Raw genomic sequence first — 115,496 nt, forward strand, 5'->3', positions numbered from 1 at the left:
CCACCTTGTGGGAAAACATTAGGCCTTGCACCAGTTAGCATCGACATGCTACAGGCTGCTAAGAGCTGATTTCTCACGTTAACATTCCAGCCGTGGTTACATGTAGGATCTCCAGACAAACACGGGAGAAAAAGTAGTAAAAATATCACTGAAACAAAACCAGTTTGGTGTCCTTGACCAACAAATGAGCCAAAAATAAATAATAATCCACTCCAAATACAAAGATGAAAAAAAAAATAGATGAAAAAGTTAAAAGAAATGGACTAGGAAGAAAGAGCTGCAGCAACAGGCAGCCACAGCCAACAGGTAGCCACAACCAACAGGCAGCCACAGCCAACAGGTAGCCACAGCCAACAGGGCGGGGCCCAGATGACAGCAGAGCCACTATTAAATTCATGAAAGGGGTTTCATGTTTATATTGATGACTTTTTAGATTGTATGCACCACTATATTACCACCAGGGGTACCTGTTAATTCTCCTGTAGTTGGTCAGGAATAGATGTCTGACTGTTTCCTCTGAAACAGCTTTGGATTTTTGTGTCCGTGATTATGATTATAAAATTGTCCAAGTGCTTCATCCAGCTGGTCCCTTGTTTAGTACTGCAGTAGCATAACATCCACAACGACATCCAGACCCTAAAGGCCAAAATACACCAGCTGTGTCCCTGCTCCAGATCATATACACAAGCCTTCTAAGAATTGATTTACATTTGATGAACAGTTTCCAAAACTTCAGGTTTTTACACCTCACAGCTGCTGTGTCACATCCAACATTCCTCCCCATGACAGTGAAGCTACCAGCAGCAGCAGCAGCCTACAGCATTACTCTTTAATATTGGGATCCAACACGTCGACTCTTTGGGGCGAATGGAAAGCAGATAAGAACCCAAAGCACCTTCCTCACAGGGATGAGCAAAGATTCACCGAACAAATGCAGGATAACATCACACGGAGACAGCTGAGTGCCAGAAACATCAAATCTGTGTTATGTAAGGATCACATGTACAGATTCAGCCGGCTGAAGATTCAGAAACAAAGCCGATTGTGTTTGCCTCTGAGCGGGAAGTTTCTATCTTTGTGTCTCTGCAGGGGGCCTCAGCTGTCCGATGAAGCATCACAGACTCCAGAGTGAAGACTGATCGATCACCAAGTCCTCAAACATCTCTTTTTTGACTCAGCTCTTTATATATTTTAGAACAGTTTGATGAGATTGCTCTGAGCCTGCACAACACACAAACATCGACTTGTTGTGTGTGGTGCATGGCCTGCTGCTCATCTGTGATGTTTGGTTTTTTCTTGACTAGCTTTAAAATAATTCAATTTTTACACATTTTTCTGCCTTCCCGCTGCCACCAGGCTTTTTACTAATACATGAAAATAATATCAGTGTTTGCAGTAATGAGAAAGCAAGAACACAGTGTGTTTCTGTAACTTCTGCTGTGAGGCCTCTGAGTTTGCTTTTTGGAGATGTTAGAAACGGGACTATGGGATGTGATTCAATAGTTTCATGCATGTATTGTCCTGCTTTTCCTGCAGGTATACTTTTCCACAATGTGAGCTGCAGAAGTGTTTGTGTATTTTGTGGAAGATAGAGGTGACAGCTGTCCTCTGCTGGATATTTGTTTTTGAGACCAAGAGGCGAGAGGCTCTTCTTCTGGAAGTCTGTGGGGGAGGAGACAGCATACGTCTTCTCACAGAACTGAAAAAAATCTTTTTACCTCAGTAGGGGCAAATTATGAACACGTTTTTAGACAGGTTGCGTGTGTGTTGATGTCACAGGTTCATGGTCTCCTGCAAGGCCTGGGGGGTATTCCAGAAAGCAGGTTCAGTGAAAACTCTGAGAATGTTTAGCCTGAAATCAGGGAATCTCCGGGTTTCCAGTTCCAAGAAGAGAGTAAATAAAACCTGAGTGACTCACTGTGGCAACTGACTCTGTGAAGCTAACCTGCCCCCTACCAGGTTTTGTATAAGAAACCCTGAGTTAAGCCTTCCTCTTCCCTTCTGCCCTGTGCAAGTTATGGCTTACCCATTTGAAAGGAATCAAATCGACATCGAGGCACACTTAATTTGCGCTGCCTTGCGTGGAGAGAGGCTCCTCAGACCCCGTTTGGATGTGCTTTCATTCCGAGGGGAGTTTTTCTTGGAGCAGTATTGTTTCACACGCCAATCAATCATATATATCAACAACATTCTCCGACCACACGTATCAAATATTACACACCGCGGTCGTTCCCTGTCATTAGTGCAAGTTTTGTGCACTGCGCTACGTTTTTTTGCGAGTGGTCGATTTTTATGTGACATATTAATAATATATCTAATAGTATAATAATTCATTTTATTTATACACCCATTTTAAAAACACTCAGACACTTTACATATAGAGCATAGATTATCTTTAAACTCCTATTGATGTAAGATATGAGTACTGAGTATTTACAAATGCAGGCGCAGGTTGACTGGAGGTGGCAGGAGGCTCAGACAGAGTCAGAACGCCATCTACAACTGTACGGGGTGGGGGGTAGCGAGTAGTAGGTCACATCCTATCCTTAGGTAATTTTGAATCTAATCATCTAATCACTTACTCCACCATGGGTATGGTTTAATATATAAATGTAGATAGTGAGAGGGTGAGAGAAATCAAATGCAATGAAAACTTACATTTAACATAGAGACATTCATTTCCCTGTGAGGAAGTGTTTGATAAACTTGTCCCCCCAGGGATGCCATCAGCAATGGGCCGCCCAAACGTCTGGCTCAGGGCCAGCTCCTCTGCCTCAGTCAGAGGTTCGGGAGGTGGCCCTCCTTCCGTTTTACGGGCCTCTGCCCTCTTTCTATTGGCTGGGCACAACTCAGATGTTACCGAAAATCAAATATGAATAAAACTTGGGAAGTGCACAATTATTGCCAAGTAAAACGTGCCCAACCTGTCTGGATTAAATTCTTATATTTCATTTTTAGTTGCTGCCATGTTCTTCTCACACCTGTCGTATTGCACCTATATGAAATGAAGTATAATTCACAACCACTTTCCAGCAAGTGTGCTACAATTTGCATTTCAATCTTAAAAAAATGGATGACTGCATTCTGCCTTACGCGTTCACTCTGTCAGCAATTTTCCCCCATGCAGCTTCTCTTTCCTTTGCTACCACTGCAGTGTTACTTTTTTTTTCATGAAAACAGATTTGTAATCATCATATGAAGTCATTAAAACCTCTAATTCAATAAGCGTGAAGTACGCAGCGCAAGTTTTCTTCTCCATGCTTACGGTGGATCAATGTATCAGTGCTCCATTGATGATGGCTTTTTGTACTGGTTGTGCACGCGCTAAACTCAAGGTGAACCCACTCAGAGTTGATTGCCCTAATTCATATCAGCTGTTCTGGAACCAGAGACTCAGAATTTCCCATCTCAGTGTAAATCAACCTCAAGCTCACGATTAGACTCAGGGTTTGCTAAACCGTCTACCTGGAATAACCCCCTGAAATCCAGTGATGTCAACAAAGAAAAAAAAAAATAACCGCACTACACTGCCAGACCATTAGAGGGCAGTAAGAAAGAAACAAAGGCTTCAGCTTGACCTCTGCACTCAGATGATAATGCTCTGAAACTTCACACCAACAGAGTTAAATGATTAAAAAACAAAAACAAAGAGAAGCAAGCAGTTACTGTGGATTGTCCTTAAACATTTTATAAAACTGGTTTAAAAAATGTGTTTAATGTAAGTTTGAAACAGAAAATACTGAACACAACCATTATGCAAACAACTTAAACAGTAAAAAAAAAAGAGGAAAGTCCATGTCCAAGTTATTTCTGTCATTCATTTTACTGTTGTTTTTTCCTTTTTCGTGAAGATAATGTCAGACTGAAAGAAATTTAGCACTTGTTTTATTTCCCCATTGCTTTCACCTTTTGTAAGTATGGAGTTTGTGAAGAACAAAATTCACAAATTCATGATCAGCTATGCACTTGATAAAGACTAAATATTCAATCTTATAAACACACATTTTACCAGAAAAGTGGTCAGGAGTGGAGTTAAGGTTTTTTTTTTTCTTTTAAGTGTTTTTGAAACAGGTTAGAAAATTATACAATTTTCTTTCAGTATAATTCAATCCTGATGGGTTTTTTTGGGGGGAGGGGTCTGTGGAGGTTACTGTCTGCATGGTCATTTGTTTACATCTGGTGAGGGGCGGGCCATTTCCTCTACGTCACTGGGTTCGCAATGATCTCCGGGTAAGCCGAACTGTCTGCAGGCAGCATGCGCAAAAAACGGAGGTAAACACAAGTCTGCTCCCTAGACCTCAGAGAAGTGATGACTTACCTCCTGCTGTTGCTGTGTCAGACTCAGAGCTCCTAACAGCTGAGGATCGGCTCGAATTCACCGGAAACACTCCTCTGAGTCTGTAAGTCTACTGTGTCTGGCTAAAAATCTATTTCATGCAGGGGAAGTTCCCTTAAGTCTCTTTCATAAAAAAATTGGCTAAACGTTTGGTTACAGACTGTTTATTGAGTGAGTACGTAGCCAAAAGTGTGCTATACATGATGCATGTCAGCAAAGACGTCGTTTTCAGTCTATTTATTATTCGTGGTGTTGCAGTGAAAAGTGTTACCTTGCTGACTGAGGCAGAGGTGCTTTGAGGATCAGCACAAATAAGATTGTGAGTCAGAAAGTTTGATCCAAGTGTTGTTACCCCTAATTAAACTACTCCTTTACTGAATAGCTACCTTTATTTATTGTAGGAACAACCACCGTTGAAAACATCATGTTTTTTAATTGAAAGATGGCCGAGGATTAAATTTTGGGATAAAGATGAAAACCAACTTCTTAAAATCTGAATGATGCTGATGTACAGGTGCTTAAGAACTGAAGTTCCTCAAGTGTCCTCTTGAGGCTGACTGTTAAAACTCCACTACTCGGTGAAGGTTGAATTAATTAAGAAAAAAAAAAAAATTCCGATACGAAAAACTCAAGATTTTCCTTTAGATAGGGAAATCTAGCCCGCTAAGGGTCTGAAATTGACCTCAAACCCACGTAACACCTCCTGAATGACTCTTTCTAGGCCCTCTTTATTTCTTCTTCTACTGGCTTCAATGTACTTGTTTCTGCAGACCACAAATCAACTAATAAGGCAGAGAACTGTACTTGCACACTTGTTACAACTAGGAAAGTCTACTCACTTTGTGAAATTTTCTGGGTTTCACTAATACCCAACACTATTCACGGTATGCCAGTGTTCTGGTTTTAACTGCGATCCTGTTAAGTGGTGACTCTCAGGGGAGTGCATCTCTCTAAAGTGTCATTAGTTTGTCTCTAAAACATCAAACAGCTTTATTTCTACATTTTACTTAAAGATAAACTAGGTTGTGTTCATGAGGACTCTTTTCATGTATCAACAGCTGTTGTAACCTCACTAATCCCTGTCATGCTCATCTGAAGGCCGCCAGTCAGCACAGTCACTCTTAACACCAAAACATCAGTTGCTCTGACACATTTTTATTCTGTCGATGGATTTAATTTAGATTTTAGACACAACATTCACTTTTCCAAAATAAGCACGTCATTTTGGTGACAGGTTTTGAAGGGATCTGTTTGTCTGAAAGTCTACAGATTACGTGGTCACACCTGCACACAAGACTGTCACCGAGATTGTCGTCACAAGATTATTACTGAGATTATCCTCACAAGATTATGGATTGAAATCTCAGAGTCATTCAAGAAATTAATCATTTAAACAGACAATCTGAAATATCGACATCCATAAGATCCGTGTCCATGTCTCTTATTTTATATTAAAAAACATTTAAGGACACCAGCTCCTTGAGCTTTAAGTTGTTCTGCAACTGATTTCAAGCTGAGGGTACTGATACCTAAAGGCCTTTTTGTAATCGTTAAAGAAACACCAGTATTCTTAAACATCACCTTTTCTTGCATTATACAGAACACACTATTTCGAACAAACAGTTTTAAAGTTGTACGCCACCAAAAAAGGCCCAAGAAACATAACAGAACATAGGAACATTAACAAACAGTTACTGTATTTCCTTCTTGTTTTTTTTTTTAATAATACTTGCTTTTTACTAAAATGACTTCAGCCAAAGGTATCTGTGACTGTTGTAGTTATGGGAAGGGGTTCAGCAGTTATCCACATTTTGTGTCCCACTTTCGGGCTGTAGTTTATCACAGTACTCAAACACCAAAGCTTCTTTTTTTTCTATATTTCCTCACTTTTTTTTTTCTTTGCTCTTCTTAAGATTATTTAGTGTTTGCTTTAGGATATTTTTTAGTTCTGTTAAGTAAATATATATTTGTTTTATTTTCTAAATTTGATCTCCTCTGTCTGGTCCTCAGAGAGTAAACAGTCACGATGACGAAGAAAACCAGAGAAGACGCCCTCTCCTTCCTCACCCATGCTGTTTATGAACTCCAGGCCAGATTGGATCATTCCTTCTCCTGTGTCCACACCCGTCTCCAGTCCAGTCATGTATGTAAAATAGCTTAAAATATTCTGCTTTAACTGAAAGACAGTAAATTAAAATCTTAATTAGAGAATATGAAGTAAAAGGTATGATGTCTGAGGTGTGAATACACAAAACTTTGGCTTGATTTTGGTCTTGAATTTGTCTCTTTTGAGAGTTTATGAGACTTAAACAAACCATCGAAAGCGAGGCCTAAAGGTCTGCTCAGATTTTTTTTTCTATTATTTTACGTTTTATATAAATTTCATTTAAATACTTATTATTTTGAAATATAAGAGAAAAGGAAAAAGAAGACACAAGGATCTGAAGTGAAACCCCTTTGTTATGCACTAAATGGGGCAGATTTCTCATGTGGAAAATACATTTCTGGGACTGTTTTCCTGAATTTTTGGTGAAGCTGCAGTGTCTCTCACCAGTTTCTGCTCTGTGAGGTCAGGCTGTGCAAAAAGCTTGATTACGCTTCATTAAGTTTAGTTTCCTATGGCCCAAAAGAGGTTTGATGCATATTTTTATGAGCAAGGTACAAGGCACAGAGGGTCTGACTTGCAAAAGGATAGAGCAGCATTTGCATCTGCAAAATGCATGGGTGTAAAAAGCAACTGTGGTAAAAATCTTGTATTTATTCATTCAAAGTCAATATGACGGAAAGAAATACTGTAAAGCTTTCCTTGGCTTTGGTTTCTTCTCTTTGGTCTGTCTTTGGTCTGTCTTTGGTCTGCGACCTCTGAAGCGTTGGCGAGAAGAACAACTTGTGGTATGCACATTGAGTGAGGAGGAGGATGTAGAAGAAAAGTGGCATACCAAGGAGGAGAAGGACAAACTACCTGACCAGATACAGTTTGAGCCTTCCAGGGAGCCTGGCCCCACATTCAACTCCTCCACATCTTGGTCTCCTCTTGCGCTTTTCCAGATTTTCTTCAGCTCCTCTGTTGTGGAAACCATTGTTGCAAACACAAATGCTAACATTGCACGAAGACAGCAGGCAGGTTTCAAGTTTGTTTGGAAGGATCTCACAGTGAAAAACTTTTACACTTTCCTGGCTGTGATTATTCTCTCCAGACTTGTGAAAGTGCATGATCGATGTGATTACTGGAGGAAAGAATGGCCATAAGACTTTAAATTTCCCATGTCATGGGGTCACTTTGAAGCATTCTTATTGATGCTGCACCTGAGTTACCCTGCAGGGGACAAGAAGAACGACGGCAAGAAGAAGACTCGCTTTTCCAAATGAAACCTCTGTACATGGATATCATGGTCGCTTGCAGAGAAAACTTTCAGCCACATCAGAACTTAGCAATAGACGCCAGAACTGTTGCATTTAAAGCACACACAAACATGGACACCAGGCCCGCAAGAGTGGGCTACAGACTCTCCGTCTTACACCTGGAACTTTTTTGTCTACGAGAAGAAGAGCGCAGACGTTTCAGGTAAAGGTTTGAGTCTGAGCACGGTCACAGACCTCCTGTTGTTCCCTCTTCTCGACCAGGGCTACACGCTTTTTGTGAACAGCTTTTGCTCTTGTGCAGTGCTTTTTGAGGAGCTTTTGAAGCATGATACAGGTGCATGTGGGATGATGACAAAAAGCTGTGATGGCTTTCCTAAAACAAGAACAAACAACCTGCCTGAGAACGCTGTCAGGGGAGATATACATATACAGGAGCGATCTTCTGTTTGTAAAATGGATGGACGTGCAGGAAGTGGTGATGTGCTCCACCGTGCACGAGGTGTTCAGCGGGCAGACTGAAGAGAACGTTGATGGAGGACGGGGCTCTGCAGGTAAAGAACTTGGCTGTTCCAGACTCGGTTTTGGATTACAGGAAGAATACAAGCAGCGTGGATCACTCAGATCCTCTCGCGGCGTACAAAGTGGTACAAAATGTTTTTCTTTCACTTCCTGGACATCGTTGTCGCCAACAGCTACATCCTTCACACAGAACTCTATGAACAACAACACGAGCCCTCAAAGAAAGATCCTCTCACACAGAAGCATTTCAGAGAAGTCCTCGTCTCTGAGATGTTAAAGTTTGCCAAAGCCGACGCTCAGAGTAAAGCTACATCTAACGTGTGCATGCCTGACTTCTATGTGGAGAGTGACGCTTGGAGCAGGAGGTACTGTGTGAGGTGTGCAAGGGAAGGCTTGAAGAGGGTGATATCTTCTGTGCACTGTGTGAAGTGTAATGTGTGTCTGTGCCGCACACCAGAAAGAAACTGCTTCAAAGAATGGCACAGCAAGTGACCCTCAGCTGCAGCAGGTCTCCTGCAGAGACTTTCCAAGATCCACTGACTTCTTGGGTCTTTTCTGCACATTTTGTAGCCTACTGCGTTTGTTGATGTTTATACTTTTATATTAGATTTTTTAAAATCATGGTTGTTGTTGCTTTACTGTAAAATGTTCCTTTATCCTCTTCTAGTGTTTGCCACACTTTGCAGACAGGGTGGGGCCTGAATGCCAACTGTCTCTGATTGGTGGAGCAGCCACGGGGTTGTTATTTCACCTTCCCACCGTCCACAATAAGATGACCCCCAGCTGTGATTGACTTTGTTTAAGGTTTAGTTTACTTAGTTTGAGCGTGATAGTGTGAATGTGTCTCTATCAGCTCCTGGTGTTCCAGTTTAAAGAGTGACCCTGTAAACTGGAGACCTTAAGCTGAATGTGTCTGAATATCCAGTTTACAAAACCTGTTCAAACACAGAAGAATTTTTCGAGAATGCATCCTAGTTTAGTTTTACACACAAATATTTACGTGTCGTAATGTACTCATCATGTAAGAATTAAATAATGATCTAAAGCTGTTTGAGAATAATACATCCTGCTCAGAGTCCTCGATCAATGCTGTGGATGAAGGTGACAAGAAGTTGAAATATCCTCGCTGGATCTTTGAAATAAGACTTCACCTAAAAGCTGCCTTAGAACAAGGCATCATGAAATCAAACTGTAACTGACGTCATAGCAGCGAGTTGTTTCAGTAAATTGTGTATGTTAATCCTTCACAGGCAAATTTAAAGATGGTGAAACTCTGCTGAAACAAATGCACATCTGTTAGTGACACCTTTGAAAACTTCCTGTGAAGAGATCAACAAGAGGAACCTGAAAGTCAGCAGAACTTTCAGAAAGTCTAATGATGAAAGTTTGAATAATGCAGATGCGGACTCTATGTTTGACATTTGGCCTCTGGTTATCAGAGAGCATTAAATCAGTCGGGGGCTGCTCTTCAGGCGCTGTGGTTCAGGCTCTCTCTTTAATAATAGATGACAGAGACACTCTGCTGGACAGGTGTCTGAGCAGGAACAGGATCAATAGGTGACGTTGGGTTTGTCAGATCCTGTGAAGAGGACATGCTGTGAATCAGGACGTATCCTCACACCTCCACAGGGATCTCTGACACACACTACTTTCCAGAGAAAGTAAGAAGAAGTGTTAGTTTCCTGGAAGTTTAAACAGCAGGTTTTCATTGTCAGAGCACAGAAAGGTTGTTTGTCTCCCAAAGCTTTACATCGAGCTGCGTGTCGGCTTCAGTTCCATTTGAATCCTTCAGTCAGTCTTTTCTTTGTCACCAGAGGTTTTCTTCCTCCTCATTTAGCTGAAACAAAAGGAGAGAGGAGTGTCGCTCTGACATCTTTATTTCCATCCACATATTGACAGAAGTGACATGGCTAACAGCTTCAAATATAAGTCATGCATGCAGCGACAAACCATTGGCTTTTATGGATTTCCCCTCCCCCGCTCATTAGGGTCTGAGATTTTGGCCAGGCAGTTTTAAAGGGATCGAATTGTTGGACTGTGAAGTGCCAAACAGACTTTTTGAGAAGATGTTCTGACTTTTCTTACTGCACTACCACTAAGCATTGTAGTTACTCAGCGTTTTATCATATTCTGTTGATGCCCTAACATTAAAGAGGAGGTACTCTGCTTTTTTTAAAGTCTTTATTCTGTCCTTGTGGTGTTCCCGTAGTATCTTTGCATGATTTACAGCTCATAAAGATCTCTATTTTTCTCCCCCCAGTGCTTTAGAAAACACTTATTTCAGCCTCTGTCTAAAACGCTTCATTTAGCTGCTGTCTCTTTAAGAACCCCTCTTCCCTCTGATTGGCCAGTCCTGTTAGAGGCTTGTAGGGGGTCCCTAAAAAGACTTTGAAGCAGTTAGGAGACCCTTATGCAATGACTTCATCATTCTGGTGAAGACCTGGTGCTATTTTTAGAACACAGTTTTGACTGGTTTATAGACAGACTCTGGGATTTCTACAACACATGAGTATGTCAAGGTTGGAAAATCTGCAGACGTTAATTCTGAACATCCATAATTATTTTACGAGCTCTTTAAAGATCTGTACAAGACTTGCTGAAACGATGTGATCATTACACACTGGTGGTTCCTGACACACTGGAGGGGCTGGCCTCAAACACCAAGGTCTAGCAGGCCTCCAGAGGGTTAGCCAATCAGAGTGATAGGGTTTGTGGAGCAGGAAGTCTTAAAGAGACAGCAGATAAAACAAAATTTGAAACAAGCATTTTTCCACAACACCAGTGAAAATTAGAGATTTTTTTTTAGCTATAAATCATGTGAAGCTACTCTGAGGGCACCAGAGGGACAGAATAAAGACTTAAAGAAAAGGCCGATCCGTCACTTTAAGATCCATGTGTTTACAAATAATGGTAACATAAGTTTCAGCATATAAATTTGCTTGAAGCTCAGAAGTGACCTCTGAAAGATACACTCTGCTACTCCTACTTCCTTTAAACATTGCAGAAGTGTTGGCTCTAATCGTCAAATTCTGCTGGACTTAATGTCCACCACAGCCTGAGTCATTTCTTGTTTTTAGAGAGCTTTTTCTTCTCAGACATGATCCAGCTTTAACTCCTACATGAAAATGTGACAGCTCACATGGGCCTGGGAATATATTTAATCCCAGTTTATACCCAGAGTGTCTCCTTGGTGGCCAGACGTTAAAAGAAGATATTGGTAATTAAGCCGATGCCAGTGAAGAGGAATAAATAGACATGCGTTTGTCCAAGTAACTGACTGTCCAGCTTTTGTTTCTGTTATAAGTCAGGGTTTATGTGTTTGTTTGGGTCAATAAATGAAGCAGACCGCATCCTGGCTCCTCGTCTCAGCAGATTCTGGTTATATTCTGACGTTTGGTACAGTTTCCATTAAACTGTTTGATGGAGAGCATCTGTCGAGCCATTCCCAATCTCCTCTCCAAGCAGCTGAAGCCAAACAACCATCAACCGTTTAAAACCCTCAAACTATAGCCAAATAAAGCCCTCGCCTTCCCACCGGCTTTAGTGCTGCAGAGTGAAAGTTAATGAGCGGAAAGTCATCTGAAACTCAGTGATATGTTTATGGTGATAAGGAGCCGGTCCGAGAGGCCGAACGGGGTGATGGAGGGTAAGCTGCTTTGTGTCTGAGGAGGGCTGAGTCAATGAGGTGATGGTGAGGAAACTTCAGTAATATCTAAGATAGTGAGAAAGGACAGTAAATCTGTAATTGGTGCCCCAAGATGTGATAACCCATTACCCGCATAAAGATAACATCTGGTCCCCACACTCCTCCAGATAACACACCATTTTACATCTCACTCTTTTATGATTCTCTAATCCCTCGGCGCTGGCACTGAGCGCTGTCTTCGCTCGCACAGCCACGTATAAACAAACTCTTAATCTTGTGGAACCCCTAATTTCAGATTCATTCTGTGTCAGCGTGCACAGCTGCTTCCAGCACCGGCTGGCTGGCGATGCCCAAAGTTTAATGGTGAGCCAGGACGGCATGCCAATTTAGCTTCATGCATTCACCTTTGTTTTCTGCACAAAATGCACCCCATTAGCTTTAACAACCAATGTCACATGCTATTACTGCCACCATCTGCAGATAATCATTACTGTGAAATTTACTCTGTGACTAAAGGTAACTTAAAGGGGCTGTGAGGAGTTTGTAAGTGATGTTAAAAAAAATATCTCTTCCACATACATGCCTGATTGTAATCCTCACTTTAAAGCGACATTATCAGTGCCAACATAGTTTATTTTGAAAATACTACTTTGTATCTTCCTGATCGGGTCAGGCAGGAGTGGATTAATTTATGGCAAGTCTAAGTCTCTATGACAACACCACGCTGGCTGACGAAGTTGAGTTGTGAGAAGAGAGATCTGTGTTTTCTCTGCTGAAAACGATTTCTGTGATTAGTTTTGTAGTGATGGCGGACACTGGAGCCTAACTTTCAAACAGAAAAAGGACAGAAGAGCAGAAGAAAGATAAACTAGAGAATGATACACCCGGAGCTAAAGGCTAAAACGAAGGCTGTTTGTGATAATTTTCATTCTTACCAAGAGGTTTTCAAAGTTGGGGCCACCAGGGGCCTCAGAAAATTGGAGGGAAAGGAAAAATAGGATCTAACTATTATTTCATTTCATTTGTTTTATTTTTATACCCAGAAAATGTAACATGTAAAGTGCTGTAAACATCGGATTCTCAAGTTTCCAATTATACCAAACCGTGCTTTGTGTGACAGCTGCAACTTCAGCATGACAATGTCATGATCTGTGTCGACCTGGCAGTTTGCGCATGTTATTAAGCTATCTAAAAAAAACTAAACTGGACTTTGGGGCTCTCCCCTGTCTAACTACTGACTACATGTGAAAGAGGAGTGTTCCACCTTGGCTGACAGAGCCCTGAAATGTTGTCTCCCTTTTGCAAAGACCTACTTGTGTGAGTCTTAATAATTTTCCTGCTCTAAACGAATGTAAAAGTGATTCAAAAGTGAATAAAAGTTAGAAAGTACATTCTTAAATTTGATAGTTTTTTTTTTTTTTTCTACATATTTTTTGAACATTGTCTGTTGGTTTCCAATGGGGGTCCCCGGCCAGAAGCAAATGCTGTTTGGGGGCTCTTGGTATAGTAATGTTTGGGAACTCCTGTTTTAACCCAAATGCAGCCGTTATTCTGCAGTGGTCTGTTCAAACTTTACAGTCTATCAATTAAATGAAGAGTGAGGTGAGGTGACATTAGCTCTGCTTGGGAGATGACTGGAAGGACATTACCAGATTTAACATTACACTTTACTGACACGTCTCACAGCACTTAATAAAGGCTACTAAACTACTGTATGAACCAACAGTTTGCTTGTTTTAATGTTAGCCTATGGATACGTCATAGCCCTGGGCTACTAGTAGCACAACATATAGCTGGCTACTGACGTAGCCAGACATGGACGTAGTCTCTCCGTCTGTTTCTGAAACGGTAAATGAAGCACATCGGCTATAGCGGCCATATTGGTAGTGGCAAGAGCTTCACCTACAGCCATAGGGCGCCTGTTGGTCACGTGACCCTCAGCTGTGCCTCTTATTGGGGGAGCTCGCAATCTTAATATCCCCTGAACGGCCGAGTTAGAAAAAAATTCACCCCCTGTTTAGTGGGTGCTGGTAGTGAAATGAGCAACTCAGACAGGAGACGTTTTTTTAACCAGGCTGTAAATAGGTGAATTTCTTCTTTGAAAATGGCTTTTTTTTGGCTTGGTGTGTATGTGACTTCCGGTACTTCCGGAGCCAGCCTCAAGTGAACACTGAGACACAGCAGATTTGAACACTTCTGCATTGTCTCATAGTCTTAGACCAGAGGTTGCCGCTTGATAAAAACTTACAATGTTTGCTTGTTGCCATGTTTCAAACAACAGCATTACTGTACTGTGAAAAACCTTAACCCCTCCTGTTGTATCCGGTAAAAAGTTGTCGTCAGCATAGAAAATTTGTTCCAAAACAAACGTGTTTTAATAAGTGACATTATCATAACAGTGTGTGTGCCAGAAGGTGGTGAGGCAGTCCACTTAAAACAGATCTTCCTCACAGCATCTTTAAAATAGTCGTGCAAGGAGAGACTACATTCGGACTACCGCCCGATTTCTCTGTTTTCAAACAGCATTAATTGCAAATACTGAAATCCAATCAAGTGTTTGTCTTATTTTATTAAAAATTGCTGTATTAGATTTAATATGAGCCACATTTACTAATAAGTCCAGATGAAATGTCTTATTTCAATTTATTAAAGAGGAAAATGATGCCAATAACAAGAAACTTGACAAGTACATTTTTCTTACCCTGTTACCTAATTCTTGAGTAGCAGAGTTAATATTTACAGCACATTGTCAGATCTCACATGACTGAAGTAATTTAATGCCTGGATTTAAATCTATGAAATCGTCAGGGTTGAAAAGTGCACATGTATTTGTTTTTAAAATCATTCCTGACGTGCTTTAATCCCTATTGAAGCCGTCCTGGCACATCGTTTTAAAGCTCTGTGAAACACCAGCCGTGCTCTGCTCAGGTTGTCAGTTTTACTGTATCGACTGTGACAGCTCCAATAAATAGTTTCACTTTTTTGAAGTTTTATTTTTCACAGGCGCCTCAGTGAGCTGCTTTTATTGTGGAGGGTGTCCTGCACTGGTCACACACCACAGCACAGCTTTATTTTGACAGAGTTTAGTCCTGACAGAGGTCAGGACAAACCCCTGACATTTAGAGCTCACCAATGAGATAAAGTCGCTGCTGTTTTTCTCTTCTAGCCCCTCGGGGCAGTGTTTGCAAAGCGATCCTTTCCTGTTCCTGTTCTGGTACAATCTGATCCAGGCTGAAGGGTCCATGGGCAAAGCAGGGGAGAGAGACTTCTGTGACAACTTTCGGACAAAGGAGAGGTCAGAGCGTGGCCTGTTGACATTCAGAAAGTGCTGCACGCTTCCTGTCACAGCTCAGTGCCTGGTGAAGGGCAACTTAAGGCAAGGACGAGCAATAAATAACTGCTTTAGCCGACAATCAGAGTCCAGAGCACAAAAACTTTCAGGTCAGTGTGGGTGGCATGAGAAAATCAGCAACAAACTCCATCACTGCTTCTTCTTGAAGAGGCTGTCCAGCCTCTGAGCACAGATCGATGCGTATTGATGGCTGAAAAAGAAGGCCGAAAGGAAGAGCAGCCATTCAGCTGAATGTGGTGAAAACTTTCAGAGCAGTCGAGCAGAATTTTGGTTTTCTCTCTGAATTAAAAAAATATGTCCAAGATGGGTGACGGATTGTGAAGCGCCCTCCCCCTGGGCTCCTGTTGACCTGTGGGGGTATATTCCATGAAAACGTGATTTGGAAGAACATGCACAATTAAAAGAGCCATAATAATCGCATGTAATAACAAATAATGGCCGATAGGATGTTTAGAGGAGAATATAGTCTATCAATAAATGTTTTAGTCTCTCTGCTCTACACCTTAGAGCAGTGGAAAAATAAAAACAGAACCCGGAAATGATGGTTGATACCTCTGATGGTCTGTTTTGTTACTGAACTGAGACGTCAGCGCACAGACTGTTTGACATTAGGTAAAATAAATCTCCTCCCAGAGAAAACGTTTAGATATTCACAGCTGAAAGCAATCTCTTGTAAACCTGTCAAACCTTTTCCTCCAAACAAAAGAAGAACTGAAGGGGTGAAAAGGCTAAAAACACTCCATCAGCTCATTCAAAGACGACGTATTAAGATGTTCCAGCTAACCCTGTGAAGAGGATCACTTTGAGAGCAGCAACACAACTTGACATTTCCATCCGGCCTGAAATCATGTGACATTTTCTGAAAGTGGAAGAATCTAAAATTAGATCTGAGATTTTCATTTTTGATGTTTGGATTAAGGTGTTTGGACAGATGATACTCCAGGAAGGACTCACAGACGGAGCCAAATTCTGCTCCATTGCTGCAGAGACGCTCGCCCATCTGCCTTTTATTCTGAGTCAGAGTGAGGATGGAGGGGGAGCCGCTGAGGAATCATACTCATGTCACTTCAGGACAAAAGGATGGGAATGCAGCAAAACTACATCTCTACTACTGGTTCAATAACAGCCAAAACTAATGGTTACAGAAGTTCAAATTATTTACAAAGGAGGATTATGAGATGATGGAAGTAGACTGAAATTTTAACCGAATGGTAAGATACGTCGACAAGAAGCCCTATCCCCTACATTTGCATATTAGGAAAGAAGCATGTACTTCCCATCAAATGTCAACAATAGGAGGCATGTAAAGGACAACAAGATGCATGACGTCCCTTTTATGATTTTTATAGCTATCCTTTATTCCTGACAGTAGAAATTTAAATGTAATTCTTCATTTAAATGAAGAACTTGATAACCATGACATAACTGTCTTTCTTTGGAAATTACATGCCTACGTTTCAATTGCGCTGACTCTCCAAATGCGCCGACTCTCCATATGCGCTGTTGCCTTAAACGCGCTGCACCAAACACGTCCAACGCACTGTCTTTGGCGTCAAAATGTGTCTTTGCACGTCCAACTTTTTATGTAATCTCAATGCAAATTCGCGTCCAGTGTTGTCGTATTAACAGTATTCCTGGCCCACCAGGGATTCCTGCAATCACTTTGGGAACCACTGATCTAGAAGATGCGTGCTGGTGAAAGTGTGCTCTTTGTCTTTATTTTGGAAGATAGTTCTTGGCCATCTTTCTGTATTTTACAGAGGTGTGAAGCTTTTAGGGTAAAGTTTCTGTTTATTGAAATTTACACTTTATTTACACAGTATTTGTTCATTGAGAAACAAGTTTTGAGGGCCAAAACAGCAGCTTAAAAACAGACAAAGTTTGTACTGATAGAAAACCAGGTACCATTACTATCTCCATTCTTTGTCATGAAAATAACCTGTGTGCCTTCATTTGGTATGAAAATGAACTCACAAACACCATTAGCCAACAGATGAATGAGGAGAGTCAACTGTAAGAGGGCGGAGCAGAGACACACAGCAGGTGTCACCATGTTGATGGGTTTTTGTTTCAAATGCTATTTATTTTTTCATTCAATTGCAACAGCTCTGGATTGAAAAAATGACTTCAAATTGGTTTGTTTTGTCATGCAGATTTGGTGTTTCATGAAACAATTACACTCAAAAATATCAGAGACTACCGTGAAAAAACCTGGGGTTGCCTGTACTTTGAACACTTTCCGTTTGATTTGCTGCATCATTATTTTTGCGTTTCTGACTCTGATTCAGACTCTGCAGGCGGTTAAAGTTCACAGACAGCATTTCAGAATGGAAGTTTCTCTTCAGGACATTCTGTCAAAGACAGATACCTTTTCAATTTCACAGAGAAAGCGCCAAAGTTTGGCTCCTCTGATTGTCGAGGAGTTCAAAGGATTGGTGAAGAGCTATCAAACGTACCCCGCGGTGGCCATTTTGGATATCTGGGTTAACACAGAAGACAACATGCAGGGGTACAGCTCCTGAGCTGCAGTAAAAGAAGTAGCTCAGCTTAAAGCAGTCATTAAAGAGAGCTCTGAGAGGGAGAGAGTCGCCATGAGGAGCTCTTCTGTGTCTCTTTTACTCTGGGAAATCTAAATGTAAAGTGATTCCTCTCCACAAAGCTTCCTGTCCCGATGCATTAAGGATGATAATGCATTAAGGAGAGGGAGGACTGGCTGGTGCATTTCCTACCCTGTCTGAAACAGTGGTTAGAAAGACAGGAGAGCATCACTGTGCGTTGGCTGCAGTTCAGAGCTAAACCTGTGTGTGCACCAAAGAGACGCTGTCACTCTTTACGCCTCCTTGATGCTCGTCTGTCTCTGACATTCATGCTAATGGGTTTCATCGCTGCGTCTCACGTTTTTACAGGCCACATCATCCGTGGTTCAAACATGAGAGCGGTGGGACTCCACTCTGTTCCTCAGAGTTCAGAGGAGCTACAGGATGTGAAAATGCTGGGTGCAGAGTTCATGTTCGGTGCGATCACGATGAGATCTCTCTGCTGATCTGCATGCTGTATGAACTAACACGATTTCATCGACTCATTCCATCACTGCTCCCCTGGCTGTCTCTGCGTTATCCTCTCACACCATCCTCCTCCAACGCCTTGTACGCTCACTGTTAGGAGGAAACAGACGGCGTGAGGAGAGTTTCAATAAACAAGCAGAAAAAAGAAAACAGGTCGTTCTTGATTGAAAAGAATTGTCTGTGTCATTCATGTGCAAATACACATTAAATATACTCGCTTCTTAGAAACCTCTTTTCACGGATTCTCCTCGCCGTGCGGTCTTTGTGCCAGGATAAAGAGCTTGAAGGATTTTCACATCATTGCTGAGCGCTCTGCGGAAATAAAATCAAGTTTGGAAAGGATCCTGTTTCTTTGGGTCTGACTCTGAAATGAAGATGCATATTATCTTTTTATGACATCTTAAAGATCAGCTCTGTAAATTATGTATAATGTCGTCTTCAGGGAGGAGATAATTCACACACAAACAAAGAGTTTTAGTCTTTGTCACATGAAGACTCCCACACAATGTGAGTAACAGTTACAGCAGCTGGGTTTACCCAACTGCTAAGATAACAAGCGCATTTCAACAAGTCCAGGAACCCAATTTGAGACTGTTTTACATCTGAAAAATAAACATTGTTTAGAAACCAGAGGATGACCTAATAGTGGAAATCAAGAGAGGGGCTCCAGACTGTGGTTCAACAGACCAGATTTCTGTTCAGCATTTAGTATAGCCTTTAAATACCCAGTCTTATTAGTGCAGAACAGGGATAGCTGTGATTTCATGTCTTTTGATCCAGCCAACTGTTGGTATGAAATAAATTTGTGCCTGGTCCAAGTTCAGTTTGAAACACTGAATTTTTATTGTAATGTATTTATCTGACTAATAATATAAGGGAAAGTGACTTTTGGACATATTAAAAAATCAGCTGAATAACATAATTTTTTATCTGATTTTTTAAAAATTGTCTCTGCAGAGGAATTTTTTCTCTGCTAGAATTGCATTGACTGCAACGTATTGAGTAACTAAAGAAGCTGTCACCTTGGTGATAGCTCTGTCTGACAGAGGAATTATTTTAGGATTATTTTTTTTACTTAAAGTCAGTTATTCTGTGATTCTTATAAATCAATCTGTCACTTCTCCTGTCCATCACTATCCATACCATGATCTTTCAGGGCTTATATCTTTTTTCATAATAACAAAAAAACACAACATATTTATGTCTACCTGTGAACCTCCTCTCCTTTTGTCAGTCTGTCACTCTGCAGAGGAAGGGGCTGTGTCTCACTCACACAAGGAATAAAAGTCTGATAGATTTGAACCCTATAGTTGTGTTATTTTTATCTCTTTCTGAGTGACAGTCAGCTGTTAGCTGTGCAGCAAAGAAAGCGGAATAAATAGGGAACTGACAGGTTCACATCAGTGCAGGAACAAAAGTGATTTTAATAAAGTGCTGGTGTTTGAATTTAGATTTATTGCTGTTACTTACAGAAACTACAGGCGCAGTTCACGTCACCTAGATTGTGGTGAACTGTGACTCACTGCTCTGCTGTGAGGATCAGCACATGGTCACAATGCTGACACACGTAGGGAGGCATACCAAGCGGGAACCTCTGGTCTAATGCCTGAAATACATTGGATATGTCTGCAGTGCAACTTCATTGTGCTGCATCTTGACTGCGTTTGTCAATTTACACTGTCTGGGTGTTCAGTCCGACAAGCTGCATGACTGACAGACAGCAGAGTCACGAGACTGAGGAGTTTCCACGCTTCCAACTCCATTAATAAGTCTCTTTTTATTCATGTTGGGCTGTAGGACCTCAAACCCGTTGACTCCTGGTCTGGCTCCACTCATTATGTCCGTCTATCACCGAAGTCAAGCTAAATATGAACTGACTTTGACACAGTTTGTTTTATTTTGAAAGTCACTTGGTGATTTAAGGTAGTTTCTGATCACAACTTCCTGCCCCTTTCAAATCTTTCTTAGGCTGAAATCACATACACACCAAGCCAAAAAAAGGCGTTTTTACTGCAGAAATTATCATATTTGCAGCCTGGTTCAAAAAACATCTCCTGTCTGAATTGCTAATTTCATTATCCGCACACACTGTAAGGGGGGTGATTTTTTTTCCAACTCTGCAGTTCAGAAGATATTAAGTTGGATATAAGATTGCGAGCTTGCCCAATCAAAGGTACAGCTCAGGTCATGTGACTGATGGGCGCCCTATAGCTGTACTCGAAGCCCTTGCCACTTCCAATATGGCTGCGAAAGCTAATATGCTTCAAAAATCTGTTTCAGAAACAGTTGGGGAAACTACGTCCATTAATTGTACAGTCTATGGTCAAAACCCAGCAGCGATCAAAAAAAAGCAAGATCAAAAGAGAACAGAAAGCTTCTGTAAGATCACAGCAACATTAGAAATGTGATTAATTCAGAGATACTCACGGCGGGTATTTTAAGGCTGGACAGATGACTGAACCTTTACCTCCCTCTGCTTCAGTACAGACAGTGTACTCATGCCGTCTCTTCGCCATGATGAACAAAGGGTTAACTCTCTGCTTCTTCACAGCCAACTCATTTAACAGGAGTCCAAAGGCCCCTCATTCATCATGAAAACCGAGCACAGCGTTACTGTTATGTTTCTCATTTCACACACATATTACAGCCGGCTGCCGTCAGCGCTCGGAGTGATTGGTCTCCGGTGAGCACTCAGACACAATTTAAGGCTCCTGTCTATTTGTAATCTGCTAGAAAGAGTGCCACATGCTCTGATACAGTACGCCAGAGGTACACCTCTGCATGCGTATCACTCTTCAAAACACTGAGATAAGCCCCTCATCTCATCACGGCCCTGCAAATTAAAGATACTAAAATGTCTCATGGATTATATCTTTAGTTAGAGCTCGATCGATGGACAATTTCCTGCTTTTGATTCATTTCAGGTATTATCATCACTTCTGCCTGGTTTAGAATATGATATTGATTCAATAATGAAATACAGGCACTAACATGCCTGTGATCACAAGACCAAATGCCTGAATGAGGAGCTAAAAGAAAAGAATAACAGCAGGATTTACTCCAACCAAGGTTTTACAGCACATTTAACATCACTAGACTATAAAATCTCTGTGCAATAAACTGCTCCTGTTTCCTTTAGCAAGAAGAAGAAATAAAACATCAACTTAAGGATAAATGCTTCACACTTCTGCTTCTAAATGACCAATCCAAGCCTCTGATTCAGGACAACTGAGCGTCAGCCTGGTGGGTTTGTGCTGTGAAACACTTTCATCAGAGCAGGGCTCTTACTGTACCACTTAAATGATAATCACAGACGAGTGGAGCTAGATGCAAATTGTTGTGTTTACAGGCGTAAAGTAGGAGATCCCACAGGGCTGTTATTAAGGGTTCACACGCTGCAAGAGACTGAATAATCCCCCTGAACATGTAGGATAACAATACAGAACAACAAGCTACAGCTAAACACACACTGCAGTGTTAATCGCACAGTCCAGTAAAAACCAAAACATAGAAACCACCTGAGGTAATCGTTTAGGGCCTCTCCTGATTGTAGATACTGAATGGTTCAGTCCCACTTGTGAACTCTTTATCACCTGCAAAGGTAGACCAGACTATCATACAGAACAGAAATGATCCCTGTATGTGGATACTTTACAAAAACCATACCTACAGCACTTTCAAGAAGCTGAAAAAACTGCTTCAAGAGTCTAAATGTTCAATGTCCACAGAAGTGAGTCAGTCCCATAGAGCGCCATGTTAAAAACTTTACAGGAGAAATAAACATGTTTACTGCCTGGTAAAGAAAACAATTTTTTCGCTCCATGGCTCATTCCTACAGAAGTCATTTAAGGTCTTTTATAGGAGTGATGCCAGATAAAAGCCTTACAATTTCAAGACAAAATAAAGAAACTAGAAAAAAAATGTTTCTTCACTACTTTAACTTCAATTTACATATCTGAGAAGAAGTAGGAAGAAGCCAGAAGAAAGATGTTTTTAGAATTCCAACTAATTTTCCTCAGAATTTGAATGAAGTCAGAAGTTGTTCTTAAATCCAAAATTATGACATATAAGTCAAGTTTCAGATTTTTTTTTTCATGCACTGTTTAAAACGTAAATAAAGAAATGAAATTGCCCATATTCTCTTCCATATATATTTATCTTCTTGACAACTGTATGGCAGAATTTTTAGTAAAAGGTAGGCTTTTTACAGAAAAGAGCTGCAGTTCCATGTGTGTCCACTAGGGTCTGTCTCCAGCAGTGAGTCAGCCCCCAAAGAGCTCCATGTTAAAAACTGTAAAGCAGAAATAAACATCCTGAATTTATTTACAGCAGGACATTTCTAAATGGTTGGTGTTAGTTTATAATACTATCATAAAGGCCTTCACAAATCAGTGATGTCACAGATTGAGTCATTCTGGTGTTCTTTTGGAAAAGTGTCTCATCCTGGGATTACTCAGACACACAGTTACCCCACAGTTTGAAACTTTACCCACGTTTCGGATTAACATTCAACATTTGAATTTCCTGTTTGTCTGTGAAATAGAAAACAGACATCTTTAAGTTGGCGTTTAGAAGCAGGCTGCTATGTTTGTGCCCTCCTTACCTTGCTTGTTACCTCGCTCATTAGACTTATGTTGATTTATTTTTGGAGTCCAAGTTGTTGTTGGTCTTTCCTTCAGAGATGCCTTCAGGCCATACTGATGAGGAGACTGATTTGTGGATTTTAGAGTCTTTTTACCACCAAGCATCATTATTCAAAGTGAAGAAAAACACTAACTCTTCTGAAAAAGCCTGAGTGATTTTGTAAGGACGGTTTGAATCCAATCATAAAGTCCGACAGCGCTCTCCCAGTAGAAGCCTTATAATGAAACAAATGAAACATCACTCTCCCTCTGACTGTCTCCAGTTATTGTCTGCTTGTTTCAGGAAAAGAACCTTCTGTCCCGAGTGATTCTGAGACAATGAGAGTGAGCTGTCATTTGTAATCAGAGCAGGCTACAGCAGCATCCAGCGCTAATGCAAAAAATGTTTTTGTTAACTCGTTTCCCTGAGCCAACGGTCGACAATCCCACACTTCAAAAGAACTGTTTTCACGCCCACATCGACTGTAAATGAATCAGAAATAGAATATAATTGCAAAGGATGAATAATTCAGTTGTGGGATTCATGATAAGACTGAATTCTTATAGGGGCTTCCCTCCAGGTCTTGCAGACAGATTTTTCCTCTGAGTGCTTCTGGCTAATGCTGACATACCGAGGTCTCTGCTGTCTCACTCTCCTGCAGAATTCACTCTGACTGGCACCATGATGCTGCAGACATACAGGCTGTGCGCTCCGCAAAAAAGTGGATCAAGACTTGTCTGTTCACACGTGAGAAACAGGAGAGTGTTGCTGCAGACCCTAAGCTTATCAGTGCACCAGATCCTGCCTCTTTTTCTGAGGTAAAATACAACTGACGGTCACCTGGCACTTACGCAAAGTGCACCAAACCTGTCTCGGATCGGTTGTAGCTGAGTAGTTTAGTAGTTTAATTTTTTTTAGATGAAAATAACATTCTCCAGTGACCCATCTTTCCAGGACAAAATGAGCTAAAAGAATAAACTGATGATAAAAACTCTGACAAATATTAGGGGGGTATTAAGGTGATATTAAAGAGGGTTTTTTCTGCTGGGTGTTTAAACTAAATGTGATTTTCAAACCTCTACATTTTCATATTTTGTAGACATCGCTGAATCTGTCTGTAAATTGACCAAAACATCCTTCTGAAATTAGCACCAAATCTTGACGGGATCTTCTCAAAAACTGTGTGATTCTTGCCGACCCAATGGGGTCATAGTTTAAGGATCTGCTAACATGACAAGTTTGAGGGGTGGGCCTCAAACACCAAGGTCTGTCCATATCTCTGCTCCCTAAAGACCTCAAGCCAATCAGAGTGAAAGGGGTTTGTGGAGCTGGGAATCTTAAAGAGACAGCAGCTAAATTTACAAACAGAGGCTGAAATGAGGGGTTTCTTTAGCACCAGGGAGTGAAAATTAAGGATTATTTTGAGCTGTAAATCATGTAAGTATAGTACGTGGGCACTAGAGGGGCAGAATAAAGACTTAAAAAAAGCACAGTATCCCCCCTAAGGAGATTAACCAACTAGTGATGTCACAGATTGTGTTAATCTCATGTTGAGCAAGCTGTTCAGAAAAGGGTTGATGTTGTCTTTTTTTTTTTTTTTTAGCTGTGAATCGAATAATGTAAAGCTTCTACGGGGGCAACAGAGGCATAGAATTAAGAATAAAATGGTACAACACCCCCCTTTAAAGAAAGGAAGATAACAAATAAATTCCATCCTTTATATTGAAACAAGTCTTTGTCTCAGGAGTGAAGTGAACCTGAGTGACCCCGATACTTAAGTTTCATAAAAACCCCAGGGGTAAAACTCACCTGGGTGTCCTCGTCCAATCCTGCACCCACAGCAGAGTTTACCGGACAGCTGATGCCTCTTTAAATAATTCTTATAAGTGCACTGTAAGTATGAGCAGCCTGGATCATTTCTGCTGCAGAGTTTCTTTTTTATTTTTGAACACATAGGTCCAGAAACTTTAAAGCACAGCACGAGTTCCCCCCTGTGGTTCCCTTTCAGTAAGTGTTGGACCGGTAAAGTGTTTTTTTTTCTCCTCTTCTCTAAATCTCTTGTTGTGATCCTATACTTCAGGGTTTAACAATGACCTCAACAGACTCCTCTCTTTTTGTGGCTCAGTGTGGCTGCATGCGAAAGTTAGCGCTCTCTCCAGCTAACTTCACTTCAGAGCTGTCTATCCTGGGTTTTATCAAAGGGATCGAGTTTCTTCGCTGCCCAAATTTCAAAAAGCCTCCCACTACTGTTCTCTGCAGCAGAAAGTCACCTCCAGATACTGTATCTGTCTTACACATCAGAAAGTGTGGGTGTGCTTCACAGCAGTGATATCGTTACAGCCCATATGCCTTTCTTACTGTGATAGATGGACAGGCCTTCAGATTTAACATTTAGTACTTTCCCCTTTAGATCAAATCCATCCCTTTCTGATGAAAGTTTGCGTTCCCACTGCGATGATGGCCTCAGGATCCGAAGTGCTCAGGCGAAGCAAATGCCGGGTCTCGCAGTTCATTTTATTTTTGGCAGCTGGAGTCAGACGTCTTTGTTCTTATGAAGGTGTGACCTCGGCAGTTAAAGTGCCTGGACTGAGAGTGGGTGTCAGCGCTTTTACTAGTCTTCTTCACAAGAAAGACAGAACGCCGAGGACATCTGTTTTATGTTTAAGGTTGTTCTTCTTTTGGCCGCTGCCCCACATACACAGCTGCACACGTTGGCCCCCGAGGAGGCTGAGCTGATGCTTACAGGCACCTTAACTTCATCTCTAGTGAAAGTTTGTGATGCAGCCAGGTAGAGATGTAAAATATATGGAGAACATAAATGCACAGACCCCGATAGTAGAGCCCAGCAACCTCTCTGCTCACACAATTAAAGACAGAGGTATTTGAGAGTGAGTGCCAATTTTAGAGTCTGTAGCAGCCATAACTTCCTTATTATTTACTGTCCAGATAGCAGCAACAAAACTGACAGTTTTTGGTTCATTCCAACCTTTAGAGGAATGTCTGTTAACCTGTTTGTTGTGAGTCTCAGTTTCACAGTAAACAGTAAGTCAAACAGGGGCTGATGTAGGTTAGTCACAAGTAAAAAGTCTTTGCCAAGTATGTCCTTAAGAGTTGTTGTGGCAGACTCTAATTTCAGAACCCATTAAATATAAATAAAATTTTGTGTAGAAAGGGGGTATTACTGTGTTGACCTAAAAAGGTGAGGTCTTTTTAGTTGAAAATAATGTGAAAAGTTGGGGGGGGTCATCTTAAAATCAGGGCCTGAGCATTGGCACATGCTTATCGTTGCCCAGGGTTGCCACATGACAGCAACAGCAGAGAGCGCCAGCTTTTTATAAAGCCATTGACGTCACTATGGCAGTGGTGATCTGTCAATCACAGCAGAGACACAGTGACAGGAGCTAAGGACAGGAGATGACAAATGGAGAGGTGCGGTGATTATCCAGAGCAAAGTGGACCTAAAGTTGGGCTTTTGGTTCGCTTTGACAACTGGGGCAGAGTTATGATGCTTATGTAAAGATAATGATGGTCAATGCAGCAGAGACCTCAAACAACTGTCAGGCAGCCAAAAAATATGGAGTTCCGGAGCATATTATCCGAAGTCTACGTGTCCATTAAGACCATCTGAAAAATACAAACTGAAAAAGAAAAGTTTATCATGGTCCTCAAAGATGGCATTACCAAGAGATTGACAGGGGTGTTTTTGGGTTTGTTATTGAGAAACAAAACAAAGACATGCCCATTACCAGAGCTGTCATCTGAATTACATTCCAAACACAGATCTTAGTGATTAGATTTAGAGCCAAAAAGTAAAGCAGTCTTCTTTATTTCAATGATTGTCTCAGAATTTCAATAAAAAACAGTCACAAACTAAACCTTGGGTATCAGTCTTTTTCTGAAAATCTGTCCTGAAAAGAGAGGGGGTTGTCTTATAATCAATCAAGGTCAATCTTGTGATATTTTGAAAACAAACAACAAGAATTTGTCTCTTTGAGGCTTGCCCTTCCCTCTGATTAGCCAGCCCTCTGGCAGTCTGGGGGGAGGGGGGCCGCGCTACGGGCAGACCTTAATGTTTGAAACCCTGTCCCCTCAATGTGTCACAAACCAGTTAGGGGATCCTTATGCATTGACCGAATCATTTCAGTATATCTTCTGAAAATCAAGTGCTATTTTGATCAAAATCTGCACACACTCAGTACGAACAGTGATGGAGGGTTCTGAAATGCTGAGTTCCACATTGTGTGAAGTTTCTTAAAGAGACAGTAGCTTAAATGAGGGTTTCAAAGACATCAGCCTGAGATCAGTAAAGGCATTTGAAACTCTGAATCATCATCATAACAGAAGAAGTTTGAAGTTTAGCTGATAATCCGCTCTAAGATGACTCAACTTTATCCTAGCTTCTCAGGATACCTCTTAAACCATGGGATGACAGCAGATGGGTTCTGGGGTCTAGAGTCTTACAGCAGCTTATCAAAGAATCCCGTCTTGTATCACTTTCTGTCTGAACACAAACTTCAGATCTTGCCCCAGAGTAATATCTGTCTGTGTGTCCTGAAAGCATAAAGGTCAGCCCCCTCACACACTCCACAATGGGCAGTTCAGAAAGCTTTTCACACCTCACCCTGGGCATCAATATTGCAGTTGCGGCAGCAACATGTCAAAGTCTTCTTTTTAGCCCCAGGTGGGCTCCTGTGCTCCACAGGATGTCCCGAACCAGCAGACAGTTTGAGGCTGCCGTCAGACTCTATATGTCACCCTCTGCTGCCTGAAACAAATGCTGGAGATCACTTTTAGCACTTCAAGGTCCTCCTAAAAGTGAGGGGGCCTGGAACTCAGATTGCTGCCCCATACTGGTCCCTGGGTATGCATCTGAAAGCAGCTCCTGCCTACGCTGTGTAACTCTGTGACAGGACCACAGGCCTGCACAGGACACGTCTCAGCTGTAGCTTCCAATCCAGGCTCAGGTACTGTCCTCTTCGTCTGACTTCTTTACACAGAACTCTGTAACCCTAACTTTTCTGTCCCCAACTTTACCAAAACACAAGAAACATGCATCCTCTGACCTTTATGCCTTAACACCACAACATTAGGACTGGGAGATAACCACAAGACACTCAGAAAGAAGAATACCAACGATTTTTCTGTCTGAGATGAGGAAAAAATAATGACAAGAAAGGAGGATTTGAAGCTGACATTTCTTCAGAGTGCAAAAATACACTCAATTTAAAGACTCAAAAGATACTGTTGGCTTTGCATTATTAAATGTCAACATAAGCTCAACACCAACACTTGCTCAAAAGCAACTCCAGCGTAAAAATGTCAAACTGATAACCTTGACATTCACTGAGCTTTGTGAAACTACCAGGCCTTTCTTCATCATTCCCTATATGAATTCTTATAATGAACTTCTCTCATGCGTAGTTAATAGCCTCATACATCTTCAATCAGATCAGCTTCTCTCCTTTAAATGACATTGAGCCCACTCTCTCCAAAGACTACCTGTTGATAGTCAGATCCGAGCTGCGTTTTCTTCCATCCTGTCACAAGAAAGGCAATTTCACACATATTATGATACCTTTCAAACAGGCAGAGGTGACAGCGCCAGTTTTTCCAAAGCGACTCTCTGTGGGTTCAAAGATTGAGAGTGAAAGATGACAGCAGCAGGATGAAGGGGAGAAATCAAGACAGAGGCAGTTCCTTTTTTCGTTTTTTTTAAAGAACAGTACACTTAACTGCTCAGCTCAGACAGGTGCATGGAGAAGAAAGAGGAGAGTGGTGACCAACAAGGGGGAAGGATTCAGAGTGTAAGGCTGCAACTAGAGGAAAGATGTTTGCTCAGAAATCCTTGTAAACTTATAAAATAGTAGTAACAAAAAATAATAATCGAAACAAAGGCATCAAGTTGCAACAAAGTGCAGCAAATGATGCAAAGTTAGAGGACAAAACTGTTGCAAATAGACATTTTGTAATTATTCATTTCCATTCATTCAGGCGAGTTATTGTTCTCTAAACTCTGAATTCAAATTGGAAACAGAATAAAAATGTCTGGTTGTTTTGTGGTTGGCTTTCAGAAATGATCTGACAGCTAACTGAATTCTAACAGGATCATGAGCGTTACAGAGCAACCAGTGTTTCGAATAAAGAGGTCTCCAGTTAACAAAGTCACACTTTTCACTGAAACACCAGAGCTGTCTGTAGTTGAGTTATTAAATGTGTTTCTGTATCAACCTCAGTTATCCAGGTGTCACTGTAAATAAGTCATATTAACTGATAAAACCTGAATCCAGTTTACCAGTTTGCTTTGTGTAATTTATGAAAACATTGGTTTGGAGCCAAGGTTATGACTAAATACAACACTTACGAAGTTTAAAGAAACAGATTTCATGTCCACAGTAAACACAATGGTTTGTTATCAAACTGTTATCGATCATAAGATACCATATCATTATTATTCTGAAAGATTCGGTGCAGTTCTCTGCCCTGATGTAGTTTTCTGGCTCATTTATTACCCAGGTCTCAGACTTGGGGATCTGTCTCCTGGTCTTTGGTTTGGGAGGATTTTTGGTTTATCGTCACCAGTTATGTCCTCATATTTCACCATCTGAACATAACCACAGATAAAGTTGTTATTAACGTCAAATGACTTGTGGGAGTAAACCCCTCTCTGCTGGATTTCTTCCTCTGAATATCTTTCCCCTTACTGATTTCTTTCAAAGCTATCATTGCCTATCCATCAAAGTTATGTTCTTCAGCTATAAATTGTGTTTTTTGTTGGTTGATCTCTTTGCCAAAATGCGCGTGCAGCCGTGACTGCCTACAAACAGTACAGGGGGTCTATTTATCCTCACAGTAAAAGAGCTCCTGGCCTGTAGGGGGCAGTACATGCTCATTCATGCTTGTTTCACTTATTAAAAAAAAATACACTCCCAGTATGGTGTTTATCAGCAGTCTCAGTGACATCACATGTCTGTTTATAATACAGAGCTTTGATGTGTAATGTCATATGAAAGTGCTATCTGTACCTATCTCTCATGGCCCACCTTATTGTCAAAGGGCCTTTTAGTCAGAAAACTAGAACTTAAGACTTAAGACTATCAACTAAATCCAAACTAATTTTTCTGACCAACAAGCCTGCTGATATTTTGACTTGGGGGATCCACTTGGGATCCCACTTCCAAGAAAGGTGGTTTAAGGTTAAGAGGCAAGCTTTAAGCCCGCTATCATAAGCGTAATATCTATGAAATTGACATTTATGACTTTTTAAAAATTCCCCAAGTGGACACTTGAGGAACTGCAGTCTATAGTATTCCTGCATTGGCCTTAGGTTGTACATTTTAAAAGGTATGAGTCTAACTACTTACGTGCTCAGACTTCTTTTCTGTATAGATGTATGTTCCCATCCGATCCCCATCCAAATGTTTCTTGTAGCTATTGATCCCTCAGCCCAGTTAGAGTTTCCAACCGTTGCGTACGGTCTTCTGCAACAAGATGTTGGTCAAGCTGCTTGACACTGCCCCCTTTGGTTTCTAGTGGTACTGCACGAGTATGAGCACAAACATGCCAAATGTCCACCGGATCTCTTTTTGTGCCATTTGGCTCTGTCCTCCTTCATCCTTAAACACCAACAGCTGAAATCACGTGACCGAGGATCTTCTGCGGTAATTACTGAATCAACGACTCAGAGCCTTTCTCACTCTTTTACCAACAAGAAGGAAGACTCCTAAGAGAAAAGCAGAAGAATTAAAATGTTGTGATATTCAAATCCAGACAAGTCTCAAAACAAAGAAGCACAAATTTGGCATCGACTTCAGATTTCTGAATCCTCTTCAAACATTTCTTTCGTCTCTGACATCAAACAGTCTCCTCTTCTCTTTGCATTCATATCCTTAAGTGCACTTTGTCTTTTTTATGTCACATGGATGAGTCTCTTTAAAGACAGAAATGAGGATAAATAAAGTCGGCCCAAAACTCAGGAAATTCCCTGTTCCAGTAATGTCTCTGTGTAATAATGTTAGATTTTTTTTCCTGCTAACCCAACAGTGATCAGGCTTAATTAGGTCACACAGCTCTCTTTAAATAATTCAAATGGTAAATTGGAACAATGGATCCAAGTCGATAAGGATGAATATTTTAGACTCTCAGAGACAAAAACAATCTCTCTTTGATTGAACTTTAAACACTGATGAGCCGTTTTACTTCACCGCAGTGTCTTAACATGAAGCTGTTTAATGAAGAAGTATAATAAAAATATTAAAACCCTAATGGCTTCAGATGGCGCAATAAGAGACCAGAATCGATAAAGGGACACTTCTTGGATGGGGGCCAGCTTTCAGACACGCTGCTTGGCTGGAGTCACTCTGTCACAAAACATTATGAGACAGCAGAGGAAGAGAAAGCTGAGGTCACGTCCTGTAAACCCTGCTTTAAACCAGAGCTTTAAACCTGCAGACCTGAAGACCTGAAGACCTGAAAAGCATCAGGCCTGCTCTGATAACCTCTTAGAATGTGTGCAGAATTAAAGGACTGAGCCTTCGTGTGACAAAAGAGTAAGTGATGATTAGACCTTAGACTGTGGTCTGGGTGAATACCCCAATCTAATTAGCTGAAGACCAGTGCTGGGTGATCAGACTCCTGTAAATAAACCACAGGGGCACCACAAGGACAGGATAAAAACCAAAACAAATGCACAATACCCCCTCTTTAAAGTGATTCATCAAATAGTGATGTCACAAGTTGAGTAAATCTTGCATTGATCTTGTTGAACTCTCAGCTTTTTGAGGCCAGGTTTAACTTTCTGCACCAATTGGATGCTGATACGTAGCCCATTTACAATCCAGAAGCAGGATGCATGAGGATCTTGAAAAGTTTCAGTGAAGATCCTGTGCTAATTTTAGAACAGAGTGCTTTAATCAGCTTACTGACAGATTCAGGGATTTCTACAACATATGAATATGTAGAGGTTTGAAAACCTACACTGAAAATGTTACGCTTGAACAAATCCAGAATTTACCTATGGCTAAGTAACAAAGGATCACATATCACCTAGAAGTCACCAAAAGGGTCTAAATTACACACTGGAGGAATATATTTATCCTTTTATTGTTGAGCTCAGTAAAAAGCTTCACTTACAAGACCAAATTTATAGGTTCCAATGCAAATGTGATACGCAGCATCTTGTTGCCATCACCATCTCAGACAATAAGATAGAGGATCAGCATTGGTCAGGACAAAAATATAACATCCTTTTTACAGCTTGATCAAGAGTGTCTCTCAGTTAGTTTGGTGCTACAGTATTTACATTGAATCATTTAGTGTGACATTTGCATACCTTTGTTATCTCGGCTATTACAGATAAGCTAATGAAGCTAAGTTTCAGAAGCTAACGTTAATTTAACTAGACCCCTTTGGACAACAGCTAACAATGTTATACGATCACCAAAAAACAAAGCTTGAACAAACTAGGCCAGTGAACTCCCACCAAACAAAGTGACATGATAAACAACGAAGCGAGGCTAACATTAGGCTAACTTTAGCAAATGTAAGAAAAAAATCCCAAACTGTCTGTCAGACTGCCACACAGGCTCTAGATCTAAAGGTAACTTCATATTTCTTTCCAGCAAAGTGACAATATGTTGCCTCAAATATGATGTCATCTTATCTTACATTTAGTTAGCGTTGTGGTCTTTTACACAACTTTATCCAAAGAAGACACTGTTCATGATTGAGATGGGGCTTAGGAAAGCATAAAAAATGCACCTCATTACCCAGCCTCTCATGATACCTTGTGTCAGAGTTCCATGTACCCCATGAACACCGTTTGACCATTTTCAAACTTGAGATATTAAAAACAACTTCATAAAACTCAACAAAAACTGACTTTCTGCAATGTATCTCAATGGACGTACAGGTAAAGAATGTCTGAGTGTATGGGAATGGCTATACACACTGTGATTGGCTCATGGTAATTAAGGGTGGGAATTTGCTATAGGCCATTTGTAACGTTATGTAAGTGTTTAAAGTACCAGCCTTGAACTCCCAGCATTTCCTCCTCCTGCATTGTGTTTGGTTGCTCTGATTGATTGTGACAGACTGAAGGTTTCCTCCAATCACCCTTTTAAGTTTTTGGAAAAGTTTTGTCCTTCTCTTGTGAAATGAATCTGTAACAGTGCATCTGCAGAATAACACATGCAGAGCAGTAATAACTGTACTGTGTCCTATTGAGATGAGTCCAGCTTTAAAATAAGACACTCGTTCTTCCTTCTCAAAAATTTATAATTATGATATGGCTTCTTTAAAATAAGCTCTTTACAGCCTCTTTTTTTCCACCCAGAGCTCAACTTTCTGGCACGTTTTCCGATCTCTGAGGACCCTCTCCCCCCCAGGCCCTGCTCTTGGTCCCCCGCTAATTTCCTGAAGTGTTAATCAAGGTTAGAGACCGGGATGAAAAAGCAAGCAGCCAGCAGGCAGAGCAATCGCAGCCAAACAGCTCTGAGTCATGGCTCTGTTTCCTCCCCTTCACACTCCCTCTTCCTCCCCGGTGTGAGACTCTTTCCTCTGATCTGGTGCCTGCCATGAGGGGCCCTGGGCACACTTGGATATACCCAGTCCCATGGGGCCCCCTGTACCATCAAACTCTCGCGGGGCCGTCCTGCTTCTTATCCTCCCTCATCCCTTCCCAGCTCAACAATACTCATCTGAAGGAAGTTCATCCATTATGTAATCCTGTCTTTAATTATTTATCCTGCGCTGCGCTCCTGTTAACATGCAGGCAGCTCATCCCTTCCACAGTAGTGATCCCAGTGTTTGCCACCTTTAATGATAATAGTTGTCATACTGCATGTTATACAGCTCCCCACAGACTTGCTCTACACCACCTACCATTCATGTCAAGAATTAAACCTTCTTTAGCTTTTTTTCCCTTGTTTGTGTGTGTGTGTGTGTGTGTGTGTGTGTGTGTGTGTGTGTGTGTGTGTGTGTGTGTGTGTGTGTGTGTGTGTGTGTGTGTGTGGGTGTGTGTGTGTGTGTGTGTTTTAAGTGTAGGGATTTCAGCATTAACTATAAGTCTTAGCAAAAGTTAGGGATAATACCTGACAAGGTGTGCGGTATGACAAATTTAGACCTGATTAAAGAGGAGGTATTCCTCTACACGGATATGAACTTCCAAAGCTGGATGTTCAGACAAAATATGTACAGATTTTCAAACCTCTACATATTCATATGTTCTAGAAATCCCTAAATCTGTCTGTGAACTGATCAAAGACTCTTTTCTAGAAATAGCTCAGGATCTTCACAGAAGCAGTGGGCCTCAAACACCAAGGTCTGCCTCCAGAGAGCTTGCTCATCAAAGTGAAGAGGTTTTGTGGAGCAGGGAGTCTTAAAGAGACAGCAGCTACAATTAAGTATTTCAGGCAGAGGCTGGAAAAGAGTTTACAGAAACACCAGAGAGTAAGATAAGTTTTTTTTTTTATTTTAGCTGTAAATCATGTGAAGCCTCTATGGGGGCACCAGAGGGACAGCATAAAGACTAAGAAAAGCACAAAACACTCTCACTGCTTATTTGATTTCAGCAGACAGCTGTTTTTGCATCAATAAATGCTTCTTTTTCTTGTTTTTCCATAAAGAAATGTTGTCAACTTGTTATAAATCTGCAGTGCCTTTTAGTTCCTTTAGGCTTACAGACCCATGGCTGCTGCGTCTTCTTCCTGATGCTGATTGGTCGGGTTATTTTTCCAACCATGAATAGATTGTCTGACACTTTGATGGACTAGACATGAAATCTGGCTGATCCATCTGCTTTACAAGCTTAAGAGTAATTTACAACAATGCAACACTTCCACGGCCTGAACAGTTAGCGATAAATATCAAGTATAAAACTCTAACATCCAACCTTGATGCACCTGGAGTCGGAATGGGAGATGCTTTAGTTAGCCAGCTACTAGCAACAAAGCTATGGTTGTATATGTGAGCATTTGTGAGCTCAGGAGACCAGTATCTGGAGTTTGAAAAGTAAATACTGTTGAAAAGTCGAGACAGCAGGCCTGTTTAGCCATGTACTCTTCTACTCCAGAGCTTTGCTGTGGTCGTTCTTCTCTTCAGAGAAGTCTTTGGTGTTTCTGGATCAGGTTTCCTTTTATGCATGGGTCAGTTTGAACCTAATTTTGTGGATGCAGTGACTTCCACTGCAGAGTCATGTCTGTTTTCGGAGCAGCTTTAAGCCTTAATGGGCCATTTCACCAGATCGGTGATGTTTGCTTGTTATAACTCTCTGAATATAAAAACCTATCGAACTGCTCAAAATGTATAGTGGCTCATCTCAGGGAACAGTTTGCATTTTTTAAGTTCCTAAGCTAAAGAGGGTTTCATTTTTCTCAGTCCTGTTAACTTAACTCATGTGACCTCTAAAAGGCATGTTTAAAAGTTTGTCATTTAATTTCCAGCTTCTTCTCTGCAGCAGTTTGTGTTAGCTTGGTTCACTGTTGATATTATACTGCCTGGCCCAAAAGAGAAAGGTCACACACTCTAATATTTCATTGGACCGCTTTTAGCTTTAATTACGGTATGCACTCGCTGTGGTATTGTTTCGATTAGCTTCTGCCATGTCACCAGATTTATTTCCATCCAGTGTTGCATTAATTTTTCACCAAGATCTTGCATTGATGATGGTAGGGTCTGACCGCTGTCAGTCAGCAATCAGTGAGGCTAACGGGAAAAAGTGGCTTCAATTTGGTAGGGAGCATAAAGATTGGACTCTGGAGCAATGGAAGAAGCACTTGTGGTCTGATGAGTCCAAATCTTTAACACCAGACCATGTGAAAAAGTTAAATGATGATGATAATGTCTACAGACTATATCAGGAGCCACATTCTCCCATAAAATGCACATCACATGAGTCAGAGAGAAACATTTCACCCTCTGCTGGAAAAAAGTGGCAACTTTTTTCAATCCAGTTCATAACCAAAGACTGAAATGAAGAACTTGAATTTGAATTAAAATTAATTTTTTGACAAAGAATCCCAATTTTGATATTGCCAAACGAAAAATACCATTATATCCTCTCACGATTTCCTTCTTCCCACCCCTACTAAAGAGTGAATTTTAACTTTTTATTTTATATATTTCAGTAAAATAGTTGGGACAAAGAGTAACACAAATATGTGTTTAAAAAATTAAGTTTCCAAGGGATTTTAATTATTATATTTGATGGTGAAGTCAATTTCAGGAAGCAGAGACAGGCAACAAATGCTATATTTCCAGTGTTCAAGGCAGTTAAAATTTTTCTTTTTTTTCTTTTTGCTAAATATGCTGTCAAATCAATGTGCAGAACATTTGTCTTGACATAAAAATGTATTTTAGTTTTACTTTAATTGTATATTTATATATTTTATTACCTGGAGACACAAGTGGCACCAATTCAGTGGAATGGCCTAAATATTTCTCTTTGATGGCGTCATCTTGGAAGACAAGTATCTGCAGGTTTTCTGAGTAATTCAGCTCCTGAGAGGACGAGGTGTGGGTGTTATAAATTTTTGTCACGTGTCTAAATAACGTCTCAGAAATCACTCTGGGAGATGGGATATGTAAAGCTGCTTCTATAGGATCCTGATCATTATTCTCTTGTTGTATATCCTGTAGGAAATTCCTGTGAATGCTGAATCCTCTGCAGAAATACGGCGCCTTAAGGAGGGATGATTTCCGCCTCTGACTGTGTTTAAGAGAAGTGCTGATGGTGACAGGTTGGTAGAACAGGTCGGAGCCCTCTGTGTCTCTGATAAACACGTGGGCTGAATATGAAGCACCGAACACAACCCGTGAGAGTGTGTGCTCTGGGAGCAACGTTAACAACACAACAGCAGAATGAAGCAAAAAGCAGGTCGTGATAATTGTCAGAGGAGCTTGTAGGAAAGCTTGACGCCTGTTTGTTGGTTTCTTTCATCATGTTTTTAATGTTTGATATTTTAAAAACAACCTCTCCCCATAGAGTCTGCTCCGTTTGATTTCTCATTTTCAGACCCTGCATCAATTTAATATTTTTCCCCTCCACCAGGCTGCTGCTGCTGGTTGACTTAATGGACTCAGATTTGTTTTATGTCCCTTTTTTAGTGTTTGGTTTCTTGCTGAGGCTGCAGCTTCCAAGAAAGGCTTTCCAAAGAGGAGAAATAAAGACCAGTTTATGCTTCCAGTGCTGTCCAAGAATCCCCCTTATGCTCAGTTTTACATTTGAATATGTCTCTTTTTTCTCCTGCAGCATCCTACAAAAATCTCCTCTCTGTGCTCCACAGCCTTCAGTTTCTTTTCTGTGTGTTTAGCTGAGAAAAATGAGGCACTTTCACAGCCTGAGAACACTTTTCCTTTTTATAATTAGCAGGTTTTTTTTTTATTTTTTTATTTTTTTATTTTTATTTTTTTTTATTTTATTTTTTTTATTTATTTATTTATCTCAAACTTTAAAAAACGGAAAACAAAAGGAAATAAAGAAATAAACATATGAGTGCAAACACATGCACAGCAACCAGTTTGAGAAGGAGCAGAATGAAGCAAAAAAGCTTATCTAGTTCTGCCCCTTTCAATACAAAACAGATACAATATCAAATTATAACTCAGAACCCGCTGACAACAGTGTTCATAAACATCCAACTCATAATACTTTCAAATTCACCATTGTATATCTGTTCAAAGCAACATTTTAAATTACTTACTGTGATTATTTACATATGTTAATAGTTATCAATGTTCTAATCCAAGGCCATGTTATTTTAAATTACCTGTATGAGTTTAGTAGTACTTTTTTATAGTGTAGTTTGAATATTTGCGTGGTAGTGCACATTTTTAAAGTGACATCCAGTCTGTTCCAGAGTTTGACTCCACAAACAGAAATGCACAAACTTTTAAGAGTTGAGTGAATGATTGGTAAAATGAAATTATGTTCACCCCTTAGATTATAGCCCCCCTCTCTGGTTTTGAATTTTTTTTGTAAATTACCGGGTAAATTATTGTGCAATGCCTTATATAGCACCTGAGCAGTCATCAGATTAACTATGTCACAGAATTTTAGCAATTTTAATTGTAGAAATAGAGGGTTAGTGTGATCTCTGTACCCAGCATGACTTATTAACCGTATAACTCTTTTTTGTAATGTGCAGATCTTTTGTAGATTGGTCTTATATGTGTTACCCCAGACTTCAGCACAGTAGGAGAGGTATGGCAAGATCATGGAGCAGTAGAGGGTGCGCAGAGATTTTTGTGGCAGTAAATATTTTGTTTTGCTGATTATTCCAATACTTCTTGATATTTTTGAGCACAGATATTTTATGTATGGTTTCCAGGACAGCTTATGGTCAACCAGAATGCCCAAGAACTTACTTTCATAGACTCTTTCAATAAGTATGTCATCAATTGTCAGCTCAATTACACCATCTGTCTTTCTTTTCCCAAATACCATAAATTTTGTTTTAGTAACATTTAGTGATAATTTGTTTCTGTCAAACCAGCATTTCAGTTTACACAATTCATTCTTGACCATATCTAGCAGCTGCTCGAGGTTATCTCCAGTACATAAAATATTGGTGTCATCAGCAAACACAATACATTTTAATAAGTCAGACACTTTGTATATATCATTGATATATAGAATAAACAACTTAGGGCCCAGTACTGACCCTTGTGGGACACCACAGGTAATGTCTAAATAACTTGACCTGTGATGACCCACCTGAACAAACTGAACTCTGTTGCTGATGTAGCTCTTCAGCCAGTCTAGAGCCACCCCCCTTAAACCATACTTCTCCATCTTTCTCAATAAAATATCGTGGTCAATGGTGTCAAACGCCTTCTTTAAATCAACAAATATTCCAAGAGTGAATTTCTTTGAATCAAGACTGGAAGATATATCCTCGATTAAATCCATCAAGGCCAGGGAGGTGGATCTGCCTGATCTGAACCCATACTGACTTTCCATTAAAATGTTGTTTTTTTCTATAAATTTGTCCAGTTTATTGTTGTAAAGTTTTTCCAGAACTTTTGAGAACTGTGACAACAGAGAGACAGGTCTATAGTTGGTGAATGAGTCTTTATCGCCAGATTTGAAAAGTGGAATGACCTTTGCAACTTTCATCTTTTCTGGAAAAGCTCCTGTTCGGAAAGACAAATTAAATATATAAGTAAGTGGATTTATGATGCAATTTATTGTATCTTTAACTAAAAACATGTCAATCCCATCTTCGTCTGTAGAGAATTTGTTTTTACATAACTTAACAGTGTCAATGATCTCTTTTTGCGTCACTGCTCCCAGAAATACTGAATCCCTCACACTGTCAATACAGATATCTGCATCAGCAACAGACTGCCCAGCACTGTTAATTTCTCTTGCCAATTTTGGCCCCACTTCAACAAAAAATTCATTAAATCCCTCCACTATTTTAGATTTATCATAGACCTTTTTGCCATTTACAATAAAGTGGTCTGGGTGACCCACTTTATTTTCAGACTTAGTTAATCCATTCAATATACTCCATATTCCTTTAATATTATTTGTGTTTTCTTCAATTAATTTGCCATAGTAAGTCTTTCTACTTGTCCTAATAATATTAATAAGTTTATTTTTATACCTCTTATATTTTTGCTCAGATTCTTTTGTTCTTTGTATAATAAATTGCTTATATAACATATTCTTCTTTTTGCATGCATTCTGAATCCCCCTTGTCATCCATGGTTTATCCAAATATTTGTTACTGTATTTATATTTCATTATCGGGCAACTTTCATTATATAGTTTCTTGTAGATGTCTAAAAATGTGTTATAGGCAATATTTACATCATTTTCATTGTATATGCTACTCCAGTTTGTATTTATTAACTCATTTTTAAATGATTCAAGATCCTCCTCACGTCTTTTCCTTTTAAAAATAATCTGCGTAGTCTTTCTCTCCTTCTTAAAGCCACATTTATGAATAGCAAACACTGGTAAGTGGTCTGAAATGTCAGCTATTAACAATCCATTATCAATATTGCTATCCATATTATCTGTAAAAATGTTATCAATAAGAGATGCACAATCTACCGTTATCCTACTAGGTTTGGTGATTAGTGGATGCATACCTTTGCTGTACAACAACTCAATAAATTCATCTGTTTTCTTATGCTTATTGATATTAAGTAAATCTATATTGAAATCTCCACATAAATAACTTATCTTATTTCTTATAGTGCTTAATATTTTATCCATTGTGGCAATAAATATATCAATATTACTGCCTGGTTTCCTGTACAAACAGTTCACCATTATATTTTTTTCCCTTTGTATATTCACTTCTATGGTGATGCATTCCATTACCTCATCAATGACTATACACAGATTTTCATGGACCTTATATTCCAGACACTCGTCAATAAACAAAGCCACTCCCCCACCCTTCCCATCCTTCCGATTAACACAATGAAAATTATATCCTAACAAGCTGAAGTCATCACCCCGCTCTAAATTAATCCAAGTTTCAGAGATGGCTATGATGTTAAATGGATTTTTAAATTTCCCTAAATATTCTTTAATATTCTGGAAATTTGCATATAAACTTCTACTGTTGAAATGAATAATAGATATACCTTGATTATGCGTAATTTCTGAATTAAACTGTTGATCTGTAAAGTAGCTACTTTGTGACTTAATACTGTTAAGAAAGTTCTGTTCAGGGTCAATGTCCTTTTCAAACTCTAACATAATTGACTATACTATTTATGTAAATATATGCTTATCCACATACACATATACAGTATATGCATACATACATATACACACATACATACACATGTATATATATGCATATATACGCACATACACAACACATACATACACATACACACATACATACCCAAAAATTATATGTTTTGTTTGCTTTTGTTTTTTTTTGTATTTTCTTTTCCCCAACTTCATGTAAATAACTATAAATGTAATTCTATTTACTTTAGTATAGATATCTTTAAATAATCTATTAAAGTAGCAAGTCTAAAGTATATTGTTATTATTGATATTATCATTATAGAAAATTCCATGAATTGAGGTAGCTGTTTCATCAAATAAGGTATTTCTTAGTTACAGGTCTTTGTCCAAACTCTCCAGTTGATCAATGTTCCTGATCCATTGCCCCCTGGCATTTTCTGGAGCACCCTTTGGTTTGATAAAAACCCTACAATTAACTGTCCATGTGGAATGGATCTTTCCCTGTTTCTTCATCTGTCTTGCTTTTTTTGCAATGTCTGCATTTTTCTTAGTAAGATGTTCATTCAGAAATACATTGGTTCCCCTCAGCTTTCTTCCTTGCTTAAGCAGATCAACTTTGTTTTTTCTGTTGTTAAATCTTATTATTATGGAAGGTATGATTGACTTGTCCTGATTTCCCCTGTTTGACAACAAATGACAAGCTTCAATATTTTCCTTACAAACCGCAATATCCTTACTCTGTAGAAAAGCAGTAACCTGCTCCTCTGCAGTACCATCATGCACAGTCTCACTCTCTGCCCCCAAACCCCTGACCGCTTGAGTATAGCTTCTGGGTTTGATTTTGAGACCGGTGATGATTATGTCATTCATTCGTGAATATTGCTCCAAATCCTCCACTCGATTCTCCAACCAGTTTATTTTCTTGTCCTGTTCCAAGTTTTTTTTCTTAAGTTCCCTGATTTCGGCAAGAAGATCAGTAATAATGGACTGTTGTTTAGTCAGCGCTGACATTTCTCCTGACATCATGTTAATCGACTCCTTTATTTCCTCCATGTCCTTTTGCAGTGACTTGAGCGACATTGTTCTGAAGCTTATTGCTGGCAACGATGTTTATAAGTAAACAAAAAAATACACCAAAACTTAGCTGTAAGCGCTACTGTTGCTGAGTCCAGAAGGCTCCTGCTGCTCTGCTAGGCCTGGGCCTGGTGGAAGCTGGATGGCTCTGCTGGACCTGGGCCGGGTCCTGGTGGAAGCTGGCTGGCTCTGCTGGACCTGGGCCGGGTCCTGGTGGAAGCTGGCTAACTGGCTCTGCTAGGCCTGGTCCTGGTGGAAGCTGGATGGCTCTGCTGGACCTGGGCCGGGTCCTGGTGGAAGCTGGCTAGCTCTACTGGACCTGGGCCGGGTCCTGGTGGAAGCTGGATGGCTGGCTCTGCTGGACCTGGGCCTGATGGAAGCTGGATGGCCCTGCTTGGCCTGGTGGAAGCTGGATGGCCCTGCTTGGCCTGGTGGAAGCTGGATGGCCCTGCTTGGCCTGGTGGAAGCTGGATGGCTCTGTTAGGCCTGGTGGAAGCTGGATGGCCCTGCTTGGCCTGGTGGAAGCTGGATGGCTCTGTTAGGCCTGGTGGAAGCTGGATTGCCCTGCTTGGCCTGGTGGAAGCTGGATGGCTCTGTTAGGCCTGGTGGAAGCTGGATTGCCCTGCTTGGCCTGGTGGAAGCTGGATGGCTCTGTTAGGCCTGGTGGAAGCTGGATGGCTCCACTGGACCTGTGCCTGGCGAAAGCTGGTAGGCTTCTAATGTGCTTGTGCCTGGTGGTAGGCAAATAGCCCCTGTTGGAGCACAGTTCTATGGTGGCTGGATTTTACCTGCTGGGTAAAGCCTTTGTTTGGTGCAATCTAGCAGCTACTGGAGCAATGCTCAGTTTACTGCATCCACCACTTTTGTCCCTAAAAATCAGTGTTTTTCCTGAGTTTAGCTACATTTATCCACACATCACGTAGATTAGATGACAAAAATAGTTGGGATTGAGAAGATATCCAGTAGATTCCGCTGCTCAGTGCTGCTGCTCAGTGCTGCTGCTCAGTGCTGCTGCTCAGTGCTGCTGCTCAGTGCTGCTGCTCAGTGCTGCTGCTCAGTGCTGCTGCTCAGTGCTGCTGCTCAGTGCTGCTGCTCAGTGCTGCTGCTCAGTGCTAATTAAATAAAATGGATAAATGCATCCTCGACAGACATTAGGAGAGTGGCTGTAGTACCTGAGCAGCATCATTGGTTAAATACAGCCAGGATGGGGTATTTAAAGTGTTAGACTGTAATTAAGAGGTCTAAAGATATAACTTAATTGACGGTTTTTGCAGAAAGAGCCGGATAAGTGGTCTTTACGTTATTGCGGTGATGCTTTAAGAGCGCGGGTTCCTTAATGAGGAGCAAACTTTAAAAAGTGGAGCAGTAATCTGGGAGATTTAAGAGACTTATGAAGGACTCACACCAGCAGGAACTGGAGCTGGTCCTCCTGAAAAAGCTGAACATCATAAGCCGTTTAAAGCCTGGGTCGAGCTGATCCACTGGAATCTAATTTCCTCTAAAGGCGGTGTCAGAGTTCTGCTCCTGAAGCACTTTTTCTAATCAAGCATAATAACCTCTCATCCACTTTCAGCCCCTCCATTCAGGTGTGTCTTACACTTTCTTTCATTAAAAGCTCACACCTCAATTCAGAGCAGTTCGTCTGACCTCTGCTCTGAGCAATAACCTTCAGTTTCCTGATTTCCTGCTGTGAAAACTGAATGAAGCGCTGGTGAAATTAATATTCTACACGATTAGAGTCGATGGATGTTATATCTCTGTGTTTTTACAGGACTCTCTTTGTGCAGTCTAATTTTCTTTTTATATGCAGCTGTATCTGGAGCCTTCTGTTAACATTTCAATCTGATTTCTTGCAGCAGCTGTGACCTTTACTTTCTCCATTTTGGGCATTACCTTTGGGCAGAGCTGGCTTTTATTTCAGCAGAGTTTGATATGTTTCATAATGCTTCTTATCAAAATAGTCATCCTGCAATAACTGTGATTTGATTCAGAGCAGCTGCAGGCCATGTTGTCTCAGTAAAAAGGTGTCCTGATGGCATTAAATTAACTCAAAGACAGAGATGTAAATTATATCCTGTCGTCTGCAAATAATTAGTAAATTAAATCATTTTTTCTCAGAAAAGAGAATGTGATGCAAACTCTTTGCAGCTTTGCAGAGGAGAAAAAAGCTAGCAACTGCAAACATTTCAGACATGCAAAACAAAGTTTCTGAGTGCTTTTAAGACTCTTAAAGAGACAGTAGCAGCCATAAGCCCCATTTCCATCAAGTGGTTCAGTTCGGTTTGTCTCGGCACGGCATGCATTTTACAGCATTTCCAATGACTGATCCTGGGACAGATCCCCAAATAACAGAGCCGTCCCACTTATTTCCACTTTCGTAAGGGTGCCAGACTAAACCAATCCAATCCCGGAAGGTGAAGCTACAACTCTGCAGAACGTTGATTGGTCGAAAGAATCGTAACATTAAGTTTAATAGTGACTCACCTTGGGGCCAGCCTTGTGGAAATTAAAGGAATTGTAGCTGTTAGTTTGTGTTTCACGTTGCGGCTTGAATAATCAAGAATAAGGATTCAAGGGACAGGAAAGATAATGATGCACCCCGTTATTCTGCAGCACATCAAAAGCTTTTGTATCATTTTTTAGTGTATTTGCCTCTTTGTTATTGTCACCTCAGCAGGTAAAAAAAAAATCAGAAAATCACTGTCTCACTTTTTCAGACCCAACCTTCTTGATTTCTTTTCTTGTGTGCAGAGCTTGCCCTGTGGTTTGTGCTCTACCGGGGCAACCACTTTGAACAAGGCGTTTGTTGCTGTTTTGATTCGGTTTTTTGTAAATTTTGCTCCATGTTTCCTGCTCACTGTACACTTCACTTCTTGCCAATAAATCCTGATCTAGTTCTGCACAAAAAGGAAATTTTTCCCAACAATCTAAGCCTTCTTTTTAAGTGTGTGCCAGCCTGTTTGTCTGGAGAGTTTCAACTCTTACTCCAAACTTTCAAAGTTATAAAATGGCGTAAAAACAGCTCCACACTGAGCTGCTGGTTGGAGGAGCCCTGGAGAGCTGATCCTCAGAGACTGTGGAGAATCAGGCTGGCACGGCTGCGAGTAGCTCTGTGGGGAAATCTAATGATATTGTTCTGCACATCTCCAGAAGATTGTCTGCGTTTCTTTAGCAGAGCCCTCCACATGCTGCGACACATTATCTGTTTCCTGCGATGATTGTCACAATAACAAGGGGAGTGATTGGCAATCTGAATCGCAGCCTGTGTGATTAGGAGTATGCAGCCGCAATCTGTGTAAATATGTAAAGCCTCACAAAGTGAGAATCAATAGAACAAACGTGAAACTATTCTTCTGTCTAAATGTTTGCAGCACATCGACTCTCAAACATCAGCTAAAGGCAGGATGTTATTTGATTCCTACTGATTCTTTGATAAGATTTCAACCCCCAAACACTCTCCCTGCAGCTTGACGAGCACTCCCGCACCGCTGATGCAAGCGAGTTATTGACTTAAATATTATTCAGAGGCAGAGGATGATTTACCATCATTATGTGGAATGATGCACAACGTTAAATCTCTCTGGCACAAGGTTGTGAACGCGAGGAAACAGTTTCTTTTGATGAATTATTGATCAGAGGGAAAGGAGAAAGAGAGATTTTTGGCTCCTCATCTTTCATAAGCAGAATCTCTGTGAGCAGGGCAGAATTCCTGAGAGCGATTACGTAGGTTAACGTGATTTCTCAAAGATAAACATGAGGCCATCAGACCGGTAATCCCTCATATGCAAATTACAAAACACCAAAAGCAGCAGCTCTTAGAGAAATGAATGCAGCCGACATCTGAGAAAGTGACTTAGGTTGAAATACGGCTGCAGTCATGACGGCAATCTGAGAAATCCAAACAGATTAGACCTGAGCCGGAAACGCACCGTCCTCAGACTATGACTCAGAGGTGAGATCATCCAGCAGCACAAAAAAAACGGGACAAAAAACGCAATACACGTTTGTTTTTCTCTCTCAAACTCCACAGAACATGAAGTCTTCACGGACAAAGTGCAGCGCAAAATGCAACTTTTAACGCACCCTTTGAGAACAAATATTTTTAACTTTAAATGCACTGTTTGTCATTTAATTGGAATTGGAGGTAAAACATTTAGATCAAATTTTGCACTCACATAAGTGCAAGGTGTACCTTTTTGAGACAAATTTTAGTGCATGATATATTTTACTGCACTGTACACAAATACAAGTGCAATATGTAACTTTTCAAATGTGCCCTTTGCAAACAAACTCAAACATTAGATGCAACTTCTATGCACTCTCTCTAAAAAATAGATGGGGGCAATCACAAGACACAACTTTTAATTTCACCTGACAAAAAGTGTGCAATACCAGTTAAAGATGCGGAGAGGAGGATCTCTTTTAATTGGATTCCAATGACACCTTTTGGCCCGTAGTCTCATGCACACTGTCGTGAAGATATGACTCTTAACTAGGCGTGTGTTGGGGAAATAAATGGAGATCAGATCTTCTTTTGACTAGTCTTTGCTCAAGACAACTTTTACTGGATACAACATAACGAAGTAAGGTATTTATCAATGTATGCACTGTTACTTGAAACTTAACAACAAGCAAACTTGGTACCTTAGCTTAGTAGCCGGCTATATCTAGTGCTCCTGACAGCCTGGTGCTCTTATGTGTAGCATGTAGGTTGGAATGAACTTTATCCCAAACAGTTCAGCCCATGTTTTTACCAGGATTTAACCAGTATTTACTAACATTACATCGGGCTGCCAGCTGAGCTAAATATGGACAGACAATAAACTACAAACAAACTGTCGGTGTTTGCTTGTTGTCATGTTAGCCTACAGATACATCGACCCACCGGGCTGCAGATAGCCTTACATATAGCTGGCAACTACAACATTTGCTTGATGTCACGTTTTAAACCGTAGTGCTACATAACTGTACTGATAAATACCTTGGTACGGCATGTTGCATCCAGCGAAAAGTTTCCTTAAACTAAGAAAATGTGTTCTGATTCGATCTCCATTTAATCCCAAAACAAACACACACCTGGCTAAAAGTCACTACGGCAGTGTTCGTGAGACTCCTAGCAAGGCAGTCCAATTAAAACAGATCCTCCTAATAGCATCTTTAAAGTGCAAGATACAACTTTATGTGCACCCTTTGCAAATATATTATGGACAAAACAAAAACAGGTAGAGAAAGAAACTTTTCATACACCCTTTTGACACAAATGTCAGTGTGGAAACAACATTTCATGCACCCTTTGCAGACATAGGTGCAAGATGCAAGTTTTAATGTGTCCTTTGGAGATATATTCAAGATATCACCCGATGCAAAAACATTAACATGTTAGATGCAACTTCAAACGAGGGATGTCCCGATCAGGTATTTTTGCCCCAAGTCTGAGTCATTTGATTTTGAATATCTGCCGATACCAAGTCCAAATCTGATACTTCTATTCTGATACATCACCCCCCCCAGCTTAAAGCTCCTGCCATGTTCTGCTCTACTTTATGGCATTCAACCAATAGTGTCACCGTTGTGATGTTATGCCCTGTGCTGTTTCTATGAGGGGTTGAGACAGTCTGACTCTGTACCACCACACAACGATAGGAAATACTAAGATGTTATTTTTCCGCTTTGAGGATTGAGAGGCAGACAAAGGTGGAGGCCTTGGCCGCTTGATCCCCTGTCAAGGAAACTGGCTTTTTGAGAGATTTACAGACGGATCTGGGCAGTGTCAGCAGTGATTCAGACGCTGTACTGGTCAGTCGTGGTGAAGAGAGAGTTGAGCCAGGAGGCAAGGCTCTCAATTTACTGGTCAATCTACGTTACAACCTTCACCTATGGTCACGAGCTTTGGGTAGTGACAGAAAGAACAGATCACAGATACATTGAGCTGTCTCTGTAGGGTGTCTGGGCTCAGCCTTAGAGATGGGGTTTGGAGCTTGGACATCTGGGAGAGGCTCGGAGAAGAGCCGCTGTTCCTCCACATCAAGAGGAGTCAGATAAGGTGGTTCAGGCATTTGGTGAAACTGCCTCCCAGATGCCAGATGGCTGCCCGGGGAGGCGTTTCGGGCATGTCCAGCTGGGAGGAGACCCCAGGGTAGACCCAGGACACAAGATGGAGAGATTATATCTCTAAAACTGGCCTGGGAACACCTTGGTATCCCCCCCCCCCCCCCCCCCCCCCCCCCCCCCCCAGAGGAGCTGTTTATATATATATATATATATATATATATATATATATATATATATATATATATAACCAATCCTAATCAGGATGTAATGTTGCTTGTTACACACCCTTAGCAGACAAATCTAAGTGTAAGACGCATCTTTGAACTGCACTTTCGGTGCACATTTGTAACTATGTATTCAGAAGCATAAGTTTAAAAATTTTTGCTGTTTAGGGAAACATTTTGACATTTTGGTGCTTTGGAAATCCGAGTGAGGTGCCGCCTGAATGTTAGAGATTCTGCAGATAATGAGCGTTCACTGACGGAGCCTGTGGTGAAATCATTGATGGCACTTACATCAGCCTCAGGCGAGAAGCTTTCGCCGGAGACTGCTTGTCAGGAAGAATGACGAGTGTTAAGACGAGATGTCGTCCTACCTAGAGAAAGGGAAGATGCTGTTTCATAACCTTAAAACTGGCATCAGAATCTCTGAGTAGAGGTTTGGTGGTGACTCACACACATTTCATTTGCCTCAAATGTCAGATTGTAAATTACATCAGCTATTTGTTTGTCAACCTTCTCTCTGAGCTGGGGCTTGGCTGTCTGGATGCCTACTTCTTGGTTTTCTGGAGCCAAAGGGGACAGTATCTGGACAAAAGGGTGGAGCTGGAGTGAAGCCTGTGGCTAATTCATCTGCTGGCTAGTAGAGCATCTTGTTCCTCACAGATTCAGATTCTGTTTGCGGTGGTGGCTGACCACAGCTTTTATTTATCACAGAGTAGACGCCATGAGAGTTTGAGGTGTGAAGGAAAGAAAACTACAATCACAAGTTAAGATGCCACCCCGAACAAATCAATTGTTAATGGAGATATTTTTTATTGATGCTGTTTAAAATATTTTTTAAAGCTTTTCAGATAATAAAATAATTTATCTATTTTGGGATCTAGCCTCTAGTGGACACTTGAGGAACTGTAGATTGTGGCTTTAAGGGATCAACTTCTTTCAAGCCTTAGAGAATTTTTTTTTCTTGTTTGTTTTTTTGTTTTATCCTTTAAAAGTTTGCCAAAATATGGAACCTTCCTGGTGATTTATCAAGTGTCCTTTACTTCTAGTGGACCCATAAAGAACTGCAGCTTCCCCTTTATGTTTTTTAAGAAATCAGAAACTGTTCTCTTAAGTTGCAACAACACTTCCAAAAAGTCAGTATTTTTTTTTTCTAACTCTGGACATTTAAACTTGTGGCTCAATAAGAATTTAGTCACCTTAAGCAGCTTCTTGTGGACACTTGGGAAATTGCAGGTTAATTTCTTTTTTTTTCATTTTTTATTGTTTTGTTTTGTTTATGGCCCCAGTGCATGAAGTGCATGAGAGGGTTTGAAACTCAGTCTCAGAATCTCATGGTTGATATCACAGAAACAAAGTCAAAATATTATACGGTTCATGGGAATTGACTCCCTTTTGGTGTCAGCCTCTAGAGGCCACTTGTGGATCACTGTTGTATCTCAGCCTGTGACAAGGCAAGGTTAATGTGCAAAAATGTTTGCATTTCTTCTCAATTTCTCCAAATGTCCTTGGAGACAAAGTGTATCAGTATCCAATAATGCCCTCATTAGAGCCATGTTTTGGCATCCTTGGTCCAGGCAGCTGTGCAGGGGGACCTCAGCTGAGACAGCCTCTAAAGGAGCCACCGCCTCTCTTTATCAAGGATGAGCTCACAGCGATGTGAGGTGGCTGAAAATCCCATTAAGTCCTGAAGAAATGGCATTTATTGGAGGGACCAGCAGAGAGAGAACAAATAAGCTACGAGTGGAGCCAGGGGCCTCGCTGCCCGTCCTCTTTATGTGCAAGTTAATGAGCACGCAGCTTCGAGTGGTCAAAGGGGGACCAAGGTGTGAGCCGACGCTCACCGTGATTTCATGCAGATGCCTGGCCAGTGACAGCTGGCGAGGCAAACGGTCCAGGGTGCAAACATTCAAAGTAATTACAGAGTAATTATCCAGCATTGCTGCCATATGGAAACCAAGAGAGAGCCATACATCTTATTTTCACCCTGAGACGGATCAGGTCTTCATATTTCATGGGGCAGCTTCCTCACAGACAGTTAAAAACGTCTCCGTGTGGAGCAGAGTCCCTTAGAAAACTTCAGCCAGAAATTTGATTTGTGGAAATCTTGAGCCATTGCTGTGATTTAACGCTCAGATAGATGAGTCAGTTATGCTAAACAGACTGCTCCCAGATGGACAAATTATTCATGTGAGTCTGAAGTTTTGTCGCAGTGGGAGGATGCAGGATGTTCGGTCACGTCGACAGCACGTCAAGCTTCATCAACAAGACACTGAAAGGTGCTTCAGTAAGAAAATAAGAGAAGGAACAGCATGTGTCTTATGTTGGATGATGCTACGATGAGACTTCAGAAAGAAACCAGACCATCTCTGAGGAGATACACTTTGATTTCAAGGCATAATGATAACCATGATGAACAAGAAGACAAGTGGAAAACATTTCTCGGAAGTTTTCATCACAAGTTCATGTGTGAATTTGTGTTTTCTGTTCTTGAAATAAAAAAAATGTCAACAAATATAACAAATTAGGTTTACAAGCTCACTAAATTAAATTAAAATGCAAGAGAAAATATTTTCAGTTTTCATCTTTTTAGGTCTTTCTCATACATAAGCTTACCTCTTTTCTTGTTTTATGAGGATGGTTTTTTATCCATCCCCAGTGAATGTATTTTTTTTAAATGGTATAATGTTGTAGAAGCTTCAGATGGGAAAAAAAAAACCTCCTGCAATTTTTTTTTAAAATAAGCTTAAGAACTACTAATACTCTGACGTAAAAATAATGGAGATTTAAGCTCTTTAAGCATGTGGTTTTTAAAAGTTTTAGTATGGAGGTTGTGAGGATTTTGCAGACCCTGGCTCTGTTTTTCTGTTTTTTGTTTTAATGAGGTACCGGCTGCTCCAAAATCCCAACAGAAGCTCTCATTCAGGCCACTTAAGGAAGCAAACATGCCCAGACTGTTTACTTTAATCCTTTTTAGTTCACATTTAGTCTTAATTTCTGCAGAAAGGACCCACTGAGGCCGAGGGGTAACCCTCCACTCAGAAGGATAACTAAGCATCAATGTTAAACATATTTGTTATTTACATTTTTATATCTTTGGGGCTTTTCTCTTCTTCTGAGCAGAAATATCTCTTAACTTACCTTACGTCACTGGAAAATCTCAAAAGATCATCTTTAAGACCATAGTAAAATCTGAACTTTTGTATGAGGGAGGGAAAACAGCCCAGAGGAAGAAACAGTTGTGTTTTTTTTTTTAAGTGGGTGGAGCTCAAAATCCTTAAAATAGATTTTATTTCCTTACATGCAATTGCATTGGGAAAGCTGTACCTTCTGTCCCAATTAAAAAAGGAAAAGAAATATTTGTCAAATTTGTTAATACTTAACAGAAAGTGAAGAAAATGGGCCATTAGGCTGATCAAAAAAATAGCATTTCGGCAGGTTTCTATAGTAAGTCAAACATTTGCTGTATGAACTCAAAAATGCTTTAAGATTGGGCCTAACAGTGCATAACCAAACTAATATTTACTTGTATAACCTCTGTTTCTGAAAAGTGTCGATCAACTTCTGGCAAGCTTTCTACTGGATTAAGGCCTGGAGATTGGGCTGGCCACTCCAAAAGAGACTGGGACTGGTGAAAAGATTTAATAAGACACAACAGACTTCAAATAGATTGAATTAAAAAAAAAAGAAGAAAAAAAACGGGGGGAAAGAAAAAATTAAATCAATCAATGTCTTGATATCGATTTAGAACCATATTTTTCATATAAAAGAAATATTTGTTAATTCTATCATTAATCTTCAACTGTGATTGTTTACATATTTCAAAATATACAACATTAAAAAAATAATTGTTCTTTGACCAGGAGAGTAATTGTCCATGATAACCCAGTTAGTAAAGAATTGTTGTTTTTTTTATCTGTACAGATCCAAGAAGTCTTTACTCCAACATGCCTCCAGCTTTAGCTCGCCATCTCCTTGTCATTTACATCCAAAGAGAATCTCCAAAAAACCCTGTTAAACTTCATCTCACTTAAAAACATGTTGACTTTTCTCATTTGCTCATTACTTTGGTTTCAGCAACTTCATGTCAGCTGTGGTCAAACCTCAAGTGTTGTGAAAGATATGATGCTATAGAAATAACTTCTGGAGTAAGACTCTAAACCCAGCTCCCGATTGGAGCATTAGGAAGCCTTGACTTGATTTGGCACACAGTTATCTCTACATAACCTCTCCAGCACGTTGTTTTTGTAACAGTAGAACTTTATGGGAGCGTCTCACTAATATCTTGGTTCACATGGGGGTCTTCTAACTGTTATGGTACGGCCACACCGGATGCAAATTTGGGTCGAGATTACAAACAAAGTCAATGCAGACGCGTTTGGACACTGATTCAACCCGGGCGGCACGTTGGACGCGATTGGTGCGGCACGTTTGGAGCGTAGAGGCGTTTGGGACGTCAGACACCTCTACGCTCGAGTTAAAAATATTGAACTTTTGATGCATATTTGCGGGAGGCTGTGTCGCGGCAGCCAATCAGCAATGACATTCCCCCCGACATCATTGATTTGGTGATGTGTGACGCTCCCGCCACCTGCTCCGGCTCCAACCCCACCGAAAGATGGAGGAGAAGTTGATTTGTGCGGTGTGTCATCATCCAGTGTTACATGAACAGGGCTTGAAGACCTCCGGCATAGTGCCGGAAATCCGGCGTAGACAAACCTGCCAGACTGTGAAATCCTGCAGGTCGGTCTGGCTGCCCTCCGTTGATTTCACTCGATCGAGTTCCGACTGAACCAGTCAGGAAAGAGAGGCGGGAGCTGCTCTCTGCAGCTCCCGCCTCTCTTTCACAAACAAGCAGCAGCGGCCCAAATCCGCTACGTCATACCGTGGCTTGATGCGTATTGGTCTATGATGAGTGTGACTGGCAGAACGATCGTCCAATATGGCACTGTCCGTCTGATTTGTCAGATTAATGTGCTTCGTGAAGAGAGTAATTAATGACGTAGGCGGAGAGCAGAAGCAGCGTAGCAACCCCTTATAATGAAGCAGTGATATTGAGAGATGTTTTTGGACAACAAAGAAGCTTGGCTTCAGAGAGCAAGTTTACCACGTAATCGGGATACCCGCTCGAAAACTGCGCCGCCAGCGAGTCTGTAATCACGCAATCGGGCGCGCATGGATGTATTTTTCATCCATGCGAATTTCAGTAAAACCGTCACTCCTACTAGCGACTTCGGCGGGTTGAATTATTTAATTGTAGTTTTCTGAAACGGCATCCGAAATACTAAACCCATTGCAGTATGAGACTACGACACCACAACTCCCACGAGCACTGCCTGCACACAGTGTTTGCTCATTGGTCCCTTCGCAAAGTCTTCTACTGACAGGCGCCCCAGACGCGCTGGTCTTCAGCCTTCGTCTCGGACATTGTGACAGCTCCCGGTGTTTAGCGCCTGATAACGTGTTTTAAAACTTCACTCGCGTCTTGTTTGCTCTCTATGGTAAACGGATTCCGGGATGTAAGTCACAATCTAGCGCCAAATATTCCGTAACTTGTTAAAAGTGAGGACATTTATCAGATGGAGCTCATTTAAGCTCACAGTGCACCGTTCTCACCAGTAACACTCACCTAGAGCAGGGGAGGAGGAGAAGACAGGAGGACACGTAGAGAAGTGAACTGATCATAGATATGCATAGATATGAGAAGCTGTAGGAACAGTATTTAAACCTCCTAATAAACAAACATTTTAAAAGTTTTATGTAAAAAGTTCACTCTGGAAATACTGTAAACAAACCAAATCATTCTAAATAAATGAAACTTATGGTCCAGTGTGACTTATGTAGGCCTACGTTATTTTCATCTTCATGACGCATTTTTTTGACTGATACGACCTCAAAAAATGTATGATAGTACTACAAAGTGACTTGTACTACAGAAAGTATGGTACTAGTTTATTAGTGAAAAATTACTGTTGTAAATAAATATTAAAGTAGACAGTGTTTCTAGAAAGCTTTTTCAGTTTAGTTTTTATTTTTTCAATTAATCTTCAACCTTCACAACTTTCATTGAATGCAATATGCTCCTCCTTTAATTACTTTGTTTCAATAGTCTGCATATTTTCATATTTAAGGAGCACAACCATTTCAGAGCTGAATACCTGATTTAGGTAGTCTTTATTTGAGTGTGCACAGGGGTCATTTATATTTAAAAAGGTTTTAAATCTATTTCAGGTAAACTTTAGCATTTCATCATCCGTCTTGATCATATCAAACATAATTATCCAACAACAAAATTGTGGACCCTACCAGAAGCGATGGCCACAGGTACTTATGCTGTATCGCTGACTGACCGTTTGTGTGAACAAAAAATTAGTGTTACTGTGTTTAATGTTGTTTTTATTATTATTATTATTATTATTATTATTATTATTATTATTATTATTATTAATAATAATAATAATAAAAACAATATTAAACGCAGTAAACCCCCCCCCCCCCCCCCCCCCCCCCCCCCCCCCCCGCTTTCAGGCACAGGATTTTTTCCTGCTTCAAGCCCTGCATGAAACGATGTGTGTACTGTACAGAGTCCGACTGTGTTTTCCTCAGTGGAGTTTAGTCGTAAAAGATGGAAGAGCCTCAGGGACATCTACATGAAAGGAAAAAAAGGAGCAGGGCAGTGGCAGCCAGGGTAAAGATGGAAGTTCTCTGCGGTCCTCTCTTTCCTCGACCCTTTCATTATCCCCAGGGAGACCTCTGGTAACATGGGTCGGGGGTCAAGGATGAGGTTGCAGGGAACAGCCAGACAGCAGATGTTTTGGAGGTGGATTTCCAGGGAGAAGCTGCAGGCCCCTCAGGGATTGAGTGTAGAGGTTTGTTGAGAGGTGAATATGCACACACATAAAGCGTCAGCACGTCGCCCCTCAGCTTGTCAAAATAGTCCAGCGTCCAGCCTCATGCGTTAACGTTATTCGCCAATTTGTGTCCAGTGTGGCTGTACCATCTGTGCGGCCACACACTGAATCTGTGCAGTTTTGGTCAGACTTTGATCCATTTGAATGGTAGTTTTCTCACAAGTTGAACCCCAGAGCCCCATAGTGCTTTTTTCTGTTTGTTTGTTTTTTTTAACACGCCTCTTGAAATGAATGATGCAATGCAGCGTGTATGTCATGACAGATTGTCTGTTGGTTTTCTATTACTCTGCTGCACATACTTGTATATTATATGCTGTGTAAGGAGATTATTTCTACCAAAACAGAGATTGAACACAAAGCTTTGAACACGGACAGGGTTAGCTAAGAGATGAAACATTTTTTTTTTAAATAGGCTGCAGAAATCTACACAAAGGATTCAGAATGCGTTCATGAACTCTTCATAATGATCTCTTTATTTGCCATTTTTTGTTTACCTGCCTCCTCAGCAACCCCTGACATCCTCCAGGCTGTCGTCACGTGTTTACCTCTTCAGATCAGAAGTGGACGTAATGAACAAACTGCATCAGAGCTCTGATTCATTTTTTACCCTCAGAGCTGCAAAGCCTCCTGTGAGAACAGCTGTAGATCTCACCCCTATCATTGATCTTGTAAGGCACTGAGTTTTTGATGTTTGTGCCGCCTCTCCTCACTCACCCTCACCGACTCCCTGCCTCCCTCCCTCACCCCCTGCCTGCAGGCAGAGGAATCACCTGCTCCACTGAAACCAACACATAATCGCTTATCTGCACCTGTCACGGCGGAGACGCTACCTGAGCAGCTATTTGTTTTAAGATCTTCTTGGATAGCAGCTTTTTGAAGGCACTTGTTCACGCTCGCTCAAACACACGCGGTGAGAAAACATTACCACATGCGCAGACACACACCCACTCTTTGTGCAATATTCCTTCAGGCGTTACTTCATGTATTCAGATGCATGTCCTTCATTAGGTGAAGAGGAAGATAAAGTTGTTTACGGAGCAGATAGAAGTTTCTGGATCAACCTTTAGATGAAAACTGCAGTCAGCTCCTGCAAAATTGAATGTTTAAAGAGCTGAAGTCTCTGCATGAACTTTTGCTGTGTTTGTAAGTCTGTTTGCACATTATCATAAGTGTTTAAAATGCAGGCATTTTTCAGGAGCGTGGCCGCCAACTCTTTACATAAACAACTCTGCTTTTTCTCCTCACACTGTATTTATTTTCACTTGATTCTGAACAGCTTATTCACACAGAGCTGACAGTTTTTCAGAGGACAGAAGGTGAAACTCTCTCCAAGAATAGGTCTTTATTCATTATTCAGCAGAGTAAGACAGACATGCACCGATCAACAAGAAAAACTCTGAAAACGTCTTTTAGCGACCAGGCAACAGTTGGAAATGTGCCCCTCTGGCAGATATGAATAATAGAAGATGTTTTATTTAGTGTTCATGAAAGCAGAATGTGCACTTTCTAACAGGGAGAGGTGTCACTGACACCGAACACCTGTGCAAAAGATGCTTATTTGTCAGCAAATAAATGGATTTATTTGTCGGAATCACAAATAACTCCTAAAATCATTCATGACTTCCTTCCTTCTGCGCAGCTCAGATATTTTGCATCAGTATCAGACACAGATCTGTCTCCTCGCAGCTCCTTGTACAAGCATTCTGCAAAAAAACGTCGGCCTGGATTGATAACTGTTCATAAAGGCTGAAGCCAAAGGCAGGCACAGGAGGAGGGAGCCCTGGGAGGCCGCTATCTGATGAGAGGAAGAAAGGGGACAAGCAGAGCAACAGCATGGAGCAGATAGGGAGTAAATGCAGGGTTATTTACGAGCTGCAATAAAGCAGGAAGATGTCTGTAAGAGCAAGTTTAAGACTGTGTGTCTGTCTCTTTAAGACAATTAATCATGACCTCGTTTAGAGACAATTATCACACGCTTAGAGCTGATTTCTGTGTGTGGACTCAATGTAGACCCCCAGTCAGGTATCAACAGGAAAAACAGTCTGTAAGTAGAGCAGAAGCAGGAGGAACACAATCCAGGGTAAAGACATCGAAAGAGAGTTTATTTCTTTCCATTAAGATAGCTGCATGAAGAGCTGCTCACAATCTGTTCTAGATGACAAAAAGTCACAGACTTGTGAGCAAAAATGAGTCAGTTTTGACTAAGGAACCTTTACATACTTAAAGATTTACTTTTACAGAAAAATAAAAGTATTTATTTTGGTAAACAGAAATAAGTGTTCATTTAGGGCAGCAGTGGAAAACACTGCATGGTGGTCTGATATTTTTTTTCAACACTGTATATAGTTTAAAGCCATGAGGTTTGCAGATAGTTTTTTTTTTTTTTTTACAGATGAAGCATATAAATGTAGAAACTGCAATGTAAGAAATATTCTGGTTTCTGTTTGTGGTCTGAGTGTTATCAAGCAATCAGGCCCACACATTCAGAACAGTCTGTTTGGGGAGTAACAGCAGGAGTCCCAGAATCTTGAGATCAGGTACAGGATCTTAGAAAATAAAGGGATATTTAGAACATTACAATAAAGGTGCAGTGTGTAGAAATTAGAATTTTAGTGACATGGAGCATTTAGATTTTAGAATAAGCCCATCTGTCACTGAAACATCACATCACTAAGTGACAGAAGCCTTAACAGATCAAATGCAATTCTGAAGGTGGCATCTTTATTTCTATCACCTTGTTGATGGCTGTTGATGCTGCAGGACATTTCTCATAGCAAGGGAAACAACAGCCAGAAAGCTACATGAAAGACACATCTGAGAGCTCATGTTTCTGTTTTACCATTCTAGCCTTCAACAATGAACAATAAATACATCTCTGACTGTCACATAGAAAAGAAAACTCTCAAACGTAGAAACACTTATGTTGGTTAGACTGTACCTTAAACAATGCAGTTTAGAATAAATAAACATTGCGACACAAACATTGTACAACTCTTACCTGTCAAACAGGAAAAAGCCAACTTCAGCGTCGTTATTGTTGACTACCAGCTCGGAAACTTTACACCTTTGTTTCCTCTTCTCTTAGCCATTGTCTGTCCTGGTCTCATTTAACTTCGTCGTGATCTTTTTTGACAAAAAATATGATGATTTGCACTCGTGATGCATGTTTTTAATTCTTCATCATGAAGTACTTTCAACACAAATTCTTTCATGAAAAACAACAAACAACAACAACAACAACAACAACCCCTGTATTAGTTTCTACTGTAAAAAAACAATAGCCACTCCCACTCTTCTTCCCTGCCAGACTTCCAGATAGATTTCAGGATCTGCAACCAGGCTTTTTTTGAGAACCACATTTTGCTATTTCTGACCCCTAAAGTCTTCCGTAGACAAACATTGCGATTGTTATGTCTGCCTCAGTGAATGGGACCCGCAATCATGCAAAGTCCTTTTCTAACTCAATAAAAAGAAAATGAAAGTTTTATGGGGAATATTTTACACTTATTTTATGGTACTACCAACAAAAATATCTTATTTCCACCATTTTCCCTTGAAATTCTGCAAACTTCTACACACTGCACCTCTAATTTAGAAACAATTCAAAATGCAAAAGAAAAACAGCCAGACATATTCCACTTCTTTCTTTTTTTTTTTTTTTTTTTTTTTTTTTTTACCTCAGTTCAACAAACAACTTAAAAGTAGTTTTCTTCACCACTTGAGGACAGACCTGACAAAGCTTGACTTTTGACTTTTGGTTAATCTACATCATGATGTTGTTCCAGCTGTCAGTTTTTGTTTCAGTTTCGCACCACCAAAGGACGACAGAGAGAGGTCTCTGTGTGAATTACTGTTTACACTCAGACTCACACCCACCACTAATGTTTTTTTCTGCTTCTCTGGGGGAGGGACTGAACCAAGAAAAAGCAGTGCTTTTCAGCCAGACTTTACCCCGTCACGATCTGATTAGTTTCTATTTAGGTCAATGTTTCAACTTGCACCAGCTCCATTCCACGCATTCTGGCTTCTCGAAGCCTTCCGGACCAGATATGTAAGCTTCCCATCTTGACTTGATGGTGAAGCAGTGTCATATCACGGCAGATTGAGCAGAACAGGAAGTCTTGCATCCAAACCACCTAAAAACACCCAGTAACTTAGAAAAAAAAACAAAATGTGTTCTAACCAGGGCCCTGTTCTACGAAGCAAGTTCAGCCTATTGAGATAGCCTTGGAGATACCTCGCTGAACTGAGCGCAGTAGCCTGCGGTCTCGCTACACGGTTTTACGACGCTGGTTATCAACCTGATAAGTGGAGTGCGTGCACGCATATAAGGTGGAACCCGCTGCATCTGACCAATCGCAAAAATTGCTGACAGTCTAAATGCGTAAGTGTAGTGCAAAAAAATCTTTTGTGCCATTATCATCCTGAAATAGCACTGTTCAACATGCACTTTTACTGTAACATGCAACATACCTAATTTATTTCTTAGATGACTTTATTCATTTGTTCATTCCTATCGTGTTTACATTTTTTTGTGATATGTAGCCCACATGAGCCCTACATGAATCCCTGTCACAATTTTAATACGAGCAATAAAATATTGTCATGGAACAGAAGTGTTGGCATTGAAGATCTTATTACGGCAATGAGAGTTCTTCATTCCCTTTAACTACCTGTAGAAAGTGTCATGTATTACCAACCCCTCCCTGGAAAACCGGTAACTTTCATAAAGGTGGTCATCCGAAAAAGAGAGTGGGTCGGTGCGGTCCCTGAAAACTCTCACACGCCGGAGTGCTCCTCGGACAATGCAGGCTCCGATGACCACGGGATCCTCTAAGAACAGACAAGCCATTTTTTCATGAGGGCTCATTGGTCAGTGGGCGGAGTTTTTATGGTCCGCAAATTCAGTCTGGAACCTAACCTGCCCCGGAGCAGGTTAACCGTTCAGCGTATGTTGCCATGGAGACTCGCCTCGCTGAGGAGTGATCCCGTGTCGTAGAACAGGGAATCCGGAACCTATCCTCAAAGCTACCTCGCTAGGCCGTAATCCTGCTTCGTAGAACAGGGCCCAGATGGTATTTATCCTGACTACAACGACATGCCAATAAAATGAGTGGAACCAGACCAGGAGTCAACAGGTTTGAGGTTTTACAGCCCAATGCGAACCAGTAGAAGATCATTTTTGGGGTGGGAATCCAGGAAACTCCTCGGTCCGTGACTGGACTGAACATGCAGCTGGTGTAAGTTGACGGATGAGAGAGCACGCAGTCAACACCCAATAGAGTGAAGACAGACCAGAGACAAATCTGTGTTTATTTTGTTATTTGCGAATGTTTTTGGAGCAGATGGAGTTAAGCTTCACTTCTGATCTGACACAGTTTGTCTCTTTTCAGATAGCTTGACTGCTGTCAACACAGCTATGTTTCCTGGAAGTGAATTTGGCCAAACAATATCTGATCAGCTCTAAAAGTGTGTCCTGTGGGAGTGATGCACCATTACTTCTATGCATTGTGTAATTTTAGGATAAGAGACATCTGGTGTTGTAGGTGCATTGATTTCAAGCCATCAGTAGAGGTATTTTATATATGTGAACTCTGCTCTGATTTTTGTCTCTCTTAAGGCTCGGCATCTCCTCTTTCTGCTCCTTGTTGGCAGCTCAGCTGAAAAGTGTGATTAGGCTCCAAAAGGAGCATAACATTTGGAAAGTGAGGAATGTCAGCTCTGGAGAAGTGATCCTTGAGTCAGTGATATAGATCAACAACACTGTCAGGTGTGCAGCTGATGGATGGCAGTCATTTAGGGCCCCAGGGCCAGTAAAAATTGTAGTTATTGCTTTTTAAAATGTGGTGATCTACTCCCAGGATCAGGAGAAAACAGATCAAATGTGACCGTGAGAGGTGACAGATGGAGAGAGGAGTGGGTGTAATGTTTGTTTGAGTCAAAGAAGATGGATTCATAGACAGACAGCACAAGACAGCTAAAGGAATCACAAGGTTGCAGCTTCAAGAGGTTGAAGGCTGATTTTCTAATCAAGTAAACTTTCAGAGACCCAAGGCCCTTCGAAATACTCCACATAGAGAGGGTTCTCGAGAAAGAAAGATACAGCTTCAACAAGAAATCAATGAACAACAAAAACAAGCGCTCAAAAACATGGCCAAGTAACACTGGCATCAGCATGCACAGGTACTTCACACTCTTTAAACCTCCACTCCCTGCCTTCACCCTTTGGTTTAGCAGATCCACAGCAGACTTTAGGCAGTCTGAGTCTGCAGGGGTTTAACTTAGACCTGATCCAAAAGCCTGGATAACCACCCTATTCTTATAAATCTGTTAGTCAGAAGATCAGAAGGTCTGTTAGTCAGAAAAGCTCTAGGCCTGTCACTCAGAAGGCTCATTAGCCAGAAAATCTGAACACCCATTCGTGAAAATCAGAAGGCACATAAGTCAGAAGGCCAATTAGTCACAAAATTGGAAAGTCCTGTAGTCAAAATTCGGAAAGCCTGTTAGCCAGAAAATCAGAAGCTCAGTTTGTCAAAAAAAAAATCAGAAGGCCTGTAAGTCAGAAATTGGTTAAGATTTAGTTAATTTACTTCCTTTTCATCATTTTTTTTATTTATGATTCAAGTTGAAGCTATCACTTTTTTTGCTATTATTCAGAGTTTTTTCTGAGTCGACGGTATTCTTTGATCATTCATGTTATATGTACCAGAACTGTCTTTGCAACATCATGGGCCCCTGGGCAGATCAGTACATCAGGGCCTTTTTCCTGTAGACATCTGTCAACAACTTAAAAAAAAAAAACAAATAAAAATAAATTTCCTTTTTCATTTATCTGTGGGGCACCCCAAACTTATGGGGGTGGGCAGGCCCCAGGGTACTGCCCACTGTTCCCATGCATTATGATGGCTATAATTGCTATATACAAGTTTTATAGGTTGCAAATTCTCTAAGATACTGGTTAAAATGAGAAACTTCATCCAAAGTAATTTTCTGACTAACAGGCCCCCTGAATTTCTGACAAAAGAGCCTTCTGACAATAAGGTGGGCTATTTAAGCCCGAGCAAAGGAATAAAGACAGGCACATAAATTGCAGTATTGTGAGATTACTTCAAAATCAGCCGCAGCAACTTGTGGGTAAATCACAGTGTCACCTCATATGTATTGACATGAAGTTTCTGACCAGATTTTAACATCCTCAGGAATGGTGGTAGACTCTTTTTTAAACAACTTTGAATTCACCCCCAGTGCTGTGTAGAAATCAGAGTCTGGACTTTAAATTCACTGAAACACAGTCTCCAGTACCTTTTGCTTTCACTTAAGTAAAGATTGGGCGTTCTTTCACCACCTCTGCCAGTTAAACGCAACAATCCCTCTTTCTACTTGAGAGCCTGATGAGGTTTACTCTCCAGATCTTCACTCAGAAGTGGCGATTTAGGAAAGTAGGCTCTGAGTGTCTGCTGGGATCACTTTAAAGTCTCACTTGCTTATTTGATGACTGAGAGGGTGAGGGAATGACCGTTATTTTCCCACTCGTTTTCTCCACCTTTGTTAAAGCACTGCGTGGATTCAGCTCTTGTTCTCAGAGTCATACATCCACCTTTTTATGACTTCATCCATACCTGCCATTTTGTACCCCGGCTCATTACTATGTGATGTTTGCCTACCTGCCGTTTACCGTGATTGTAGCCTTCAGGAGAAGGAGACGTGTTTGTGTTTGAGATTGAGAGAGACTCACACCACATCCCCTTGCTTTGACAGAGCTGCAGCTGGTAATTTATTCTGATGGCTCCCCCTCCCTGCACACAGCTCTGAAGGTCATCCCCCACACTGATAAGAAAGCTGAAAGAAAAGCATTTCACCAGTGATAATCAACTGCTTATTCCCTCAAAATGCCACGTCCAAGCAGTGGCTGCCACAATTTTGCCGTAACACAAGCTGTCAGGTGGTTTCATGATTGTGGCCGGAGGGGGATTTGCTGCTGTAAGCTTTCATTCGCTCGGTATCAAGCTGACAAACTGAATTGATTGAGGTTGTTTGGGCTTAAGAGAAGCCAAGAGAGCACCAAAAATGAGTCGTAAAACTTGATAAACAACAGCAGAAGAAAGGAGATGGCGTTCCGCGATGGAGACAAACACGCTGTGGCGATTTATGCTGAAGTCTTTGTGTTTAAGGTCGCAGTCTGATGGTTGGTTTTATAGCTGATGTCACATTTATCTCCATCCTCACTCTGTGCTTTTCAACAAGTGAGTTTCAGTCAGACGTTACGCTTCCCTTCCTAAATGTTTATTTATACGGCGCTGGCTGGAGGGATGGCGCTGAAGTCTATCAGAGCTGGACTGAGAGAGGAGGGCTTGCTGCAAATACTCCTTAAATTTAGTATCCAGAGCATGAAAACCAGAGAAAAGTAGGAGACTTCAAAGTGGAGAGAAATTAGATACGTCAGGAGAATTACAAACATCCAGTACTCTCTCCATCTTGTGAAACATTTTTGAACATCTCTTCATCCACACATGATCAGCCCTGGAATCTTCACCCTCCTCTAGACGTTGTTTTAAATGTTAACATCTCTCCAGCGTCTCACAGCCATCAGCACACTTGTGTCTTAGAATAGATGTGTTTATGTAGCTGCCCTTTCAACAGGCTCAGCTTCTGGGAACTTTTCAAGGTTTCTCTGAGATGAAAGGTCACATGGAGACAGAGCTCAGTGAAGGTTGCTATGGGTACGGCCTTACATGTAAAAGAGGAAGGAGGTCCAGTGACAGCATGGTCCAAAATGAGCCTGTAGAGACACATGAGGATCCATGAGGATGGTCCAAAGTGGGGGATACTAGAAGTCTACAAGTTTAAGATGCTTATTTTGAATTAACTAGTGAAAGCTTCAGTGGATCATAGATGAACAGTTCAGTATAAGTTTTATCTGTGGTTTAAAGGAAAAATAAGACATTATTGTGGATATTACATGTAAGCTAAGGCTTCCAACATTCCTTATTGAAAGTCTTCACATTTTTTCTAACAGTTTAACATAAAGTGAAATGTTGTCTTTGATTGCTTCTCCTCCCAGAAATTAATCTGTTATTTGGTGCTCAGTCTGCAGCCTGATGCAACATTTCATCTCTAATTCACCATGTTCAATAAAACTGTTCAATATTTATAAGATGAGAGTTTTTACAAACAAGAATATGACATATGTAAACCATCCCTATGTCACTTCTCATCATTATCACAGATCCAACCCTCTCCTCTGAATTAGGCTCAAACATTTCTGATACTACTTTTTCGTGATGATTAAACAATGAGCCATGGAGTAAAAACAAGACTAAACACATGATGCAGACAGCAAGTCAAACAAATGATGGAATATAGAAACTTCTTTGATATTCATATGAAAAGTCGTCTGGTCACCCAGAAACAAAACGTTAGGTTTACTGACTGATGCAGAGACAGAGAGAACAGAATGACCTGAAGGCTCAATTAAACAGCAAGAAATCGCTTCTTCACTGGTTTTAAAATCAAAGCCAAAACAAACGTGAGCTTCACCTTCATGTGGACATTGATGTCACATACAAAAGCTTCATAGGACTATGAGGTACTGACATTTGATGGATGTTCTATTTTGCCAAAAGTCTGAAATTTAATCTAAAGCCTGGAGGGACAATGGGATTCCTCAATAATACTGAGATCCTGATTTATCTCTAGAATGTGTGAATGTAATCAGAATTTAAGTGTAAAGTTTGCTTTCTGGAATGTCATCAGAATTATTTAGAGACCATCGAATTCCGGAATGATGCTGGAACTCTGGTTACCAGAGTTCTAGAGTGAAGTTGGAATTTTGGAATGTGACAAAAAAAAATCTGAATAAGGAAGGAATTCTAGAATGATGCAGGAGTTTTGGAATGTCATCAGATTTATGAAATAATGCTGGAATCTTAGTATGTCATTGGAATTATGGAATGTCAAAATTCTGGAGAGACAGTGGAATTTAAAATAATGCTGCTATTTTTCAATGTCACCAGAAATCATGGTTGACAATAGAATCTGGAATGTCATCTGAACTTGGAAATGGAATAATACTACAATTCGGAAATTATGCTAGAAAGCTTTAAACGCTTTACTGGTCCCAAAGATGTCCTCAAACAGACAGAGGCATTAAAACCTTAGGGAATTTGCTCTGGAAACATATTAATACATATCAGATAACCCATAAGGCTTGGGAAAAAGACACAATTTTCACACTGAAGCACTGAGTCTGCAGAGGCCAGACTTCCACCAGAGCCATGTCTGGTCCATCTCTTTAGGCTGACTCACTCCATATGCTCTGTGCTGATTGAAGCTTTGTGCTCCTGCATGAAAATAAGTCTTCCATATCTGCTTTGAAGACTTCTTTACTCCAAACTTTAACGTTAAGCAGCTCTATTGGACCAGATCAACTCTGTGAGCTGAAGTTAGGACTTTCTTCTTCTCAGACCAATGCCACACTCACCAAATCAAATCAAGACTGTCAAATTGAAGCTGCTGGATTCTCTGTTAGTCCTAATCTCAGTGTCTCAGCCTCTCTTCCTTCCTTCTCCTCAGCACAGCTGGCCTCTCATCTGCTCCAAGTGCTCTTATTATGACACAGTCAGAACACCAAAATCCTTAAAGTCCTCCCTGTGGAGCAACCTGCTGCATACCGATGGGTGAAAAATGTTCATAACTCCATCGTGTTGGGAGGTTTTGCTGTTTTCGTGAAAAAAACAGGGAAGATGACCTCTCAAGGGGGTTTATTTCTTCAGATATCCTCACAGCCTGTCAGAAACACCACAGACAGCAGCAATGTGAAACTGTAATTATCTGTCAAACTTTTCTCAGGGTCACATGGCGGCAGACTGTAGTTAACAAGTCCCCAGAATCAGCCTGTCTGGAGGAGGAGAAGCAACACTGAAATGATTGATTGAAGACAGATAAAAGCAGAACAAATAAGTGAAATCAAAGAGAGACAGTCTTTGTGATGTCCAATCTGTTCAAAGACTCAAACAAGAGGAAAACAACAAAACCTTCAGTGACAAACAATGTGTCCGACTTCAACAGATTAAAGCTCGGCCTCAGCTTCAAAACAATCTGTGGACGGGTTCTTTTGTTCTAGATGCTCTAATCTTTTTAGTCTGGTTGCTCTTTTTTACAACGAAGTCCTAATTAATCTGGAAACCCATCAGTTGAAATAATTTCTAATGATGCAATATGCCAATGGGAATCAGTAAAAACTTTTATGGAAACTTCTGGAATTCTTGTCTTCATGGTTTAGAATTTTAGAACTCCTGCTGTTGCTCTCCATACTGAGAGCAGTTGTTCCTGCTGACACCTGATTGGTCAACACTACTCCGATCACTTATGGAATCCATGCTACTCTTACAGTGTTTTATGCATAGACTGTATAAAATATAGATGCAGTCTCTACTACATCACCTGGATTCAGAGTAATTAGGTCAATCATTGGCAGGGGCCATATTGGATATGGCACAGGCATTTTTTTTTTTTTTTTGGCTTGGTGTGTACGTGGTTTACAGTCTTTTTGCAGTAGGCCACAAGCAGATTCTCGATTAACAGCAATTTTTAGCACTGCTGAATAGGCTTTATTTTTCTAAACAGGACGTTGCCGCATGGTTTTATGTTGTGTCTCAATATTTTTAATGGATCTTGTAAGAGGAAGACAAGTGCCTGCTTCCTGAAGTGTTGTGGTTTCCATTTGTAGTCCAAATTGTAAAAGCAGGCCCTAATTTCTTAAATTTAAATAAGGAGGATAATGTTATTTTTCATTTTCAAACAAATATGAAGCTAAAATGTTGGACGTCAATACTCAAGGTGAGATTAACATGTTTTGGAGTAACACAAAAATTAAACAAGATCATTAAGAGATTTAGTCAACTTCTTATATCACTGGATGGTGAATTGCCTTAATGAGGAAGTGTTGTCCTTTTTTCTGTCTTTATTTTGTCTCTCGGTGCTCCTATAGCAGCTTTACATGACTTACAGCTCAAAAACTTATTTCACCCTCATTTAGCTGCTGTCCCTTTAAGGCTCCTCTCCACAAACCACCTCACTCTGATTGGCCAGCCCTCAGGAGGCCTGTCAAAGGTGGAGGTATGGGCAGACCTTGGTGTTTAAGGCCCTGCCCGATCAACATGTGATGAACCAGATAATAGATCCTTATGTGATGATGTCACCATTTCAGCAAGTCTTGAAAAGATTTTGTAAAGATCTCATGAAGTCCTGCCCATTTTAGAAGACTAGATAACTACTTCAGTGGGATTAATTATATCTGACACATTCCAGGAAGTTAACCTAAATACTAGTTGTCTTTTCTTAACTTGGAAACTCATTTATCTTATTTGTCAAATAGTTTTTGAACACAGCCCAAACTCCTTTTAAACATAAATCAAAAATTAAATGAAGTTGTTTTTAGTCTTAGATTAAAGAAATTGTGAAGATGACAACACAATGATCATTAAAAGTAAAACAAGGACATTTTATGTAATCTAATTTCTTACAGAGAAACTTCTTTGACATTTTTTTTGAATAATTTGTTTCATTGCAGACATATTTCTCAGTCTTCACTTAACAAATGAATATTAAACTTCACTCCATCACTGCTCATGGTATCTATCTCCTCAGTGTTTTATTGAGTTGAAGGTTCATGTAAATGATGCTCCATAGATCATAGCGGGAGCAATATCCAGTCCTCACTGAAGGATGCTTCCTTCATTTAGATGGAAATCATGTCTCCTGTGTGATAATGAAGTTATTGACCGACTGCTAATGAAGCAGATAACCGACACATCTGCGGATAAAGCTGGAGAGCTTTACATTAACATACTAATTTATGCGTTTGTATACAAGAAAGAGCATATGTTGCTGAAAGCCTCAAGTGCTAAATATTCATCCTGCATCTTTTCCTTTTCTTGAATCCAAAAACAAACAAAAACAAAGTATTTCGAGGTCAGCAGTCCGCCATGAGTGAAGCTGGAGTGTTTTTTATCATAAACAATCAAAGAGCAGAAGAGTAGGAGCTGCACAGAGGGAGGAGCAGACAGTCAGGGGGAAACAGGGGATCATCTTTCATTCAGACCTATTTTCAAAGTTCTTCTTCTTTTTGGATCCCTGTCAGCTCTGCTCCACTTTCTCTGAGTAAAAAAGTAACCGATATCCATCATTACTAGGGTTTGGATATATCAGATGTGTTTAATTTATGCATCGATTTAGGCCAAAGTTGATGGAGAAGTTACCAAACAACATCTCTTCACAGATACCTCTGGGAATAAATAAATCTGTAATCTGAAGGTAAGGAGAAGATTTCATGGTGTTAGAAGAAAGGAAAGTGACATTTGGATATCTCTTCTTTAAAGAGATAGAGAAACATGGGAGATTAAGCTGATGATGCCGTGTGGAGAGAGTGAAGGGAAGCCAAGGACAGCAGGGTTTTGAATATATGTTCATACAACAAAAATATTTATAGTTGTATTAATACAACAAAAATACCAAAACTGAAAAATATGTTTAGTATATCAGACACCCCCTGCTTGTAAAAATGTATAAGTCACCCATTTAACTGCTTCAAATATATGTTGTATTGAAACAGGATTAGTTATGCTTAGGTATTCCTGATTTGTGATTTCTGCATTTTTTAATGCAACATGTCCGTAATTTCTTAATGAGCAGCTAAAAATAGCACGCAATCTTCACGAAAGAAGTCATGACATAAGGATCTTCTAACTGGTTTATGACAAGATGAAGGGGCAGGCCTAAAATCACAAGGGTTTTCCCATAGCTCCACCTCAAACAGGCCTCCAGAGAGCTGGCTAATCTGAAGAAAGGGAGTTTGTAAAGAGGGAAGCTTTAAAGAGACAGCAGCTAACACAACATGTTAAAGACAGAGGCTGAAATAAGAGTTTTCTAAAACACCAGGGAGAGATAAATAAGATTATTTTGAGCTGTAAAATATGTAAAGAAAAAAAAGACTTAAAAAAATCAATAAATCCTCTTTAAACAAAATCAACAATTTGTGATGTCACAGATTGAACGAATCCTGCAATGAACTTATTGAAATCTTAAATGAATTTTTGAAGGAACTGTTCAGAAACGTAGTTGTTTTTGTTTTTTTAAATCATGTAAAAGTACAACAATAATAATATCTAATAAACTCTACACACATTGCTGTGTCCAAACCATCATGCTCAGACACATTAATTCAAATGATGTCAAAGTGACATGCAAAAATATCAAAATAAAAAACATATTGAGTGTTTTAGAGACCTCCTGCTTGTATGCATCATGTTTGATGATGGTGCAAAAAACAAGCTTTCTGTTTAAAAAAAAAGAGCTGAAAAATGACAAAACAGAGCACAAGCATCAGTGTACAGTGCAGAGGTTTATGGTGAAGCTTTTGTTCACCACATTTTAAAAATAGACAAACTATACCTTTTAAAGCAAATGTGATGTTTTTAAGACTTAATCCTGTTGCCTCGTTGAGGCCCAGGATTGCTGCTGTGGAAGAGCAGGGAGCTCTAAGATCAGAGCCATTCTACCAAATTTAACTTATTATGCTCCTTCCACAACAATGGTACTGACTAACTTGCTTAAACAAAGTGCAAATGCTTTAATTACAGGGCTTTTTAGATGCTGGTGTGTGAAATTATATCAAGAGTCATCCAATTAAACCAGTCAAGGAATCATTTCTCTTTTGGAAAAGAAAATGTGTTAAAATTCTTAGCAGAGGAAGAGCTTATGCAAGGTTAAATACCAGTTTAAGATAACTGCATTAGTGTGCATAAAGAGGCTTGTGTTACAAAGTCAGCTTCAGATCACCTGGTGCTGTTAATACTGATCCTGATAACGTCAGACATTCGCAGGAATCATCAGATTGAATCGGTGAAAGTGGAGCCAATACTCTGAGCCTCTGCACTGCTGCAGGGAAGCGAAGAGTTTTTCAGCCTCACGCAGGCGGTGACACTCGGAGCAGACACAGGAGTGGATGTTAACTGAATCTAACAAGAAGTCAGACGTGTAGAGGATCTGCTCCTGAAGTGGATGGAACCCTGAAAGTGCAGGCGGCACAACAGATAATAGAGGGAGGGATGTTGTAGGGCACGAACAACAGGGTCACAGCGGCCTCAGTCTGGGCAGAAGCAGACCTCAGAGGAACAAAATAACGGCCAGGAGAGAGGAAATTGATTGTAGGAAGAAAATCTATCACTAAGAAGAAGTGGTGGAGTGCAAATTGTGCCAAAAGGACCAGAGGCAACGAGTGCAGAAAGTTTAGAGAACTACAGACTGAGGAAGAGGAAAGTTTGGAGGAGTGTGGAGCCTTCTGTGATTATTTGAGAAGAATACAATGTTCTACCTTCGCCATAAATCCAGCCAGTGGGTAGATCGTCATCCAAGTTTGGAGACAGAGACACAGAGTCACATCCTGTCAGAAAGTAAAGTTACTGTTTCTCTGCTGAGTTTGACACTCTGAGCTGAGCTAAGCAGACGCCAGTGAGTGTTTGGGTGCAGCAGGAAGGGCTCACAGATGAAAGTGCACACAGCATAAATGCCACAGTAAGTTTAGTTAAAGCTGCAATCAGTGAAGAACCGACCCTTGCAACCCTTGAGTTTTGAATTTGTTATCCTCTGAAACTGTAATGCTAAGATTTGGCAGCAAACAGCTCTCATGGTAATAGCCAATTTTAACCAGACGACAGTAACAATGATGAAAGACTGACCTCTTGAATAACCTTGTCCTTGGGTTTTTGTCCAATCAACTCCAAAATTGCTCAGTGTATTGTAGACACAGTGTAGATCAAAAACGGTCAATAATCTTTGGGAACACTGGATGGTGTGGCAGCAGCAAAGGGCCAAAGTTGAACGATTTCATTCAGTTGGCTAAGAACTTTTTGTTTTGTCTCAAATGTACTTTTAAGGTTTTAATGCAAGAACTCTTTCATTTTGAAGAAGTAAATAAATATTCAGATATTTAAAAATCATGCATCATCCCAAGCACATTGCAGTGTAAAATGTGATTTTGTGTTGGCACTTGGAGGTGCTTTAACAAGGGGTCAATATTTGCATACAAGATTGATTGTTTTTCCCCTTTGCAGTTTAAAAGTAAACGAAAAGATCTACTGACAAAACAGATTGAACAGTAAAAACTTTTCCAGTTTGCAAACACAAAAAATGCAAAATAAAACTAAAATTAGCACTTCCTAATACTAATACGTAATACTTACGCCTGTCGTCCACATGAAACCGCATTAAAAACAATGTTTTCTGAAAACAACACAGGTGTGAAACAAGACACAGGTGAAACACATGAGGACCAACCAACAAGGAGGGAAACACAAGAGCCATGTCCACACGTAGCCAGGTATTTCCAAAAACAAGTCCCCCCTTCGTTTGTTTTAAAAAATACTTTCGTCAACACACAGCGGGTAAATCCAGCGGAGAGTGCGGTTTCAAGCACGCCAAACCCATAATGGGCAGTGTTATCCTGATGAAAAACCCATGCCAGCCAATCAGAATGAGCCCCCATCATTCAGCTGTGTTGTCAGAGAGCCGAAAACTCTGTTTACCGGCGTCCACACGAAACCATTAAACCGGAGTTTTCCAAAATCTTCACTTTGGCCGGAGTTTTAAGAAAACATTGTTTCTAGCGACGTAAAGCTGCGGGTTTGTGTGGACGACAGGGGTAAACATATAAAAAATATATGCGGTTTCCCAAATACCCGGCTACGTTTAAACATGGCCAAGGAGAACCAAACCAAACTGAAGACAGACACTAAATACATTGAAGACACTGAAACACTAAGGTTAACCACAAAAAGACATACAAATGACAAGAACCAAATCAAAACCACAAGGGTCACATACTAAGGACAAAAACAGGAAACACAGAACACTCAAGAATAACTAAGATTAACACAAGACAAGAATCACGAATAGAAACCAAGAACCTCAAATCAAGGAATATGGAATAATTCAAAACCCAACTAAAAACATAAACCATGACAGTTAACCGTACAAAAACTCAAAAAGAAGGTTATTAGAACTTGTGCCTTTTAAATTGCTGAAATTGCTCAAGTCTCTCTGTTGAAATTTCCTCAAAGCAATAAGAGAAGTTTTTTTTTTCTTTTCTTTTTTTTTTTTTAAATGGTCTTTGCATGATACACAGGCATGGTGACTGTCAAGCCATTTTCTCATTCATTTATCGGCTACTGCTCATCCTGTTGGGTCATTTCCCAGTTTCAGCCCTGATGATGAGGCCCACAGCTGTGTTGCTCTGATGGATTCAGGTGATGGATAATCTGAGCTAAAATCCAACAGAGACATTACAGTTTACGGTTAGCTGTTCACCTGCTGTTTAAATTAAGTTCACTGACCAATCAAAGGCATTGTTTAGATATTTTAGCAGTATCTTACATTTGTAACAGAGCCTCTTGTTGGTAGAAAGTTTGGTAATATCCTCCTGTCACTTGTTGGTGTTTTTATTCAAATGCAACACCTGAAACACCCAATAAAACAGGTTAAATCTGAGAAAAACAAACTGATAATTCTGCAGACGTTCAGACAGCACTGCACTGGGCAAAACACCTCGAACAGGTGTTTTTTTAATGGCTGTGACAATCACAGAAAAGCCTTGTGAAATCCTGGAGGGATGATAAATCAGTTTTCTGTGTTTGACCTCGACAGCTTTGCTTTTCTGTGTTCAAGTGTTAACTTTAAAAAGCACTTCTGTTGCTGTTCCTGGTCTTGGCAGGGATAAGTCTGATTAGATTTCAGTTGTTTACACCTTATGTTCAACATCCGTACATTAACTCTCTGTTTTGTTCAAGTGGCTGCCACTTCTAATCCTGCTTATTTATGAGCTTAAACAGGAAACAGCTTTTTCCATATGGTTCAAACTGCTGGTGAATTTCAATCATTTGAAGAAGAGTTTGTTTGACTGGATTTTAAAACTTTAAACGGTAGATATAAATAACCCCACTTCTTTCTTGTCATCTTCTTCCTTCTGTAATATTTATACAGACCTTTAGATAAATTGAAAGAAAGGCTGAGTAACTGCGGCATGCTCATTTGGAGCTCGGTGTCGTGGGTGTGCAGCCATGTGCAGAATTTACTCAGGAACTTGGGATTCATGTTAGGGGATTACAAGCTCATCCAGCGAGTCTTGAGAGGAGAAATGACTTCAAAATATGCTAATCTGTCTCATGCATAACACAGAAGCCGTGTATCATATTTGGGTGTACATTACAGGAGCAGATTCTGGGTCTTTTTTGTGTCTTTTTTTAAAGAAAGAGTGGGAGTCTTCATTTCCTTAAGGGAACAGGGTCAGACTGAATTATCTCTGAAGTATAACAGCACTCCATCTTGTAATCCTTTGTTTCGTTCTTCATATTATAGCCACACTTCTCTACACTTGCTTAATAGTTTTATTGTCTGTACTTCTGAGGGTACGACCTTGTACAATCCGTCCCATCTGACTCATTTCTTTTTATTTCAGCGCGCCGTTAAGTCCTCAGCCAACCTCAAGGTTTGTTGCCGGGGAAGCGTCAGACTTGGATTACAGAGTGAAGAATGGAGCTCACATACAAAGACTCCCTCCAGCTGTTTCAGCGAGAGATCATATAAGCTCATATCGATTTTACATCCAGGCGCAGAGTATATCTCCCGTATTTCCAGGAGCAGCTTTTACTTTGGGAAATCATATGAAAGTGGATTAAGGATAAAATTGTTTTATAGCTTTTAACACCTGTTTCTTTAAGCCACATGTTCTAAAAAAAAATTAGAACATCTGCCAATTTTTAAACAAACCAGTGACAAATTCAAGATATTTTTTGGACCATAATGCAGCTGTTCAAAACCTTCTAAGCTAAGAAAAGGCAGGCTGTGTTGTTGACATTTCTACAAAAACTTCAGTGTGTTCAGATCAAAAGAGAAGACAACTTAAATCACCTGGAGTTAAGGTGAATTTATCTGTTTCCATTGGGTCTCAGCTTCATTGTAAGTAGTACGTTGCACAAAAGCTCCACTCTGGGGAACTGTTCATATGTTTCAGGTGAGTCCAAGTTTGACTGTAAACAGTAAGTCCCACAGAGGCTTTGCTCTATTACCCTTCAGCAGTATGAAGCTGAAACACAAACTGATTTTCCTCTGATCAGCGTCTCTTCAGTTTGCACAAATAACAACATCATGATGCCAATTAGTCAAAAGCCAGGCAGAAACCAGAACACAGTATGAAATATGGACACCGTCTCTGTGACATCACTTGTTTGTTTTCACTGCCAAGTTTTGATGCCTATCAGTTGTTAGTTCCAAGCGTTGAACTCAGCTTAGCATCATTTGTGTTATGATGAAGTAAAGAGGTGGAGTCCAGGCCTTATCTGGTCAAAGTCCTATGTTTCTATCTTTAAAAAAAAAAGATGATAGAGAAATTATCTATTCAGACCAAAACCACGTTTTGAACTACACTGTGAAAATGTTTACTTCTGCTGTAAAAATCAGCATTTTGAATGGGTGTGTATGTGGTTTCTTGTGTTTCTGCATCCAGCCTCTGGTGGACACTTGGGGTACTGCAGTTTTTAACACCCCTGCATAGGTTCGAGGTCACCCCTTGTGTCTGACTTTTAAAAGAAGAAGTGTGTGGAAGTTAGCAGTGTTTGACGCCTATTAAAAGTTACCAATTTTTGAATGAAGATTTAAATGAGAACAGACTGATACTTGTTTGAGCCATATTTCGGTCTTTAGGCTAAAATAAGAAAGGAATTGGTGTTCTCATTCTAAAATCAGCCCTGTCAGGAGCCACAGGTTTATATTTGCAGAGCTGCTGCAGTGACATGTACAATGGGTACATTTGACTGACAGACTACTTGACATTTCTCTGCATTGAGCCGTCAGTCACTATAGGAAGCAGCTCTGTAGAGTACCCTGCAGTGTTTCTATTACCCACAGTTGCTTTAATGAGCTTGTCAGACTGTTAAAAATGCAGCCTGAGTGTGAGCTAGGACAGAATGTGCGCTATGACAGAAAGTCTCCTGATGTGGGGGATTCTGTTTCTTCTGTCTGATATACTGTTCAGGGAGAGGAAGCTGCACGTATACAAGAAGAAAAGAAATGCAGGAGAGAGGGAATTTCATTTTTTTAACATTATATTATATTATATTATATTATATTATATTATATTGTATTGTATTATATTATATTATATTATATTATATTATATTATATTATATTATATTATATTATATTACATTACATTACATTACATTACATAACATTGTATTGTATTGTATTGTATTGTATTGTATTGTATTGTATTGTATTGTATTGTATTATATTATATTATATTATATTATATTATATTATTTTATATTATATTATATTATATTATATTATATTATATTATATTATATTATATTATTATATTATATTATATTATATTATATTATATTAAAAATATGTATATTTTTACTGTGCAGTAAAAATAAATAAAAAGCAGGAGAAGTCATGCATTGGCTGACCTCTCATGGGTCATTCGTTGAGTTCTTAAGGACTTCCTTTTTAATTCAAAAACATGGAACTCTTTCTATTGCTGTATAATAAAAACAACTAGAAACCTGGTCATAATACTAAACATCTATAAGTTTCAAAAAATACTTGGATTCATATTCTGTCCATTTCAGTTTAAGCCTTTGTTAGACTCATATATAGGGTACAAAGGAGCTACAATACAGAAAACACCAACCTTCAGATCATGCCATAGAAGTCTCAGCATCAGTTTCTCAGAGAGAAAATCACTGAAATATATTTCTCAACTGAAGGACGGACTTTGTGGTGTAGCAAAGGCAAACAAGCTTCAGCCACTCTGTTAATGAAGACTGAGGATTTATGAAAGTATAAAATGTATTTGTTGTTGTTGTTGTTTTTGTTAAAAAGAAAAGGAGAAAACAACAACAACAACAAAACCCAACAACAAAAAAACAGCTACAGCAATAACATGGCAAACATGAAAACTTATGGAAATGTGCATCCAAAACAAAGAAAAGGCAAAGGGATCTTTGTGGTTTTGTGCTTCAGGGCCACCTTAATTTCATTCCATTGAATGGTTTCATAAATCCTCAGCCTTCATTGACAAAGTGATTTTATTATTATTATTATTATTATTATTATTAATTAATTTATTTATTAATTTATTTATTTTTACCTTTGCTACGTCCTCTTCTCTTTTCTTTTCTTTATTTTTTTTTTTTATTTTTCCTCTTTTTCTTTTCTGTCTTTTTTCTGATTGGTTAACATGTTTCATGATTTGTCATCCTTTCCTATTTGTCCTATATGGTTTGCACTTCAGGGCCACCAACACCCTTTGGACTTTATGGTTTATTCATTTATTTGTTATTTATTTATTTATTTATTTATTTGTCAGAACTTAGTTTTATTTGGAAAACACACTTTGGTTTTAGTTTTTGTCTACTAAATCTTTTTTAGGGTTTTTAGTGTTAACATTTCAACCGCAGTATCTGAAATTGATGCATTATTTTTGTAACTTCATGCTTTTCTGTTTCTTTCAGCAAATCTTTGTCAACCTAAGCAGAGAACTCAAACACAAAATGAAAATGAAGAAACAGAAACAGTAATCCACAAATTTTGCCCGCCAATCTTTAAATACAATAAACAGCTGCTGATAAGCTGATGTTACTCATATTAACTTTTGCAGATTAAATAGAAAAAAATGTAATTGAAACAAGTACATATTTTTTGTAGTAAATATTTGATCATTTAAAGGTACTATTCAATGTTGCATGGTTATATGACTTTAACACTCTACTCACATCCAATCCTCCATGTTCAAAGTGAATCATCTTATATTATATTCTCAGTATGAACAGAAACTCTGCTCGTTCAGCCCTAAGTGAGTCTGCGCCCATCCTCTGCACTCATAGACAGCTTCAGCTTCAACTGACCAGCACTACAATAAGGCGACACACTGGAATTACCTGCTCTCTGCTGACAGACCGTGACAGAGGCCATTATCGGCCCCCCCACCTGAACCCTCTGAAGAGTCCGTCCAGGTTATTATCTGTCGCTGTAGTTGGCTTTTGGCTGGAAGGAAGAAAGGAATTCAGAGTACAGAGGTGCACAAAGAAACCAGGTTTTACACTTTCAATAGATCTGTGCACGGTGCTGGAGCGACATGAGGCATGCAGCTGGACTCATTTTCTGCAGAGCACCTACAGATTCACCTGTCTGTAGGAGGAAGAGGTTGAAAATGGAGCGTTCAAAAACACCCAAGAGTCAATTCAAAGATCATTTAGGGTGGAGGAAGTGAGTGCTGAACACTTTAGCAGGTCAAGGGAAGAAAAGACAGAGTGAAACCTTTGGATATTAATAAATTCATGGAAATAATACTTTTAACTGAGATTTGACAACATATTATCTTCTGTATTTAAGGAATATGTGCAATAGATAAACAAGACACTTAATCAACCACGTGGTAAAAGCTATCAGTCATATTTTGCCCTAGGTGCAACTTAGATTAAAAGCTAAATGGAAGTGCCAAAAGCAGCAGTTCCTTGAGTGTCCACTAGAGTCTGTCTCCAGCAGTGAGTCAGTCCCCATAGCACTCCATGTTAACAACAACCCACCTGTCTACAGCTGATTAAGGGTTAAGGGAAGGGATAATTTGGGGGTGCAGCCTATTCCACTTTTTAAGACCTTTTAAAGCACTCAAAAACTCTTGAAGCTAATATTCTGGAATGTTCCTCCAAAGATCAAAGAACAGAGCGGGATTTTTCTGATCTGTTGGTGTTGGTTTATGATGCCCTTATAAAGATATTCACCAATCAGACTGAGTCATTCTGGTGTGACTTCTGAAGAGGTGTCTCATCCTGGGATTACTCCAACACACCTCACAGTTAAAAAACTTGCCCACATTTAGCGCCAACATCCAACATTTTAACTTCCTGTTTGTCTGAAAGAGTCAGAAAAAAAAAACACAACAGGCTTGTTGATCTCCTAAAAAGATACATCATATTCCTTCAGCATTCATTCAACCTGACAACATAAACTCTTTCAGCAGCAGCAGTCTACAAGTACAAGAACGTAAACAAGATAGTTATGGGGCTGCACGTTTTTCTTTTGTCCCTTACCTGAGGCTAGCTATTAAGCTCTGTTAAAAAGAGCAGAGTGGGATCAAAGATAAGACCACTTTCACTCCTGCTTTCATCTCTGTTCAGGGCTTTCGACAGTTGCTCTGCAGGAATCCGAGCACACCGCTCACCCTCTCATGGAGAAAACAAGCTGCACACTCACTCTTTATTTTCTGCGCCTCTGATGCTTCAAGTCATTCATCAGACTCGGCCAATGCTCTGTCTGCTGAAGTGGAATTTAAAAGCACTGTTATCACAGCCTACATCACAATAGACCTTTATCTGAGTCATCTCAAAATGTCTTTTTTTTCTGCTCTTATTCACAGCAGAGGAATTATTTGAAAATCTGCATGATGCCATCTGATGGAATCTCAATATTTGTTCCAACTCTGCTAAATTAACTGAACAGAACCCAACCTTGATCTTTTTGAAATATTTGAAGGCTTTGCACTGTAAAAACTCTGGCAAACAGGTGCAGTTTGAAAAAAAAATGTTAAAAAGAAATTTCTTAAGTACAGAGATACTGACTCAGTTGATTTTAATGATTTAAATTGAATTGCTGGCCTGGTTGTTGAAAACAGCCAGTTACTTGAATAGTTTAAGCTTTATTACTCACATTATGCACCCATTGGAAACAGATTTAATTTAATCAAAATGTTAAATATCAATATTGAATATACATCTTGGAGTGACACAAGAACTCAGCATGTCAACAAGACATTTTTTCAGTTTTTTTTTATATTTAATTATTTTTTATAATAACTAATTTTTTTTTTTTTTTTTAGTCTTTATCCCTATTTTACTTCCTCTGGTATCTTAGAAAACCCTTATTTTGGACTCTGTCTGAAACTCTTTTTATTTTATTTTTTTTAAGCTGCTGTCTCTTTGATGATCTGGTGCATAGTGGTCTCTGAAGTGTTCAGCAATTTAAAGTCATTTTTTTCCCTAAATGCAATGGCTTCTGTGGTAAAATTACATATCAGCTTGTGTCAATTTTTACTTCTTAAGTGGATTCTTCCAAAGGCATGAAAAAAGGTTTTCAAAGATTCTTTTAAAGGGATAGTCCAGTTTTTTTGAAGTGGGGTTGTATTAGCCCTATGTGACCACTAAGGACATTAGATACAGTAGAAAGTTGTCTCCTCTCCCTCAGTAAGACACAGACTGTAATCGCTGGTGATGAGGAAATAGGCGCTAACAGGGAAAGACCGTACCAAATTCAAGGGCTATTTTCTCTGCCTACAAGAACTAAAATCAAGAAGTAATACCACAGTTTAAGAGTATTCTACATAAAATATTTTTTAAGTGCATTAAGTCTTCAGAAATATAAACATTTATCCGGACCTAACTAACTGGTCATGTATCCTTCCACGCAGGGCTAGTGCGCTCCGTCCCCCCTCCTCCTTTCAGCTGTAGGGAATGTAAACAAGCTATGCTTTGGGCGCCGGTTGTAGCCTTGTGTAAGTTTGATCAAGTATCGTAATTCTTTTGTTTGTCTCTAATGATTGTGAGGCAGCGTAGGAAATTCAAAATGAGTTACTGTGACAGCGACGATGAAGTATCATTTACTTTGGAACCAAAATGATACCTGTATGAACCGGAGTACACAGCAGAAGAGCTGCTACAGATGTCGACTGAAAGGAATACAGAGGAAACATCCACAGACACTTCAAAAAAACTGAACTATCCCTTTGAGATATTTGACTAATTCAGTAAGTTACAGACATGTATCACAGGGTTAAAAAGCATATCAGCTTTAAAATAATAATAATAATAGTAATAATAATAATAGTAATAATACAATGTGGAAAAAAACTGTTCAAATGTTTTGCAAAACATGAAAAGGAATAATTAGTCATGGAATTACCAAAAAACATGTATCAGAGGGTTGGGGCTCCCTATACACAATCCCCCTTCCCTCTAATTGGCCAGCCCTCAGGCCTGTTGGGGGTGCAACTGTGGGCAAACCTTGATGTTTGAGGCTCCACTGATCCAGTGGTATGACATCCTTATGTGATGACCTCATCATTTCAGCAAGTCTGGTGAGGTCTTCTGCTTTTTCTAGAGCAGAGTGTTTTGATCCTTGCAAGGTCAGATTCAGGGATTTTTACAACATGTGGATATGTAGAGGTTTGAAAATTGGCATACATTTAGTCTGAGCATCCAGTATTGGTACTTTGTATCCATGTTTAAAACATGAGCAGATACCCCCTCTTTAAAACAGCTGACCTTGAGACAGTGATTCTTAAATCCAAGCGTAACCCAACCTTGCACTTTCCTGGGTTTAAAGTGCAGGGCCAGGCCAGTGTTAGACTACCTGGACTTTTGTTATGTATTATTATGTCAACAGGTAATCCTGTAGTCTTTGGTTATAGCTGCATTCAAATCAATGATGTACCATTGAGAATAAACAAAATGATAGTTTGTTATGACCAATCAAAATTGAATGCTGCTGCACAAAATGAAAGCCTTTGAATTTGATAGTTAGAAGCAAAGATTTAACAGCATTATAAATGACTGTCGCTTTCTATCTTCACCACAACAATGTCAGAGCTCCCATTCCTCCTGATTGCTGAGGACATCAATTCAAAACCAAAATAGTGTGACAAGAAATGATTTTGAGGCCTTTATATTCCAGGCGCTTAAATTGCCTCTGCCCCTGGCTATTTCCTGGTAATGAGTATAAATGAATTGAAAAATGTAGATGGACCTGAGACGCCAGTGTTGAAATTGATTCCACAGTCGCCGACACTGCCGCTGCGCTAAAAACAGAGATGGAGGGAAAGAGGCAGAGACTGCTGGGACTCTGTGGGGAAAGGACGCCCACTCCGTCCCCTGGTGACCCCGCTGTGCTGCTGCTTGATGCTCTTTGGATAAAAGAACGAGTGAACTCTCTTCATTTGATCTGAATCCCTGCTGAGCTCCACAGCTCTCAGGTAGAACTTTTTAACCTCGCTTTGAAGCCACTCTTTTATAAACTATGCCATTTTTTAAATTAAAACATCAATATGCATTCAGTTTACTTGATTAATCACCTTTTTATTATTGCTGATGTTTATATTTTCCACCTCATTGCTTATTCATGAGCTGTGCAGTAAATTCTGATCATATTTCATAAGAGTAAATTGACCAAAAATCCATGCTATATAAATCAAAATCAGTATCTCCCTGTTATTTGTTGCTGTGGTGGAGAGGAGGGCCTCTTTAGAAGTGAACGCTGCAATAACCCACAAGTTACGCCAAATTGGATGTACTCCCATGAACTACTTACCTCTTCACTTTTATTGTCAGTGAATAGAGTCAATTTTCACTTTCGTCTGCAGAGATTTGTCTGGCCTTAATCTGACTCTGCATTTAAAATCTTGTAAGAGCAAGGATTAACTTTGGCAGGCCAAGCACAGAAATGCTGCATAATTATTGTCATTCAAACACTTCATGTCTGACTTCTGAAGGGAACAACTGGCTTTATTCGCCGTCTGATCTCCCAGACACTGAAGAAGGGTTTATAATAAAAGGGGAGCAGTAAGAGGGGGGTGAGTATTAGATTTAATAAAAGAAAATCATGTTCATTTTTATTGAAAAATATGTCATAATGCAGGGCTTTGGTTTACAGAGGAGAAATGTAACTTTTTTCATAAAACAGACCGTTGAATATGAGGAGAGCTGACTAAAAGTAATAGACAAAGCTACTAAGAGGTCACACTTTCACTTTCTGAAGCCTATTGTTTGTCTTTTGGCTGCTTCATGTTGGTTTTCTGGGGCAATAAGTGTGAAAATTTAGGCAAGAGTTACACTGTTCACTGTCTGTTAACTGTCAGTGAAGTGTAAGAGAAAGATTTTTTTGTGGTGGCATCTGACCTCAAAGACTGACCAAATTCTTGCTGCTAAAAAGAATGACCTAACAGCCTTTGATCAGCTGTTTGAGTCCTCTTTTCTACTCTTGTAATTCTATCCACGTTTGTACTGAGAGAGTGCAGTTTAAACCGGAGTCAAGTTCCTTGTATTCTTGAAAATACTTGGCCAATAAAGGTGATTCTGATTCTGATTCTGATTCTGATTGCTTCAAAGACACTAAAATACCAGCCAGTAAATGTATGTATGGGGAGCAAAAGTAAGTATTCAAGAATTTAGAGACAAGGTATTTGATCAAAGCAACAAACTCCGATATAAATCATGAAGCTGATGCTGAAGTGTTATAAGCGGCAGTTCCTTGTGTGTCCACTTGAGGCTGGCTACAGAAGCATCGGAAACCAAATACATACCCATTCAAATAGCTGATCTTTACAGCAGAAATCAACACATTTACAGCCTGGTTCAAAACATGATTTCAGTGTAAATTAATGCAATTATTCATAACTTGTTGTCGGCGCTACCCAAGTAGCTGCCTGTTGCAGCAGCTCTCTCGTCTTTGTCCGTTTCTTGTAATTTTTTTGTCTCTTTTTCGTAATCTTTGTATTTGGAGTGGATCATCACTTTGTATGGTTCATTGTCGGTCACGGACACCAAACTTTTTGTGGCTTCGGCGATATTTTTTACTACTTTTCTCCTGTGTTTGTCTGGAGATCCTACATGTAACCATGGCTGCATTGTTTACATGCAAAATTAGCTGTTAGCAGCCTGTAGCATGTCAATGCTAACTAGTGTAGGGCTTGATGATTTCCCTCGAGCTGAGGAGGAGGAGGTGAGGACGACGTGCTGGTTCTCGGATGTGAGCTGGGAGGTGACGACGTGGACCTGTCCTTCCATCCATTGTTGTTGGGAACGTGGGATCTAGCCCCGGGGGATGGACGAGCTAGCTGTGCTAACCCAGCGGCATCGTGCTGTTCACGGACGTGGCTGACGGAGCTGACATCGGACGCCGGCGCCACATTGGAGGAGCTTCGCCTGCTGTGAGCAGACAGGATCCAGGAGACAGAGACTGAACAGACTTCTGGGGAGGCTCAGTCCTGGACCCTGTGGAGGTGGAGACTGGCTGGGCTGGAGAGTGGTGGACGAGTGGTGGACGGGATGTCGTCATCTAATTTCTTATGGACTTTTTTTGCACTTTCTATACTCTTTCTTACTTTTGTTTTCTTAAATGCTGCGGTGACTCCTGAATTTCCCCTCGGGGATAAATAAAGTATTTTCTATTCTATTCTATTCTATTCTAAAAGATGTTTAACTTAGGAGTTTGCTTGTATAAGGCCTGGAATCTGATTCCATCCCATTAAACTTAACCAAAGTTGAGTTGAGTTCAACATGTCTAATACCAAAACTGATCCCAATGGGCTTCAGAACTCTCTATCAAAACAAGGTAATGTAACACAGACTATGCCCATATATCATTCAGTCTTTGGTTGGACCTAATCCCTCTCTTCCTCTTTTGTAGACCTCAGTTCAACAAACATCTTTGAAGTAGTTTTGTTCTCCTCTTGAGGACAGACCTAACAAAGCTTGACTTTTGACTAATGAGCATCATGATGATGTTTTTACAACAAACTAAAGAGAAATTCATCGGCTTCATACTGCTGAAGGAAGACAGTAAAGTCAACTTTAAAATGAAGAAACTGTAATATGAGACATGTTCTAGTTTCTATTTATAACCTGAGTAGGATTGACCAATCAGGTGCTAGCAAGGACAGGGTTTTAGAATTCTGAGATCAACACAGACATCTGTCTTTTATCTCAGAAGATAAAAGGAGTTTTAGAACTTTTCGAACGTTCTAATACACAGACCTAATCCTCCTCTTCTTTTGTAGACCTCAATTCATCAAACATCTTTTAAGTAGTTTTCTATTCTAGGACAAACCTGTCAAAGCTTGACTTTTTACAGGAGAGTTTGATACAAATTCAGCCATACAGCTGTCACAAAGACAGAAATGAACTAAAGAGAGAGTCAGAGTCAATACATCGGCACCTTTAAAAGGAGCAAATGCTTTGGCATTATCTTTGAAGCTCTTAAACTTACAAGTTTTGCTTATATAAGGATATAGCTAATTTTATTGACAGATGGGCAGCCTGAGGCTAAAGCCTTCCCTCTGTACCTCATCCAAAGTCAGAAGAAGCCAGGCTGAGTCTAATTCTTTCAAGTTCACCATTATATTATGTTATCATATATTTATTTGAGTAAGAGGCAGAAGTATCTCTCAGTAGTCAAATTAAAAGAATCTTTTGCATAACCTGCCTGCTTCAATTTAGAAACCTGTCATTTAATGGGTGAAATACAAATTTGTCACAAACAGTTTTGTTTGTGTTCACCATCATTGTCCTCCTCTGGGTTTGAGAAGAAGTTTGAGAAAGGATTTTCTATTTCCAGACTTATTTTAATCTTTGGCTACACTCCTTCAAAAAGCGCAGCATCAGCACCAGACCTCATTATGTAAATACTGTGATATCCTGATTGTGGGCCACGTTTGGTTACTGAAGGAGACAGCGCAAAATTTCCTCTGATGTGTTTTGTCAAACACCAAAGGAGCTGGAGAGGAGCGGGTGAATGCCGGGTGTTAATCTGAAGAGGTGGAAGCTTGTCGAACGGCACCTGGGCTGAAGATAGTGAAACAGACGTTGACTGAAGACAAACTCTGAAACCTTTTTTTAAACTCTTCAAAAACTCAGTGTAGCAGAATCAAAAGATGTGAGTGGAGTTAAAAATCCCTTTCGGTGTTAAAATGTGTGCAATAAAACATTACTACATTAAATACAGCAGACTTAATGGCTTCTGTTCTCTCATCCAACACTTAGAGAATTAGCAGATGGTGAGAAAGTGCTAAAAGCCTCTCTGAAGTTGTGTGATTTAGATTTGCTTAATGTACATTTATGCTTGGCAGGAGCAGTCCCATGGAGCAGAGGTGGACCCATTAAAAATAATAAGTTTTTGACTCCAGGATTTGAGTCTCTCTATCATCGATCACTGAGTCAAACGGTTCGGATAACATTAGTTTATCAGAGAAACAAGACAAAAACTAGCTAAAACAGACACTAACTCATGTAATGGGTGCTACAAGCCGCAGTTTCTGAGAGCATTGACTGCTATTTCTCATTCTTGGGTTAATTACCTCTCCCATAGTATACCTGTTTCTAAAGAGCATCAGTTTTACTGTAAAAAGTACTTTAAACAACTGTTTCACTCAGAAAGTAACCATATGTGCACGTCAACAGCAAATCTCACTCTGCATCTTGAGATGTCTGAAAAATAGTGTCATTTCAGTAATGTTTTTGGTTTGTAGCAGCACCTGTAAGTCTCAGTTTCACAGTGAACAGTAAGTCCCACAGAGGCTTCACTCTGTCTTTCCTCAGTGGTATGAAACTTAAACACAAACCGATTTTCTTCTGATGAACGTCTCTTTAGTTTGCTGAATAACAAATCATGATGCAGATTAGTCAAAAGTCAAAAGCCAAGCTTTGTCAGATCCTCAAGAGGAAAAGAAAACTACTTTACAGATGTTTGTTGAACAGAGTAATACAAAAGAGGAGAATTAGTTGGGACTTAAAGACGTATATGGACATAGTCTCTACATCCCCCATTTGTTGCTGATACACAGTTTTAAAGCCAGTCAATGGCGATTACAATATTTGAAATGCTCATTTTTGAGTTTTATTGGGGTATGGTGGTGGAGTGTGAACTCCAAAGGTTTATATCTTTAAAGATGATGAGTTGTAAATAAATTCAATAATTCATACTGAAATAATGTTTTGAACCAGACTGTTAATGTGTTTGTTTCTGCTGTAAAGATCAGCTTTCTGAATGGGCGTGTATTTGGTTTCTTCTGTTTCTGCAGCCAGTCTTAAGTGGAAGTGGAAGTAACACAGGGCACTGCAGTTTTTTTTAGTTTTATATATATATTTTTTGTATTGAGGGTTGCCGCTTTGGTCTGACCCTTTATTCAGGAATTTTCACACTTTTCCCAGAATTCTACACCTACATATTCTAACTAAAAAGACTGTTTTCATACATGTGATTTAGTCTGTTAGTCTCTTTAGTTAGTGAAAAGACAAACAATGGCTTCAAAAAGTGATAGTATGACCTCTTACTAGCTTCATCCATTAGTTTCACAGTTGCTCCTCGCATATTCAAGAGTCAGTTTCATGAAGAAGTTAGATTCCTTCCCTGTAAACCAAAGCCCTGCATTATGACATGTTTTCCAATAAAAATGAACATGATTTTCTTTTATTAAAACTAATACTCACCCCTCTCACTGCTCCCCTTTTATTATGAACCTCTCTTAAGTTTCTGGGAGATCAGACGGCAAATAAAGCCAGTTGTTCCCTTCAGAAGTCATAATGGTTTTAATGATGGCAAGAAAAAAAAATCTTTTTACTATGATGCTTCTTCTGATGCATTGATCTAGAAATGATTGTTAGCTGCTCTTTGTGCAGATACTTTCAAAGGTTACCAACCATAGCAGCCGCTGGCCTGTGTTCCTCCTAATTTTGCTCTCCATACAGACTCTGCTTCCTGCATGTTCCAGGAACAGAAACCTGAAAACACATTGAACTAAAACTCAGACCCTGCTAAAGGAGCAGACATTTTTAAGTAAAAATCTTCTTTTGAGATTAGACATCCCAACATCAAGTCCTTGAATCAAACTGCATATTAGATCAAATACCTGGAAGTCTCTCGTAGTTAATGAAGCAAATGTATGAGTAATCCACTCACTTCCATCCAACACATACAGTGTCTCAAAGTCTATTTCCAGCTCTTTGCTGTCACATCAGATGTAACCAGGGCAACAGGAGAGGACCCAGGAGCTGACAAAGGAAGCAGATGAAGGGTTTTTGTAGGTTTTACAGCTTACAGGATTTACAGGTAGGCATGTACAGGTGACATGGTTCCAGGACAGCAGAGAACACTGACATCCCTGACAGACTGGCAGAGGAACAGAGGAGCCGATCTGGTATATAAGGTACGTGACTAATGAGAGAATATATAGGTGAGTGAAGCCCAGGTGATGGTGGATTAGTAGCTGTTTTTACACAGCTTTAGAAAAAGCACTTTAATGGCACTTTTGTTTTGTGGTAGTGCTGCTGTTGTTAGTGCATAATGAAGCCATTTCTGAGCTGACTTTTGAGACACACAAAAGCCACCTCTACCTAGGCAGAAATTTGTTTAGAGAATTTCTAAGATGCCCAAAATTTAATTCAGCAGCACACTTCAAATATGCTTCATTTGCTGAAAAAAAAATCTTAAACCAAGTGGATTATTTTGGCGGCTATTCATCAGCAATCAGCAATGTTTGGCACTCTTGTAAAACTTTGGGGATTCTTTTTTTTTTTTTTTTTGCTTGAATTATGTGAGTTAGAACAAAAACTTGCACAATCTCCCAAGCAAACTTAATCATCCCCGTTTTGGTGTGATTGTGACAAGAGACCAAAAAGAGATAGAGCTAACCTTGGGTCTCAAAGTACAAAGCCAATGCTGAAATTCTTAAGGCTGCAGTTCTTTGAGTGTCCACATGAGGCTGTCTGCAGAAATACCAGAAACCACGTACACACCCATTTAAAGAGCAAATCATTACAGCACAAATAAAGATGTTTACAGTCTGGTCCACAAGATGATTTTAGTCATAATAGATCATTTCTCTATCAGCACACACTACAGTGTTTTATTTTCCAAGTTGTTGAAATGACAAATTCTGCCTATTTGTAAGAGCATCAGTAAATTGATTGACCCTGTGGCTGTCTGCAAAGACGCTAAAGTCCCACCTCTTTATTTTGTCCTAACTCAAACAAAGCTGGGTTGAATTCAGCACTTTCAACAAGGCAGGCTCCTACAATAGGCTCAAAACTCTGCATTAGATAAAAAAAGGTCGATATTACATACACTTCGTCCAAATATTAATCAGTGTTCTGATTTCTGTTTGGAGTTTGAGTACGGCTTAGGTGTTAGTAGGAAAACAATCTGTATGGAGAGCCAGCTTTCTCAAGTATCAGCAAGATGCATGAAAGAGATGGTTCTTTAGGTGAGATGTGAGTGGTGGTGTAAGCAATACAACTTCATGTTGACTGACAGAAAAGACAGATAGAAAGGTCACGCTATGATATGTTTTTCAGAACTTCTAGTAAAGCCAGCCATCAGCATTCAAACCCAGATCTCCAAGCAAAGACCTCCTCTTTTGTGCAATTGCCCTTTTAATAGTGGAACAAACATCTTAAGATGATAAAATCCAATGTGCTGGATTCCCAGCAGCACTTCAAGAAAGTTTGATGATTGAGGAGATTATCTTGCAGTCAGATACTTGGCAAAAATGTTGAGTAAGAAAATCAGAAGGCTTCAAACTCCAGAAATTGTCTCTTTCCAGCTAAATTCAGTGAAAGAACTTGTTTGGAGGTCTTGTGTAGAGAGGAACACAGGCCTGGATAAATGTAAGTGGAGCTCTCCCTGCACACCTGAGCTGTAAACACTCGTCTCTCTGTGCCGTCTTACTCAGACTCAGGATGACGGCAGAGCAGAGGGCTCTTCACGCTGACTTTCCTCCAACGTTCCAGTCAGAGAAAAACAATACGTGGGCTGCAGAGTCCAGCCACACAAAGAGCTGGCTGCTGCAGAGAGAGGGGCAACCAAAAAAGCTCCTGCAAAGTGTCAACAAGGGAACAGCGTCCTGGGGAGACGTGGATTGAGGACACGCTCAGACGTCTCTATTTCTGGGAGGAATACAGAATGTGAGGCAGGCTCATGATATCTCATGAAGCTTTTTTCCACTGAAATGAGGTTCTCTTTTGGAGCCAGGGGATCATAAAAAAAAGGAAATGGTTCTGTATTAACTGCGGGCAGACTAGCCTGCGCTCCCCTCCGGCATCATTTCAAGTATTAGAAACTCAAAAATGTAGGGCAGATCTCCTTTACAATTTCTCCCCCCTCCCATTCGGCATCTTTTGGGCTGAATAGAGGTGTTCGAATGCAGCTCTGATGACAGGCTCTTTCGGTATATTTCCTCTGCCTGCTTTTTATGAAGCATGGCTGAAGACCTGCAAAAGTCTGATGCCAAAATTACAAAAAAAAATTAGTATCATTTTCCTCCATTAACATCCATTAAAAGTGAAAAGTTAATCTTTTTCAAACCTTATGGGACACAGACACTTTAACTACCACTATTGAAAGGGGCCATTAGTTCCCATTTATTTGTTGTGTTATTTATGTTCTGAGGCTGAATCCAGAGCCCTGGAACTATTATAAATATATGACCCTATCTCTTCTGTATGCTTCCACTTAGTCTTTTAAGTATGTTGTTTGTGCCAATGGGTAGGGTGCAGCGGAAAAGTCCAATTCCATTTGTAGCATGATGTTTGTACGGGACTCCAGGTACACGAAGCAGGTGTTAGCTCACAGTGTACGGAAAAGACTTTGGCTACTGACACTCAGAACACACAAAAACAACAAATAATTTTCTGTTCTCTAGCATCATACAAACTTTAAGCCTGTTTGCATCAATCCCGATTCATTTATCTGACTACTTAAAATGTTGACAAGATATAGCTTTATTAGCACTGCTGCTACATCTACATTGCTGCCAACAAAAGCCATAAAGACTGCCTCTAATCCTATTCGTACTGCTGTAAAACCCAGTGCTTGGTTACGCTTGTTAAAACGCAACTCCAAGGCAGCAAAAAAAAAAAAAAAAAAAAAGGAAGTCAAGATGAGGATTCCTAAAAAACAATTGAACTTTTTTTAGTCTTCAATTTGTCCCTCTGGTGCTCTTGTGGTGTCTTCACAAGATTTACATATCATAGAAATCTCTATTTTTCTATCCCTGGTGTTTCAGAAAACTCTCATTTCAGCCTCTGTTTGTAACATGTCATTTTAGCAGCTGTCTCTTTAAGGCTCCTCGCTCCACCTTTCCTCTGATTGGCCAGCCCTCTGAAGGCCTGTTGGGGGGCGGAGCTATGGACAGACCTTGGTGTTAAAGGCCTACTAATTATGTCTTGCTTACTTGTAGTTTACAGATCTTTGGTTTCCCTTTCGGAAACTTTTTTTTTTTTTTTTTGGTGAGGCGATGAAGGACAAGAAAAAGAGAATTTATGGAATGTTATTTATCAAAACTTATTCTCAAAACTAACCAATGTTCTGGAATTAAAACAGCCACAGCCACAGCCATTCCACAGATTGAAAAAAAAAACTTATCTTTCTTCTTTGATCTGAGAAACTTTTAGTTACTTCAAATCTGGATTCCTCCATACTTCTTAACTCTCTCCCCTCTCTGCTCTGAAGTAAGAAGTGTTTAAACACAGTCCTGACAACTCCTATAAAGCAGGACTAGAAGCCTTTCGCAAGCTCAGACACAAAGCTTAAACAATAGTGCTCTACTCTTACAAAAAATAGCTTAAACAGAAAATGTTATGAGTGAATAATTCTATTCATTATCCTGTCAGTCACTGCTGTTTCAGAGCCTTTTAGAGTCCTTTCTGCTGCAGAGTTCCTCACATTTTACACAGTCACAACCTGTAATTAAACACACTGTGAGGACTATGAAACTGGTTACAGACAGACTGAAATTAACTGAAGTGTATGTCGCTTTATGATCTATACCAGCACAGAGACCATCAGGAACTGTATTCATTGTTTCCAGGTATTTACTTACACCTACAATTCTGAGGAAGAGTCACCTTAGAGACAAAACTTTTAGAAAACACAACCTCTGCAGAACAATGTTGGAGCTCATGAGTTGTCAAAGGATGATGAAACCACCAAGTGGTTCAGTTTCAGTTCGTCTCGGCATTTCCATTGACTGATTCCGGGACGGATCCACAAATAAGCGAAACGAGCCATCCTACTTTTTGGCACCCTTCCGTAGGGGTGCCAGACTAAACCAATCCAATCTCGGAAGGTGGAGCTACAACACTGCAGACCATTGATTGGCCGAAAGAATCATCACTTACCACGCAACTGCGGCTGCACTTCTCCTGGCGGCACACTGTCTTCTCTGAAACAAAGCTTGATTGCACTTTGTATTAAAAAGCCACATACCAATCACAAAGAGGACGAAATGCTGGATGTCTTCCATCATTGCTCTTTGTTTACTGTGTCCCGATTTTCTTCTTTGTCGAATTTATTAGCAGGGTAGACTGTGTCGCGCTGCTATGGTGTCACGCGATTACTTAACAGACACGGCTTTCGGCATCCGGCTTACACACCACCTACCATTAGGGGGCACAGTTTGGGGGGCACCGTGCCAAACCATAATGAACCGATCAGGACTGCTTGATGGAAACACGGCTTAAGACATACCTGTGCAACCAGAGTGCAGCATCGTGTACAGCCCAGTTAGCCTCTGAAAAAGAATTCCTCCTTTCAGAATAAGAATGAAAAAAGATCAAAGAAAGAATTCTGAGAACATGGACAAAATGACAGGATCAAGGACGAAACCTCAACATCAAGGACAGAATTCAACTTTTAGAATTCTAATATCAAAGACAGAATTCAAGACAAAGATTAAATTCTGAGATTAAGGAATGAATAATGCTATCAAGGACAGAGTTTTAGAGCTCCTGCTGAAATCTGATTTGTTGATACTTTTTAGAAATCAGTCCACTTTGAACTCCCACAGTAGTCCATGGCAGGAAAGGAGGGCACCAGCAAAGAGCTGAGACACTGAAAAGTTCACAGAGGGCCCTGAATTGACAAATCAGCTATACAGAAATTATTAACCATAGATTAGGCTTATTTTCTTTCTTTCTTTTTTTTTCTTTAGCCCAAATAATTGAAGAGTTGAGGTAATTAGAGCAGAGTGCATCAATTATCACCTGTGATTGGAACATCACTGCATTTGGATTTCTAGGCAGCATACTATAATACCACATGTATCACAGTTAAGCTTTTCTTTTCCTCTTAGAATTTTCTTGCTAGCCCAAGTGGTTGAGGAGTTACTGTAATTCAAAGAACACTTGTAAAATAGGGGGATGGATTTAAAGAGATAATATGAGCTTACTCCACAGGGTGTCTGGACTGGACCCATCCCTAGAGTCGAGTGGAGAGAAACCAGTCGAAGCAGTTCAGTGGGATCCCTCTGAGGGCTTGTTTCAGAGGTATTCTAGGATCAGACCCCTGGGTGGGGGTTATAAATCCCTCAGGAGGAGCTGGTAAATGCTGCTGAGAATGAATGGATGGATGGATTTGCAGTTTTAACATGACTCTGTGCTCAAAAGTTCAAGAGGAGTGAAAACTTCAACGAGACATTCCTCCACTCGCTGTCTGTCAGCCCAACTGTTCCTTTCCTTTTGTTCTGTGTGCATCCATCTCCTTCCCCCTTATCATGCCAGCACCAAATGCTCCTGGCACCAAACAATAGATACTGTGATGGGTGGTGGCTGCGTTGGCTCGGCTTCTGTCTCATTTTCAGTTCATTTAAGTATTCTCTGGCACTGCGTTGTAGCCAAAAACCCACACTGGAAACGCCTGCGTGTGCTCGTGCCTTTGGGTGGCGTCCCTCTGGCTCTCACAGGACTGCCAGTTCTGTCTGACCTAAATACTTTGTTTTGAGTAGTGGCACATTTTCGCCGAGAAAGTGATTCATGCGTCACGAGTGAATCTCTGCCAAATTAAATGGTTGACTTGGGAGTCTCAATTGGGACAGAGCTGTGTCTGCCATGTCTTGTTGTGATGATATTCTGCTGCCTGGATGGGATTCAGAGCGAGGACATGCTTTGTATTCTGCTGTCTAAGGTGCATCAGGTGCAATTTTCATATCTCGCAGCACACAGGTGACTGTAATGCATCTGTACGGCTCTCCAAAGGTTGTTAATGAGCTTCGGTATCTGTGCAGGGCGCTGACCAGCTGCTGAGACCTGCTGACGTCTTCAAATCTCTCTTCAGACTGAAACCCTCCCCTCCCTTATCTCACACTCCTTCCCCGCTGGAGTAGCACAACACATTTTTTTCTGCTTTGCTTTTCCAAAAACTTGCCCTGTTTTGGGACCAAATTTTTCTGCACCCACTGGAATTTCAAAGCACTTCCAGTTTCTCTCTGCCCCCACCATCGTCTCTCTCTGCTGCTTAATGATCGAGGATGGAGTAGGATGAGCCAGCGAGCACTTTTCAGGCCAGAGCCAAAATAAATAAAAGAGGGGCTTTCTTGCTTGTATGCCCTCTTCTTTGTATGTTTCAGCCCTCACAGGACACTTCTTAGTACCGTGAAAATATCACTTAATTGTGGCTGAAAAGAAACACAAAGTCAATCCTGATAACATCACAGACGACCTGATGTCCCTTGAAATTCAATTTTGCGGCAGGGTGGAGTGGTGCAATGAAGATGGAGGTTTCTCTCTGAAGAGGACTAAACCTTTCCCTGTATCTGTGTCCCAGCAGGTGGTGCGGTTTGATCTGAGCCAAGCAGGCATCACATAAGGGAGTGAGTATTCTAATAAGGACAGTGTTTCTTATTCAATATCAGATACAGAAGATCATAAAATATTCAGAGAACCGGGCTTTCTATTGTCTCTGCTCATTGGTTGTAACTCAGCGAGGCAGACCTGAGGGCTAGTGCTTTTTTCTGAATGAGGAAATGATGTTCATGGAGCTTCATTAGAAATAAAACTCTGCAAAGGATCAGGTATTTTGGAGATAAGAGGGAACACATGGACTTCCTAAGGTTACTGCTTTGTCTCAACATCCAGCTCCTCACATCAGTAGTATTTACGCATGCCAGTAGAGATTTGCAGTTCTGTGCAGTTTACTCTTGTTTTGCATCTGAGATGTGCTGTGAGCATCACTTCCTGAAAATCCATCCACTGGGTTGTTCATTCATTTATTTATTCTTTCATTTATCATCCATCCAGGCATTGATCCATTCTATATGAATAAATTCATCTATTCATTCATCATTCCTCCATCGAGCCAGCCGGCCAATGATTCATTTATTCATCCATAATCAATACTTGAATTCATTCTTCAGTCTACTCATTCATCGATCTTTCATTCAATCTATCCAACTATTATCATTCACTCATTCCAGCTACCTACTATCTGTTCATTCATACATTCTTATACACATCCAGGAAACCATGTATTAATTGGTTCTTCAATCCAGTCAACCGTCTATTGGTTCATCTATCAATACAATCCATAAAAACATTCTTGAGTTCATTAGTTCATCATTTTTTCCTCAATACATTCAAACATTAATTTATCATTTCCATCCATTCATTTATTATTATCTATTCATCTTGATAACTGTCTAGTCATTAGTTCATACATCCACAGAATCAAACATCCATTTATTCATCCATCCATCCATCCATCCATCCATCCATCCATCCTTCATTCATTCATTCATTCATTCATTCCAGCTACTTGCCTTTAATCCATCCATCCATCCATCCATCCATCCATCCATCCATCATTCATTCGTTCGTTCGTTCATTCATTCATTCATTCCAGCTACTTGCCTTTAATCCATCCATCCATCCATCATTCATTTGTTCGTTCGTTCATTCATTAATTTATTCCAGCTACATGCCTTTAAACTATCATCATCCATTCATTCATTCCAGCTACTTGCCTTTAATTCATTCATTCATTCATTCTTTCCAGCTACTTGCCTTTAATCCATCCATCCATCCATCAATCCATCCATCCATCCATCCATCCATCCATCCATCCATCCATCCATCCATCCATCCATCCATCCAGCCATTCATTCATTCATTCAATCATTTACTCATTTATTTATTCCTGCTGCAACCATCCTCAATGAATGAATTCTTTTTTTCATTGATCCATCCTTCTTGTTTACCCAGCTTACCATCTTTTCTTTCACTCTTCTATCCATCTTTTCATTAATTTAATGACTATCAATAAATGAATCCCCTTGTCAATCTGCTCATTTAGCTAACTTCCTGTTTTTCAGTTTATTTATACATCCAACTAAAGAGTTTGATGTTTGCCCTTTTTTTAATTAATTTCTTTTAATTTTTTATTAATTTTTATAATAAATGAATTGTGGACCTCTGACATGTGTTAATCAGTGTTTCCTCCAATTCCCCCATCAGTGTGAATGCGATCAGCGTGAATTTTGTGTCCATTCTTTTAATGTTAATTAAAGTTGTTTTCAGGACGTTAAGACTGACAGGACATGGTAATTTTGATCTGAATACCTGTTTTGTCCTGAATGGTTGGGAACAGTAGCAGATAAACACATTTCCCATTATATTGATCCATCAGCATCAGCTGTTGTGTTTATTGGTAATTAAAGCCTTTTGTTAATTCTGCTCTGAGATAACGGACAACAGACTTGGTTGGCTGTCTGGAGCCCAGTTTTAGAGATGGTGTTCTTACTGGCCTCCAGTTATGCTTATATTTTTACTGGTTTTTGTTCCCAATAAAGTGTTTATGAGTTTACCAACAAAAGATTAGTTCAGTAAAAGCTGCAAAGCAATTTTGTGAGCACACTTCTTTGTTAAAACTAATTCCCTTACTCCCTTTTTAATTTTACTGTTAGGTTTAGAAAACACATCAGATTGTCTCCAGCTTTAAATATTTATGCCCACTGTGTCAAAGAAAGAGTCAAAGAAAATGGAATAAGAGTCAGTCAGCAGCCAGGTAGTATTTGAGACATTCAGCAGAGACTCGTCTTCTTGCGGTATGAGAGTGATGCTTCTGTTTCATGCATCATACAGTTCGGGTGACGGTATATTAAACCCTAAAACAAGGCGCCATGAGCGTTCAGCACATCTCTGAATGCTCCACAGGACTGAGCCTCCTGGAGCTCACTGGAAAGTGGCTCTTATTTTTCTGCATGACAGCAAATCATGAGCAGAGATGGTTCTTTGTTGTCTGAAAAACTGACAAGTTCTTTCAGGGAGAGCGGCGATGATTCAGTCCAGCAACAGCCCTGACGATGCTGCTGATTGACACATTTATAGACAAATGACTGAGGAGGCATTGTTTATGGTTTTACGTGGGGTCAGGCAGAAAAAAGAGGGCTGGAACTTCATGAACAAGCTGAATATTACAATAAAACTTTTACTGTGCTGAAAACGGAGTCCCTTGTGGATTACAGACCCTGTCCTTCATCCTGAGTGCAAAGTTTTTGAAGAAGTAGACTTGAACCAGTTCTTGAGATATTTGTCATTGCACGACCTTTTCGAGCCACTGCAGAAGCAGCACTCAAAAAGGATGTTGGTGGATCAGCTGCTCTTAACAGGTTTGATAATTATTGTGAGCTTTCCAGACAGAGGCCAGTGGAGTTCCTCAGGGGTCTATCCTCAGTCCTCTTGAGTTTGTATTACAACTGGCACCAAATGGATCAGATTTTGAGCTTTATTGGGATTTATTTCTACAGGTTAGTGTCAGTTTTCCTTGGATATAGGTCTAAAAGAGCAAAGCTTGAGGTATGACTTGCAGTTTTGTTCTAAAATCCCCCGTTTTAACTCAACTGAGAGATAATCATACACCTCACTCATTCACCTCTTCGTTACTCTGCAGCTTACACTCTTTGCTGACCCCTCTTCTCCAGCTGTCTGTTGAGAGGTGCTGCTCTCAAATAAATAAAGCAATGGCACAATTGCACTTGACTGGCCCTGTGAAGATACATGTGCTTGCAGGGATATTCAGGTTTTTAAAGCCAAGCTAAAGACAAACATGATTGCTGTTGTGTTAGCATTCCTCTTATACTCTGAATAAAAGAAAAACACTTTGATTAAAAGCTTTACTGCAACCTGAGAACAGGATGTTTGTTCACATGATGCACACAGGATCAATTTGGGATGACATATAACCCACAGCATTCTGCCTTAGCCTTGACATAATCTCTCAGCTAGTGAAATTCAACAAATTCAAAGATATGAGTTGTTGATGGTGTAGCTAAGGACTAATGAGCTCGTAAGAAGAAAAAAATCAGGGGAAGTAGAGGAAATGTTCTCATAACTTCAAAGCGGGGTAACTCTGCTTTTCTATACTTTAAATATGGATTTAAACTAACCATACTTGATGTTCAGAGTGAGCAGATTTTAACCCGCTACATGTTCATATGTTGTGGAAATTCCTGGATCTGTCTGTAAACTAATCAGAATGTACTATTCTAAAAAAAAAAAAAAAAAAAAAAAACAGCACCAGATCTTCACAAGGCTGCTGAAATGATGAGGCCCTGCTAACTTTTCTGCCCATAGCTCGGTGCTCTGTTTGTGGAACGGGAGACCACAAAGAAAACATTTTTTTTGAGCTGTAAATCATGTAAAGCTTCTACAAGGACACCAGAGGGACAAAATAAAGACAAAAAAGGATAATGTTCCTTCTTTAAGCAACTGTCATGCAGATCTTGCTGAACTCTCACATTACTTTTTAAACTAGCTGCTCGGAACAGTACGGAATTCTTTTAGATGCAAACTACAGCAACACAAGAGGGACAAATAAAGACCAAAAACAACGCAATGCCCCTTCTTCAAGTAGAAATAACACGAAAATTCTGGCCAGATTGATTTCCTTGTTGTTTTCTTCCTCGTTATCTTTTGTTAATTAGCCAATCACAGCTTGTTGTAAAGCTTGTCATACCTATACCCCGCCTTCTCAGTAAGATAGAAGTATGTGACCCAGTCCTCGTCAATCACCCTCCTAGGATTAAAGCGAGGTAAGAAGTTCACTGAGAGGATTATTTCTGCAATATGGGCACAGATCTTTTGACTTTGCACTATAAGATACAAATTAATTGATAAACTCCTGAGCCATCAGTCAAAACTTCACATGTGCTATGCATGAGTGGTAGCATCACTAACAAGACAAGTAGGCCTACATATCAGTTCACAGCCCATTGCATCCCTGCAACAGACTCATTCTGATCTCATTACCATCACATTTCTTTACTATAAACAATTAATCAATTCAGTATTTCACACTGGCTCTTTAATTAAGAGCTGAACCCTCTCCTGAAGCCGTTCCTAATGACGAATTCCTCTCCATAAACTTGATAACCTCGATGCTCCACAGATTCCTGTGTCTCCAGTCAGTCAGAGTTGATTTACAACCTTGCTAATGTCCCTCCTCTACCCCAGCTCATTACGGTGGTGCATGGATTTTAGAATACACGCACAATGGTAAAAGCTATAACGATTATAAAACAAACCCATCCTCCACACACAGCGTGATTAATGGGCTCTGTCAGTCACAGTGCAACATTAGTGCGGCCGTTTACCCTGAGCTGTGACTTAGAAGAGCTCTGCAGACACGGACACAAACACCGCTAACGCCTCCTCGCAGATACGATGAGTTGCTGTCAGGAATGCTGGAATCAGAGACGTCTGGTATCGCAGACAACCAGAGATGTTTTAATGACTTTACACAGGGACGGTGCGTCACACTTTGTTGATTTCCTGAGGAAAAGTAAAACCTCTGACCACAGAACGCCTTTCTGAATACAAAAAACATCCCTGCTCCCTGAGTGTTGAATTTAAATAACCACAGCCTCATAGGAGAAGAAAATTCGTTAGGTGTTCCTTCGTCATGCATTGTTGGTAATTTACGACTACAAGAAAAAAGCTCAGAGAGAGGTCAGACTTCTTCCTCTGAATATTGTTTACATCTCTCTCTTGCTCTTTCTCTCTCCAGCTTTTTATTTCTGTTTCCTTTGAACCATAAATCTACTTCCTTCATTTAAACTAAATAAAAACCATGTCTCATAATTACTCAAACATAAATCCTCTTACACACTCTTTTCTTTAGTCATTGTCTCATTCTCTTTTTCTAACTCCCCTGACGATGCTGTGAAAATATTTCTCAGAATGATAGTTGATTCTTTTTCTCTAAGTATCAGGGCGACAGAAACATTCCCAAACTGATGAAAAACCATAGACTGTATAAAACATAGACGTAGCCTACCTATTTCACCCTGCTGCTGCTCCTGATACATGTGATGAAGCCAATCTGCGGACGCAGCCACATTTGCTATCATGCCACCTCTGACTTTCCTTTCAAACAGCTACAGGGCCAGTCACGTGGCCTGGGCTGTGTCTCTGATTGGACGATCAAACAACCCATAACTTCTAAACTGCCGAGTTAGAAAAAAAAAACCTCACTGTACAGTGTGTGCTGAGAGTGAAATCAGCATTATAGACCCATATTTTATAGCTTATAGCCGTTTTTTGAACCAGGCTGTGAATATGCTTTTTAATGCCCTAAAACTCAGTTTTTATGGCTGGGTGTGTACGTGACTTCCAGTCTTTCTGCAACCAGCCTCACCCCTAAATTCCACAGCACGCGCCGCGCAGGGCCCTTGAAACGCACTGCGGAGCACTTAGCTTCCATTGTAATCTATCAGGCAAATTCCACTGCATGCACTTCTAGAGCGCCAGCGTGCGAGAAATACGCTTCAGGTCTCTGCGCGGCCGCTTCCAAACCTTGTAAATTCACTAGACAGGAAGTCACCGTGTGAAGTCCCCGGAGGATTCAAAATAAAACACAATGCTCGAACTCTCTTATGTAAATTTCCCCATATGTTATAAATACTTCACATCTGGAGGCACGTGCATCAGGGAAACAGTCGGTCAGAGGGTCCCGGACGCATCACGACACCATGGATGGAGAGAGGCTGATCTTGGTAGTGGAGAAGTTCAACATTCTGTATAATCCCAAAAATCCTTTTTATAAGTATACAGGTGGAAACTACAAGGTGTGGACTGACATATCAAAGCCTGTGACTAGCCCTCCTCATCCGGGTTGAGCAGCGTGGCATGCTTACTAACTGGATGTTGCTCCTTGTGAAAAACATCATTTCATTGACTTTAAGAAACATCTGAAAACATGAAAAGACAAAAAAAAAACTTTTTTAGAAATGCTTCTTGGTTTCTTTGGTTCTGGGGACAGGAAGTTTATCAATCTATCTTCCATCAGCAACAAATCCATCCATCCATCCATCAGTTTATCCATCTATCCATTCTTACATCCCTCGCTTTGTTTTTTCTCATCCATTTTTCAGTCTTTCCTGCAATCAATTCATCCATTCATTGAACTATCATTCATTCATTCATTCATTCATTCATTCATTCATTCATTCATTCATTTTTTCAGTCATTCATCTATCTATTCATTCAGCTAGCTGTCCTTTCATCTATCCATCCATTTATCCAGTCTTTCATCCATCACTGATCAGACCAATCCTGAAATTGAATCACTTCTTTTCATTTTTTAAATCACTGGAAGTAAAATTCATGATAAATATTTTCAAAGTTTCTGTTTAAAGAAAAAATCCAGAGTTCCTCCAGAAAGTTTCTAAAAACAAAAACCTTCTCCAGTAAACACCAAGCCTCATTTCAGCTCAAACATTTTTTCTTTAACTGCGGCAGCGTGCAGGAAAATGTTTCTCCAGTGGACTCTGCAAAGTTCATTTTATCAAGTTTAACCTCTCCTGCAAACACACACACACACACACACACACACACACACACACACACACACACACACACACACACACACACACACACACACACACACACACAAACACACACTGCTGCTGCCTCATTAAGCAAACTAAGCAGTCGTCCTCAGGAGGTAAGGTGAGTCGGGGCCGTGCAGTTTCTGCCTGTTATAAACTACTTCCCTAAATTAGCCCGGTCCCCTGAGAGGAAAGTTGGGAAACATGCCACAGAAACACACGAGCGGCTCCAGCAGCAGCCCAGCGTGCTGCTTTGAAAAGACACAAACACAACACATTACTCGGATGTTCTCTGCTGCTGTTCGCTGTGAAAATAACGTTATAATAGCCTCTTGTCCACAGCCGCCCTCTGAACACACATAATGATGCAAGATGGAGCTCATCATCCGTTTGCATACAGCTTCTGCTTACACATTAAGTTCCTGATGCTCACTCAAACTTCTTCTGCCTCGTTTGGAGCTCAGGATGTTCATAGCTGCAGGGCTTCGGCTGTATCTGATGGTGGTGCTCACCTCGAAGCTCATGCATAAAAAATAACACAAAACCCGCGAGGCTCTGCAGCATCGTGCGAAGAAAACATCTGATAAGTGAAAGAGCTGCGTGCAAAATGACTTAAGCCGCACATAACCTTGACACGGAAGCACTTCTATCGTCTCTTTCTGGTTGTGAATGAGCACAGTTTAATTAATGCTGTGCATTTCTGTTTACAAAAGGAACCTCGGGGGAGCGTGCAAATAATCTGTACGGAAAATGGCCTCATCACATTGGATGTACGTGCCATTAATCACAGAGAGAAAGCTGCACAAACACAAAATTCATCAGTGATTTCACGTCCAATAAAGCTGCAGACGAATCACCGTCCAGCAGTTACAGGAGCAAGAGCATCTGCAGGGAGGTGTGTTTTTTTTATCAGTAATACAACCTGTAACCTGATTAATTCTGTCGAAAGAGTCACACAGAGACTTTTCCATTCAGACAGAGTGCAGGTAAATAAAAATGTCTTACGACAGGTTCACCAGAAAACCTTTTAGGAGAATGTGTGGCTTAATTAGCTCATCGAAATACAGCATCCCAAAGTGACTCAACTCCATCTCTGAGTTTATTAACAGAAATTCTCAACTCAAGGAGTACGAAAAGACAAAGAACATGTTCAGAGTTAAACTGGGTGTAAAAATGTTTAAAAAGGAAATGTAGAGTGGGGATAACCATTTCATTGTTCAGATATTCAACATTTACTTTCCTCCCTGGCACTCAAACCCCGCTCTCTGCTCTGTTTTCCCTTGAATCTAGCCGTCGATCAGGATTTACAAACCCCCTCTTCCACACTCGCTGTCCCTAATTTGCTGTGAGTCAGTGAAAGGAAGCACTAAACTGCTCCCAAGACAAAGATGACAAAGCATTATCATCACAGTGCCACTCTGGTGGTGACACATCTGCTCTTCTCCTGAGAGTATGATGGTTAGAGTGAGGATGTGACTCATTACTGTGCGAGTGTTTTGTCATTCATAAGGAGAGGTTACAGTTGATGCTGCTTTCACTGCTGACACCCTGTTTTATTTCACTGGACTCCGGCCCTGGACCAAGCACTGACAGACACCCCTACATCGTATGAAGAAAGGATGATTCTGGCCTTACACTTTCTGGTTTTGGGACAGATTTGGGGCCTGATATGCCTGCCTTAACCTCTTAATGCCTGAATTAATTGATAATTACAAAAATACATTGTTTTTATGTGTTTTTGCATTCGGACAGATGTCAAACTAATATATTATATATATTGTAAATTTTGGGTATATTTTTATACAAACGTGATAAGTTCATCCCCTGGCCAATATATTGTGACATAGTGGAACTGATACAACTTTTGGTGTGTGTAGAATATGAATCAACAGGTAATGATGAGATACAAAAGTCATTTCAGCTGCATCAAGACCTGACAGGGTATGTCACAAATTTGCAATAACAGGCATCAAGGGGTTAAAATCTAGGAGACGTGGCACCAGTGTAACTATTTGGTCTAGAACTGTAAATATTAAAAATGTTAAACTCTACAATTCTTGGTTGAACAGCCTCTGATGGAATAACCAATGGGAGGAGCAGATTGGGAGGCATCATCAGCTGGATGTTACAGCCATTGACTGTATATAGAGTGGACAGCGTAGCTGCGCCATTTACCATTGAATGGTTTTGAAGCCATAATACCCCCGTCACAGGCGCCGCCATTGGCAGCCGTTGTGCAGCAAGAATCTGCACAGTAAAGACTGTGATGAACTCCCAGAGAATTTAAGTGGAGACTAGTGACAAAAAACAAAAAAAAATTCTTTAGTCTAATCTCTTCTTACAATCCCTGAAAATGTACACGAGCAGCTGTCAATCATCGTTAAACGTTGCATAAAGCCTCTTTTTTTAAATCTCTTTTATCTATTAAAAACTGAACTTTTAAGAAAAAAAGAGGACCTGAATACAAAGCAACCAAATAATATCTTCAAATCACCACAACAATTGGATGTGAGAAACATTTCTACTAGGTGTATTAATTTTTTAAAGTTTGACCACAGCCCATCTGGAATGACTGGGGAGATGGATTTTTTGACCTATACTGCAGAGAGCCACCAGGGGGAGCAGTTTTTGTGGCAACCTCACTTCGAGTCGAGCAAGATGACATCCATTTTTTTTACAGTCTATGGTTACAGCTCAAGAGTGTGTCAGAGAATATAAACTTAACTGTACCAAGAGCAGCTTGTGGGGTTATTTAACCAGATTTAGGTCTTAATGGGTTTTTTCTTTTCACGTTCACGTTAGCATGACTCTGAGCAGCTGGATGATTGCAGTAGATGACAGAGCAACCAGACAGTTGCTCAGGTGGGGAAAAGGCCACAAGATAGATTCAAATCAGGGATCACCCTCTCAAGGGCAAACCTTATGACAGAATCTAAACTGGTTGGCCATCTGCACCCCATAACCCATGACTTTTGAGCATGTTACAGCCTCTAAAAAGTCAGTCCAAAATAACAAGATGATAAATTTAAGTTTGTTAACCCTGGATCCTCTCTGTTGTTAAGTATCGTCACCTCTGGCTCTGAGAAAGTCAACATTTTGCTGGGCAGCAGAGCAGTTGGTCTCGTCATGGTGCTTACGTCCTTTATTTAACCACAGTTTGGATTAAACTGGCTCAATGAAGCCAACATAAACCCTCCAACGTCACATTCATCAGTTATATCTGCTGCTTTTTCTCTCCTGAAGGTCTTTGTGTCAGACGGGCTGCAGGGGAAATATTACCTCAACAATAATAAATGCATTTTGTCTCACACGTCCGGAGGTGTGTATCAGTCTAACAGGTATTAAGAGCTGTGGATGGATGTGTTTTAGCGTTGCCCCCTCCTGCTCTCTCACCGGGGGGAGCTTATATAAAAACAAATGTGTGCTTATGAGCGGTGATCCTGGGCTGCGTTACTCACTCTGTTTCCTGTGTGAGGTACCATTTGGGGAGCCATAAGAACCGCCTTGTTATGTTATATAACAGCATCACTCCAACTTTATGTTTGATGTTTTTAAAGGGAAATGTTAAAGTGCAAATAATCCTGAGCTGCTGTTTGTTTTGCTCCATGTGGATGGGTTGCGAATGCATAAATGTATATCAAAATGTCTCTTATCTGGTTTTCACACGGTGGTAAAAATGTGGCAATCATTCTCCTCACTGTGCTGTTCAGCCCACCCACATGGGACTCTGAACCAGATCAATCAAATGCAAATACAGCAGGTCTGCTTTGTAGTCGTGAATCCTCTTTAAAAAGCTGCTGACAACTCTTCGGACCTGATGTAATGTAACACGGCACAGAAATGACCTTCTTCTCAGTTAAATATCCCCAATACAGGCTGAAATAACCTGCACCTCCTCCTGCTGGGCGGTGAGGGGGTGGATGACCTCCCCGCCCCCTCTGATCTAATAGCCCCTTGGGGAGCGGCTTAGCCCGTCCTCATGATCCCAGTTTGGTGGTTCGAGGCCTGATGGTGATGTTTGAGGATGGGAAGCCTTAACGCTCCCATTTGTTTTGCTGCAGGTAATCGATGGCAGACTCGGGGTTACAGCTAATGTGATTTATGTGTCCTATTTCCTCTGTTATGCTTCACGTACAAATTGTTTCTGGTGATGAAAATTCCCTGATGTTCTCACAACTTGCTGACACTGAATCTTACCCGTCAAACCAAAGCAATTAATGCTCATGCCTGTCTCCTTATTTTCCACTAACAGCAGCAGTTTCAATCATATGTACGAGGATTTTTTGAAGGCTTTCTCTTTTAGTTTAACCTTTATTTTCCACAGAGGAACTAAACCTCTTTCCCCTGGGAATCCTGGCAAAGATAGCAGCAGGAAATTGGGATAAAAGACCACACATCAGACTACAGCAAACAGGAACTCTTTAATGCAGTGAACGAGCTCTGTGATATGCAGATTTATGATGCTGCACTTCTGGAAAGGTTCTTTTTCTAGGAGTGAGCAAAAAGAAGAAAATGTGAGTTTGAATTATCTCATTTAAACTTACATAGACCAATTTTGCCATTTACTTTGACATTTAAGGTGGCTTCATTGATCCACAACATCAAATCAGGACGTAACAAGAAGAAAAAAGTTCCACCTTAAATTTTTCTAGGTGCTATCAAACTGGGGCCAAGGATTCAAAGGTGGGTTAGGAACTTCATCATAGTAACACTTTGTTTTTAAAGTACTTCAACTCTGTTCTTGTAACATTACTACTTATAATTACAACTTATTTATGTTGCATTAGGACTGTAATTACAAAATCCTTAGAGTTTAATCCTGTAACATTAGAATTAGATCTCTTATAAAGATTTAAAAAAAAAAAAAAAAAAAACATTATGCTATTCAAGTAATATAACGTTTTTCATCTCAAAACACGACAGTGTAGTCTCGAAACAATATTATTTTTCTGATAACATTCCAACTTTTGTTTTCTTAAAACTATGACTATTGTTGTCTGACATTCCAAATATTATTCTTGTGAAATTGTAACTTTTGTTCTTGTACCATTCCAACTATTTTTCACTCAAAATTCTGACTTTAATTTTGTAACATAAAGACTTGTGTTCACGTAAAATTTAAAATCTTATTCACGTAACAGTCTGACTTTTGTTCTTAAAACACTCCAATTATAATTCACCTAAAATCCCAAATTTTGCTCTCCTAACATTCCAGGTCCTATTCTTGTAATAACATGGCATTTTGACTTTAAAGGGGCTGTGAGGAGTTTTAAAGTGATCTTAAAAAAGCCTCCCGTACAGATATATGCCTGATCGTAATCCACACTTGAAATTAGACTATCAATATATATCAATATATATCAATATCAATATAGGTCATTTTAAAATGTGACTCTGTAGCTTCCCTATCGGGTCAAGCAGGACCAAATTGATTTACAGCATGTCCAAGTCTCAATGACAACACCACACTGGCTGACAAAGTTAAGTAAGGAGAAGACAGATCTGTGTTTTTCTCTGCTTGAAAATGATTTCTGTGATTAATTTAGCAGCGAGCTGAAGGCTAAAACACAAGCTAAACTGTTTGTGATAATGTTCAATCCAAACCACATGCAGCAGTTATTCTGCAGTGGTCTGTTCAAACTTGAAAGTCTATCAATGAAACGAAGAGTTAGGTTAGCTCTGCTAGGTAGATGAGCGCTGACAGGACATAACCAGGATTCACTAACGCTACGCATTACGAACATGTCTCACAGCACCGGGTGTCAGTAGTGCTACATATTTATGGCTACTTAACTTCTGTACGAACTTATAGTTTGCTTGTTGATACATGAGCCTACGGATACGTTGTAGTACCAGGCTGTCGTAACCAGCTACTGACGTACGGTACAAACTTAAGTTAGCCTGTTTTTACGTGTCAAAAAACAACGCTACAAAGCTAACCTCATTGTCGTATCCAGTAAACAGTTGTCATGAACAAAGGAGACTTGTTCCAAAAAAAACCCCACACGCCTGGTTAGAAGTCACATCTTCACGACGGTGTGCGTGAGACTCTGAGCCAGAAGGAGGTGGGGCAGTCACAGTAAAACAGATCCCTCTCATAGCATCTTTAATTCACTCGCCATTTTTTTTTTTTTTGTTCTTGTAACATTTATTCACTAGAAAATCTGACTTTCACTCTTGTTACATGAAGACTTTTATTCATGCCACATTCTGGCATTCTGAAACTTGAGCTTTGTAATATTATGACTGTATTTAAGTAACAGAATGAATTTTATCCCATAAAATTACTACTTCACGCTCATAAATTGTTACTTTTTTTCTCATAATGCTGCCACTTTTTTGAAAAACATTATCACTCAGACCTGAAATACTAAGACTTCTGTCTAGTAACAGCAATGCTTTAACATGATTTAATTCAGAGATGGACTGAATGCTGCGCAGACCTGTATAGTATGTAATAATGACACTTCCTGTAGCACTCACACGTTTGTGAACATCCTCTCAGGAGGGGGACATGTTAACGCTGCATTATGCTGGATCAAGTGCGTAAAGAACTTCTCCTCCACAAAAACCTAGGAGGTTTCCGGCACAAACACAGAGAAAGCTTGTTGACTGTAAAGAAGAACACAGGAAGCATGTTCCATGTGGTCTGAGAGGTGCTTTGACAGTCAGCACATCCAAGAGAGGATGAATCATGATCACAATCAGCCAAAGAGCTTTTTAAAGCCTGATTCTCTTCATGAGCATAAAGCATGGTCTGTTTTTACTCCCACAGTCATGATTAGAAAACGCATCTTCATGCCTTATTTAAGCTGAGTTCAAGGTGCAGCTTGCAGTGCCGAATTCCCCCATCGTATCTTTTCTGACAAGATGAAGAAACATGTTTCTCAAGCTGCAGCGGCGGCTCTGTTGTCAAGGGAACATTTCTGAAATAGGAGTGTGCTTCAAGGAAGAGTGCTCAAATATTTGCATAAAGGCAAAATACCACATTTAAAGGCAGGGAGATGGACTCTAACGTTTGATTTCTTGAAAAAAGAACCACTTGCACCAGCACTCCAGACCCGGGGGTGAGATAGCAGCGGCAAAGGCTTCATATCTCTGCGTCCTGTGATTGTTTTCTTCAGATGCTTTATGTCACAGAGCGTGTTATCTGTTGTGTGTCGGCCTGCCTGCAGCTGATGATGCAGTGTGTCTGTGCAGGAGCCAAGGGCAGCCCGCCTGATGGACGAAGCAGAGAGGGCAGAAGAGGATGGAAACACACTCCTGCTGGACCACATCCCATAAATCATGAAACACGGCTCTGTGTTATGTCAGGATAATTACATTAATCAGGACAGAGAAGTTTGACACACTCCTCCAGTAAAAACCCATAAACTTGGGCATCAATCAGCTTCGTCAAAAAGAGACAATAAGCTAAAGAAAGAGGGATTTGATTACTGCTGCGCTCATGAATTATAAACGCAGAGAGAGAGGAGACAAAAGGGGAAATGTTGAGCGCCTGTAAATAAGATTATTGGCAGATGTGATTCAAAGAGTCCAGGTTAACTGCTCGTTCAAACTCAGTGTGTGTATATCATAAAATGCATTTTAGCAAAGAGATGAATTTAAGATAAGAGGATGAGGTGTGAGAGGAATGACAAATATCAAAGTCCTGGATCACAGATAAGAGGCGCACTGGCTTCTTTACACCTGAAAAAAACTTCACAGCAAGAGCGAAATTTAAGCACAAGGTCAATGATGGTTTATAAACAAGTTATCCATTTATCTATTAGAGGCTGAACTGCTTTAAAAGTTCAATAGATGTGTCTTTGTGTGTGTAGTAGTAGAAGTAGAGTGGGCTACCTCTCCATTGTAGGGTTAAATCCATGCTCCCATTGTCACATCCTGAAGTGTCCTTGAGTTGAAAACTGAACTGCTTATCATCTAAGGATTCAAGGATTCAAAGATTCAAGGAGCTTTGTTGTTATTTCACGCATGTAAAACATGAGGTGGAACGAAATTAGTTTCCCTGGTCCCAGTAAAAGCCCACATTAACCCAAAGTATAAACTAATAAAGTCAAATTTGAAATAAAACCAAGCAAATGAAACAAATGTTTCACTTTCGAAAGAAATTGAAACATTTGTTTCATTTGCTTGGTTTTATTAAAAAGACCCCTGACCAAACCAGAGAAATAGCGGCATACACTCACCGGCCACTTTATTAGGTACACCTTTCGAGTACCGTGTTGGACCCCCTATTGCCTTCAGAAGTGGCTTAATCCTTGGTGGCATAGATTCAACAAGGTACTGGAAACATTCCTCAGAGAGTTTGGTCCATATTGACATGACAGCATCACACAGTTGCTGCAGATTTGTCGGCTGAACATCCATGATGAGATTCTCCTGTTCCACCACATCCCAAAGGTGCTCTATTGGATTGAGATCTGGGGACTGTGGAGGCCATTTGAGTACAGTGAACTCATTGTCATTTTGAAGAAACCAGTCTGAGATGATTCCAGCTTTATGACATGGAGCGTTATCCTGCTGGAAGTAGCCATCAGAAGATGACTGTGCTCATAAAGGGACGGACGTGGTCAGCAACTATACTCAGGTGGGCTGTGGTGTTTTTACAATGCTTAATTGGTACTAAGGGGCCCAAATTGTGCCAAGAAAATACCCCCATACCATTACACCATCACCAGTAGCCTGAACCGTTAGCAGAATACAAGGCAGGATGGATCCATGCTTTCATGTTGCTGATGCCAAATTCTGACCCTACCATCCAAATGTGGCAGCAGAAATCCAGACTCATCAGACCAGGCAACGTTTTCCCAATCTTCTATTGTCCAATTTTGGTGAGCCTGTGCAAATTGTAGCCTCAGTTTCCTGTTCTTAGCTGACAGGAGTGGCACCCCGTGTGGTCTTCTGCTGCTGTAGCCACATCTGCCTCAAGGTTGGACGAGTTGTGCGTTCAGAGATGCTCTTCTGCAGACCTCGGTTGATACTCAAATAACAAGTGGTTATTTGAGTAATTGTTTCCTTTCTATCAGCTCCAACCAGTCTTGCCATTCTCCTCTGGCATCAACAAGGCATTTTGCCCACTCACTGGATATTTTCTCTTTTGGGGACCATTCTTTGTAAACCTTAGAGATGGCTGTGCGTGAAAATCCCAGTAGATCAGCAGTTTCTGAAATACTTGGACCAGTCCGTCTGGCACCAACAACCATGCCACGTTCAAAGTCACTTAAATCACCTTTCTTCTCCATTCTGATGCTCCGTTTGAACTGCAGCAGATCGTCTTGACCATGTCTTCATGCCTAAATGCATTGAGTTGCTGCCATGTGATTGGCTGGTTCCAAATTTGCTTTGACAAGCAGTTGGACTGGTGTACCTAATTAAGTGGTCAGAAGGGAGGCTTTTTTAAGATCACCCAAAAAGTCCTCACAGTCCCTTCAAGCTAATAATAGTTAAACAATATGTTTACATTTTTATTCAGCACACGGTGGAAAAATTCACAGTGTAGGCTGGAAAAAGGATGCAAACCCTTGAATCTTATGACTGGTTGGCAGCAACATTACCAAACTGGGATGTCTGCAATGAACTGCTCTCTTTGTGTAGTTTTAGTTGAATCAGACTGTTTGTCAGTTGTTGTGACAATGAATAAAGAGATACAGGTAGTTCCAAAGGGTTCACAAACTTTTTTGAAACTGTTTATCAAAACATCTGCACAAACAACTGTCTCACTTTTTCATCCAGGACACATGCACCATGTGCAACTTTTTTGTGTATGTTTTTTTTTTCATTGGCATATTTTTGTTGTTTTCATATTGTTTAGTTTATTTATTTCAATAAAAACAACATAAGCTGAATATTACAGTTGCAACATATTTCTGTTTTTAAGGAAAATTTAAGGCTTTATTGACTAAATTTATATGTTGAAAGGTTAGGGTTTGCAGGTCAGTGCCTGCCCACAGCGCCAGAAGTACCAAAGGCTGCTAAAATGACCTCTATGTTACCACAGGAAGCTAAAGGCTGCAGAAGGCTTACAATTCTGGATCGATAGCTTATTTACTGATCTTATATAATAATCTAATTTTATGAGATACTCAATTTAGAGTTTTACAGTAACTGTAAACTGAAACCATTGAAATTAAAAGAAATAAATGCTTGGCTGAGCTAAATGGTGTAAGCGCTAATAGGATCCAGATTTCACCACTGCTGTTCTTGTTTCATTAAAACGTCAGCTGGTGTCATTCCGTTCGATAAAAACTGTCAAAAAGTTTGAAAAGTGCAGGAAACACTGATTCACGATCTGCAGAGGAGGAGGTTATTCATCACTCAACTCATCACAGCTCAATTAGGTTCAATATATCCAGAGGAAATAGTCAATAAGACAGCGGCTCGGTGAAAGAGGAGCGGCATGAATTCTGCGTCTGCCTCCACGATGAAGTCATGAGAGGAGTCATAAAATGTAATGATGGCTGCTGTCAGCTGATCCACAGCTGCTAAATCAGTAAGCGCTCCATTCAGAGCTGCAGGAACCTGACGGTTGATTGCAATCAGATTTAGTTGTCGTCCCACAGTGAGGCGCTCTAAAAAGCAGTAGTTCAGACTCCTCCATGAGGACAATTCATGAAGCGAGCACTGACTGGCTTCATAAAAAGTGTAGTAATGGAAGCAGTTTGGTTCCTCTGAGGGGGGATTATCGCTAATTGGCCCAGCTGGATAAACAGAGCTGCTGGTGTTAGCGTACTGCACAGCAGAGCAAACACCGACCGCTCCACTGTCCTGTGCTCTGCATCTCCGTGAGCGCAGCTTTATTACGCCTCTAGGGATCAAACCGTCCCCCTGACGTTCAGTCCCACCTCTGCTCGCTTTTTTCTCCATCTCCCCTCCATCTCTCCTGGTCTACAGTCCCATCTCAGGCTCCTGATTCACTGCCCTGTCAGGAGATCAATAGAAAGGCTCTCTGTCAGGGCAAACACACACACACAAACACACACACACACACACACGCACACCATGTCTCCCCAGACTGCAGACGCACAGCCTGCTGGGTGACTGGCTCACTTCATGTCATACTGGAGAGCATCTCTCCTCCTACTCCTCTCTTTTTTCTGGATCACTTTTCCTTCATGCACCCCCATCCAGATTGAAGGAAATAAAAAATGCACAATAAAGAAAGTGAGACAGAAAGACAGGATATCAGCACATCACAAATCGTGAAAGAAGAGAGAGAAAAAGAAGTTGTGCATTCAGCTGAGCTGCAAAAGGCTGGCTCCTCTTCCCTCCCCCTTGCTCCCGCCTCTCTCCTCCCCCCTGGAAAAGTGTTCAGTCTCTCTCTCTACCTCTTTTCTCTCAGCCTGGCTCTGCAGCTGTGGTCTGCCGAGCGTCACCTCCATACAGCAAGTGCCTTTACTTGAGCAGAAGAGGGGGAAGAGGACGCTGCGAGACACAAGTGAAACCCCACGAGTGAGTGTGTGTGTGTGTGAGTGTGAGAGTGCGCGCCACAGGAGCGTCTCTCGACTTTGCACAGTAAGGGTTTGAGGAGTGCGCAGAAACAGGCGGTGTTGGAGTATCGCGGCGCCGGTGGTGCTGGCAGAGCGTTGCTGAGTGGAGAGCAGGGAATCCACTGGCTGCTGATCCTGGTGTCCCTGTCAGGAGCTGCTGGAGTGGGAGACGGGGGCAGAAAAAAAACGGTGCAGCAGCCCAAGTCTCGCCAGGGGGGCAGCATTTTACCGCGACAAGCAAGCGTGGAGAAACCTTCAACACACATGCATGCTGACACACACACACGGTGCTAAGTGGGGAAGGACATTCAGACACGCTGCGACTAAAAGATTCATTACAACCCTCCACCTCCTTCTCCTTCTTCTGCAAACTGACTCAATCTACATCTCTCCCTGCATGGATTGTGGATGCAAACTTCTGGATATGAAATTCTCTTTCAAGCAGGACCAACAGAGGAGATTTCTCGTGAAAAATAACTTTTATTGTGGAGTTCACACACAGCACAGAATCCCATCTGATTCAGCCTGAGTGGATTATGACAGCTATATTTTGGGATTTCTCTTTTTGCTCGCAGAGAAGAGAGAGAAACAGATCCCGAGCTGCTGCTGGATTTATCAGAAGAGGAGAGGATCCCGTGTGTTCTCTCCTCTCGCCTCCTGTGGATTACAGATGGGCTTTGTGATCTCTCGGTGCAGTCTCATGGATGATCGCTCGCTGACAGTCGTTGGGATAAAGTACAAAAAGGGACAGGAGTGAGTATTCAGCTGGATTTTAATCTCTGAAGGATTTAACTCGAATGGCTTTTCCTCTCTTTTAAACAGAACTCGTTGATTTATCTTAAAGAATTATTAACCCGGGTGCAAATGTCAGACACATGCTCAGACATTTGTTAATCATACAATCACAGACCTGTGTGTTTACAGACAATTAGCCAATGAACATTGTTTGCTAAATGAGGGGTGCTGTCTGCCCGGCAGGTGGCTCGGGTGCAAGCCGAGATTGATTGAAGTGAAGCGTGTGAATCCCATTAATGTGTCCTGGATCGTGGCCAAAAGAGAAGTGATGGAGGGGAGCACCGCTGTCTAGCAGCTCGATCTGATCCCCCCCCCTCTCTGGACTAACTGAGCCCCCTCTTCAGCACTCCTCCTCCCCCTCTTGACCTCAGTAAGGATGGTCCCTCCACCTCCCACCAACAAGCCCCATGTGTGCCTCTCCACCATCCTCATCATGAGCAGCATGGCGCTGATCGATGCCTACCTGGTGGAGCAGAACCACGGTCCACGCAAGATTGGCATCTGTATCATGGTGATGGTCGGGGACATCTGCTTCCTCATTGTGCTGCGCTACGTGGCAGTGTGGGTGGGCGCTGAGGTCCGCACGGCCAAACGAGGCTATGCCATGATCCTGTGGTTCCTCTACATCTTCGTGTTGGAGATCAAAGTCTACTTTGTGTATCAGAACTACAAAGCTGACCGGAAGAGTCTGGATGCCCTTGCGAGGAAAGCACTGACGTTGCTGTTGTCCATTTGCATTCCTGTGCTCTTTGTCGTGCTTGTCGCCATCGACCACATGGAGTATGTGCGAGCCTTCAAGAAGCGTGAGGAGATTCGTAACCGCCTCTTCTGGGTGGTGGTCGACCTCCTGGACATCCTGGACATTCAGGCCAATCTGTGGGAGCCCCAGAAGAAGGGTCTCCCTCTGTGGGCCGAGGGCCTGATGTTCTTCTACTGCTACATCCTCCTGCTGGTGCTGCCCTGCGTGTCCCTGAGCGAGATCAGCATGCAGGGCATCAACATCGTGCCCCACAAGATGCTCCTGTACCCCATCCTTAGCCTCGTCACCATCAACATCATCACGCTCTTCATCCGTGGCGGGAACATGATCCTCTACAGGGACAACCGGGTGTCTGGGATCCTGATAGGGAAGAACGTGCTGGCTATCATCTTAAAGACCTGCAGCTTCGTGCAATACAGGAGACAGTTGCAGAACGCGTCTCCCGCCTTTGGGGTGGAGCTGCAAAAGAACTCGGTGGCCCATGCTCGCCCTGCACCCACCCCCCCGCAGGTGGTCATGCAGGACCAGACACCCCTCCCCGAGATGACAACTTGTGAACACACATGACAGAGCGCCGAGGTGCATCCTCACAACATCTGTGTGGATGTGACCCTGTGGACGCCGTCAGGGCACAACATCCCACACCTCTTAGGACACGTGAATGCTCATGTGGAAGAAACGATCTCTTCTGACGGCACACGGGACGCTGCATGCGCCCAGTGAGATGTAGAGTGAACCCAAAGCTGTCACAGTACAAGCACCAGTGGAGACTTCCTTGAAACGTTGGGTGAACTGTGTATTTTTTCTAATCGTGCTAAAAAAAACCTGGCAGAGTCTAGAGGATCTATTTTTTGACTTGTGTGTGTTGCATTCTAATCTTTAATCTAAGGGTCTGTGTGCTGTGGTGTGTTTTTTCTGTTGCTCGAATGTTCTTTGGAGTTGAAGGCTTTAACATGTCAGATTTAGAGCAACCAATGAAAGAGGATGAAATCAGAGTTAGAGCTTTCTTCTGAAGAAGTGTGTTTTTATATGTGATTCTTTGATAAAGTATTGTGTACAAGATAAAGGTTTCCTGCTCCTCAATGACATTATCTGACCTTGTTCTTTCATTTACCGGGGTTATAACAGAAACTAGACCGATCTACAGCCAGAGACGACATGTTCATTTGGAGTGTGATGGCTGTAATCCAGGCTTGTATTTCAATCACAGCCATCCTGCTGTTACTTTAGGGCAGAGTAAACATCCAAGGGGGCAGCGCTGCAGATGGATAAATGATTCACAAATAAGGAAACCTGTTTAATATCCTCCTCAGGCGCTCGCCGACAGTCTGAGCTCAGGCTTAGTGGCAGATCTTTATAAGCACTGTCGTTTGTTCTTCACACAAAAGGACAAAATGGACACTTTGGTCCAGTGATGTGAATCCAAACAAGAGCAAAGAAAGAAGCACATCATCTAGTACCACGCATCTCTTTCCAGAGTTCAGTCAAATATGAATACAAAGTCACAATGCTGGATGTTTAGACAAAATGTGTGCAGATATTCAAACCCCTACAGTTTCGTATGTTGCAAAAATCCCTGAATCTGATCCAAATGTCCAGTTCTAAAAATAGCATCAGATCTTCAGACAAGCTGAAATTATGAGGTCATCACATAAGGATCTCTTAACTGTTTTTTGACATGTAGGAGGGGTGAGCCTCTAACACGTTGGCCAATCAGAGAGGAGGGAGTTTGTGGAGTGGGGGCCCTTAAAGAGACAGCAGCTAAAAGAAAGTGCTTCAAGCAGAGGCTGAAATAAAGCTTTTCTACCAGGGAGAAAATACTCAAGACCTTCATGAGCTGTAAATCCTGATACACTACTGAGACACCCAAGGGGCTGAATAATGACTTGAATAAGCACAATACCCCCCTTTTTAAAGGCTAGTTTTGACTGAGACAAAGATCCAAGATAATTATGAGTTGATCTGAAGGCATCGGCAAGTGAGAAATGATTTGCTCAAGATTATGCTTGCATAATCAAGGTTTCAAAGGTTAGAGATTTTTGTTCTTGTTTACAAATATAAAAAGCAAAGAGGGACATACCACCACCCAAAATAACT

General features: G+C 40.5%; 1 protein-coding gene across 2 annotated transcripts; it reads left to right on the forward strand.

Annotated features, from left to right (window-relative positions):
- Window positions 1-4,223: 4,223 nt before the first annotated feature.
- Window positions 4,224-114,499, forward strand: LOC141795611 (transmembrane protein 121). 2 transcript variants are annotated; one of them, XM_074676566.1, is made up of 4 exons: window positions 4,224-4,400; window positions 6,347-6,479; window positions 111,697-112,597; window positions 112,823-114,499. In XM_074676566.1, exon 4 carries the CDS (start codon window positions 113,016-113,018, stop codon window positions 113,964-113,966), a length of 951 nt encoding a protein of 316 aa, XP_074532667.1. In that variant the 5' UTR covers window positions 4,224-4,400; window positions 6,347-6,479; window positions 111,697-112,597; window positions 112,823-113,015; the 3' UTR covers window positions 113,967-114,499. The 2 variants fall into 2 exon arrangements, with proteins under 2 accessions (XP_074532667.1, XP_074532665.1); XM_074676564.1 differs by having other exon boundaries at window positions 111,697-114,499.
- The last annotated feature ends 997 nt before the right edge of the window (window positions 114,500-115,496 follow it).

The sequence above is a fragment of the Halichoeres trimaculatus genome, unplaced genomic scaffold, assembly GCF_033239565.1.
Source record: "Halichoeres trimaculatus isolate MK-OKI-2021-1 unplaced genomic scaffold, fHalTri1.1 fHalTri1_scaffold_8, whole genome shotgun sequence".
Lineage (NCBI taxonomy): Eukaryota > Metazoa > Chordata > Actinopteri > Labriformes > Labridae > Halichoeres > Halichoeres trimaculatus.

What these genes read in the sequence shown, in the direction of transcription:
- LOC141795611 (XM_074676564.1), top strand. Translation starts at nt 113,016, where the DNA reads ATGGTCCCTCCACCTCCCACCAACAAGCCCCATGTGTGCCTCTCCACC.